This window comes from Anas platyrhynchos, chromosome 1 (genome assembly GCF_047663525.1).
Source record: "Anas platyrhynchos isolate ZD024472 breed Pekin duck chromosome 1, IASCAAS_PekinDuck_T2T, whole genome shotgun sequence".
NCBI lineage: Eukaryota > Metazoa > Chordata > Aves > Anseriformes > Anatidae > Anas > Anas platyrhynchos.
This window is the reverse complement of record NC_092587.1, coordinates 128,565,640-128,671,642: the sequence shown is the minus strand read 5'-3', so window position 1 is coordinate 128,671,642 and position 106,003 is coordinate 128,565,640. Positions and strand designations below refer to the sequence as shown.

The 106,003-nt window shown below is 39.8% G+C and overlaps 2 protein-coding genes across 2 annotated transcripts; one reads left to right on the top strand and one right to left on the bottom strand.

The window, feature by feature from the left end:
* The first annotated feature begins 47,873 nt into the window (after positions 1-47,873).
* BMX (BMX non-receptor tyrosine kinase) lies at positions 47,874-77,547 on the top strand. Its single transcript, XM_013094462.5, has 19 exons — positions 47,874-48,003; positions 48,734-48,880; positions 49,877-49,981; positions 52,155-52,236; positions 53,950-54,069; positions 55,878-55,939; positions 60,348-60,526; positions 62,584-62,646; positions 63,685-63,744; positions 64,326-64,380; positions 65,581-65,663; positions 66,151-66,278; positions 66,689-66,763; positions 67,530-67,701; positions 68,596-68,812; positions 70,387-70,451; positions 71,498-71,616; positions 73,127-73,284; positions 74,330-77,547. The coding sequence occupies exons 2-19, from the start codon at positions 48,743-48,745 to the stop codon at positions 74,402-74,404; spliced, it is 1,956 nt and encodes a 651-aa protein (XP_012949916.1). The 5' UTR covers positions 47,874-48,003; positions 48,734-48,742; the 3' UTR covers positions 74,405-77,547.
* Positions 77,548-79,162: 1,615 nt separating this feature from the next.
* ACE2 (angiotensin converting enzyme 2) lies at positions 79,163-103,069 on the bottom strand. Its single transcript, XM_013094461.5, has 18 exons — positions 102,761-103,069; positions 99,976-100,134; positions 98,042-98,135; positions 97,305-97,448; positions 96,130-96,242; positions 95,523-95,631; positions 94,712-94,809; positions 93,042-93,211; positions 91,788-92,014; positions 90,820-90,964; positions 89,115-89,213; positions 88,342-88,464; positions 87,757-87,929; positions 87,297-87,349; positions 83,201-83,298; positions 82,097-82,213; positions 80,663-80,857; positions 79,163-80,004 (listed from the first exon to the last, which is right to left on the bottom strand). The coding sequence occupies exons 1-18, from the start codon at positions 102,941-102,943 to the stop codon at positions 79,887-79,889; spliced, it is 2,418 nt and encodes an 805-aa protein (XP_012949915.4). The 5' UTR covers positions 102,944-103,069; the 3' UTR covers positions 79,163-79,886.
* Positions 103,070-106,003: the final 2,934 nt, after the last annotated feature.

Genomic DNA, 106,003 nt, shown 5'->3' with positions numbered 1-106,003 from the left:
CTGTGCACATTTGTGTTTAAAACTCAACAGTATCAACAATGTTCTGAGGCTGAGGAGGAAATGAAAGCAGTGAGCTGTCAATCCACCGACACATTTTTCTGCTCAGCCACAAAGAGAGTGTTATTTTTATTAAGAGCAGCATCTTACATATTTGCAAATCTTGTCATCTCATCTTTTGCCAGAAAGTCATGTTTGGAGAGCTGAACAGAAGCTCTGTGGAGTGTTCAATACAGAGAGTTACCAACATACCAACCATCACATTTGGTATGAATAGAGGGTCTCAGCACTGACATACAGTGAGATGCGAAAATCAAGGTTAGTGTACAGAGTTTTTAAAAAAATTACCAAGAGGTCAGCACAGGAGTGGGTTACTGGTTACTGGTAACCTTCTGGTTAACTTACTGGTTAACTGGTTACCACTGGGTACAGCTGCCATCTGAGTTATGGGTAGTTAGAGATTTGCAGAGGTGTCCTTTTTCCTAATTCCCAACACCACAGACACAAATGAGGCTATGTGACAGACTGAGGGAATTATTAATGCTACCTTATGACTTGCTTGCACTGAGCAAGTTATTTTTTGACAATGACCAGCTTTTTCGGGATAGTCCAGCACCTCCCCCAAATTCAGTGCTGTGTACATTTGTGTGTGCGTGTAGGCCCTATCAGACAGCTCTGTATATGCTATTTCTTCTCATCTTTATGCATATTTGTGTTTGTGCACCTGTGAAGTCTAGCTTATCCTCTGAAACTCCTTGCACTGAGCCCAATCATGCTGCGTCAAAGGGAATTATTGGTAGCTATGGCTGGGTTCATTTCATCTAACTTTAGACTTCTACAAACAAGTATGTAGACTTATATTCAGTTTTGTCACTCTGAACTCCCTTTCTAATGGAGAGAAACAGAAAGTTTCAGGATGCTATTTACCTGACCAAGTACATGCACATCCTTTAAAATGAGGACTGTGCCCTCCACTTATTTCCCTCCACTGACTCTGAAGGGACTTTAGGAGGACCAGCTCAAGCGCTGTAAGCATCTTCTTCAGATGTATAGCCATGTAGAAGAATCAGGGTGTTTTCCAGAAGCATTTTTTCTTCTCCTCTTATACTGTCTGTCTGGAAAATGTCAGCTTCCTGGAAACATTTTAAATTATTTTGCCACATAACCTAAAAGATCACTTATCACTTCTTACAGAATTCACAAACTATCCCATCTGGATTTGTTGCTTCATCTGAATAAAAATATTTCAGCCTCATGTCCTCCTTTCCCCAAAGGTGAAACAAGGTCTTCCAAAATTTTCTGCAGGTTTCTGATGTTGTCTGTTTCTTAAATAACTTTCAGTAACCCTGTTTTTATTTATTTGTTTATTTATTAAATACTAAAATTCCATGTAACTCTCCTTGGGGTAAAAATGCATATACATGTATCTACCCTGTTTCTCCCCATAGTAGATATTTATCAGTTTCCTTTCCTGGCTGTAAAATATAATCACCGCAATTCTATGCACTTTATCACTTCCCTCACAGAGATTCTATTGTATTAGTGCCAGAGCTTGCTTGAGTTTCTCTGTTAGGAGCACATTTTTTCCCACCTATGGTGATACCTTCCTTTATGAAATGCTTACAACACCATGAGGCTGGTCTCCTGTTGATATAGTTTCAATATAGCTAACTTAATGCACCCTTGTTTTCCAAGAATTTCCACCCATGTCTGTCTCTTCTGAGATCTATCATGTAGCATTAATCTCTAGCAAAGGATTTCCCTGTAGATCATTTTACTCCCTGTTTGATTTGATCTCTTTCTTTTGGCAAAACATATTGCTTTCATCTTTAGAAGCTTAACCTCCATCGTTATTTCCCCTTGTTTCCCAGTCACAATTTAACCATGCAGGCTGTGGTGGGGATTACTTTAAACTGAGAAAACAATTCTGTTCTGTATTGAGCTATGCTGCTATACTGCTGGGAGAAGCGATTACATTTAATAGAAGCTGTGGCTTGCTATTTGAGATGTATAGTAGTCTCACCGGAGATATTATACTGGATCTTACACACATATCTGTTATATGCCAAAACTCCACAACTGGTATATGTTTTCTAATGTTAAGGGGTGTTAGAAGGAACTTCTTTTTAATTATTAATCAAATTCTGAAATGTGGTGTGTCCTTTACACACTGAATTATGCTTTACCCTTTAATGCAGCCAAATTAATATTGCTATCAAAATTCTAACTTTGCACTAAGAGGATGTGTCAATTTTTCAATAAGTATGAGAGTGAGAAACATTCATATGTCTATAATATGTAAACATTCACTAACTACTAACAAGCTAACAAACACCACCTTTTCTTTTTCAGGGCTACTACTGTATCAGAATTAAATCTGCATTAAATCAGCTGATCGGAATCCCTACATTACACCAACCACATTTCCTGCATTCCCTCCATGTGCTGTGTACAAGGAATCATTTCAATCCCTGGTGAACAGCTCTGACATTGGGATATGGAGGTAAAGAACACAAGCTCTGAAGTTCTTAAAAATGTCATCTCTTCTTTAAAATGTCATCTCTTGTATTCTATGCCTCCCAAGTCCCTATTTTTTTATGCTTTTATATATATATATATATATATATATATATATGTAATGAAGAGTACACCTTGGTAATTTTCTTTTATCTTTTTCTCCATACTTTTAATTCTAGAAATACATAATTTTGGAAAACCCCTATGATCCTTTCAAAATAACTTATTTCCACCCACTATTAGCTCCCAAATCATGGTTTGATTCCTAAGTAATACTAGATTCCAAATCCCTCATCCAATCCTTCCTTTATGAACATCTGTTTACACCAGTTCTAACCTTGCAAATTGATTCTTCTGTTCTTACCTTGCAAATTGATTTTGGATGCCAGACAATGTACTCCTCAAACCAAATTACAGACTGTTTTGGCTCAGTACTGTTGTCTGACACAGTTCTCCAGAACGACTGAAAAGTGTTAAGTTAGTTCAGATCTCCAGGGATGGTATTACTACAGAGAACAATGCTGCATCCTCCTGAAGGATTTGTTCTTAGAAAGGGACTTCAGGTTAAGAAAAATTTTCCAACTTCCCTATCAGATGAACAACCCTGTTGATTATGAAAACTGAAAAGATTTCACATATTTGTCTTGCAAGGGACTGGTTAATTGTTTTGCATTTCTCTCACCTTAAGCAATAAAAATAACTCAGCCTTATTTGGTTTTGCTTGTATCTATGCTTTTGTCATTTGCAATTTTACATCATCACCATTTAACTAAACACTATGATATTTTGTTTGTGAAGATGTAGGGAAGTCTTTTCATCATCTATATATTTATTTTAATATGGGAGCATTTTCAGCTCTTTTAGGTTTTAAAAATATTTTTAAAAACTCTCAAATGCTGGAAATAGATTTATAGGACATTGTTCACTGAAGTGTGCTCATGGCAAACAGAAAGCTAAATGCTTCTCTTCTTTAATACGCCAAATCCACCATCAAAGCAACAAACATGCTAAAAGTACTGCAAGAGTGATAAAACACAAAGGGAAAAATTTAGACAAAATGAAATAAACAAATAAACAAACACTGTGCTGTGAATACAAATACAACAAACAATTAGGATTCAATTTCTTTTTAAGACAGTTGCAAATTTGATAAATTTAACATATTTGCTCACTAGGTTCCTGTTACTTCATGTGCTAAGGCCACCTCCAGTCATTCCACTAGCAATTCAAAGCCAAGATCTGGTAAGCTGATTACAGTAATTGAATATGGTCTTGACCACTCAACTACAAGTCTATTCATACACACCTGTATGATGCATATAATGTATAATTTGGGGTGATTCACTTCCCATCTTTATTATTGTTCTAATATGTAATTTGTGATCTGTGCCCATAAAGGCAAAAGAGTTCACTGATGGTGTTACACGCTTGTAATACTTGATATAATCTTGTTCCTCATCTGCTCTTTTTATGTGAAAGCAGCTAACAACTGTATCTCATATGGCAAATAAATCAATTTTTTATGCAAATCAAAACCGCAGTAGTGGATAATAAAGAATTCCCTTTTATACAGCTAACAGGGAAAAACGTGCTACAAATGTGAAAGAATTATGTGGTGCTGAGATTCTGCTAATCCTGAGGGCAATCTTTGACTGACATAACTAGTACATGCTCTGTGGAGACCTGTTCCCAAGAGGGGAGCTATCAGGCACATGTAGGCTGCAGGATGTGGCCCCGGCTTCTTTCCAAGCCATGTGGAATGCACTGCTTCCAAACCCACAGCCTTGCTTCAGCTGCCTTGTACTGTGCAAAAACATCTGTTTTCTGAGACTGTACAGGCACTGACCAGCTGCTTAACTCTTATATGTGCCTATTTTAAATGAATCGCTCACGCAATTAAAGCAACTAGATCCCTGAAAAGTTGTCTCTAATGGGTCTGTGGTGCTCTGTTTTTTTTTTTTTGTTTTTTTTTTTTTTTTTGTTTTTTTTTTTTTTTTTTTCCATTTACTCCTGTGTGAATTCTCTGATGAGAATTGTGCATGAAATTATGAAATTTTCCCTCTGATTTTAAGCCACCTGCAGCACTCTCTCATGGGATAGTAAGAGTGGAGTTCATACAGCAGTCTTCCTCAGTAGAGGGCTCTAATAGAATCCCCATGCCTGTTTGCAGGAAATTTGCATTTCCACTTGTGTAATTGTGAGCAACCTCAGCGTGGAGATCTGCTCCCTGTGGGACCCATGGGCTACAGGGGGACAGCCTGCTCCACCAGGGGCCTCTCCACAGGCCGCAGGGGAACTGCTGCTGCCTGCCTGGAGCACCGCCTGCCCTCCTGCTGCACTCATCTTGGGGGCTGCAGGGCTGCTTCTCTCAACATTTTCTCACTCCTCTCTCCTAGAGTTGTCCAGCCGTTCTTTCCCTTCCTTCAATCTGCTCTCCCAGAGGCCCACCCAATGTCACTCCCTGGCTCAGCTCTGGCCAGCAGCAGGTCCCTTTTGGAGCTGGCTGGAGCTGGCTCTGGTTTGACATGGGGCAGCTGCTGGGCTCTGCTCACAGAGGCCACCCCTGCGCCACCCCAGCTACCAAAACCTTGCCACATAAACCCAATACACAAATCAAGATACTCGGTTCCCATCTACAGGAATCCAGCTCCCATCAAGCACTGTGCTGCACTGTACCTGAAGTAGCATTGGGCACAGCTGCCTTTTTTTTTTATTCATTTCCAAACAATGAGGGTGAAGAACATTGCAAAAATAAGGTGTTTCTCACCCCATAAAGTTGAAATTCTTCACCCTGCTATGACTCACACCCAGGTCAGTACTGTCCTCTTCTTCTCCCACTTTCCTACTCCCAAAAAAAGTACTAAGCTTCTTACCTTTTGGACATCTGCACTACCTTAGCTCTTTTTTTCATCCATCCTGAATCTCAGTTACACATTTTGTGTTTGCATGTGGCTAAAGAAGAAGTAGGGAAGAAAAATGTTGTTTACATACATGGAAGCTATTTTTAACATGGTATACTGATCAGGTAGGGCACTAAATTAATTTTAAAAATATACTATTTAATTGAAGAAGAATATATGTATACTAGTTATGTTCTACAAATATCATTCCTCAATGACAGTTTGAGTGAATTTTCATATGTAGTGTATTTTAAAGAGCTTTCCAGACATAAATTGTTCCATTACAGAATTAAATGAAAAATATATTAGTGAGAAAAGAGAGAGATCAGAAGGTACAAACAGAGTTCTATTTACATCAGACATGAAACATTTGTAGAGGTATAAGTTAGCTACTCCACTGCATACAGTATGCACAAAGGAATGTCTTCTTGCAGAGGGAAGGGTCAGTTAGGAAGAATGTAGAAAAGCTTGAAGGCACAGTCTCTTAACTGTCATGTGCCCACTAAAATACACATACCAATGAATATTACTGTGATACAAAGAGGATTCTAAGAGGAGGTGTAGGACCATTGTTCAAAAACGTTTTGCTTTCCTTTGTTCCTCATAAGAATGCTCCAATATCCTAGATAAGCAAAATAATAGTTGAAGAAGAATTTCACATTTACAGCTGTGGTAATAGTAACTACAATGGCAGCTGCATAAACATAATGTGGAAATGGAGAAAGAAAGATTCCTAGTAAAACCGGAAGCCAAGACATGAAACAAACAAACAAGCAAACAAATAAAACAGATGGGAAATTTGGCCGACAGAAAAGTTTTAGGTTAATATTTAGAACATTTCCTCACTCTGCATGTTTCAGAGGTGTCTCTTTTCCTTCAGATGGGTACACTGAGCAGAACTATGTAATGTCTCTCACAAAAGGCAAAGGTCATGGACAACAGTTGCATCTCCTTTCTGCTCAACAGCTCCAGCACATCATTTTTCTCTGTATTCTTGACCTATTTATGTATCTATGAACTCTTTTCAGCAAAGCAACAGGGAATTTGAAACAGGAGAGAAATTGATAGCATGTATAGAGACATGACTTTTTGCTGTCACCATTCACATAGTGAAGTAAATTAAGGGAAACGTAGAAGAAAAACAATTTTAAGCACCATTACTTTTCATGGGATATTCCACACTTGACTTCATAGATAACAGGCAAACTAGAGGAGTGATCACCCTTGACCTGATAATCATTGGCAAATGCTGGTGGTAAGTGGGTTACCTCACATTGGTTGTTCTTTTAGAAATCAATAGTAACTATGAAACCTCATCCATGCAAGTGATGTGACCAGAACTTGAATAAATAAAACCAATGAAAATATCCACTAGGAATAGGAAAGCAGTAAAATAGTTTTTCCAATGGGTGTTTACTTGGCTTACTCTTATTTGGAAGTGTTTCTAGTTAGGAGGCAGTTCCAAATGTACATTAGAAAATCCTTTCATTTCCTCCTCCCCAATCCCCCCACCCAGCTAAATAAAAAGAGAGTGTAAGTCCATTTAAGTTTGACGCATATGTTTTCCAAAATATACATCAGTCCTCCCAAAAAGAAAAGCAATGAAGATTCTTTGGAAATTCCTTAAGTATTGTATAACAGCCCTGAGGTGCTCCTAGATTCATCTCTGTACCACAGAATAAAAGACACCCAGCTTGTTCCTGTGAGGGACTGTCACATTGTTAAGCCATTCAGCTGCAATGAAGAGGGTTAAGAGGTCAACAGAAGACTGCCCAGGTTTAAATGTTGGCAGACATTTTCCACCATGTCAGTGGAATTCTGCTGTTGGATTAGATCACCTTGCAATTTTGGTGGAACTTCTTCTTTTCAAAGTGAACAATTTAGGGATTATTCCTGGAAAAATTGCTGCTGAGCTCATGTCCTTTTTGGCAGGCCAACTGAATTTAACAGACAAAGCAAAAGAAAAAAAAAATCCTTGTGACAGGTTTAACTGATTTTAATAGAGTACCACATTTCTTCTTCAGGAATCCTAAAAAGATCTAAAAGCTATTCAAAATTAATGAAGCATTTCAGATGTGGCTAAGTCATTATGAAGTCGTTATTAAGTGTATTTTACTCACTGAACTCCTTAAAGACCACAGGAAATTTCACAGTATTGCATGATGTTCACATGTTCACACTAACACTGAACTGGCTACAAAAGTCTGGACAACAGTAAGAAGAAACACTTTCTTCCTCTTCCTCCATGCTAACAGAGCCTATTCAAATACAACACGTGATCATAGACATGATCTTTCCTGGTCTCTGAGGACTGATTTCAGCTACTTATTTTATTCTTATTATTAATAAGAATTACTTACTAATATTACTATTACTTAATATTCAGCTACTTACTTTGACAAATTGAGTATCCATAAAAAGACCAAATGTATCTCAATGTGTAATGAACTGCATAGTGGTCACTGGACATTTACAAGAGACTATCAACAAAGACTCTGTGTTCTGCCTGGACAGAATATCATGGATTCTCTGGCCAAGTGGTGGCAACTTTCAGAAGTAAGATATGTACTTGAAATTACCAAACCAAACCAACAAAATGTGTCTTATGGATAAATTATTGTAGGCCTTTGCAGCTGTACATTTTTTATTCATAGTCATTGAATAAGAATTAAGTAAATTGAGTCCAGTCAGGTTTTGAGTTTCTTCAAGAATGGAGACTCCATCACCTCTCTGGGCAACCTGTTCCAGTTCATACAACGGTCATTTACATCAAGGCATCAAACTAAGACAAGACAGGATACAGAACAGTTCCTCACTCTGCAGAGAAAAGCGTTAGAGATTACTCAAAAATATCAGGTTTGAAAAAATGTCAGGAGACATAGTCTGACATGTTTTCTTTCTTTCTTTTCTTTTCTTTTCTTTTCTTTTCTTTTCTTTTCTTTTCTTTTCTTTTCTTTTCGTTTCGTTTCGTTTCGTTTCGTTTCGTTTCGTTTCGTTTCGTTTCGTTTCGTTTCGTTTCGTTTCGTTTCGTTTCGTTTCGTTTCTTTTTTCTTTTTTCTTTTCTTTTCTTTTCTTTTCTTTTCTTTTCTTTTCTTTTCTTTTCTTTTCTTTTCTTTTCTTTTCTTTTCTTTTCTTTTCTTTTCTTTTCTTTTCTTTTCTTTTCTTTTCTTTTCTTCTCTTCTCTTCTCTTCTCTTCTCTTCTCTTCTCTTCTCTTCTCTTCTCTTCTCTTCTCTTTTTTCTTTTCTTTTCTTCTCTTTTTTCTTTTCTTTTCTTTTCTTTTCTTTTCTTTTCTTTTCTTTTCTTTTCTTTTCTTTTCTTTTCTTTTCTTTTCTTTTCTTTTCTTTCTTACAGAGAATTTCTAGAGTTTGTGATATTATTAATTTCTGTTCTCCATTACAATCATGAAATCAATATACCTTCATCAGTCATATTTAAAATAGAAATAGCCTATTTTGAATATTATTTAACACACATGCAGCCTGCCTAGTCAGATCTAAACTGCTTGCTGGTTAACATATTTTAGTATACACCCTAAGATTTAATTCTAACTGTGGATCAAAGAAAGGCACACGTACTTTTTTAAGAGTGAAAGCTTCTGTAGCATAACCACCAAAAGTCTAAGCTGTAGTTTCATCGGTCTCCTTACATGCAGTGGGTCATGTTTCCTTCTGCTGTGGCTCACATAGACTTCCCAGATCTTTTATTCTGGAAAGGGAATGGTGAACAGGATTTTCACTACTAGTAAACCCTTCGGTCAGCCTTGGTATTGAGTCACCGATCCAAAATAATGAATCTGCCAGGGAACACAGGAGCCCACAGAGCACCCTGGGCCCATGTGGATAATGAATGAGCTGTCTAACTCCTAAGTAAACATTAAATGAGATTAAAAATTGAAACTCTTTGATATTCCTTCTTTCTGTTCTTATACTTTTACTCATACAATTGCTATCACCTCAACTAGATAATTCCCCAACTAAGGACCAAACCAGTTCAGGAAGGGGCCCTTAGCAAGCAGTCTCACATAGTAACCAAAAGCACACTCTCAATACAGAAAATGCACATATTAGAACTGGACTAAACATAAAAATTCCCTTTCTGAAATGAAGAATTACCTATATTGTATGCCCTTCAAAGAGTTTCCTTTCAGAAGTCTTTAATTTTATCACCCCTAACATTCTTTCCTTCCTTTCCTGGGTTTTATTTGTAAAGGTGTTCTTAATTATAAGAAGAAAGACATTGCCACACGTAAGCTCTGCAGCCTATTGAAATCACAGCTGCTCCAACAGGGAACACTGGAGTTCCTAGCACAAGTCTGAGCACACTAAATTCCTCTTCTGGATATCAGAACTGATTTACTAACCTTTTTCAATATGTCCATTTTATTGCCAAACTGAATCAAAATAAAATTTAAAAAGTGAAATAAAAAGAGATGATAAAATGTAGTGGGGTTTGCATACCAGAGCAGTCATAAATTTTTCAACATGTGGCTTCAAATGTACCCATAAGTATTTTACCATCATATTTTAAAGACATTTTCTTCTTTAAGCTTACTCCATTTTTAACTTATATAGCATATTCTGTTTAATTTCTTGACCTAATTATAAATTGCAACACCATGTCTTATGACATTATAAAAAAAATGAATGTCTTCCTCTCAATTCTTTTTTTTTTCCTGTATTACTTACTTTCTGACAGACTCAATAAACTTAGTCATTTGCATCCAGACACCATATTAGATTCAGTTATCAATAATTCCACAAATATATAAACTCTGTATTCAAAGAGAAATTCAGGTGGAAATCAGCCAAAATTTTCTCTACTCTTGCTTCCATAGATGCAGTGTATTGGGCAGATCCATTTTTTTGACAGCTGCTTCTTTAGGCCTTATTTGGATCTAGTTTTAAACAATGTGTTGATAATCACCTGTGCTTTTGTTTTGATTCACATATTGGGGTACTAACTCTATTTTACCTGACCTCTTGCTTCACCTACATTTATTTTTCTGTTCTACATCTCCTCCTTCCAGTTTTTCCCCTACGCCCCTTTCCCCTCCCCTCCCCTCAGTGTCAATGAATCATAACATAGAGACAGCATTCCACAACAATTCTCTCTTTTTAATTCATCTTTGCTTTCTACCTAGATATTTGAAGTTTCAGACCCAACTTCACTCAAGCAGCTTTGCAGTAACATAACATCTGGTTCCTCGCATATCAACCACATGCAATTTTGCCACGTCCTGTATAAATGCAAATGCAAATTCAAATGAACAAGAACAACAGCAAACAAGCTAACACATCCTTATGGGTCCTAGAGAGCTTACAGTATGGCTTCATCTTACTTTAGGGCAAAGATCAGCACAGACAAATGGGGGAGTTTTCCTTCCATATCTGTCATAATAAACAGATGAAACTTAAAATGTTGCACTTTTACATATTTAAACATATAGCAGAAAAAGAAAGAAATGTGGGGAGAAGACAAAGATAGCCAGGACAATTCATAGTTCTATCCATATTCAATTTTACTTCTCCTAACACATGAAATAATTTTAATAATTATTTCCCTAACATTCTTCTATTGGTTACTGCTTAGTTCTTTTTCAACAGATATCATTTCTGTCACACTCACAGTCTATTAGTTGTATATGAAAGACCAAAACTTCTCTTTGTATGTAGAACTCCCTTCAGTTAAACAGAATTTCACCAGTTCAGGATTCTTCCTATGTAGATACAAATGCAAACTTGTAACCTTAGATTATAGACTTTCAGGTAGGGATCATACTTGTCTGATTCTGTGAAGTGCAGAAAACATTTCAGACAGCTAAGAACTTCATAATCAATAAAAAAATGCTCATGGGAGACAGCGTTTAAGGACTGCAAGCCAGTGGTATTTAGGCGCAGAGCCTGAGAAGGAAAAAAAATATTTATTTATTTATTTAAAGAGTCCTAATGACCTCCAAGTCAATCATTTCCTGACAGTTAACGATCAGATGGATTAAGACCTCCTCCAGATGGTCATTAACTGCCAGGAAATAGCCGACTCATTGGCCATAAGTGCTTTAAACACCATTAGGATACTGCTTTTCATTAGTCCCATTCATATGATGTTGCTATGCACTGAGTATATGAATGCAGCAGAAAATCTTAGTTTCAAGACACCAGAACAGACCGCAGGTATGAAAACAGCATAAACAGATGTATTTTGCTTACGCAGAGCTGTATTGCTGCTAGAACCATAAGAATGCGACGCTCATGGAAATCATTGAAGAGAGAGAGCCATCATTGCAAGCTTCCACACACTAATCCACTTAAGTGCCTTCTCTTATGTCCTGACAGGACCACCCCAAGGGGTGAAAGGTTAGTCTCCATGCCAAATCAACTCATGCTTTCCCTGCTAAGATGTCCAAAAAACTATGTGACTATTGAGATTAGGTTACATGATCAGTATTAACAGGACTAAGACAAAAAATCTAAAGCGCAAAAAGCACAACCATTTAGTTTTAAGGTACACACACATATTAACATATTCAAAGAGAGACTAAAATATCTCTTCCAAGCAATCTCTAGAAACAGAGAACTGTATTTTTTTTAATCATGTGTGGTATATACATATAACTACTTTTAGCTATTGACACAAAAAAAGCACAGTAAAACTAACTGGACAACCCCTAATCAATCTGAGCTTGATTTATTGTAAAATATCCAAAGTTAAAGATAGATCATTAATCAATCTTCAAAAATATTTTTTCTGATTCTCTTTATGTATATATACATATATAAGTATACATATCTATACATATATATAAATAAACATATGAACATTTATGAAGTGAAAATAGAACTATTTGTGAAATTATAGGTAAAACAGTTTTGGAAAAATAACCTGCTAATGTTATTATGCAATGTAAGGTAACTAAAGAGCAGTGGAGCTGAGAAGGACTACCTTCAAAAGTGCAGTGAGCAAACCTAAAGCTATATTACTTCTATTATTTTTAACAAAAGCTACAAATGCTCTTGCTCAAAATCATCATCCACTCCTTTGCAGAGATAGAAAGACTCTCTATATGTTTGCCACATTTAGATATCATTTTTGCAACACATTTTAAACAAAGGGCATGTTAACCCTCAGCTTAGAAAGATAAAGCTAATGAAGAAATTGTTTGTTTGTTTCTGCAAAATTAATCAGTGATTTTGTATTTGGTGCTGGTGCTATAAGGCCGTATCATTACAATTTACAGGTCTGAAGATAAACCCTAGCTTTTATGAGAAATCTACAAAACACAATGTGAGTTAAAATTATTACAACACTTAGGTCTTCTGAAGGTCCTTGGTGCCAGCAAGCTTCATAACAAGCTCCCACATGCTGCATATTTCATTTTCCTGAGATTTGTATCCCAAATATGCCAAAATTAGTTTTCATCATATGCTGCAGATGTGTTAAATTTTTGGAGAGGTCTTGTTTGCACTGGGGCAAAGCTGTTTTCTTGGAAAAGAGAAGACGACTTTCTTATTATTTTCTTCCCCTTTTTTTTCTGCATTATTTTACTACAGTAAAATATATTTTTGTATGTTTGCTGAAGTCTTCATAGCAGTGAGATGCAATTAAAATAAACCAGTGCATTTTATTTTTATTTTTTTTAATTTAAGTTTATTAAATGAGTATCTCAAAAACTGCCAGAGGTTCTGTGTTGCTTTCTGAAATACAGAAGAACACAGAGAAAAATCCAACACCCCCAAAAGGAATCCTTCTAATTGTGCTTGAAAATAGATGATTTATAAAGGAGAGGAGAAGAAATCTTTAGTAACGTCAACGTGTATACATTACTAATTCCAAATATGACTATTGTGAGCTATTAAGCTAACCCATCAGTGAATTGGGGAGGTCTATCCAAAGAGTACATGAACAACTGGGGTTCAGAAGCAGGCTGGGTAGTCATGAAGCATAATCCTAACACCTTAGTATCACTTCTGCCATGCTGTCTCTCTTCACAGACCTCCTGAAACACCCCTAGAACAGAGACAATGCATTATTGTAGACCAGAGCCCTACTGACACAACACTGCCTCTGACTGGCACTTACCAGTCCATGGTGAATGATGGAGTCTGGGTTGCCTCTTCCACACATAGAGAGATGCTCCTTAACACATGACAGAAAAACCTGGATGATGTGCTAAAGCCAAAATGGCACGGTTGGAAGAGGTAGGGTTCCTTTTAATCCATGTGCTCATGCATTGGTATCAGAACAATTTCAGATAACTGAAGCTCAGAACAGGCTTCCTATATAGCAATGACTTATCTATCCCAGATGTACTATATAATTTTTCATATACTTACTTGTTCTAATGACTTAAAAGCTTTTCTTCTGTACGTTCCCTGCTAGGCCTGTTCTTGTGAGCAATCAGCTGGTTTACTCAGTTCTTGATTACCTCATTCCTTTTTTAGCAAACAAGAGTCCCTGCCAATTACAGGGTGCAGATGTCTGACAGTGTTCAATGCCAAAGAAGTAGAAAATGCTCCTCTGTGTACAGGCAAAGAATTGCCAGAAACTTATTTATAATGAGGATCCATGACTTTATTTCCAAATTTGGACAAGTTAGATATAACACAATCAAGTTATATCTGAATATCACCTGGTTCTGGCAGACAGCATACACAGAATATTTTCTTACTTCACCTGGTGATGACAAAATAACTACTGACTTTAGTATAAATGTAATTTCACTTCTGATTCTCAGGTAAAGTAATCTATACCCTTAGGAATGCCAATATGGGGAAAACCTGACAATTATATTTTCCCAGTTAATTTTATCGACAATAACATAAGCCCTGATTTGTGTATACTGTCACTGTGTGACTGAATATATCTTAAGAAGGCTTGTGTGAGGATATTTTATAAAACAGCAGTCTGCAATGATAGTGCAATAAAAGAGTGGTTTTGAAGAGAGCATTGTGGACAACAAACTGGAAGACTGGGCTCTATGTCCAGCCCTCCAAGTATCTGGGTTGGTAGACACTTCTTTATCTATAAACAGACCTAGTAATTGGTGGAACGTCCCTTATTTTCCCCATTTTATGATATTTTCTAAGCATCTTTCCCCATTTACTGACTGAAGATATGTGAAAGACAAACAAATGGTAACAGGGGAAGAAAAAAAAAAAAAAAAAAGTAATTCTTTTTTGTTAAAGAGAAAAAAAAAAATCAAACCTACCACATGGACCTACTACGTTCCTGCCAGAGGGCAGTAAATGTCAACACTGTCATATACTTCCTGCTTCTAAAATGAACTGCTTTTAATTCAGAACCATTAAACTTCACAGCAGTGGTAACCCCTTCCTGTGTGTTGTCTTTGCTTTGGGCCAGTCTCTTAAATCATTCAACTCTGCTGCATGCTAGAGACTGAATCCTCAACAAATGAATCTATCCCTGCAGTCAGATTTCTGCAATAAGGCAATGCTTTGATCAGAGCCTTCCTTCTTTCCCCAAGGATGAGTTAACCTAATAAAAATGCATATCCTGCCCAAATGTTCATTTGCTCTCATTTACTCATTCCTTAATACTAATAGCAAGATCACTGAACAAACTAACAACTGAGGCTGGGTATAAATATCCACCCTTCAATGGCCATTTGTCAAAGATGATCAAGGCCATACCACATTTCATGCTCTACTTGTAGGCTGGGCAGCTGCTGTTTTTCTTGCATTGGTTCAAAGGCGCCCATTAAGGACAGCATCTGGTCTTAGAGAAGGAGCAAGGGCATGAAATCTGAGCAGTATGAGCAGATACAAGTCTGAGTTTTTTGTTTTGTTTTGTTTTTTTTATCTAGCTACAGATTCTCTTGTGCTCTGTCCCAGCATAGATGGTAAAATCCTCATTGGAAATGTAGCTATGTTTGTAGCTACAACTGCCAACCACTAAAGCCTTTGTTCAACAACCACTTCAATTAAGATCCAGTAGTGCAGGTTCGGACTTTCTTTTGTACCCCAATCATCAATATCCATGGGACTGTAGAACAACATAGTGAAAGGTCATCCGTAAATGAGCTTGGTACAAAATAATGGTCTTATTCTCTATTTTATTATATAAAGCAATACATGAAGCTAGATGCTGTCTAGAGAGGTAGGTAGCCACAGTGCTCTTCCTCAAAGTCAAAGCAAACAACCTAGTAGAGGGTACAGAAGACAGCCACGAAGTGTTCAACATACTGTAGCTGCACACAGGTACTTTCACCTGATGAAGGACAAAGAGAAAATGTACCCTACCGCTACCTTGGGAAAAAAAAATAAATAAATAAATAAGGAGGCTGTGGCTGTAAAAGCAAAGATACAAGGCAAATATAAGGCAAAAAAATCATGTTATCTTTGTATCCTATCTTCTGGATTTACTTTTGCCCTTAAAGTATCTCTAACACAGAGCTTGTATTTTCTTTCATAATTAGTGGTTTAGATTTACACTGGCTCAATCAGTCATGTTAAGGTTTATTTTTGCCTGTTTTGCTTGCATTTGATAACATATTTTTAAAAGATATTAAATCATAAAAACCAGAAGTTTAAAATATTTTAAAAAGAATTATTTAGATAATTATTTAAAGAGCAAGGAACTTTCTTATTTTTTATATAACACCTCTCACACATGAACACCGAAATCTGTCTGAGATTTCTACACAGAAATCCAGCTAAAATCATAGCAAAAGACTACTAATGTTCTATCACCTTGGTCATAAAATGTTTCAAGTAACTTAAAAAATAGAACATATTGGGTAATCAGAAGTCTCAGCCACAGCAGAAAAGATCCCTATCACAGCTGTGAATGTGCCGCCAGTTTGAAAAAGATGATCAAGAGGCTTGAGCTGTTCCCATACCCTATATGTTTTTCCCATAGATAAGGAAAGCATCACAGCTGTAGAGCAATAAGAAGCTCGTGTTTAAATTTCTTATGTAAGAGAACCCACGGAAAACTGAAAGGCATCTGATTGCAATGTTAGTGGTAGACTTGTCATTTCAGTTTGCATTCATCTTCTCTTTCCCCTGTAAAAGTTATTCGTAATAAAGACAATGAAGCCATAGAGCTGTATATCTCCGCAAAGCAGATAAACATGGATGAAAATGAAGGAACTGTCTATGATTGCCTTTTCTCATGCATCAAGGGTGCCAGGAATGAGCTTATGTCAGAGGTAATGCAATGTTCAATTTTGAGTTATTAACTAGTGATGACTAGTTAATAAACATCAATTCAGTCCTTCCATTGAGTTGACATTTTAAATTGCAATGGCCTTACCAAGGATGAAAAAATGCAAAAAGCCACGTGCACTTGTATAAAGAGTCAAAGCAACAATTATCATCTGGCAAAGAAAGTCTCCCATGACACTTGTACTGAAAAAGATGACTACATTATAAACAAATAGTTGACTCTTATCTTGATTTGATCACATATTTATAACCTTCAGAACATTTCTCTGTGACCCAAAAAAAAAAAAAAAAAAAAAAAAAAAGCTGGCACAGCAGTCAAAAAGCAGTGGGATTTTGTTGTGGATGGACAAAACTGCATCAGAAGTTTGGCTTTAAAAGAAAAATCAGGTACCCTTCACCAGTTAAATGTACAGGGCATGAAGTGAAGTGGCAACAATCTTCAGAAGGGAAGGGGTTGGAGAAGGCAATGGTATTCTCCTTGGTGATGATATCATCTTCAAACTCTTTTTAGTCCTGTTCAACAAATCAATGAGGAATGGTTATGTTTACCCAAGCTTATGTGCCATCCTCATGAGAAATATTTTTAATTATGTTCATAGTAGGGGCAACTGCAGCTCCAGTTCTGTGTCAGGGCCTGCAAAAGAGTGGAGGAAGATAGGTTTTCAGCCTTATCTGACACTCAGATGTGAAGAAGGATGTGGCAGCAGCAGCGCCTCCAGGCCATGCATCATTCATGAGCGCAGGACGAGGCATTTGACTGTAGTTCATCTCCCATGTGAAATGTGACAGGATGAATGGGTTTGGGTAGCACTTTGAAGCAACTTCTGTAATATCACCAAAAGAAATACCTAATGTGGAAAGTGACCTGTGGAAAGTTACACATCAGCCCTAAGAGCTGAGAGCCTGCCTGTCCTCTCTGCTGTTCTGGCACAGCACAGGGTAAAAAAGGCCACTAAAGCTCCTCCTCTCTAATAACATCAGAAAGCAGCTTCATTTGATAAAAAGCAGACATCTGCATCTAAGATACTTCCTAAGGTCAGCAGGCCTGATTCAGCTCGAGATGAAGCGGAAATCTAAATACCAAAAAAATAAAAATCTTCTCCAGTGGCAGCTGAGACCTTTAAAGTCAGGTGAAATAATTTCACTTTCCATCTTTCCAAAAACCTTTCATACAGCATCAAGTCCAGATTTATCCTAGTCGACACCCATCTGTGATCTTTGAAAATTCAATTACATCATTTTCTTCCCCTTTCTGTAAACATATTCTTGTTCCATCTGGCAATGGGAACCATAAATCACCCCAGACTCTACTGGCTATTCTGGCGTATTTGCAGTAGTTCACACTGACAGAGAGTACATGTATTTATACAAATGGCAAAAGGAAAACACTTCTGGATGCATTAAGTGGAAGCATCAGCTACAAACAGTGTTTCTACTGTATTACTCTGAGTTCCTGATTCTGCACATCTTGAACTCAGCTGCACCTCTGTCCTCCAGTGCTATGTTCGTTGTTTCTTCATGACTGCTTTCTGTCAGAAATGCAAGATTAGTGGATCAAGAGAATACAGCAAATGCCAGCCTTGTGTTACAGCAAACCCTTCATTCTCCATCTTACAGTCTCACTTGCAAAATTAATGTGAACCCGCTAGCATGAAAACAGTCATGGAGACTGAAAAACTCCATGAGCATAAAGAGGGTGATGAATAGCCAAGTACAGAGGTTAGGGGATAAAGCTAATAGAGAATTTAGGGATCAGAGTAAATTTGGTTTTATTTAAAGTATGCATTTAGGATCAGGAAAAGTATCTGGGATACCAAATTCATGCAATTTTTAGATGCTCCTAAACTGGGAAGAATAACAACCACCAGTCAAAAGGGAGGAATAATGCAAAAAGCCTTTGATCAAAAGAAAATTAAAATAGCTTGGTAAAACCATGTCACGGAGGATTATACATCTGGAGGAAAAGAAGTACTCTGAAACACTGATACATACAGTAAGGAAACCGGGTAACCATGGTGCTGAATGGCACAAATGTGTAATAGGAACAGCAAAGTAGAGAGCCCTTGACAGTACAATGTGGTACCCAAGATAACCAATTCAATTAAGAGCTCCATAAGCAGAAAGGACACCTAACACCTGCCTTCACCTTGATGACTGAGTCCTGCTGAGGGCCCCAAGGGCAGGGAGGGGGAGGCAGGTGTAGGAGACTGGTTCCTGAAGTTTCCTTTCCTTCCACATCCATCAGCACCAGCACTGTCATGCACATCCTGTCTCTGGATGGGACAACAACCACAAGGCTTTGTGGCCCAGCCCCATGCATGCGGCTTCCTTTGCTGCAGGCTGTCCTCAGTTCTGGGCCTCAGATTTCTTGAACTACAGGTCAGAGTGCCCAGCAGGAAACTGGGGGCAGAAAGTGGACTGCACTGTGAGAAAAAGCATGGTGCTAAAACTATTGAGTCTTTATGTACATAACAAAGGAAGAAATATTAGTATTTGCTAGTAAGAGATGCATCATTTCAGTGTTGTTATCTCTCATAGCATTTTCAGCTTTTTAATGCTCCGGGTGCTGAAATTATACAGCAATCTGTCCTTTCTTGTTGTTGTTGTTTTGTTTTTGTGTTAGGTAACTTTCTTTCAACACAATAACACAATTTAGGAGAAACATTTGTATGCAAACTGTAACTTTTTTGGGGGGTGGCCTAAGGGGTTGTTTGTTTTTAAGGAATCTGCCTGAAGGCCAGCTTCCAAATAACTATATTGCCAAAAGAAATTTAAGTTCTTAAAACATCTGTAGATGCTGGGATTAAGAGAACAAGATCAGAAAATAAATTGTAATGGTATTTGGAAGGTGAGAGTATCTGCTTCCTGAAGCTGATCTGATCAAGGATGTCGTCAGTACAAAAGGCGATAATACATATAGGGGAAAGCAATGAATGAGGACACAGAGACACAAGCCTGGTAAACAAGGAATAACAGAGACAATGCTGAAGACCAGAAGTCTCTTGTCAGTAATTGATGGGCTATTAAGAAACTGGAGGTACAGATTTGAAAAAGGCCAACCCAGACTTTGCAACCACCAAGAAGATAGAAACAAGAGGAACATACAGATCTGGGATATGCGAATGGGGTATGTGGGACAATGCCAGACATATGGAATATTTAGGGAAGGAGTATGGGGAGGAACAAAGAGGGACTGGACATAAAGGTGTGTAGAAGAGGTCAGCCAGTGAGGAGAACCAGTATGGCCAGATACCAGACCAGCATCTGGGGTCACACCAGGACCTTGCTGTTGTGCATGTACTGGAAGTGTTATGTGGGGTTATATGCCTGCATTATCTTATTATTTCTTAACAGATATCCTGTGAAAATATGCAAATTATACAACATTAAAAATCCCTTGGCATGGAAGACATGCAAAAAAGAAGCAGTATATCCCACACTTCCTGCTCCCATTAGCCTAATAGACAGGCAATAATTTTGTGTTTTTCATTTTGTATTTTTAATAATCCAAGACTGATGAAGTCTAAGCTTAATTTGAAAAATAGTCTGTGGAGGGTGTTATTAACTACCCCACTGACACAGCTGATGTGGAGGTACAAATATGTTCTTATTAGAGTCCACAGAAGTGAAGCCTGCTTCAAATACATGAACTTGGGCACTGTTATTCATAGGATTTAAAAGACATGAAAATGTTGAGAACTATTTGAAGAACAAGCTTGCACCTGAGTCTTCAGTCAGAGATCTCCAGTCTTAGAAATAAAATCAATTATTAAAGCCCTTTATGCTCTTGGTCAAATTGTTCTCATCACTATTTTCATTACGGAGAAACTGCTTCAAATAACAGTTGGGGATCTACAAGATAACTGAATACATACAATCAATTATCTCTAAGGAATATGGTGGAAGTGGATACAGAAAAAAAAAAAAAAAAGAGGCTTAAGAAAGACAGACATCTGGGTTTTGCACTGCTGTATGCTTTGTATTTGAGATGAGCTCTGCTTTCTGTTTTCCTGTGTCAGTGGTCTGGCAAAGAACAGTTTGCTAACAGGAACACCACATGCTAGGCATTACATACTCATGTATAAATCCCCACAAAAGAAGAAGGACTTAGATCTTCTGCCTTGAACTGTTTTGGAGATCATTTTAAATAGATGAATGTGGGAATTATACAATGCATAGAGACATAGGGAAAAAGAATTATTAAATCAGTCGGTCCAGTGTCTATACATTTAGACAACATCATTTTTTTTCAAGCAGCAACAAGCTTTATGTACTTCAGAGAAAAAGTAGGAAATCCTACATCAGACAGAGGAAGTGTCTTTCTGTTTTATAATAGAGACTGTCTCAAATGCAGAAGGATTCAGTTTAATAGCAAACCCACTTTTGTAATATATTTTTCTAATCCAATATCATCTACAATTTAGTGTGACATTTGGGAGATGCCAATGGTACTAAACAACAACCAAAAGGTGTACCTGAACAATCCTCTTTAAACAAAAAGAACAACAACAACAAAAAAAGGCTAAAATTCATCATAAATTAGATTGTAATTTAAACACAGTGGCTTGTCAGTTCCCAGGCTTCTGCCCTCACTCAGGGACACTCCCAGTAGTTGGAACTTCCCTTTGTCAAAAAAAAATAGGTTTTGGCAAGCAATCACTCATCTATCTCCCCAGTGTTCTGAATGTAGCTATAGATCCAAATCCTGTAACTCGCCTTTTTAGCTACCATTTGTCTCTTGCCTCCACTAATGAGGTGATCTTTACGTATTCCCTACATCTTTTCTAGAAGGCATTTAACTGCTTAGAATTTTAAGTCTGGCTAGTTGGTTTTGCCTCTTTAAGGAGAGGAGATGTCATTAGGGGGAAAAAAATATTTGGTTATATCATTGAAAACTGAAATTGATTCCTGGTGCTACTGAGCTTTAATACTATGAGCCCTCTGATTCACAGCCTTCTGGCAACACCAGACTGCTGGACTTGTTGATTGGTACCATGATTACACAGTTAAAACAGTCAAGGCTTCAAGGTCTCCCAAAGCATTCTTACATTTTTTTTTACAATTTTCCTTTCCTTATTCAGCTCTACCTTTCTTTCCTAATGCATATGAAGGTATCAAAATCTTTAGATCCTCTTTTGTGGCAATTACAATGCTCTCTTTAGCTTTTCTTACCTATCTTTAGAACTTAAAAACACTTTCACAGTTTGTGTCAGTTAAAAATGTGGCAAACAATTGACTTGTTTTGGTTATAACCATCTCCCTGCAGCAAGTTTGCTGTCCAGTCTATTCAATACCTCTTCTGCTGAAATTGTTGCTTCAGAAAGAGTGTCATTAAATGTGTGTTTGTAAGCACAAAGCCAGCAACAGCAAAACTTGTCTTGCAGAAAAAGTATAGGCACAGACTGACAGCAGTTCTTAGAGCAGCAGTTCTTAGTCCATTCCTAAAATCCTGGTCCTTTCTAAATGTTTTAGTTTCTCTCTGGTCAAGTCTTATGTAGTTAAAAGTATCCACACTAATTACCTACCCGTAGAACAGAAGACATCAAATACTTCCTCTAGCTAGCTTGATTATATCTAAAGGCATCGTTTTTGCAAAAAATAAAAAATAAAAAAATAAATCAATCACAGCATTTCACGTGACCTGCATATGTGCAGGTCACAGACTTAATACGTATGCAGCTGAGGTTTTAAAGTGAGAAGCCTTCTAACTTCAACCAGAGAACTCTAAATCTAGGCAAAAAAGAAATACTTCTCAGTGTGATCAAGGTTGCACTGCACCTTGGAAGTGCCTATTTTTCTTCATTGAAAAAGGCAACGATGAGTACAGCCTGGAATGAATCCAAGCCTATCTTTTATTACGTTTTAAGAGAAACTTTCAAATTCTTTCAATTAGAAGTAATCCAACATCCACTCCAGCATCTCTCAAACATCTGTTCTGGCTTCAGCTGTTTTGATGGCTTGACGTTACTACAAATTCATATTTGTTGCAGTACCAGATACAAATGCCTCCGCATTTGCAGCAGAGATAAGTCTATTTTCATTATCCCTAATATTTCTCAATATGCTGCAGTCAAGTAAATAATATATTTGGGACTGAGGAAAAAAAAATCAGGATATAATTCTCAGACAAAATTTAAGTACCTCTGTATCTAGCAATTCTTCTGCACATGAAGAGATTTCTAGCTGCATTGTTTTATAGAATCATAGAATCATAGAATATCCTGAGTTGGAAGGGACCCTTAAGGATCATCAAGTCCAACTCTTGACACTGCACAGGTCTACCCAAAAGTTCAGACCATGTGACTAAGTGCACAGTCCAATCTCTTCTTAAATTCAGTCAGGCTCGGTGCAGTGACCACTTCCCTGGGGAGCCTGTTCCAGTGTGCAACCACTCTCTCTGTGAAGAACCCCCTCCTGATGTCAAGCCTAAACTTCCCCTGCCTCAGCTTAACCCAGTTCCCACGGGTCCTGTCGCTGGTGTTAATGGAGAAAAGGTCTCCTGCCTCTCGACACCCCCTTACGAGGAAGTTGTAGACTGCGATGAGGTCTCCCCTCAGCCTCCTCTTCTCCAGGCTGAACAGGCCCAGTGCCCTCAGCCGTTCCTCGTACGTCTTCCCCTCCAGGCCTTTCACCATCTTCGTAGCCCTCCTCTGGACACTCTCCAACAGTTTCATGTCCTTTTTATACTGTGGTGCCCAGAACTGCACACAGTACTCAAGGTGAGGCCGCACCAGCGCAGAGTAGAGCGGGACAATCACCTCCCTCGACCTACTAGCGATGCTATAGTTGTAGATTGATGCTTGGTCTTTTCTTAGGTAAGGCCAGCCTCACTACAGGTGGAGATCATTGGATAGCACAAGCTCTGTGCTCTGAAGCAATGTTCTATAATTTTGAGTTTGTTTTTAATGATTGCACTAATATGTTGTTGAGTTGGTATGAAACAACTGGACTTCAGGATAAAGTTTTCTTGTTGAGACAGCATCTACTAGCAGATAGAAAGAGATCTACAGAAAGAATAAATGGGAAAAAAAAAAAAAAAAACACAAAGCAAAACAAAACAACAACAACAAAAACAACAACAACACAGTAATACCTTGTAAAACACAGACTGGGAGACACCTCATTCATAAGATGAAAGTTCCTGATGGGATTCCTAGCACTTTCTTTAAAGCTGTTCCAAAAATCTCTTCCATCACCCATAATACTCTTCATGTCCAATGGAAAAAGCCTGTTTTTTGTTGATGATGTTTGTTTTACTGTTTTTTTGTTTGGTTGGTTGGTTGTTTTTTTTTTTTTGCTTTGTTCACATTCTTACTATGCCTCACAGACTGCTTGGAGAGGAAAAGATTTCCTGTGCCAAACTATAGTTTGCAGCAGAAAAACTGAATCCCTTTTGATCCACAGTCCCCAGCATACTAGTTCATATCTGCCTATCAGAAAAATTAGAACAGCCAAAAAAAGCGAAACATTCCTGAAACTGTTGATGCTTTTTCTTCTCTTCATTTGTCTGTCCTCAGCTCCAGATGGAACCCATTATCCCCTACTTCCGTAGTTAGGAAATGGTTCCTCTGTACATGCTGTACTGTTGCTCCGCTGCTCTGGGTGCATTCATGCAGTCAGCAATGAATGAATGCTGTCCCTGCTGCAAGTGAGTCAATTGTAAGCCAGTAAGGGACCAGATGCCTTACAGACAGAGAAAAGGATACTGGTAAATAAGCCCAGTAAAAAATAGCTTACCTGGGCCTAAGCATAGCATCGTGCTGCACAGGGAGGCTACCCTGTTCCTGACCTGATTTAACTCCCGTGGACAAAAACCTACAACCTGCAACCACTGTGTAGACCTGGCCCTCTATATCAATCACTTGTAAGCAGAGACTTGCTAGAAGACACGGTTAGGTTACCCTGTTACTTATATGTCCACAATTTTCTTCCTTCAGCACAGTATTGTTTCCAGTGAGATCCAGTTAGCTTGCCTTGAGTGTCCTAAAAACTACACATCAGGCATACTCTTTGTGTAAAAGTTTTGCTGCCTAACTTTCTGTAAATGCAGTGAAGAAAAATAAAACACATGGACAGTTAGTTTATCTTCTCTGAAAAACGTGCATAAAGGAGAGAGAAATGCTTCCTTTTCCATCAACTGCCCTCAATACCGAGATGTTCACCTAATTTCTACAAAACCCTACAAGCTTTACAGGAAAAGTAGGAAAATACAAGTACAAAAGTACGAGCATTCTGACCAAAAATGATGCATCCTGGAGATATTGTTTATCTGTCTAGTGCCTCTTACTCATCCTCACTGAACCAGAAGCACAGCAGTAAGATCTAGGCAGTAGTTTAAGGCACCAAAAGTTATCGTAGGAAGTTTCAACTTGCTGCAGTGCAAAGGAGGAAAGCAAAGAGATTTACTAGAGGGAGTATTCATTATGCACAATTGTCTGTTTTGCCCAGATCTTTCTAACCCTGCAGGCTCTCTCTTCTAAAGCCATTCCTTGACTGGGCACAGGGGATGAACTCCCATTGAGCTGGGGACAACCAAATCAGCATGCACTTCTGACAGAGGTGTTTGCATGCTCTTGATTTTCTACAGAGCTGTCTGGCATGTTGAAAGAAGGAGATGGATGCCAAGGCTGAGGTGGGGCTTAAGCTGAGAGCAGGCGGGTGTGCTCCCCAGATCCCTACATGGACTCCTCAGATCCCTGTGTGGGCACCGGGAACCTGCTTTGCATGCTGTGCTGCTTGTTTGCCCCTTCTAACCTCCTCTGATGAAAACATCCTGCTGGTTCACAGCACAGACAAAAGCTCAGTCTTATTTGACAAGCCACATTCCTGTAGATGACAAAGGCGCTCTTATCTAAACCTTGTGTCTGAGAAACCCTCTCATTTTTCCACTTACTTCTAGATCTGTTTGCAATCAAATCCTAATAAAAATTTACATTGTAATACCAAAATTATGAGTGAAAATAAGCAGCTTACCTCATACATGTTCAAAACCTCTTATTTGCCACAAAGACAGGAAAGATTGAATTATCTCTATATTGTTCTGAAAGAGAAGGTAAAGAAGGCAAAACATAAAACAAAACAGTTTCATTAAGCTTTCATCCTTACAAAGCAAGACACGCTTTGCTACAAAATAAATAAAATAAGTAAATAAATAAAATTAAATGCAATTGCTAGGATAGAAAATTACATGTGGGAGAACTTAAATGACTGTTTTTAAATTATTTTTTACATTTCAGTTTTACCATTTCATATTACACTAATACTCCATAAAAATGTTCCAAAACAAGTTCTTATTTGATCAGACTTTTGGAAAAAAATGTGTTTTATACTTTTTTCCCCACTAATATCTTAACACTGTCTATAGAACAACTTTATACTTTCTAAAAAAGCATGAGAAGAATATTTGACACCAGAGGGTGGTGCTGCTGTCCAGAAGGACCTGGACAGCAACATGAAGTTCAACAAGGGAAAGTCCTGCATCTGGGGAGAAACAACCCCAGGCACCAGCACATGCTGGGGACTGCCCAGAGGGAAAGCAGCTTTTCATGGAAAGATGTGGGGATCCTGGTGGGCACCAGGCTGAATGTGAACCATCAATGTGCCCTTGTGGCAGACAGCTCCCGGTATCTTTGGGCTTGTACTGGGTCTGGCTGGAATGTTAACTTTCCCTGCAGAAGCCTATACAGTGCTGTGCATTAAAAAAAAATAGTGCCCACAGTCCCCTCTACTCAACACTGGTGAGATATGTCTGAGTGCTGGGTCTACTTCTGGGCTCCCTGGTACAAAAGACAGAGACACATACTGGAGAGAGGCCAGAAAAAGGTGACAAAGGTCATTAAGAGATTGGAGCATCTGACATAGAAGACGCTGAGAGAGCTAGAATCATTTAGCCTTGAGAAGTGAAAGTTCAGAATCACACCAATGTGTACAAATACCTGACAGGAGCATGTAAAGACAAGCCAACATCTTTTCAGTGGTGTATAGTGTCAGGACAAGAAGCAATGGGCGCAAACTGAAATGCAAGAAACACTGTTTAAACATAACAAAAAATATTTTACTGTCAGGGTGATAGAACACTGGAGCAGGTTTTGCTGGGATGTTTTGGAGTCTCCATCATCAGAGCTATTCAATCCCCCACAGGACACAACCCTAGCAGCTTGCTGTACATGACCATGTTTTGAGCATCAGGTTGGTCTCAACAGTCTCCAGTGGGGCCTTCCAACCTGAACTGTTCTCTGACTCTGTGAGCAGCAGTGTGCTACCCTGCTATTTATGCTAAAATATCAAAAATAAAGTCACACACATCTGGATATTCATTAGTGTAAAAACTGTGGTTCAGTTTTTCAATTCATCAATTCTATCTTTACAAGCCTCAGAACAGCTTGCTTACCAAAGGCAAAAAATGCACGTGTCAAGTTGAAGGAGTGAAATGCAACATGCCTTAAAGTAGATCGATGGCAATGCTTCTCTTCATACATCCATGCAAGCAGGCCAGAACCTTTGGTGTTACAGCACCAACAAGAGGTCACCTCCCTCTCGGCTTCCTAATGGTTTGTGCCATCCACTCTCACACATAGAGCAGGACCAAAAAACTGTCATTCTCCCCCTCTTGCTTGGATTTAAGTGCCAGAGGAACACAGCCACTCTAGGGCCCAGGATGGGCAAATGCCCAGCTTTGCTGTTCTGGCACTCAGTTCCTACAGCACAAACATTCCAGGATCAATGCTACAGGGTGGAAAGAATGAGTTTTCTAGGAACAAGGGCAGCACAAAGCCTTTTTCACCCCACCAGTCTTGGCTTGGTAGTTTCTACTATTCTTTCCACAAACTATGAAGCCCATCCTGAAAAAGTTATATCAAAGGACCCTTTGCCAACAAGACTGGGCACCCGCCCCCAGCAGGATGGGTTGCTGTTTCAAAGAAACACTGATAACCATTTTAAAATATTACTTTTAAGGATTTGTAATCTGACAGCTAGTCCTCAGATAGACACCTACAGTGGATTTCAAATATTCTTGCAAGTCAGAGTTGTACAGACAAGCCCTGTACAATGAAACATTGATGATTTTCTTCCCCTAATAGCACATATACATAATGCTTTTTTCCTTCTGAGTGGAGAACTGTGCCACAAACATGATTTATAGTGTATCATATGAGGGAATGATTGCAATAAAATGAGGCATTACAAGAAATATATCTTGCTAATTAGAAATGACAAGATGGAACGTTTACTGTGTATCTGCAACCCTCAAAATCTATTTATAAAATCCAGAGAATCTTGACGCTTAAAGTATAAGGAAAATGAGAAAAGAGTTATGTTTAAACTTGTCTACAGATGTATGATAAATAAAGCTCCACAGCACACAATTCACTTCATACACTTACCAACTGTCCTAGTGTTCTGAAGAATTTACCTTTGCCCCCAGCATCTCTCCTGAAATGATGGATGGGATTGCACCATTCTTTAAGGGTTTGCAAAGCATTGCTTTGTTTTCATTTCATGGCGATGAGTCCTCACCTTTTTCTCTGAACTTCTCACATTGATTCAGATTTGCAGGCCATGCTCTGGTTTCTCTGAGTAAGACATCTCTTCATGAAGACCTGTCCATCTTGTCTTCTAAAGAAAAAGAAAAAGCTGACAGATGACAGGAAAAAAATCAGAAGTCAGACACTGAATTTTAGAACCCAGGACCACAGAGGCAGAGCAAAACATTTCCCAGAGTAAGAAAGACCCAAAGCAAAAGACTAGAAGACAAAGTAAAGGGTGACACAAATGGAAAACATACAGCATGAAGGGCATCATTAATACTCTGTGCTCCTTCAAGAGGAGAGACCATGTTAGAGAAAAATAAATAATAGAATTATATTTTATGGGATGAGCTGATATGGCTGAAGCTTTCATCTGATTTGAAGATAAGTTAGGGAAAAAAAAAAAAAAAAAAAAAAAAAAACATTTAATATCTATTTATCTTTTGATTTTCCTGTGTTGAAGTGTTGCATGGAAAAATGCCACTAAAATGTTAATCAGCTTTAGCAGATCAAGAAAGCATGACCATTCGCTGTTGGTGGAGGTTCAAGCAGCTCCAATCTAAAGATTCTCAGTAAAGCATGGCATGTTGAGAATTCATCTGGAATGTGAACATATTACTTTTGTGAAAACAGAGTACAGTATTTTGGCTGACTTCAACAGCTGGTTGCAAAATAACCAAGAGATGCAGTAATAAAGAAGTAGTAATTCTGTGCTGGAGAGTCTTCCTCTCCAGCAGAAGGCAGAAGGAACTCTTAAAATACCAGTACTCCTTTCTGCGAAGATTGTCTTAGCTGTAAATGGCTTGGCTTCAATTTACTTTCGTGTCTACAGGAATCTTCATAAAACATAAAATCTCTATCTACTAGATAAATTACCTTGAAGAATAAGGGATACAGACTAATTCAATGAGTGATAGCTACATTTAAAATAAACACAAACCCCAAAACTTTACACTAAAAGTAAAAATACACACTCTAATAAAATAGGCGGTTGAATAAGAGAAATACTTCATTCCACTACAGAAAACAGCTGTGTGGTTTTTTTACCTGATGTGAAAATTACATATTTTTGTTGTTGTTTTCTTCATTCCTCTCCTTTCCTCACTTTTATTTTTACTGAACCTTTCCACCATTTCTGCCTTCTCCATTTTTGTTTTCTTTTGTTTCTAGGATAGAAAGAAGAGCAGAAGAAATAAGCTAAGATCTTAAACCTGCACACCACAGGTTTTGCTACGATGGTAACACAAACACATTTCACTAACACGGCCATCAATGAGGAAACCAGGAGGAAATACAGCAGCACAAGCCACGGTCAATTTTTCCTGCAACAACATATGGAGGAAAGCACTGCCAAGACATCTGCAGATATCTTGTGCAGGTTTGGCCACTTCTACCAGCCTATAATACTTGCTTTGAGTCTTTCAAAGAACTGCAAATTAAGCCTGGGTGAACCAGCTGCTGAACTACCTGGCTAGAGAGAGGGCTAGAAGTCAAATATAAAGCACTGTACATGTATGTGGGCATCTAAAATAAAAAATATTTTTTTAAAAAGTCAATCAAATATGATGTCCCACACAGGGACTGACAGACAGTTATTGCCGAAAAGCCTATGCCCCCTACTCCAAGTTAAAGCCTCAGTACAGCCTAAGCAGTTATAAATCAATAGTCAGCACTCCAGAAATCATGCTGCTTTATAAATATATACCAATTTTTGAAGATTGCCTACTGTATCTGTGTTGTTATATTTTCTGCTCCTGCCCAACCCCCCTCCCCCAAGGAATCTTCCTAAAACCAGGATGTGACAAAAGTATTCAACTTTAACAGTTATTATGAAAGATTCAACTTCAATAGTTACCATGAAAGGGAGGCAGCAAATAGCAGCCTCCTTCCTTCTGCATGAAGGAGGCTTGATCTGTTGCATCAAAGTCCCCTGCACCAGGCAGGTAGGTGTTTTAGTCACCCCTTCCTGTCACCACTAGTTTCTTCTGTACTACCTATCTCTTGGACCTCTACCCAGGGCATCTCCTTTGTCTATGCACTCACATTACCCCCATATCACCCCATCCAGGCCCATTATATGTACACAAAACAGATTTTATTTATTTATTTATTTTAGAAAACAGATTGCACTTGTCTTTAAATGAGTAATTAAGATGGAAGTCATTTTGCTCCCTTTTGACTCCACTGAAAGTGATGGGAAACTGCAGCTGTGGAAGTTAGGGGCTCACCTCAGTATCACAAGAATAAATTCAGAGCTACATGAATTTATGAAGCTATTTCAAAATATTAAGAAAATAAAAAAAAAATCCAGAATGTCTGCACAAAATATCAGCACCTCAACAAAAATATCTATATTGATTTGCAGCCATGGATCTCCTTACACGCTACAGTGAGGCAGAATCTTATAAAGTTATGACTTTATTTCACCGTTTGCATAAAAAGATTGTTGAAAATCAAGTTTTAAGGACAGCTAATCCATCTCCAGAGTTATACCTGCATTAATATTCTAACTCAACTCATGTATGAAGTTAAAGTAAAACCAGCTCCCCTTTTCATTGAAGAGCTTCAAACTGAGTTATTTCTAACATTTATTCTGGATATATAAGAAGTTACTTCAATGTATAACTCAATTACAGGGGCTTTGCTAATATTTTTAGCTTTTTATAGTTATATTTTTTGTGGTTTATGATGTTTGTACTGCACTATGCATCAAGTGAAATGAAATCTCTGGAGGGTATTTGTTATTTTACGTAGAATCTGGTGATTTTCACCTAATCCTTCCACTGTTTTTGGTACAACCCGGTTATTCACCTTAAACTTCTGGAGTTACATAGTAAGACCTAACAATATTTCAAAACAAAAATCTGTGATTATAATTTTCCAGTTAAAACTTTCAATACTAATGACTTCTGATAGGAATTATAATCCACAATGTTGCATCTTTCTTCCATGCCACCCTAGTAATCCAAATGCAGCATTTCCCCACTGATTTTCCACTTCTTCATTCAGTAAACTTTGGGTGCCTTGTCTGTTCCTCTCTGTAAAAAACTTGTTTCTCTTAAAATTTGTGGCACTATAATTGAATATATTCTTCCTCTGATGTTGGATGGCTTAATCATCAGTAGTTAACTAAAATCTACACTTCATTATTTCTTTTAATGTACAATAAGAACCATTCTTTTAAAAATGATGTTTAAACAAATACTGCCACACTTAGTTTTATGCCACTTAAACTTCACAAGGAGAAAAAGTCAGCAGTGTTACATTGCTACAAAACTGATGTTGTATCAAGCCCTGAGATCTACAAAATAAAAGTTGTATGGATAAATACATGCTGAGTGCTTTTGTACAGATTACATTTCACCCTTTAATTCTGTTTTCTTCTGAAAAGGTCCAAAACAGTAAAAACTGCCTTAGACTGTGTTACACCACCTCTATACAGCCTCTATACACCTCTCTACATTCCTCTAAAATATCTAGCTTGGATTTTGCTAACCCTAACTATCAATCTACAGATAATGTGTATAAATTCAAGAGAAAGCAACCACCAGATATTTGAGCTATGGGAAGAGGTAATATAGTTACCCTTCTGGTTACCTCATCTGGCTAAGGTGAGTTTCAAAGAGCTGCCATTGACAGAGAGACCTCTCATCTAAGTATGAAAACCACCAAAGTACAGAAAAGAGGAAAGTATCATGCCAACTATATCTAGGTGACTCTGGATCTCTTGCTGAAATGAAGTGCTGCTGAGATAAAGCACTGGTGAAGTCAACCAACAGTTAGAAGCAAGCACTATCTCTAACTTATTATCCACGGCAACATTGTTACTGGCTGTGCTCAGGTAATTTAAAATGCAATGTACAAATAGAACAATAATTAATTTTTTAATTAAATTTAATTAATAAATAATTAATACAAATGTATTAATCATCACTTAATCGTGTTAATGAAGTATGTGTGAAGCATCTTCCATCTTTAAGACAAGTGCCATGTAAAGTTCATCACATAGAGTCAATTCTTCGTCCAGAAAAAGTACTTGCTTTTAATTTTACCATTAACTGCAGTGAATGAAAGTTTCATCTCAAAAGAGAGCTTACCACTCGAGAAATAGCTGAAGAAAGTTTTACATACAAAATTTGTTTCATAATAGCCAAATCTGACACAAATAAGATAACAGTCTCTCCAGCAACTTGGATACCGAGCAGTCTGCCCACATCAATATTTGTAGATTTAACTGGGTCATCATTTTCAGTCTAGGAGATTCTGCCAGATTGAAGAAGGGGGAGAAGAGGGAACAAAAAACACTTTAACAGTAACCAAAGAATAAAGAGCGTTTTTGCCAATGGAACATATTTGTTTGGGGCAATGTTAGGGGGGAAAAAAAAAAAAAAAAAAAAAAAAAAGCCTTAAGTCTTTTAATATAATTTGAAACCAGTTTCTCCTCAGGGGAATGGAAAGGAAAAAAAAGCTGTTGTCCTGAGGATAAGGATGAAGGCACACTGGGACATTTCTAGCTAAAGGTCACCGCCTCCAGGCCCACCCTCCTACAGATACACATACTGCTACACTGAAACAGCACAGGGCTCAGGCCACTAATGAAATGAGCCTACTTTGTTATATTTATTTTTACATAGGGGAATCCAGTAAATGTGTCTAACACTCATGCTCCTTTGAAATTATTTTCCTTGAAAGGTGGAGGCAAAGAGAAGGAACTGACAGGATTAGAGAGACTGCTCTGATGAAGTAAAGTTAGCAAGCAAAGGTTGGAAGCTGGATGTCTCTACTGCTTGAAGACAGAAGAGGTGAATGTGCAGCTCAGCTAAAAATGACTTACTAGCATAAATGCTTTCAAACTAATAGTTTAACAAAGTTGATAATTCAAAATAATCAAAACTTTCACTGAAAAGAGTAAGTTAAATCAGCAGTTGAACCCGAGCAATGAAGTTGGCCAGCACCTGGCAGAATTGGCTTTCTATCAGTCCAGTGCCTCAATTCCCAGTTTGCCCACCCCTTTAATCCTTATGTTTAATCCCTATGTGAGAAAGAAAGACAGGCAGGCAGCAACTATCTACAAAGGTCTGTTTCAGTTCCCTCCAAAATCTTTCTATCTTTAGTGGGTGTAGTTGCATTATTTGTTTTCTTTTGTGGCAGTCCTGGCACTTGAAGATCCCATCTCATTTCCATCTCCTCCTTTCTCAGTTCCTTATCCCTGACCATGCGTCCCAATTCCCTGTCCACATAATGAAAATGCTCATTCTTTTTAGCACATATCAATGAGTTTATAGCACAGACCACAAACAATTATGCTAGCACAACTGAGAGGGTTGCAGGAATAGGAAAGAGCAGCCAGGAGAATGGAAAGGGCAAGAACTTCTTGTCTCCAAAGAAAACAAGCTGTGGAACAGCCTCCCAAGAGCTCAGCTGGCTTCAGCCAGGCTTCTGGCTATCCAGAACTACTCCCCAGGCCTTGGCCCAGCACATCTGCTCCCTCTCAGTATCTGCTGCATTTGCCACAGTAATGAGAATTTCACAATACTAGCTGTTTTCTGGTAGCCATTCTGCTCTGGAATCAAGATAATATTAATTATATTAAAACAAACAAACAAAAAAAAAAGGCACTTTTTATTTGAAAGATAAATATGCTAATGTGAACCCCGATGACTCAACACATCTAGAAGGAAAATAGTTGCATGAAATTAGTAATTTGCTAATGCCTTGATTTCATGACTTCCTGATCTGCCTCATGAGTGTAAGGTTCAACACCTGCAACAGAGCATTCCCATATGCATTTGACAAAGTAGGACACAGGGTTGCTTTCACAGAATCACAGAATCACAGAATTTCTATGTTGGAAGAGACCTCAAGATCATCGAGTCCAACCTCTGACCTAACACTAACAGTCCCCACTAAACCATATCCCTAAGCTCTACATCTAAACGTCTTTTAAAGACTTCCAGGGATGGTGACTCCACCACCTCCCTGGGCAGCCCGTTCCAATGTCTAACAACCCTTTTGGTAAAGAAGTTCTTCCTAACATCCAACCTAAAGCTCCCCTGGGACAACTTTAGCCCATTCCCCCTCATCCTGTCACCAGGCACATGGGAGAACAGACCAACCCCCTCAGTTTGTCCATGTTTCCTACAAAATCAACTTCCCAATGCCTGTATAATATGAATGCAACTAAAATCAGAAGTGTTTTTTTCTCTATACATAAACACAAATGCCCACAATATAGCAAAAGATTACAAAATTCAGAGAGAAGCCATTGGCTTTATCCATGTCCAGGTGGAACGAACAAACTGTGGAAGGAAGGAAGGAAGGAAGGAAGGAAGGAAGGAAGGAAGGAAGGAAGGAAGGAAGGAAGGAAGGAAGGAAGGAAGGAAGGAAGGAAGGAAGGAAGGAAGGAAGGAAGGAAGGAAGGAAGGAAGGAAGGAAGGAAGGAAGGAAGGAAGGAAGGAAGGAAGGAAGGAAGGTCCTAAATCATATTTTGAAGTTTAAGCTGTTTTGGTAGGTAAACCACTAACCAACTGCCTCATCCAAGAAGAAAGTATTGAGTGACCTTGATCATTTACTCCTTTACCTCAGCTTTCTTCCTGTAAAAGAGAGACATGCAGAAAAAGGTATGCAGAAAGGCATGCAGTAGAAGGAAATGGTGTTTATCTCCACAATGATCAAGAACTTCATCCAGTTGTTTTGGCCAGACTTGTTTCTGTTTTCTGAGATTTTGAGTTGTCCTGTAGTTAACCAGGAGTTCGTTACGTGGTAATTGGAGGATAAATAAACACAAAAATGTGTTTATCAGTCTCTTTCTAGCTGTGCACACACAGTTCTTAAGTAGTAGTAAGCTACACCAGTATTCAGGGCTCTAGCTAGTATTGCATAGCCATGTGCTCTGGACACATTTCAGCCTCAGCACAGCTGGCTTCAGTTCTTCCAAGACAGAGCTATGCCTCTGCTGTGAAAACACAGAGAAGGTTTGGGCACATCATTGTTTCAGGAGCTAGGAAGCTGACAACCAGTTCGGCATCCTTCAGTAGTTCATATTCAAGACCTTGACCTAGATTTTGAATGTAAATAAATTTTGCTTTTAAGCTGCCATGTAAACAGACATGTTGCCTACACAAGTAAGATCTTTTACAAAGATCTGAACTAGCATTCAGATCTTCAGTGATGGGATAGGTATAGGAGAGGTATCCAGTTTCTGGCCTTGCATTCTGCACCTTCTTGGGGTTCCCTTGCTTGAATTAAAAGCCTGATACACTGAGAAAATCCCCATTTGAAACAACCATTTCCTGAAAAATATAAAACCTTTCAGATTCTGGGAATTATTATCAAAGTCCTTGGTAGCTACAAACAAGGCTATTGCCTCCCTTCAGTGTTCCCACAAGGCATTGGCATCAGAAATTATTTAGATACACCTAGAATGAAGGCTTCTGTCTCCAAAGACTCTTGATTTCATCTCCAAAGTGGAAAAAAAATCCTTTTAAGTGAAATGTCTAAGTTTCAGATACAAAGGTATCAAGGGGCTACAATTTTTGTCCTGTAAGAAATGCAGTTTGAAAACTTACTAATAAGCTGGTCTTGTGAAGAGACCACAAAAGTCCAATACAGTTTCTGCTAGTTAAAAATAAACCCAAGCAACCCTTTCCAGAATTTTTCTTGCTCTTATCTCTGAGTCTTGACATTTAGCATTTAACCTCACTGCAGCCCTTCTCATAAGGTAGACCTATTGGATAACAAAAGCTCTCTCATGTACAAAGAATGCAAGGCCTGAAACATTCATGGTTGGCCCCTCGCTCAGTATATCTACTCACAGGTTCACTGTTCTGTGTCCTCCAGGTTCAGATTTACAGCACACAATATGCCATAAAAGTCCTGATTATCTTAAGCACTAATTCTGTGCATTGAAGCATTTTGATTGGAACATCTGCAGCATGGAATATGCCAGGAGTCCTTTCAGAGGATGATTTTACAAATGCAAACAAAATTTTGGTTAGACAAAGCCATTATGTAACACAGTCTCAATTCACAAACACAATTCAAGTTCAGCTAGAGGGATGTTGCACTTTCTTTTAAACCTGGTCAACAACAATGTGCAGCACCCGGTAATTTTAATTTGCATGAGATTCAGCACATTTTTTTGGTCTCAGATTTATATGGGTTTGTAACTAACAAGCCTCATTTGGAGTTTGAGCCTAATGGCAGAATTGCTTCCTACATCAGCTGCACAGGCCACAAAAATTGAACCCCATATAATATACAAACACATAGTGAGGATCTGGGTGTGAGGCAGACTCATGAAACCATCAACACCAACAAATGTCTACAAAAAAACAAGAAGACAGAAGTAAATCTTGTTCTTTTAAAACACTTATAAACTTCTGCTAAATATTTGGCACCATGATAGAGAAAGGACATTGACATAGTCCAGAGAAGTAAACAAGAATGATAAAATTTGATTGCTAACATGCACAGAAAGTCTGGAGAAACATGAATACAGTGAAATGAAATCTAAGCTTTTAAACTCTTGAAATGGTGTTTCATAAAGGAGTAGAGCAGAATCACCCAAGTAACAAGACAGTACATTTTATAGAGCAATAACAGAGTTCCTTAAATAGTATAAAACTGACTGTAGTTTTAGGAGAAAAAGCTGTTAGCCTGCCTCTGTCATTATACAATGCATTTAAGGACTTCCAACACAACTCTGTGTTCCTTGGACATTTTTACTTAGAAAAAGTCAATGTTCCATCATTTATTGCAAATTATTATACAGATAATAATTGCAGTTATTATACAGATAATACCAATATCCCAACCTCTCTAAGTTCAAATGCAAAGATCCTGTTCAGTAAACAGGGAAAACATCCAGGCTTGTCAACTAATATGTTATTTTACACATTTTAAAGATCTAAAAACATAGGTAAGTGAAAGGACAGATGACAATTTTAGTTCTTCTAGAAAGTGTGACTGCTTTGCACATGCATTTACATCTTTACACAAGGGTGAAAGGATAGATACTTATACCACAGGAAAAGTTTGTGTACCTGCAGTGAGTGTGTTTTCTGTGTATTGCATCACATTTCTGAGTATGTATGCTATTTCCCCTCCTATTTTTATGTCCTCATGCTGGGAGTTATTTGATGGCACCATTTTTATATGAAAGGGAATTAGTCTGAAAATAATCGTATGTTATTCAGCACGACTGGGTGCTGGTGTCAGAGTGCTCACGTTATCAGACTGAGGACAAACATACATCCTGAAATTCCAACACTCCTGGGGCAAAGAGCTCCATAGCTCAGCATATGCTTGCGAGTGACCTGACAGACCCCAGTTGCCTGATGAAGCTTTGCTGAAATGTTCTGTCTGTCTCTTTCTGGCCTTCTTTTCTGGCTGCTGCACCACCTCCATGGTTGTAGATTTCCACCAATACGTTTGACCGACTGCATTTTGAAACCCTACCTTGTCTGCCTACTTCAGAAAGTGCTCAACACTGAGAGGAAAGGGAGTAGTGTGTTTTGTTGTGTGGTTTGTTTTTTTTTTTTTTTCAAAGTGAAAGCATGAGTGACACCTAAGGAAGAGATTAAGATGACTGAGGGCAACTTAACACTGTGCAGTAGATTATGGCACAAAGATGCCCAAACTACTCTGCAACAAATGAGATACAGAACAAGCAGCAACTTAATTACACCAGCACTGCTCCATGAACTATTTAATCTTGCCGAGAATCACCCTACAAATATTGGTTTCCAAGACTCAAGATCCCTGGTTTTGTGGCTAAATTGAAATAAAAGCTCATTTGTTCTAATCCAAAAATGAAAAAATAACATGCAAAAGAAAACAATCTCTTTAAGCAGCCATTGTGGGCATTTTTATAACATGCAAGACTAAACTTGTAAATGCAGAGAAACAGCCCCAAAATCCCTCTTCTGTCTTCCACAGCACAATCTTAGCACACTTGCAGAGAATGCAAGTTTTTTCTTCTTTTTTTTCTTTTCTTCTTTTTTCTTTTTTTTTTTTTTCTTTTTTCTTTTCTTTTTTTCTTCTCTGCTTCACTGTAAGCCAAAGTTTGATCTAAAGGTTTTGTGTCCTGCTCTAAGCAAGGGTGGAGACCCACTACATCTGTCTTTTTCTACTAGTTCCAATACCCAAAAATATGTAGATAACTACTGACTGCAGAGAAAGAGATTGACACAGTGATGGTGATTAAGGAGTTCTTTGGGGAAGTTTTGGTTTCATCTCTTGATCCAGTAAATATTTCAGAGTTTCAAAGACCAGAGCAAACCACCCTGAATCCCCTGCAGCCCACAGCAAAACAAATTCCCTTGGAAACAAAGGGCTACGGTTCAAATTCCTCTCCCAAATCTGGCAAAAAAATACTGCTTCAGGAAAGGTGTTTTTTCTCCTTCTCCACTTCAGAATGGATACTCACCTCTCTGCTGTAAGGAAAGGCTTCTGGGACTAGATCTAAGTCCTGCGAATATTGTTTCCAAGTCTATTTTAAACAAGTTTTATCAAATTCACCCACTATCACCAGGCAGTTAAATGCCCCATTCTGCCAGTTCAGTTTGTCCCTGCAAACATTTATAAAAACGTATTTCTAATACACCATATTAAGCATCTTCAAACTATTCAGTTTGGATCTACATGTTTGTCGTGTAACTAGGAGAGAAATGGCATTTCAATGCTAAGTCCAGTACTAAAAAGATAAGTAAGCTTTTACTTCAAGGACTCAGTTAAAATTTCTAAACTGACAGTAATCACAAAGCTTTCAGGTACAGGTAGCCCTCAGCTTATAAAACTGTTTATATTGCATAGCCTCTCACTTCCTTGTGCTCCTCCCTAAGATTAAGGTAATGCACACGTATAAGGAAAACCTTTCAGCTGCACATTCACTTGTGCCAGATATACCTGAGCATAATACATTACAATTACTCACTTTCTCATCCGTATATGTTTACCAATGCAAATATTACCTAACCAGAAGCCTTTTGCAACAACAGAAATAGTTTATTTTATATCTCTTTTGATATATTCATGGCTTGTGTCAGAGTGCAGTATCACCAACAGCAAAATAAATCAACAGTGGAACGAGACAGAGCCTAATCACCGCTAACAACCACTTCTGTTCACACGAAAGTGGTCACAAGCACAGTGCAGCCTGCTCCCTGACACTGTGTTCCCCAAGGACTCAGATGCTCACCAGGAATGGTATACAGGCTAAAATGGTAAACAGCTAAACATGGTCTTACTGCTGACTGGCAATGCATCTTCTGGGGGCTGAACTCTAATATCTTAGCTGTGTTGGAAGGTCCACGTCTGCCATTCATCCAACAAGTTTGTATACGAACTTGAGGTCACGAGACTGCCTGTCTGCAAAGCACCTATAAAATGCTCCTTTGCAGGTCAATGGTTTTTCCAGACAGAAGGGGACAGCCAGGGGAAAACCATCATTAATCTATGAGAATTAGTTTACTCCAGGAAGACATATTGGAACAGGTTAGTGTTACCTGGTTTGGAAACTACACCTTTAATACAAAAGTAAAAAAAAAAAATAAACTTTGTTATTATTATTACTTACTGTGTTGAAGACCTGTGCCTGAAGTAGCAGTGGTTCTTATTAAACCCTTTTTCCTAAATCGTCATGAATTTACCCCAGGAAGAAACACATTTTACTGCCTTTTTTTTTTTTTTTTTTTTTCCACTGTTGAACCATGCCATCTACTGGCTATCCCGACAAAGACAGACTGATGAGAGCTCAAAACACAGGCTTCAGAAGTTGAAAAGGACACCCAGAGATTATTCCATCCACTGTCCTGAGGGAAAGGATGGCCTCAGATTAGGTAACCCAAAGCCCTAAGTATGTCAGGTCGAGTATCAATTATTTCCAGCAAAACAGATTCCATTATTTCAATATTTAACTGTTTTCTCTGTGAAGCATTTTTCCCTTCTATTCAGACAGAACTCCCCAGGGTGATTTGTCTGCTGCCTTTTGCCCTCTTATTGTGCGTGCCTGTGAAGCGTGCCTCCATCTGCTCTAGAAATACCTTGTAAGTATTTGAAGAATGTGACTAGTTCCCACCAAGCCTTTTCTTCCCTAGGCTCCACAAAGCCAGCGCCTCAGTCTTTGTACATCGAGTTCTTCCACACTCCAACCATCCTGGTGGTCCTCTCCCAGTTCTCAATGTCTCTCACTGCCAGGGTCTGCTGCTGGTTCGTGTTCATCGCTGCCCACCAGGACCTCCAGGGCCCTGGTCACGGAGCTGCTTCCCAGCCAGTCCACCCCCAGGCTGTTCTGCTGCCTGGGCTTGTTCTATCCCACACATAGCACTTCACGTCTGTCTGTGTTGAACATAATGCAATTCTTGTCGGCCCTGAGGTATGCTGACATCTCACTGTGTGGTGATTCTTCCTTCTTACTTATTTACTTTCCTCGTTTGGCTTCTTACACCACTTTGCTGGGGGTACTTTCAATCTCTTCACCTGGACTGTTACATTAATATAAAAAATATACTATCAAACTCTGTATTAACCCTACTGGAATTCTACATGTGACCAGCTCTATAAGTTCAACTTTGAGCCCTTTGCACTCTATTGAACCCTCTTCCTACCAAATTTGTTGTCCATCTACCCTGTCCATATCTTACCAGATCATCAGCAAGGCTGTTGGGAAGCACTGTGTCAAACACCTTGCTATGCATCAAGTTTTGGCACCCAAAGGTTGATGCCTTCACCCAAAGGGCTGCCTCCACCCAAAGGGCCCCTTGCTTCCACTAAAACTCTACCACAGGAGGCAGTAAGGTTAGTTATTCACATGTAAGCAAATAGTCTCTGTGAGGACGTGACATTTTTTTACAGTGTCTGCTGACTGGTCTACAGCTTCCTGTTTCTTTTTATAGACACAGATAAAACTTGTCTTTTTCCTGTTGTCTGGGACCTTCCTCTGATCTCTGTGACCTCTCAAAGTTGATAGAGTGGCTTTGCAATGACAGAGCAGGTTCTCTTAGCACCCTCATCCCAGAAATCCCACAGACTTAAAAAATGTGTCTCTTATTTGTACAAATAGTCCCTACTTGACTTGCTATTATTCTTGGTAGTGCACAGTTTCATTCTTTGATTTTGGTGCAGAACCAGTGCTGGTGGCTACACATGTATATGGGCCTATCATAAACACCTTATTTAAGAACTATGTAGAACAAACAATGCCAAGCTATTTGCTTAAGTCTTCAGCTACTGAAATAAAGCATACATGTGAAAATAATCACTTCTGACTGAAGATAAAACTAGCTTTCAAGCTTGTGGTAAAAAAAAAAAAAGTGAGGAGGAGGTGAACCACCACCATTGCCTAAAAAAGACTTACAAAATACCTTTTTTTAAATCTCACAGTCATTTGGAACCTGACTGACACTTTTTGATTGCTTGGCAAAAATAAACTATAATCTGTATTATTTTATACTTGATACGTTTATTACAAATGTATAAAATTTACATTTTTAGTGTTATTTGTCTAGGTAAGTGATCACTACTAAGCCTCAGCTATCTACAGACATGTTGTTGGGCTAAAAAACTATCCTCTTTGCATATACTAACTCCATGCGTACTTACAGAGCAAGCTCACCTAAACAATAAAGTAGCATTCATACTAATCTACTAGAGGACTTTCTTTAAGGGACACAATGCTAGCAAAGGTTCTGTAAACCACGTCTTGCCCTCAGCTACAGCTTTATGCCAATTGTGCTCTGAAATCTGCAAAGCACCTGTGCACACACTGGTGTGTGTGACCAGTGCACAAGGTTTATGAGAACTTTGCACCTATTCCTGCGAGATGTACTGTTTGCATAATATGAGCAACAATCAAAACCAGACACAGAATACTCCAGTTTGAAAGGGACCTTCAGGAGGTCCTACTCAAAGTATAGTTCAAGTATGACATCTGCATCATAATATGAACAATTAAAAACACTATTTGTCATCCTATGGAATAATATTGGGTAAAGAAGATGTACCCTTGATGATCAGGAATTACTGAAGCAAACTGGTCACACAAGAGTCCATGGGTCCTGATGGGCTACACCCATGAGCGCTGAGGGAGCTAGCTGATGTCATTTGAGAGGCTACTCTCAAAAAATTGATCAGTGATGGTGACTGGGAGAAGCACCCAACAACTGAAGGAAAGCAAATGTCACTCCTATCTTCAAGAGGGACAGGAAGAAGGACCCAGGGAACTACAGGCCAAAAAACCTTGCCTTGAGTACTCTGCAGTACTGGATCCAGTACAAGAGAGACATGGACATACTGGAGAGTCCAGCAAAGGGCTGTGAAAATGATGAAGGGTCTGTAGCAGCTTTCCTATGAAAAGAGGAGGAGAGAGCTGGGACTGTTCAACCTGGAGAAGAGGATTCTCAGGGGGGATCTCATCTATGTCTATAGTCACCTGAAGAGAGGGTGCAGGATGAAGGCAGGCTGTCCTGGTTTCAGCTGGGATAGAGTTAATTTTCTTCCTAGTAACTGGTATGGTGCTGTGTTTTGGATTTAGGATGAGAATAATGCTGATAACACACTGATACTTTATTTGTTTCAGAGAAGCACTTATACAGAGCCAAGGACTTTTCAGCTCCTCACGCTGCCCTGCCAGTGAGGAGGCTGAGGCTGCCCCAGGAGCTGGGGGGGACACAGCCAGAACAGCTGGCCCAAATTGATCAAAGAGGTATCCCATACCACATGGTGTCATGCTGAACAATAAAACTGGGGGGAAGTTGGCCGGGGGGGCAGCAGCTCCCGAGGGTCTGGCTGTGCATCAGTCAGTGGGTGCTGAGCAGTTGCATTTTGCATCACTTGTTTTGTGTATTCCTTTATCATAATTATTACCATTATTTTCCATTCCTTTTCTGTCCTACTAAGCTGTCTTTTTCTCAGCCCATGAGTTATACCTTTTTTTTTTTTTTTTCCTGACTTTCTCCCTCATCCCACTGGTGGTGGGAGGGACAGAACAAATAGCTGTGTGGTGCTTAGCTGCCTGCCAGGTGAAACCACAACACAGGCTCCTTTCAGTGCTGCCCAGTGCCAGGACAAACAGGCCCACAGGAGGTTCCCTCTAAGCACCAGGCGGCACTTCTGTGCTGTGTGGGTGAGAAGCCCTGGCACAGGCTGCCCAGAGAGGCTGTGGGGTCTCCTCAGGGGAGATCTCCAAAAGCCACCAGGAGATGGTCCTGGGCAGCCTGCTCTGGGTGTCCCTGCTTGGGCAGGGCTTGGAGCAGGTGAGCCCAGAGAGCCCTGCCAGCCTCAGCCACACTGTGAATCTGTGAATATATTATATTTAATACAAGTCACCTGTTAGGTTATAAACAAATAACCTAACATATAAACAAATAACCTAAATAAATGAAATGCATATGTTTAAATATACATCTGTGACAATATTATAAGGGACTTGAAGCTGTAGCCCACCAATATCCATTTTAATAATGGACAATTGTGACATACCTCCCCAAAAGTAGCTTTGTTTGTATATCCTGCATACAAATTGTTCTGATCCTCAGTAATTTTCAACTATGCAGCAAAAGTATTCAGGGAACAAGAGGTCTCCTTGTTAGGGCAGATATGTTTGCTATATGTAGTGAAATTAGACTGCTGCATAACATACGAAAAGTAAATATAATATTGGAAATATTTTACATGTCCTGTAACGTGAGGAAAAATACACAAGACCAAACAGTTCACTTTCACTGAAAAGTGAATAATACATGAAGGATAATAAAACCACCATATTAAATTAAATTTTAAAATTTAAGGACAGGAAAGCTTAAGACTTGGGGCTATTTTCCATATGCACTTCAGTTGTCTCCTTCACCAGTTTTCATTACACCAGGATAAGGAAACAGCTCCATCCCTTACCCTAAATATGACTTGCTAAAATGAGTGCCTAGAGGATGTATCTTAAATATCTATATTTAAATAGCATCATGTGTTAATTGAATTCTGTTCTGTTTTTATGTTTACATTCTTATCTTAATAAAACTAAATTGCTTGTCTCACTACAGACAGCTTTTTATTCACTGTTTGTGTTAGACTCACCTTAATCATAAGTTGTCAACACCAAGGTAGTGTTTTTCAACCAGTTTAATTAACTAAAATGTATTCCAAGTGTGGTGGATTAGAAAAAGTTCAGTTTATCGAAATATGCAAATATAAGAACTTGATGTTTCCCTAGCAAAGCTGACACAATTCATAACTAACTAGAGATGATTGTTTTTGTATGTCTTCCCAGCTCTTTAAAGTTTTAGAATTAGTAGTTTTAGTCCTTTACATCTACTTTATTTGGAAGAAGGGAATAAATTTTATATTATTCCAAGCCCTTGGTTGTTTACTTGCTCGCTTTGAATGAACAGCTTACTGAGCTGAAGTAGTTAACTTGAAATGAAGGAAAGGACTCCCTCTGAACCTGCAGGACAGAACACCTGCAAAAGGTCCGGTATTTCTATGAAGTGGAGTCATGCTTTTCCACCTTTTGTGTAGTAAACCTGCAAAGCCTGCTGCCCCATGGTGGGGATGAGGAGTGGCTGCACAAGAGCTCATCATGTGCAGACACCAGGTTCCTTAGTGACCCAGCACCCCATGCAGTGGCTGTTCTTGTTCACAGAATCACAGACTCACAGCAAGGCTGAGGCTGGCAGGGCCCTCTGGGATCACCTGCTCCAAGCCCTGCCCAAGCAGGGACACCCAGAGCTGGCTGCATGTCCAGGAGGCTCTTGGAGATCTCCCATGAGGAGACCCCACAGCCTCTCTGGGCAGCCTGTGCCAGTTTTCTGTCTTATTCTGTCAGAGAAGATTGGAAACCAGAACCTAGGAAAAACACAGAATTACTTGACTATTAAGCTTTTAAGTAAGTCTGCTTACTTCATCCAGGGAAAAGGACACATTTTTTCTTGGCTGGGAGTCAGGAACTCCACTTTGCCATCATTTCTGAGCCAGGAACCACACTTCCAACATGCCTGTTTCCCCAGCCAACGTAGCTTAGCCATTTTTTTCTCCAAACTTGTCCTGTCACAATTGCTATTCCTTTGCCTCTTAGTTTTCCATCTGTTCACTCATCTCTTCTGAAGTTAATGAATACCAAGAGGGAAAAAGCAGCAGCAATGGATGAGCCTGAGTACTCTGTGGCTTGCATACTGCATTAAAGCCTACCATTAGAAAATGCCTGTCAGTGACCACCACTTCCAAAACACTTCACCAGGAAAGGAAACAGAAAAAAAAAATGCTAGAGGACATCACTCCAGTATATCCTGGCCCCTTTTGCTTGATCGTTGCTGAGTCCAGTTCTTATAACGTCTTATAATGTCTCAAGACAGCAGTCTTCTTTCTGAGAGAGTGTTGCTTCTAAGATTAAAAATACTTTGGTGGAACAAACCTATTATCTTTGTCACAATGTAAAGCACAGAAAAGGCAAGTGCCCTCATGTGCAAATGCAACTATCTTGAACTTAAACCACAAATTTCAGCATGGAGAAAAACAAACAAACAAACAAACAAAAAACACACACACAAGGATCCCCAAATCCATCTCTTCAAAACATAGAGAACAAAACTTTACATCTAATTCCATATAGCTTTTTATCTTTTTTCCACAGTGAAATCAGATTTCACAGTTGGAGGATATGAGCTCCATCCACCAAAGCAGGAGGATGCCACACCTTGCAGCTCTCCAGGTAAGCAGACGTTTGTACACAGCACTGACCCCTCTGGGCACTTTCTGCACTGAAGCATCCTCCTTCAGCATGACAGGGTGGTTAGTGCAAGTGAGTTCTAACTCAGCACAAAAGAGTCTGTTCACAGAAGAGGGGCAGCCTGGAAAAGGAAAAGGCAGCACAACATAAACAAATTTTATTTCTCCAGCCATACTCTTGTTTTAAAAAAAAAATATTGAATGTTTAATTTGGCATAATTTTAGCTATTGCAATTTGTCTTCTGTGAACATAAAGAAGAGCATTGTGCAGTGAATCTGGGCAGGAAGTTGTATAGCTGCCAAGACTTTCTGTTTAGAGCTTGAAATTGTTTTCTATTTCAAATTATAATGAGAAGTCAGAATCTGGAAATCTATATATATATTATTGTTGTTGTTGTTGTTGTTGTTATTATTATTATTATTATTTTAAATGAGCCAATGCACTCCAATAAGGAAATGCCTTCCATATACTGCAATGTAAGGCTGAATACACACTGTTATTGTTTAGACAAACCAAGGGATATAATAACTTTTTCAGGTCTTACAGGTGTTTTGTTCAACATATACCTTTAAACTTTAATTGCATTCTTAGAACTATGTTATGGACTTGCTACAGGTCCACAGACAGCAAAGTGGAATTCATGGTATTGGATTACTAGGTGATCCATTGACTACGGGGACACATACAGAGCTACTGAATTCTTAAATTTAACAGGCTGTTGTTTTCAGCTAATTACTACAGAAATAAGGGTGCTTTTTCCCATATCAACAAAACAAAAATATAACTATTGTAAATATTTTTGTTTAATCAATCTCTGTTTACTATTTATTTATTATATTTTATATATTTAATACATTATTTTTAACATTGCTTACAAATAAGTATAGCAAGGTACAGTTTACTGAACATAAACTTCTAATATTTAAACCAAATTACATATGATAAATCCTTTTGCTTCTTCTCATTTCTTGGTGTGCAGATATGAGACAGCTTTTTCAAAACCAGAGGTAGTTTTGTTAGTGTTTCATAGCAATATAGGTACTTAGGGTTTTTTTCTAAGCCACAGCAAGTCACTCCATGTGGCTACAGTTACCCTGTATAGTTTCAGGTGATAATCTTGGGGCTTTCAGTGGTCATAGTGTTAGAGCCAAGCTGGATTGGACTTGCCTTACATAAGCAATGTTATCAGTCCTCATCGTTCAGGAAATTGTTCAGATTAATTCAAGCAGCAATTACCTAACAAATGTTGTAAAGACCACACAACAGCAATTCCAGAAAAGATAATCTGCAAATAGAGCTTTAAAAGAAAGTAGCTGAAATTGCATTTCACTGTTTTGTGGCCTCCAGTATCCTGTGGCTCCCTGTGACTTCCATGAACTTCTGTGGGTCAGACTTGAATATTAGATATTTCCCAGCACAAGGAAACATGACCAACGTTTCCCAGCATAAGGAAAGATGACCAACATAGTGTTACAAAAAGCAGGAGTTATTACTACCCCACAGTAGGAATTACAAGATTTTTAAGTCTTCTATCAAACCTAATATTTTCATTGCAAAGAGCTTGTCTAAGCTATGTTGAACTAACTTCTAACTTTGAACTATTTAGTCTTTCAGTCAGGATAAGTGCCTACACTTTAACACTGACAAAATCCCTAAAGTGGGGTGGATGCTCTCCTCCCTCTCACCTACGTCAGAGCAGACATTTCTATCAGATCTTTTCAATAGAAAGATTTCAGCCCCAACTCCTCCTTTATCTACCCCAGCTCATATCTCCTTCCGATGTCACACATCATGGCAAGATTGTCATTAAACTGACCTACCAGTAGCACTAACATGCATTAGCCCATCCAAAAGGGAGTTGATGAAGGTGTTTCTAGTCCTCCTCCCCACAGGGGGGTAGCCAGATATACAGAGCAATGTCTAGTGAAGCTCCCCTTTTCCTCCTCAGAACACTCCTGCTAGATACACGTTGCTTTCTGGGCTCAGTTAGGATTCACTGGAAATATCATGTGGGTGTGATGAATATCATGCAAATATTCTCTTTCTGCTGGTCTCTCTGTGGTGAACAGGAACATAGCAAAGTGCGTAGCTTAGCAGAACACTTTCCTTTTGAGCTCCAGAACACACAGGGCAAAGGACATTCTCTCTTTACATCTGGGTAAGATAAGCTGAATCCATACTAAACTTGTAGAAATATTGTGGACCTCATTCTTCTTAGCATTTGCTACTGTATGATTATCAGGGCTAAGAGAAAAATACATTGATATATGTATTTATATGTGGTGCAAGAACATTTTTACTTTTTGATCTTCTATACATGTCATTGTTCCATAAATGTGTATTTGTTTCAGTTGAAAGAAAAATGGGAAATTTCCAGTTCAGGGAACACACTTGTTAACACTAGGTCTGTTTTTCTAGTCTAAACTCTAAAATAGAGTTTTCTATTTTGTTGTTGTTCTCTTTGTTGCTGTAATGATTTCCGTATTATGCTGCAGATGTAATACATTTGTGCATAAATTAGACTGTGCTCTTTGCCAGAAAGTGTGCATGGCTTTGAAAGAAGAGATACTCAGACAGTAAAGTCACAGAGGTGTCTTGTTTAGAACTACAATAGATCTGTATCTTAATTTTCCTGTAATGTAATCTTTTTCCCTGAATGAATAAGTTAATCAACCTCATTTGCTCATGCAATATTAAATGCACAATTTGTAACCATGTATTTCATAAAATTAAAAGAAAAAAATAAATAAAATAAAATAAAAAAGAGCCATGAAATTTCAAAACATACAGAAGACAATGACTCAATATATTCGTGATTACAGTTTTTATAGTTGGTGTTGTTATGTTTGTTAACGATAATAATAAAAGTTATTGTGGTATTCTTTTAGGGAAACAAAATGGAGAATACAACAATTCTAGAAGAACTTCTTCTGAAGAAGTCACAACAGAAGAAAAAAATATCACCAGTTAATTATAAGAAAAGGTTGTTTGTTCTGACAAAAGCAAGCCTTTCATATTATGAATATGACAAAGAGGTAAAAACTCATTTTCTAAAGTTAACTGTTCTGAGATATTCTGGTACCACCTCATTCTTCTGGTTTTCTTCTGTGAAACTTGATGAGATGTTATGAATTAGAACAACAGGTGTACTTTGTTTTGAGTAGATAAAAAAATTACGGAGTATCAAATTTTATTTTCATTTTGGGAAAGCACTTAGCCGCAGGCTTAATGGTGTCTCTGTTCACAACACCTCTTACAGTTATGCTTGCCATTGAGCATCTGTTTGTGTCCTTCCAAAGACAACAAAACTTAAGCAAGTAATTAACAGTGGCATATGTTTACACATTGTCTTGAATAGGGATGTTTTCCTTGTTCAGGCCTCCCTCTGAACTGACGTAAATAACTGGCTTCAAAAATTACTTGTATGAGGCATAATTAGTTCACAATCTTATTCTTCAACTGCACAAAGCAGATGGCTAAGCCATCATTTTCTAAAGACTGACTGTGCGTCACACAAGGGTAGCTTTTCACTCAGAAGATCTCCTATTGGGAATGCAAATATAGGTCCCAGGCAACTTATTTCAAAGTTTTTGCTCCTTTGGACCCCTCCTGTGAGTTACATTCCATTAGGACCCTGCGTGGAAGCTCAGTGTGAACAAGCTCCACCTCAATATGAATGCTGCAGATGGGCTTCTGTTTTGTACTTAAGGTGTTGTTGTTTTTTCCCCTCTTAATTCCTCCTTCTTCTTTTCCTCCTCTCCCCGCCTACAGCTGCATCAGATGTTTTCTCAGATATAGGGCTGTGTCCTGTAGCTCTTGCAACTGACTTAAAAAGACATTTGATGGATAAATTGGATGTGGATAGGGCACTGGGGAGGGTTGTTGTTTTTTAATACCTTTCTTTTAAACTTTAACACAAAGCAATGGCTTATCAAACTTGAAACATGAAATTGTACAGAATAGTCAAACTGGAATAGTCCATACTGTGTTAACAACAATCTGTTTGTTTGTTTGTTTGTTTTATCTCTTAGAAAAGAGGAAGAAAAAAGGGGTCTATAGAGATTGAGAAAATCCGATGTGTTGAGACAGTGAATCTTGAGGAATTAACACCCGTTGCAAGACAATATCCTTTTCAGGTTAGTCACAAAATCTGTTAATGCACATTTCATCAGTAATTCTAGAGTTACACTGATCATTCCTGTCTCAAGTGCTGATACCTGCTATTGCTAAGTGTTACAGATATTTGCAAAAAGTAGAAAATCAGTCCCTATAACTGATGCTGTGACTTTGCTAAAATGTTTTTACCTGACTGGGATAAAATTTATATCAAGTTTTGATTCCTTTATGTTTAAATTTCTATCAGATATTTGCTTTAATAGGGTCTGAAATATATAGATTAGTATGCTTATGTGATTATCACTTTTTAAACGCAGAATTAAACACTTAAAAATCCTTATTTAAATTCTCAGTGTTTCTTTCCAGTTTTATTTCTTTTTTTTTCATTTTTTTTCTTTTTTTTTTTTTTTTCCTCAATACCAAGTTCAGAATTTGACCCCAGATTGCCCGATTACCATTCAAATGTGCCACAGTCAGGGAAACCAAGGCTATGCATACAGCTGCACAATGCACAACACATGTTCAGGAATTAAATGGGATGAAAGAAACATAACTTCAAATTTTCTGCCTTTCATCTTTTTCAGTTCCCCAGCTCAGGTTCCTCCCTGAGCCTCCATCAATTCCAATTCTATGAACAGTGGGGCATGCAGGTCATAGATCCCCCTTGGAATGCTACCTCCAAACAGCACGGGCTGCTCAAGGAAGTGACTAACAGCTGCTGAACAGCGTGTTAATCCATGACCCTGTAATAATTGCCATGGCCGAGGGCAACCTTATGAGAAATGTTTAGTATTTCACCACCTGACTAATCCTAGGTGTCATTCCTGTCTTCCTTTCCCTTCTCCCTCCCCAGCTTTGTGGCATTGAATGGCATGTTTATGTTAAATAGTTGTGTTTATCTCAGGAGTTCATAACTCAGTTAAGTGGAAAAAAAGAATGTTTGCTGCAGTCCCATGAAGGGGGACTGTGTTCTGGGAAACAGTACCTCTAAAAAGGGCTTTAGGATAATGATAGCTGATTCCCATCAATTCCAGTGTGATGCTATGGCCAAAGGAGCTAATGGCATCCTTGGACATGGAAGCAGGCACACATTCAGTAAAATCAGGAAGGCTGTGTTTGTTTTGACACTACTGTGATCAGCAGGAGAATATTGCCTCTAGTTCTGGTGGCTATAATTCAAGAAAGATGTTGTAAACTGAAGAGAGGTCAGAGGAGAGACTTGAGAGTACCTAATAGATTGGATAACATGCCTTAAAGAGAAAAGCTCTCAGAGCTCCACCATTTGACTAAATAAAGAGATGGGAAGCAGATTGATCAGTCACGTATGCATACCAGTGGGAGTACACATTTAATAACAAGGGCTCTTCAGTGTAACAAACAAGGCAATAAAGTGATACTTGAAATTCATTGCAGATGACTGAAAAGCAATGTACACAAGGGAAACGAAACCCTGACTTAACACACACACAGAGTCAGCCCAGTATTAAGCATGATCCAAAAAGCAAAGCAGATGTTAGTAATTATTAGGTAGGCATCAAATGAAGCTTGCAGAAGATTGGTTGAAAACAAGAAAAAGAAGCTTGTTCACAATGTTTAATTTAGCTAAGCCGTAGGACTACTGACTGCAGGATGTTGTAGATACTAGTTTCTTGCTTTAAAAGGCAGCTGAACTAATTTGCAGAAAAATATCTATCCAAGGTGATGAGGTAAGAATGCATCACCTTTGGATCAGAATTGCCTGGTCACAGTACAGCTCCCCTGAGCTTACACTCTGCCTCAATATTTGTTACTGAACACTGTTGGAGATGTGTTGTGGCCTGCATAACAACAGCAAAAAGCTGGAAGATGCATCTGGAAAAAAATGGAATGGAAAGGATGAGTTTACGTGTGGTCTATAAGGTCTTTTGTACCCAGAAGACAGTTATATCTAGAAATATTCTATGCTGTCCTTTGTTTCTGCAACTGTTCTTTCAGACACAAACCACTGTGGTTAAGGTACTATATGCAAGGCTTGTTATAGGCACCTTATATAAGATGGCAGTGCTTACAGGTGACCTTGGCAAAACATTACTAAATTATAGGAGTTTGATGTCAGTAGGTCTGCAAAGCCTATTTTTTTCTAATTCCCAAGCTTTGGTATGAAACTTTTAGGCAGCACATTCTCACCATGCTGTCTGTCTCAACCTCTTCCAGATTGTGTACAAAGGTGGCCTACTTTATGTCTATGCAGATAATGAAGAGAGACGGAAGCAGTGGCTTGCAGCTTTGCATAAAGGTAACACTAGACCTTTGTCTTTCAATGTATTCAAATAACTTGAGGGGGGATAGGAAAATGCTCCTGCTCCCTCGTTTTGTGCCATTCTTTGTCACTTGCTTTTAGTCTCACTCATACTTCATCTCTGACTGGTTGAAATGAATTAGAAAATGTAAAGGATGAAAAATGCAGTGAAAAATAAACCAAAATAAAACTTATTTTTCATAAGCATTTTCTAATCTTGGTCATATGTTCAGCCTTTACCAATGCAAGTTAATAGAGAACAATAATTTATGGTTCAGCTAGTGTAGCACTTACCTTCAAAAAGCTACTTTGGTAACCGATACTGCTAGCTTTTGTCCCTATTTCCCCCTCTCTCTCTCCCCACCCCCACCCCCACCCACCCCCCCCTTTTTCTTTTTCCAATGAATTTTCTGTTTTTTTTTTTTTTTTCCAATGAAGCAAATTCATAGATATGTAAATACTGAATTTTAGGCAGAAAAACTATTCTTCAGTGGAGGAAAAAAAACTCACATTGAATAGGGCAACTCTCACACATGCTGGTCATTGTGGAAACAGTAGACAATCTATAGTTGGCTGTGAATAAATATCCTCTGCAATTTTACTTCTAAACCTGTGTATGAGATACCTCTCTGTTTGTGACTGTTTTCACATACAGAGTAAGAGTATGTCAATTACTTTAGCAGGGTTATGGAGAATGTTGACCAGGAGCAGAATAGGAAAGATTAACTACATTGGATCTTTTAGAAAGAAAGATATAGTTATGAAATCATTAAGGAAAGATTTGGTATACTGCAAAATTACATTCGTGAATAAAAAGATTGCATTAATGATATAGTTTGTAATGGTAATCAGGTAAACAATAGCGCAAATATTCTAGCTGCCTACAAGCCTCTTAAAAAGTGTATAAAAGTACTGGTCGCCAAGGGGTGCACTGATCCTTTTGGCAGTCTCTTGCATGTTCAGGAGTCTTGGGATTATAATGGGTCATCTCAGAAGGTCTGAAATCCTGTTCTGAAGGAGTCAGCTTTTAAAGTCTCTCACTACGCATCCTACATTTCTTTTAGGTACTTTGTGAATCCAAAAGTGCTATTATGGTTTGCAGAACTAATATATCACTAGCACAGTAATAGTACTGGGACCACTCAAAGCAGTGCTTTGAGTACAAAATGTGTCTGTGATAGTGTTCCTCTTTGCTATGCTTAAATAACAAATTTATTCTAGTAGACAAACATTAGTTTGGATTTTCCATATGAGGTATTAGGTATCTGTTCTGATATTGAGTATGCATTATTATCATTTTCTTGCAATATATAGTTCTAGGAAAATATTCAGCATATTTTGATATATAAAAATATTTTTTTTTCAATTAGTTTCACTATTGCTTGTGAAATCTTTATAACATACATGATTTTAAATCATAACTGTTAGATTCCACTTCTTCATTTCTTGATTGATAGGACTGTACTGTGTCATTCTTGACACACAGTTTTCTTTCTCAAGAAAGAGGTAACTGTTGGGTATGGAATTCAGACTTGGTTTGTACAGAGAAATAAAATATAGACAAAATGTTACCAAGATATTTGTCTAGAGCTAGGAGTCAATAAACTATCTGGGGTTCCGCAGTTTATTGCAGCGACTATATTAATCACAAGGAACATTCCAGTTATGCAGTCTTTCATGTTCTTTTCTTTTTTCATTTTTTTTCCCTAGAAATTAAAGACAATAACGATTTACTAAGCAAGTATCATAGAAGATTCTTCACCAATGGGAGGTTTCTCTGTTGCAACCAGACGTGTAAAGCGGCCCCTGGATGTACAGTTTGGGAGAAATGTAATATCTTCTTTCACTTTTATTTGCTTAGTCTCAGTGATGCTTTTCACAATATTACCAAATCCACATGGACAGTGTAATAAATATACAACTTGATCTACTAATACCTTTCTATGTATGTGCTAAGCTCCTTCTAACATCATAGCTCCTATACATTGTACCTTATAATATAGTTGAGGAGAATAATACCCCAAAATGATACCTGTTGAGTTTGAGCTAAAAGGACAGTGACATTTTTGAAATATTTTTCTCTTTAGAGAAGTATTAAGAATATGAAGAAATATGAATATAGAAAAAATATGCTTAAGAACTCTAGCTAAATTGTGGCATTGTGCTCTAAGACCTTTTTAGTGATGAGATCCCAATAGCTGGACAGGTAGGAACAAGAGAAGTTCAGCACAAGAGTGTGTATGAATGAGTGTAAAATAATCCAGCTTCATAACTGAACAAAAATAAAACTATTATATTAATACACAATTATGTACATATATAATGAATATTTTTCTAAACAATGTGATTTAATTTGCAACATATATATTTTTTTCTTTTAACATGCTTTTCATATGCATTTTTGTTGAACTTAGTTGGATTTCTTATTTTTCAATCTATAAAGACTGAGAGAGGAAAATCTGTAAAATGGTACTCTCAGTTTTCACGTTTTCAGAAGGGAATTCCCTTATGTCTCTGTACACACTTAAGATATCCCACATTAAGGAAAGGGAATAGCAGATTAAGAGTATCTGGGTTTCTGCCTTTTAAAGCTTGTTTATCAAGAAGTGTAGAGCACTGACAGAGATGTTAATTTCAATCATGATTGAAATTTGCTCTTGAGCATTTTACGGTCACAGTCAAAAATCTAAGACCCCAAATTCAAAGACAAAATATGAAAAGTAGGTGTGAGTAGTTGGGGCCTGATTTATATCTGTGACACATAACAATGAAGCATTTGCTTTTGATAACTGAAATGAATGACCTAGGCTTATCTGCTATTAATACAGGTTTCATGATTATAGAACACTGAATAATATAGAGAGTTGTCAACTGTTTTGTAACACTAATTTGAATAGCTTCATATGGCTTCACAACATAAGCCACTAAGTCTGTGAAACCCCTGGTCATCTGCAAGGGCAAGGAAATATCTCATTGTCAGCCATGGATGACTTAGCCAAAAGAAGAACTGCAAAGAGAAATTTGGTATTTTGAATGCTTCATTTCTGCCTGATATAATAATGCATACATGCAAGATATTGTGCTTTGTCTACTCTACATTTGTTCCTAAATAAGTTCCTGAGGTTGCTAGTGGAGATACATGGAGCACAGGGACACAGCCTGCATAGGGAAGACTCCAGACAGCCTCAGTCTCGTAGCCACTGGGTAATTGAAAACAGTATTTCTTAACTGACGCTCCATAGAGCATAAGTGTCCATAAAACTATTAAAAAAAAAAAAAAAAAAAAGGAATAAAAATAAGTTCTCAGTTTCCCTTAGTATGCAATCTAATAATCTAAAACAATCGGGAAAACTAAAGAGAAAAATACAACCTCAAATTTCCCTGAACCTTTATTTTGGCATAGATGAAGGCAGTGATTGATGGACTTTTAAAATATATTGATATGGTGCTTGAATTAAGAGAAGGTTGGGAAATGCAGAGATAAACAGGTCTATACCACAGTGAGGTAAAATGTCAGCTGTCACAAATATTTATGTTTGCTATGCTGTCACTGCCACTGTATAGAACTGCAAGTGAGAAAGCCTCAAGAAACACATCCTTACTTAATTCATGGTATGTTTTTAATCCCTCTCTTTCAGATGTGACTCTGTGTTGCACAACCTTGTCCGTGAAACCACTGCCTCCAGTTCCTCAAACACTGGTAGGTCAAAATTTCAAGTATCATCCTACAAAGAAAGACCCAGCATCCAGGTGATGGGAAGTGCAGTAGGGTGGGAGAGAGAATTGCAAACAGCATCTCACTGGAGCTGGTCTCAGCCTCTCATATGCAGTCAGACTACAGCATCCTTCTGTCCAGCAGCATGGTGAAGGGAAGGACATAGCTCCATCTTCAGTGTGCTGTAAATGGCAAACTGGGAAAGTCTCAGCCACTTTCAGTTCACTTAACAGGCTGGTGACAGTAGAGGCTACAGTCCTTGCAGTGACATCTTTTACTTTACACACATTTCCAGCAGGATCAGGGAATGACATCAAAACCAGCTCTAGTGTGTAGGAGGTCCCCATTCCTAGAGATGCCCAAAACGCCCCTCTACCACAGTCACCAGAGAAAATGGTGCTTGCAGTACTTGGAGAAGACATAGCAACTGAAGACACGAACAAATATGCCACTGTTTGGATGAGAAGTGGTGGATGGACTGCACTTTTCTCACTCAAATCCCAAGTTATGCTGGTCTGAGGTTGGGTCAGGAGTACAGATGCCTCACTAGGAATGTCTGTTTAACCTCTAAGTTAATGAATTTGGAAGAGCTTCTGAGCACTCCTGCCTTTATCTTGACTTTATATCAGACAGAAACCCAGGAACGTGTTATCCCACCAGCACCTTCAGGGCCTTTCTGTCCATCTGAGAAAGCTAGGCATACAGACCCAAAGGGCAAACAAGACACCAAAAAAAAAAAAAAAAAAACACCTGCTTGCAGCAGTTTATCAAGTTGCTCGATGAAAAAAGGCTTTGAATCATGGGATTTTAAAAACTGTTTCCTGTTTCCTGCCTTATTTTCGTTTGTCTTCTATATCTTTAGGATACACTCTGGGTCCATTTCCTTGCTTTTCTTTTTTAATCAGAAAGTAATTTTAAAAAATAATGGAATTCTTATGTATGCAATTGACATGGACAACCAGGGCTTTAAGAAACACATAAGAGTATCAAGACACAGAAGATAAAAACACAAGCTGTAAACTTAAGCTCTATAATAATAACAACAACAACAACAACAACAACAACAACAAAGCCTTGAAAATAGACTTTATCAAAGAAGCTTTTGACTTTTTTTTTCTAATAATGAGATCTGAAAACAATGGCATTGTGAACATGCAGCCATGTAACTTGTTTTGAATACTGTGGTCTGCTTTGCCTGGCTTCCATCAAAAGATGCTTTGTCTATCTGGAGAGAACATCAGTCATGCAAATCTCTTGCTGAACAGACTGGCTTCAGCTAGGCCTTTACGATTTATTTTCATTGTCTGCTCAATTTCAGAGATGATATTTTGAAAAGAAAATTAAAAAAACAGGATCGTGACAATATTTAGATTTATTCTTCCAAAACAATTTCAGTAAATGCAGATAAAATAACTACCACATCTGGTTACAACTTGACTTAATTTTCCCAAAATATATCATATAGATCAGATTAAGAAGCTGACTTCTCATGGCAAGGAACAGTCTATATTTAGTTCCAGAGCTACTTCTATAAGTTTTTAGCACATTTTTGCTTTTTCTGTCTCATCGACACAATTTAGTCATTCAAGGTCCCACTTGAACCTCCAGCCTTCCTTCCATCTATCTCCCAGTTCATGTCCCTCACCTTTCCAACCCCTGCAAGTCTTGCTCCCTTGCTCTCACCTCAGTTGACCAGAGGCACTACTGTGTTTCCTTACATCTTTCACCTTTGATGTGTCTATCCCTTTCATCAGTTCAACATTGTACCACTAGTCTCCCACAGAGGAGCTGGTTCCTGAAGAGTGATTCCATTAGAGAGAATAAAGGTCACAAACATGCCTTCATGGGGAGCTCTGGGCACTTCCCCTGTGCTCTGATAACAGCAGGAAGCAGGAGCTTCCCATCTTAGAAATACTTTCATCTCTGTTCATGCCTGGCAGCCACTCTCTGTGTAATGGCAAATGATTCATGTAGGTCAGATAGAAATTCACTGAGTTCACACATGTATCTTCTCATGCTAATGCATTGGACAAGGTTTATGGAAGCTTAAATGATGCTGCACGTGCCTCCAGTTGCACAGTGGCGGCACAGTTTTGCAGACAGTAGCCATACCTCTGTACCTGTCACACTTGAATCTCAGACTGTTACCTACAGCTCTTTCTAGATAGTGGTGGTGAAGTCCTCAATATGGAAATAACAATAATATCACTGACAGCATAAAGGAAATAACAAGAGTCCATTCGGTTACTACTAGAACGTTACATGCCCTGGGTCTTTCAGCCAGTTCTGGAAATGGAAAGCTGTATATAAGGACACAAACCAAGACATTAATCTGTACCAGGTTACAGATGAAGTGCATCCAGAACATTGCAACAGACAAGTACACATCCAGCAGCAAAACACAAAAGGATGCAAATCTGATGTGCTCATCTTTGGCTGGCTCGGTCCCCTGGCTGGTTGAACAAAACAAAACCCCTTGCTGTGATCATAACTCCACCATTTACTCTAGCCAATACCTTGCTCTTTCTTGTGCTCACACAGCAAGATGACATCTCCATCAAAGCATGACACCCTGATCATTCCATAAGCAAAACAGAGGAAGTGAAGAAAGAATAATTTAATTTCTAAAGGTTACCAAGTCCAAATCTCAGAGTTGCACATGAGTTTATAAGTACTTTTACTTGCTCTAAGCATCAGCTTGCTCTAACATCGCTACATGTTTTTATGGGGAAAACAAGCAAACAAACAAGCAAAGAAACAGTTAAATATCTGTATTTTAAATTTATCCATCTTTCAGACAGCTGCAGGCAATTCTAGTTCTGTCATTTTCCACAAAACCTACAAGAAGTCTAAGATTTGAGTCCTGCCTAACAGGCCCTCAATCTTTGTTCCACTGAAATCAGATATGACAAACAGAAGCCAGCTTTCCTGGGTTCAAGTAGTAGCACTTGATGAGTAACATATCTAAGTCTAGGCAAATGAGGAAGGTTTTTCTGTTAGTGATTCCTCTTTAAAAAAAAAAAAAAAAAAAAAAAAAAAAAAAAAAAAAAAAAGGATCATCTCCACAGGAACTTAGTGAGATCAGACTGAGGCTCGTTGTGTTTACAGGAAGAGATACTGTGTGTCTTCTTGCTTAGTGGACTCAGTCATACATTCACTTGGCTCTTTGGTTTCTTCTTGCTTAAATAAAGAAATGTCAGTAAAGAGGAGACAAGCAAATATACAATGCCATGGTTTTTTTGGACTTAACTTCAAAGAATCACAGCCTGCTTCAGGACATTTGACATTCTTCCCTGGTATTGTATTACAGAGCTTTTCAATTCTAAAATAATAATATAAAATAAATAGTTGGCATCTGGAGTCCCTTCTAACTCTTTGTTATTTTTCCCTATCCTTTTCTGTCAGTGTTCTGCATGTAGTTTTTCCTGCTCTTAAAGCGTTGTGATATCTGGATTTTCTCATTTATGACATTTCTCCGATCTCTAAATGCATTTCTGTACCTAAATTTTAGATGCCCCTTTGCCTATGGCTTTTTGATTGACATAATCTAACTTTAATGACAGACTTCAAATCCAAGTTATTTGTGTAGACCTCCTGATGATAGAGACTTCTGCAGGAAGACACATTTCACCTGAAGACCTAGGTCAAAGATGAATGAATCCCAATGTTACATACCTACACTTGTTTAGTTTGCATAGGAAAAGTTAGCCACCAAGAACTGGAGTTCCTTATGTTGAATGTGCTTAGCAGAGAAACATCCAAGCTAGTCAATAATGACAATAAGAAAAGGCAACAATTTATAATTCATATAGCTTTTTGTATTCATTGAGTAGTAGCAACAATTGACTAATGCTTGTTTTGCTTCATGATAAGATTACTATTGATCAACAGACATTAAAAAAAAAAAAAGTTGTTTTTTAATACTATGATAGGATTTTCTGATTCAACAGGACATCATTTCACCTCGTTATAGGTAAACACAATTTAGTCACATTGTTTCTAGCACATGAACTGCAACTGTTCAATAAACATTATCAGCTTCAGATAGGTGGTAAGCTTTTGGTAGAGTCCAGTCTATTATGTCATCATGTTAATTAGAGCTTTGTTAATTATAGCTGTGTCAGCCTCCGCTCAATGTAATACTTCTGGTGACATGATGGAACTTGGCTATGTTCTCACCTGTCTCACAAATGTGGACAACAGTTTCTAAAATGTTCTTCTACATGAATGAAGGACAAGGTGCTTGCCTGTACTGACATTATTAGCTCTGATTAATTTGCTTAATATCATTGTACATGTTGAAGATAGAAGCAATAGTGTACACACTGTGTGGTATTTCTTACTGTACCCTGTGATGCATCTGCTTGTCATTTTATTTCCTCTGTCTTCAAAGTTGAGACGTAGAAGCCTGCCTCAAGTACTATCACCAAGTAAGTCAGACCTGAATATGGCTGTGGCCCAATGCAACTACGAACCCTTAGGAGATTCAGCTATCCGGCTTGTCAAATGCAATAAATATCATGTATTGCAAGAGGAAGATTTTGCCTGGTGGAAAGTGAGAGATTTGGAAGGGTAAGTATGCACTGCAGAATACTTCTTTTTCATGATCGTGATCTTCCACATACCTTATCTTCATTGGCAACACTTCAGGCAGTCCTGGTACCTTACAGGATCTTTAAAATTAGCCTTAGGTTTTAACTATGTTAGTAGCTACTAAACCTTTTTGGAGAAGCCTCATTTTCTCGTGTGCAACGCCACTTTCATTAACATCCTTGGCTGCCAGACTAGGTGCAATTCACAGTAATCACTGCCTGTATACCAGCTAAAATAGTAGCCTTACTATACTGGCATTAATTCTGATATGTGCCTGAAGAAGGGCTTGTGCATTCTGAAGCTGTCCATTTTAGTTTCAGTGAATAAAAGATAAAATCTCTGCTCACAACCTTTGCCTCTTGAGTATGTAGAAATCAACCTTAGACCAACACCGTCACTATTGTAATAGCAGTCAGAACACAGGAGACCAGTGGGAACTGCTGCAGCAGGAATAATTTCTCACTTCAGTCTCTCACCAGCTTTAGGAATACTTTCCCAAAGAGACAGAGCACCCCCATCCTGCAGAGGACAGAAGCATTAAATTATTCCCTTTGTGGTTCACAAGTGGAGGAATCCCCTTCAACTACTTAAAATAAGACATTTTTCATTAATATCCAGCTGGTATAGAAAAGAGAACCTCTTCCCAAGTCAATAAATAAGAAACAGCTTTCAGAGTACACTGGAGACAAAGGCAGTACAGAAAACAGAGGCTGCCTGGAAGAGATATGATTCCTTGTCTGTCTCATGATAGATACTAGCTGGGTTTGACTTTATGTACATGTTAGAAATGTGGGAGAGAAGAATTTTTGAGCTAGGGGATTTCCAATCTGGTTTGGAAGAAAATGAAATGACTTGATCCACTCATAATTCATTGATTAAGTTTACATCTGCAAGTAAGCAAACAAATAAATCAACATTAAATTAAAATCACAGGACTGGCATACTGCTCTGGATGAAGAAAGCAGCACACAACTCTGGCAACTCTAAGGCAATAATAACTGAGTAATCTGAGACATGCTTTTAAAGGCCATCACTGGAATGATGATGATGATGGCTATGTAAAAGTGTACAATACAGGCAGCTTTGCTTATGGAGGCTGAACAAAGTGTTCTGAGATGAGTGAAAGAGCAGAAAGAAATCAAGAGAAAGGAGGACATTTAAAGTTATAGACATGTATATTTATAGACATACATTTTTCTTTGGCTTGAGAAACTGAGACTTTTGCAGTATTGATTCTGCAAGGACAAACCCTGTCCATTTATATCATAACAAAACCTTAGAGTTCTGCTTGGAAATACTGACAATCTTGGTGTTTCAGATGTAGTAGAAACAAACAGATGGCAGTTACCTGTTTCAGATTCCGTACCCTCTCAGATTTCTTCTTGTTCTATTGAGATCCATGGTGGAGAAACCCTTCTCTTCTGTCTCCATCCATATTCAAATGTATATTAATTCCCCTTATTTATTTTTCTGATGGGTGCAGCATACAGTCCACCCTCTTACCACTCTATGGATGACTACAGGTCCCCATAACTTAGTTCAGCATGTCATGCTGCCTGCTGCTTTAAGTGGTAGCTCAGCTGTCCATATTCCCTTAGCTTAGCTTCTCAATTGCATCTGACATTGTGTGGGGAAGAGTTCTGAGCCTACCTATTGACTGTCTGTGTTTGACCTTGGATACTCTGCTGGCACCCATTAGTCACTGGCATCTTTCATCACAGCAACCAAGATGGCATGTAATGATATTGTTGAACAGTTGCTTCAGTCTTCCATATGATGAAGCCAATCACTGAGGAAGAAGCCTTTTCAGTGACTAGCAAAAAGAATAACTCATTGAAATGTAGCCTCCTAAAGCAAAATTACCTCTGCATTTTCCTCCATATCATGTAAAAAGCATAAATGTTTTAACCATGAGCATTTCTGTTAGTGGCATTCTAGAAAGCGACTGTCTGATTAATCCCTTTTCCTATTTTAAGTGACCAATTTTAAGAAGCAATCATGTATGATAGCTGAACTGTGAACTGTTTATTTTGCAGGAATGAAGGTTTTGTACCGAGCACTTACCTGAGAAAGTTATCCCTGAATGATGATGAGCCAAGGTGAATCAATATGCAGCCATCCACTGCTTAAATGTTCTCCTCACCACTCTAGAAAGGATCAGGCAACATTTTTGGAATATTTTTCTTCTTAAGTAACTTTCTGAGTACTAACCATAACATTTACTGCAAGGCGTAGAATCAAGTACAATTTGTCTTCTTGACTCATACATTAATACAAAAAACATCAGTTGAAAATCCTGGTTTCATTTAAATCAGGAGGGTTTGGCCACTGTCTTCAATGTGCTGGGATTTCAGTCTTTGTTGTCTTATTTCAGCATTAAAATGTCACCCTTGCTAGCACTCTCATGCATCTCATGCAATAAGTGAGCATTCCAGTACAGGGTAAAGTGAGTCTCAGTCTGTCAAAGTGATATATCAGATCTGAATTTTTAGTAAGGTGATATGACATTGTAAGTACTAAGCATATGCCAAAGTGTTTGAATGAAAATCTTACAGAAGCTTAGAAGATTTTCTCATAGTAAACCATACTGGATAAGATTCAAAGGTTTCCTATTTTTAAAACAAACAAACAACAACAACAACAAAATGCAATCACTATAATAATAACGTGTAAAAATCCAGAATTAATTAGAATCACTATTATTTTTGCACAAAAGATTATTTTAGGGGTATCTTTTTCTGTCACATGAACTCTATCTATTGTCTGTCATGCTAAGAATATTTATTTGGGAAGTATATCATTGTACAGGTTTGGAAATCATCCATGCAAATTTTGAAACGGTAGATGCAATCTCTTCATGAGGTCAGTGAAGGCATATATAGTCTCATTGCCTGCTACAACATGCACAGAGCAGATTTGTCTTTCCAATACATTGCATAGTGGAGAGGAAAGGCCATGTAAGTGTTTGCCAAGTCAGGAAAAAAAAAAAAAATTAAGTATGTCTCAACATTTTAAATGTTCACTATAGACCATGGCATAATAGCAGCAATTGCTCAAAAAATATATAGTATGACCTGAGGAAAGCAATTTCCATAACTATTTTTTCACAATTTCAGTATATTATTTTGTCTTTGTAGGGAAAACTCAAGTGTCAATGAGCACACAGCATCAGAAGAGCAGAGTATTGCACAGCACGAGTGAGTATGTAGGATATGTCTTCGTGAGAACTGAAAAATTCTTTGGGCCACTCCACTTTATTCCACAGCCATTCCACTTTATGCAACTTCCTAGAACAATGGAATTCTATACATTGATGTTATATTAATGGTAATAACTATGTATATTGTCAGCAGCTTTGAGGTCATCATCAGCATCACTACCCACAGGCTTCCAAAAGAAGGAATGTATTTGGTTTTGGAAAAAAAAAAAAAAAAAAAAAAAAAAAAAAAAAAAAAGCTTTTGACATTTAGACAAATTAGTCTCCTACACTAGTAAGGTGTTAGGAGTTATTCTCCAACCCTGTAAAAAGTTACTGTAAAAAGTTGAAGTCACAGAGTAGGCCCTGATATTTCAGAATGAAGAGACACGTCAGAAGCACATGGGAACTAGTGGTTTCCTTCTTATCATGGCCCAAAATCACAAATGCGTAACAAGTCTAATTTCTGGCTTTTCAAAGCAGTTTTGAAAATATTTACAGTGTATGGCATTTTTCATGAATCTGTTGTGCCTTGTCTAGAAATCAGCCTATCAATAACAAGCCCCATATTTCTCCTTGCAGTTGGTATGCTGATGGTATCTCCCGTGCCCAGGCTGAGCAGCTGCTCCGTCAGAAGGTCCTGCATATCTTTTATTGCTTGTATATGAATAACTGTGTAAATGTTTGTGTGCCAGTTGTCTTTGCTATACTGTGTAGCTAGAGGATGCTGATGCTCTTCAAATAGCTGTCATATTGCACAGTGCTGGAAACTCTTGTGCTAATTTGGTGCCGATAAACAGATCTCTAAAATAATGTCCAGATGTGTTGATGGCTCTTACACAGACAAACAAATGATACACTTCAAAAATAGGCCTGGAGCAAAGCCATAACATGTACCTTTCCCCCCATGGCTCTGCGTATTGGTTTTAGCTTTAAGCCTCTGTTTGCTCCAGCGTGGCTCTTCCTGCAGATCAGTCTAGAGGAGTTCTTTGTGCTAGTTTTATAACATGTGGATATGAAGTAAAACTTCACCCAGACGAGCAGGGAAACTTGAGCAAAACAGTGCTATGCCTGCAGATTGAGAGCAAAGACTAGAACTGCGGGGTGTCTCAGGTGTACCAGCCATCACAAAAGACAACTGCAGAAGGATTTATCTGTGCACCTTTCTGCAGGAGATCTAGCCTCAGCTGTGCTTTAGGCTTAGGTGTCCAGTGTAAACGAGTTATTGTCTTTTCCCTTGGCAGCTGGTTGCTTTCTCACAGCTTCAGAAATTGGCACTCAGCCACTAACTGCTTTGAGAAAACCCAAATCTTTGTGAGCCTTGTCTCAATGTCCTTTCCCTTAGACCTGTGCCACTGGTTCAGGAATGAAGTTCAAGTGTGGCAAATCAGAAAAGGGTCTATGTCTCAGTCTGAACTTCACAACAATGAAGTTTGGCCTCTATGTGAAGTTCTGGATGTCTTCTTTCATCCCTGTACTAGCCATTTCTAGCACATCAGAGGTGTAGCTGCTAAATCTCCCCTGCAATAAATCTGTATCTATGCACCACACAAAAATGGCACAATACTTGCTTCATGTCTGGACTGAGGCACAACTCACCTAGTTTTAAACATCTACAGTGGGATACCACAACCAGTTACCTAGATACCCTTTTTAGTGGAGAGAAATAAGTATTTCTAAGACATAATTTATCTTGTCCTAATTTACTACTTAAAGGATGTCATATGAGTCACGTCTCCTCTCCTTTGTGGACATTATAGTATAGAAATCTAAAGTTCACTGGGGTGAATCCCAACTTCAGTGTTTCTTGTATTATTATTATTATTTTAATAATTAGGGAAAAGAAGGTGCTTTTTTGGTGCGGAAATCTTCTAGCCAGGCAGGAACATTTACTGTGTCTGTATTCAGCAAGTTTCAAGAGTGAGTATCCAAAGAATGTATATCATTTCTGTGAGCATGCTATGGACATGCTACTTGGTGTGACTGGTCATGAACAAAATCTCTGCAGCAATGTGGGGAAGGGAAGGGAAGGGAAGGGAAGGGAAGGGAAGGGAAGGGAAGGGAAGGGAAGGGAAGGGAAGGGAAGGGAAGGGAAGGGAAGGGAAGGGAAGGGAAGGGAAGGGAAGGGAAGGGAAGGGAAGGGAAGGGAAGGGAAGGGAAGGGAAGGGAAGGGAAGGGAAGGGAAGGGAAGGGAAGGGAAGGGAAGGGAAGGGAAGGGAAGGGAAGGGAAGGGAAGGGAAGGGAAGGGAAGGGAAGGGAAGGGAAGGGAAGGGAAGGGAAGGGAAGGGAAGGGAAGGGAAGGGAAGGGTGTTGCAGTTCATTCAGCAACTAATTAATCTATTCATGCATGGTCTGGAAGGCACTTTGTAACACTCAAACATACACAGCACTTTGTTGTGTTTTTCAGAAGTAAAAAAGGAACAGTCAAACATTACCATGTGCACAAAACCCCTCAGAACAAGTATTACCTCGCTGAAAATTACTGTTTTGAATCAATTCCCATACTTATACACTATCACCAGCACAACTCAGCAGGTAATCCCGTGTGCTCTTTCTATTTGATTGGTTTTGGCTTAGGCTTCTGGGCTTCTCAGAGTTATCATGAATCACTTTCAATACTGAATCTTCTAAATATCAAAACATCTTTTGGGAGAATTTAGGTGGAACTTGATCTACCATGTTCACAATCAAAATAGTTGCTTTGCTTTTCTGTACAGTGCTTTTGGGTATTGTAATACCTCTTCTTGCAATACCTCTGCTGGAATAGCATTTAAGCACAGAAAATACTCAGTCTTGTGAAGTGAAGCATCTGCTAAACATTGTCCTCTGTCATTACCTGGATGGTTGTAATATGGTGTGTGCGTGTTTGTGTTAATTCCCCTTTATTTTCTTTGATTCAGAGAAGTCATTTATGTATTGTCAACTTTAAGAGGTTTTCTTTGTAGGTATCGTGACAAGGCTACGGCATGCAGTATCTATGCAAGTAAATAAAGTCCCAGACACAGCTTCACTGGGAAATGGTAGGAAGATAACTTTCATTTTTGAATCTGGTGTCAGTCTTGGCCACCAAGAAATTAATAACCAGAAAATTGTGACCCTTACTATGTTCAGGCTTGTAAGAGGTTGCAGAATCCTTGAGCTCACTGTTTGGTTGCCCTTTCAGTTTGTCCATGCAGACAATGCAGAGCCTCCTACCCTGTGAGAATTTGGGAAAGATGGTCTTTCAGTCATCCAGCCCCTTCCATAGCTTCCTGTTGTCCAGAACAGCACTGAGACTCTATGGTTCTATGAAATAGGGTATCCCTTCCTTCATGTGTGTCTTGTTTATGTCCAGGGCAAGGTGAATGCAAAGGTGTTTTATGTCAACTTTTATGTTATGCCTTTTTAAGGGACCCTAAGTCAAATTTTGTATCAACCGTGAAAGGCTTTGTGTGCTTTCTTCCCCAGCATATCTGAGTCAATGCCATTTCTTCCCTCTGCCACATTGCCTGGCACAGTAATACTTGTTTTCTAATCTCCTACATAAATATATATCGTCATTTGATACTTAAAACTTCCTCAAATCTGTTTATAAGGCAAAAATCCAGGTAGTAGCGAACAACACTTTCAGGAATGGTAGTGTCCTTCTATAACTCAAACACAAAGCTTAGATGAGAAAAAGGTATGTTGCCTCAGTGCAGTGTTGTTCTACAACCCTTCAGAGAAAAAAAAGCCATTGCATGTGGTAGATGCCATGCCCTCATTTGCCCATTTTTTTGCTAAAGGGAATTTCTTTTGTCCCACTAGGAGTATGGGAGCTGAAGCGAGAAGAAATTGTCCTGTTGAGAGAGCTAGGAAGTGGTCAGTTTGGAGAGGTGCATCTGGGAAAGTGGAAGGGACAATATGATGTGGCCATAAAGATGGTTAAAGAGGGAGCAATGTCAGAAGATGAATTCACAGAAGAAGCTCAGACCATGATGTAAGCTGTGACATTGCTTAATTATTTGGAAGCAATGATCTCTCCATTCATTAATCAGTAATACATAGCAGACACAGAAAAAATATTTTCCTCTTAAAAATATCATTAAATAGTGTTGGGTACATTAGGCACAGGCTAAATATGTAGTCATGTAATATTACCAAAAGAACAACACAGAGATTGATAGGGTCATCTACAAAAAAGTTTTCAATTAACATCTCTTCTACAAGTTAGAGGTTCCACATACATCACTTAAAACTATGCTTCATTAGCATTTTTACTGAAATGGTTAGAAAGATGTTCCTGCCATCCTGCAGGTAGGAATGAGATGAATAACAGGAAAATGCCATCAATATGAACATGTGACTTGCAGCTTTAGTCTGACTCCAAAGAGGCAATCATGTTAGAATGTCCAATGAAATTCCATGAAATGATAACCGAGGCACATGAATTCAAGAATATTTCTGTTATATTTTAAATGTATGCACTACATTTCAGGCAGCCAACTAGCTGATACAATCAGAATTTTGCAGCATGATTTTAGTAGAAAATTTTAAGGTAAAAGACCCACCATACCTGCTCATTTCTATTTTCTTCCACTAATAAGGCTGCACATTTGCACTGCTTAATCTTATTTCAGATTTCGACTATGAAGTTGTCATTTCATCAATACTGAGTCTTTTTTTGGTTCCCATCAATACTGAGTCTCCCAGTAATGAGCAGAAGGCGTCTCAGTACTTCTTAAAAAGGAATAATTTACTGCCTGTGATAGGACTGTATCCAGTCTCACGAATGTCTCAGAGTATGCTACATTAATATTTGAAGGACAAAACTTACAGAAATGAACAATCATAGCTATTTATTCTTTAACTATTATATTTTTATTTGTTTCAGGAAACTTAATCATCCCAAACTTGTTAGACTGTATGGTGTATGCTCAAAACTGTATCCCATCTATATAGTGATGGAATATATGTCAAATGGCAGTTTGCTTAGCTACTTACACAGTCATGGGAAGGAGCTGCAACCCCTTCAGCTTCTGGAAATATGTTATGACGTTTGTGATGCTATGGCGTTTCTGGAGAGCTGTCAGTTCATACACAGAGACTTGGTAAGCTATCGGACAGTATAACTGGAACAGGATAGGCAGAGGCAGTTCTGCCGTTAGGTTCAGCCACAGCTGCTCTGGCTCTGTAGGCCTTCACCCAAAAAAGCATCATAGTCTGCAGGTTAGAGACACACAGCTGGTGTACAAACCAGCTCTGGCCTAGGGGCACTAAAGGCCCATGTAAACAAGCTGACTTGCTCTGTTTCAGAGCTGAGCTGGCAAGTCTACAGCACTGCATACCGTGCTGCCCACATTTATGGGTGCTGGCCTCAGGGGTTTATGCACCACTTGGCAGCAGAGATATCCAATTATAACATTAATAAAGCAAAGAGGTCTGTCCAGTGATAATTTAGTCCTCCAGGAGAAAGAGGTGCAGCATTAAAGATGTGGGTCACATGTTAATGAGTCAAGGATTTGTTTAATTGGAAACTTTTTCTCTTATAAAACAAGTGTGACCACTACTAGGATAAATGGGAATTTACTCTGGTGCATTGCAAGCAGGAACAGAACCTGAAAGTCTGCAGTTGCCCTCTCCCTTAAATACATTTCTCTGCCACTGCCTTCAATCAATTTTTTCAAGTTGCTGCAAAACTTAGCTATCAAGAATGGTAGTATAAGTCTTTGGGGAAATAAGTGGTTATTTTATGGGCCTGTTAAAAGTGAGCCTTTCCAAATTTCTGGTATATTGTGCTTCAGAGTCAATAGCAATGTTTTACATTTTAATCCAGACAAAAATATGGTGGAATATTTGTGACAATATTTGTTATAGTCTTGCTTAACTTTCCAGTAGGGATGCCATCTCCTCAGGTAGCATTTTAAATGCTGCATTGCTGATGTTTTCAAAGATTTGTGTCTATTTGTAAACCAAGTTGTTAAATCTATAGCTTACTAATTTTCACACCTGATTCAGAAATCAGGAATGTCAGAAAGCTTAGGTAGCAGAACTCAAGTTATAAATACAAAGTCAGATTCTGAAAACTGGCTTTACACCATGGGAAAACAGGAATAAATTTTGAGCTTCATTTCAGGTTGAGGACTGTAGATTCAAACTACATCACAAAAATTAATGAGCATACAGGCAGAGAATACAGCCTCAGATAAGTGTTCTCTAGTGATCATTTGTAGAACTAGGTTCATGCTGAACTTTTCATAAAACAGACTGTTTATATCATCTTTTATTGTTCCACTCTGTTTCTAATGCAATGTGAATAATCAAATCAATGTTTTCTTTCCTGCTTTTAATGCCTTGATACATTCTGAGACTACACAAAAAGACCCTGGAGCATGATGCAATTCTAAAGACAGGGTTTAGTTTCTAGCTCTGTTGCTGTCTTTCCAAGCAAATGTGGGATTCTCATCCCCCAATGTCATTATTACAGCTGAGATAACGATAAGAGCTACTTACCACTATCTTACAGTTCCCAACTTCATTGCTTCAATCAAAGAATATAATTATTTCTTGAAATGCTAGTGGACAGAAATGATGATACATCATAAATGATAGCAAACCACCAAGATGTTATTTGCTTCTCTTTGGTCTTCTTCTACTCATCTATTTTCTCACCTTTCTACTAAAGGCTGCTAGAAACTGTTTGGTTGACAGCAATCTTACTGTGAAAGTATCTGACTTCGGGATGACAAGGTAAGTAAAAGAACTGGGAGCTTTGTGAAGCTATGATGTTAGGGTAGCTATAATTTACTGGCATTGTTTAGCTAACTCCTGGCTATTGGTAAGGTTAAGCCACAACATGTTACAGCTCTTTGTGTCTTCTATCCATTAATGACCATAAACCATCATGAGGTTAGAATAAAGATAGTTTGCTGTCTCAAAAAGTTATTGCTTAAAGCCCAGATGCAGCTGAGTGATTTCACAACTAATGCTTATTAAGGAAATCTCATAGATTGCTTTGTGTAGAGGATATGCAACTAATTTGGGGGCTAAACATCTCCATCAGTGGCCTCAGTGGAGAGAAGTGGGAGAGGATGTGCATCCTGGAGTACACCTTCTCTGAGGATAGCTGAGGGAGCATGGGCTGCTTAGTCTGGTGAAGAGGGGGAGGCTAAGAGGAAACCTGAAAGCTGCTTATGGCTACTTACAGTTATAAAACTGATGGTGCCAAATTTGTCTCAGCAGTGCCAGGTGATATAACCACAAACACTGGTCACATAATGCAGCTCCGGAAGTTCAGGTTTGGACAACAAGAAGCTTTTCACAAGGAGGTAGTGCTACAGGCAACTTAGTTTAACTTTGTTAGCTGAGGACACTGTGGAATTGCCATTTCTGGAGGCTTTTAAGACTTGGCTACATAGAGCCATAGCTGACCTGATTTGGTGTTGGGAATAATCACATTTGAGCAGGAGAATGGACAAGATGGCCTGACAACATTCATCTTTGATTCTGCATTATTTATCTAATAAGCTGATAACAAGGACCTGGTCTATCAATTATAGATACCAGGTATCCTTTGGAAATTTGGAATTCTGTCCAGGCTATTCCTAGGAACCCTCTGATATGCAAGGAAGACAGAGTAAGCAGTATTTTACTGCAACTGAGAAGCCTGGTCTCGTGGAAGGTGTCTCTGCCTATGGCAGGGGGTTGGAATTAGATGGTCTTTTCCAACCCGAACCATTCTGTGACTCTATGATTCTATAACTCAGTCACAACCAAGTTTGTTTCTTGCATTGTAGGTATGTTCTGGATGATCTGTATGTAAGCTCACTAGGAACCAAGTTTCCAGTGAAGTGGTCAGCACCAGAAGTTTTTAATTACACCAAATTTAGCAGCAAGTCAGATGTATGGGCCTTCGGTAAGTATGGAATTTGACATATAAATATGTATGCATATATGCAATCATGTTTGGCTTTCCTTAGCATACCACATGAAAATACTAGACATTTGCACACTGAAAGAATGTAAAAAGAAGTTACAGCTTGTTTATTAATTATATGCATCAAAACCTATACTCTGGATTTTTAGCCCGACTGTTTTTCTTATAGTCACATAGAAACCTTGTCCACTCCCCAGTTGCTTTGTATGTGTTTAATAGGATGCAACAAAGGGAACTGTTGGCAGTGGAGATCAAACAGTATCTTTGGCTGTAGACCATAAATCTGCGCTGCCCAACTCAAAAGAGTTTTTCTATTAGTCACAGAGGTCAGAACAGACACTTTGCATGAGCCAGCTGTGGCAGAGAAACTGTGCTAATGGAGACTCTGCATCTTGGCAAAGAATAAGATGCATTTGCAGACCACCTTCTACCCATGAATTTAAAACATTTGAACTTCTACTTCAGTGGTTCTCAAGCTATTATTTTAAAATCCCTGGAGTCTGTTCAGTGTTTCTAAAAGTCTGCAAAAGGTAGCAAAGAAAGGGCAGCCTCTTGTGAATAGACTTAAATTCCACTTACAGGGGTTTGCTCCTGCAGTAAGAAAATTTTAGCAGCTGTCAAATTGGTGAAAGATTGGCAACCCACTCTTCTTGACATTGAACAATGGTGAATAAAGCAGATGAAAGTGTTTCCAAATGCAGTGTTTCTTCTTATCTTTTACTTCAGCTAGTCTCCCAATATTGTTAATGACCTTTACAAGCTTTTTTATAACATATACAATTCAATCAGAAGTTGGATTTTCTGGTGATAAATTTTCTTTTTGTTCTGATGGATGAAATCCTGACTCCAGGCATTATTGTCATTAACTTCAATACCAGCACTAACTTCAATGGGAAACACTATTTTTCCTTAGAAGGTGTTTTCTCATTTTACCACTATCCATTGATGCAGTGGAAGCAAAGGAAGAGCTGAATCCATCAGTTCTTGTTTAGTTGTTTTAAATTCATGTATCTTTGAAGGGCTAAAGAACTGAACATTTGGCATTCATATCCCAAAAGTAGATGTCTGAGAACAAATAATCTTGGATACTTAATGCTTTCATCAGGGAAAGCTGGAATTCAGATACAATTTTATTCTGATCTCACTGTGACACTACAATGCTTGAGTCGTCAAGCTGGAGAGAAGTTGAAAATCCAATAAATTTCTCAGTGGAAAAAAAAATCTTTACTGTCAGTCTTAATAATAAATATTGTGAATAAAATAAAAATTGTACTTTTTTTTCTTTTACTTTACTGTTTGTATCACATGTTTAGTTACAACAAAATAGTTCTAACACAGCTGGCTGTTTTTATGAATTAATTTATGAATTAATTAATATGAATAAGTGGAGTTGGTTACACATTCCGTGTGCATCTTGTTCTGGGAAAGGATTTCCTTGCCTTTCTTGACTTTCATTTCTTGTCTTCCATTGCTGTGAATATTTCGGCAGGTATCTTAATGTGGGAGGTGTTCACTTTGGGAAAGCAGCCCTACGAGCTGTATGATAACATGCAGGTGATTGAGAAAGTTTCGCAGGGATACAGACTTTATAGACCACAACTGGTTTCAGACATCACCTACCAGATAATGTACAACTGCTGGCATGAGGTATGTATAACTGCATATATTAACTGCGGAAAAAAAAATTAGTAGGAGTTACTGGGATTCACAGCTGAATTAATGTTCAAAATGGTAAATTCTCTTATAAAAGCCTTGCTTTGTATGTAGTACATTGCATATAACAGTCTAGTTCAGGACTTTGTTAGCAATAAGAGGAGAAAGCACAAGAAATAGGACATAAAAGAAGATTCTCCTCAGAACCACAAATTTAAGTAAATAACATTAAAATATGCTTGATTGTCAACATAATATGCAGGGTGAGTTTATTCTCACCTAATTTTACTGTTCTAAAATTTGAGTCCTGATCCAAGGTAATTGTCTAAATTCTTTCCATGATTACAGGACCACTACTGCTATACCTCCCTATGGTCATTTGTCCTTTCTATCTTAGCCATTATAGAATTAACTTGTCTCTATTCATATACATGTGCCTTAAATAATTTAGATAGATCTCTACATTTTTAGATCACTAAAGCTGTGCAACCCCACTGGGGTTATTTTTATGGGAAGGTTGTGTTATCCCATCTGTGATTCTTCTATGAGTTGTGAATCAAATGCTGAACACGCTTGTATTATTTTTAAAGATTTGTGTCTGCTGTGCCAAGAATTAATCCTGATTTATTTTTCCTCCTCAACTAAATTTTAGTCTGTTCTCTATGAACCATGACTTGTTTATCACCAGCAAAAAAGGACCATTTGGCATATTGTTGGTGATACCACGAAATGACAGTGATGATAGTTTTTTAAATATAACTGACAGAAAAAAAAAAAAAAAAAAGAAAAAAAAAAAAGAAAGAAAGAAAGAAAGAAAAAAAAAAGAAAAACTTACTGTAGGACATGTTAATGGAAAGGAAGAATATTAACCACCACAATATAAGGAAAATATACAAAATAACTTTAATTTTCTTTACCCTTTAAACATCATTGTCTCTCTGTTTTCTTCATGCTAAAGTCAAGGAAAAAAAATGCAGACTGCAGTTCTTGAATGATTTCAAAAGTAAATAACTGTATCTATCATCTTTGCTTCATTCAGCTACCAGAAAAGCGTCCTGCCTTTTTTCAGCTTCTATCATTTTTTGAGGCACTGAGAGAAGACAGCAGGGCTTGAAAAAGAAGATTCATAGACTGATGACTGTGCATACTGGTTTCATATCAACTGTCTTCTGTGAGAGAATTAAATATGAACTCTTCCTGACATTAACCATCTCTATTATTCTGTATATTAGTCTTTTTCTGACTTAATCAGGGAGCTGACCAAGAAGTGTATGGAGAAAGCTTTTATGATATGCTGCAGGTGATAGAATCTGGAAGGATGCTGTGGAAGAATATAATTCATTCTGTTAGCATTGTCTCAAAGGACTTCGCAGACACTGAGCCATACAGCAACTGTGTATACACCTTCCTTGCTTCCAAGCTGTCATTGTTTGGCCTTAACTGGAAATGTAAATAGGGAAATTCATGCTTGTTAGGTTTTCTGATTATCATAACTCATCTGAATGTATTTTTTTCTTTGTAATCCCTTGAAGCTGATGCCTGAGGTCAAATTTAGAACTGCTGCAAGTAACAGTAACATAAGAAGTTATAGCCTCGCTTTCAATTACTTAGAAATTTCTGTTATATCAGTTTGTTTACCAGTAGTATTGATTTTAATTTTGGCCCTCAGGGTATGTGTTTGATTTGGAATTTATTCTAAACTATGTATCTAAGATATCTGCAGCTTAGCTACATATGAGGAGTTTTTCTGGAGTGTTATTGCTTCCTGCTGCACTTAGAAAATGGAAAAAAAAATGTTTTTGCAGAATTTTGTAGCCATTACAATAGTAGGTGGTAAATTATGCTGATCTCTATACAACCTGAGAAGCCAAAATTTTAGAACTGAAAATGTCATTAATATAATTGCTTAGCCAGCTATTTTACTAGTGATGAGATGAAATTTGGTTCCTAATGTTAACACTGAGTTCTTAAATAAGAACTCCCAACTTTCAATTGCTCATAGCACTATGCTAATTAACACTAACTTCATTCTGTCTAGAGATACCAAATATGTCTGAAGTTACTTAACCATAACAGAGTAGTCTAAACTTAGACACTGACATTTGTAAAATGCTGATCTAATGTATATGAAAAGAAGGGGTTATAAAATAAAGCAATTTCTGGAAGAAAAAAAAAAAATATATATATATATGTATATATATTTTATATATATATATATATATATATATATAATCTCCTCTCTCCTTAGAGTTGAGCTAAGTCTTTGTGAGTCCCCTCTAGGAGCTGGAGCAATTGCTGCCTACCAGCTGCCCTGGTGGAGCTGTCCCAGCCTTAATGGGGACGCCTCTGCAGCTCAAGTCTGAGCTGGGGCCAGCACCTGTCCAGAGGTGCTGAGCCTAAACTGAGCCTAAGGAGTAAGAAATGCAGGGTGCAGACATGTGAGGAGTGGGGAGAAAGAAATGAAGACCCAGGGCCAGTCTGGGGCTCTGGTGCCTGTGCTTCTTGTTGTTGCCTAGTCCCTCCACTGAAAGCTCCCTTGCAGAGCACATGCCTGTCTACAATGGGAGCAGTGTGTCTTTCTGGGGAAATAGCATCTGGGACCATGAAAATAATTACGTGTGTGACTACACATAGCTTATGGGGGGTCATGGGAGGCTTGTATGGTCTGAGAGAGAGGCTGGGCATGGAATGACATTGCCTGTGCCTCAAGGAAGAGGTGCAGACCCGTTTAAAGGACAGCATATGAGTGAAGGGTGGGCCCCAAGGACAGGCAGGGTGAGGAAATGACATTGGGGCTGATGTACGGGGATGGTTTTTTAATATAAATGTCGTCTTTTTATTTCTGTCCTTCCAACATCCTGCTATATTTTTTAGTGGTTTTATATATTAACAATTCTGAATTGTGGTCTTTTGATTTATAGCACAGCTTTTAAAATTAATTGCTTTGAAATGAAAGCTTTGTCTTAATGGAAATGTTAATCTTAACAACAGATCCGAAGATGGCTGGCATGTCTAATTACATTATTTAATTTTTTTCAGATTTGTCATTCCCCATTTCTGTTGCTGCACTGTAAGTGAGAAAACTACATATAGTTGAATTATTTGTCTTAAAGTTCAGCTAAAGTACTAAGGTTTAGGGATATTATGGCAATGAGATATGTGGTATAGACAACTCAAAGAAAATAAAATGTTTCCATTGCTTTACATTCCTGTGTAGTTTGCAGCTAACCAGTATCATTTGTCTACCATTTTGAATTGTCTTTAGTTGGTTTTTGTCTCTTAGATCAGTAAAGACCTACAAGGGACAGAATCGTGGAAATGTTGGCTGAAGGGACCTCTAGAGGTCATCTACCGAACTTCACACACAGACCGGGACTTTCCCAAGGACTGTGCCAACGTATCTTTATCTACCTGACCCCTGAACGCTTTCCAGGAAGGTGATCCCACAGGCCTTCATAGTGTGGGATAGGCAGCCTGTCCCAGCGCTGTACTACCTTCCTCATGAACAGCTTTTCCTTTCCAGGTGCATACTGAACACCCTAAGCCTCAGCCTGCTGCCCCGTTATACATATACACCCTGACTCTACAGAGGACTGAGCAAACGAGTAGCTGTAGGCAGTTACGAGGTTTCTCTGTAGCTTCTTCTTTGCCTTACTCAGCAAGGCCTGCCACCTCAGCCTCTCTTCATCGGACATGTACTGTAGGCCCTTTATCCGTGGGAGCCCTCTATAAAAGATCTCTGGTTTCTCCACGTCCCTCTTGAACCAGGAGCCACCAAAAAGTTATTGCAGAGTTGTCTCACTGGTGGAAAACAGAGTGTGTTGATTTCAGTTAGGACAAAGCTAATTTTCTTCCTAGTAGCTGGTAGAATGCTATGTTTTGGCTTAGGATGAGAAGAGTGCTGATAACACCCCGATGTTTTAGTTGTTGCAGAGCTGTGTTTACACCCCAAGGATGTCTCAGCTTCTTGCTCTGTCCTGCCAACGGGCAGGCTGGGGGTGCAGCAGGAGCTGGGAGGGGACAGACCCAGGACGGGTGACCCAAACTAGCCAAAGGGGTATTCCATCCCATCTGGTGTCATGCTAAACAATATATAGGGGTGGCTAGCCAGGAGGAGGGGTCCGGACTGGGTGAGGGGTTAGGCTGGGCATCGGTCAGCGGGTGGTGAGCAATTGCATTGTGCATCACTTGTTTGTACACATTAGTAGTAGTAGTACTATTATCATCGTTGTTGTTATTATTATTATTGTTATTATCATTTTCCTGTCTTAATAAACTGTTTTTATCTCAACCCATGGGCTTTACTTTCCTGTTTCTCTCCCCCATCCCAGAGAGGGAGGAGGGAGGGTGAGCAAACGGCTGTGTGGTGTTTAGCTGCCGGCCGGGTTAAACCACTACACGGAGGAAAATAATGACTTCCCTTGACAAGCTGGTCATGCTCCTCCTAATGAATTCCAGTCTGCAATTTCCTTCATTCACAGCAGCCACACACTGTTGGCTCATGTTCAACCTGGTGTCGTTCACAGCTCTCGGCTCCTTTTTGGTAGGGCTGCTACTCAGTCACTCAGTTCCCAGCCTGCATCAATACATAGGGTTATTCACCAACAAGTGCAGAACTTTGCACTTCCACTTCTTCATTTTCATGAGCTTTCTGCTGGCCCAGTCACCAAGTATATTCACATCCCTCTAGACAGAAGCTCTGCCGTATCTGTCGTATCAACACACCCACTCCTTCTGCTGCCACTGCTCCAAGGGTGGCTGGATACAAGGCAGTTTACCTTAGAGCATCTGAAGTGGCACTAGCCACTATCCTCAGGTTTCTAAACTCCACCCAGGTTTCCACTGAAAGTGCATAGCAGAGGAGGGAAGAATGGGTAGCCTTTTTTTTCAGGATCTCACCACATAACAGAAAGAGTCTGTATATAGGTTCTCAGAATTTTGTGGTGTCGTTTAATGTTGAACCTAGCTTTTCCACAATTTGGAGCTTTTATATTTAATGCTAATAACATTTATTTTATGTATGATTGCAGAGAGGTGCTGAGATTGCCTGTTTGCAATCTGCTGGTATTTAAAGTCAACACATTGTTTTGTGAAGTACATGCTACATGTCTAAGATTCTGAATAAAATATATCAGCTGGTGAAAGTGAAGACTAGAGACAGATACAGGACAACAGTACTGGGTACAAAGATATCAAAAGGAGAATCTAGGGCAACTGACAAGGTCATGATACACCACTTGATAAAATATTACAGGGGATTCATCTTATCTAGCTTTAAGCATACAGAAAACAGGGATTTTCCAAGTTCCCTATATAGTTAATAATGGCAAGGAGAGGATGTCCTATTTTATTGGTTTTTGTTATACATTTTGAGAGCTCTAAGCCTTGTAACAGTGGAAACTGATGAAATGTAGAAACTTCCATGAAATGAAGTTCTTATCTTCTGCACAGCTCCTGGCCTGGTTTCTGTTACTTTCATACATGTTTACATACATGAATGCATGCCTGCAATGCACACACACACAGGTTTAAGAAAATAAACTCCCAAAACTATGAAATAAAATTATGTCAGAAATGGACCTGCAGACTGCAATTTATACACCCATGCATATGCAGTGTAAATTCTTCTTGTGAGCTTAAGACCATATCTGTGAGATAATTATTTGTAATAATAATTACACAATGGTATGAATAACAGTATAGTATAGAATACAATAAATATAGTATGTTTATTATAGTAAGTAATATTATTTAGGTAATAGTGCAATTTGTATTTGTAATATGCAGTATTTGCAACAGTGGAGGCAATGGCTGAAGTACTGATCATTTAGTATTAATGAAATGTATTTCATGTTCAAATGACAACATACCATGGATTTTTTATTTTTATTTTTTTGTTTGTTTGTTTTTGGTTTTGAGGGGTCACATGCTAATTGTTCTCTACAATACATCCAACAACCAGTTAGAAAAATAACTTATCTTACAGCTTTCTAAGTTCCAGTGCATGTTAGTTTTCATTCTGTAACCATTTTACAATGATACAGATTTCCTGTAGGTGCAAAAAATGCATTTATTTCATATCAAATTGAATATTTCGTCACAAACATTCTTGTAGTGGACAGTTGTTTTTTCGCATTGTCTATGAGATAGACTTTTGAGTTCTCCATCCGGAAAGATCAGGATGTTTCTTATGGGCATCACAAGTATATGAATTATTCTTGTCTGCCTTGATCTGTATACAGCTCTATACTTCCAAGAGTTTATATCTCTTTAGAGAGGAAACAAAGACAAATTGGATGCAGCACACCTATGAAAAGCAGCAGAGACAGTGTGTAATATGATGCACACAATTTGTAGAAAAGCCACAGGACATACACATCTTGCATTTTTGCATGTTTTTTTAGTTACCACACGTATGGCAGAATTAGTTACTGTTGTCTAGGAACCAGTACATTCAGGGTCTACCAGAAGTCATGGTGTCTGATGACATCCATAGCATTTTGGTCCTTGCTAGGCATCACTGCTACAAGTGAAGAAAAAAGACACCAACCAAACTAACCAAACGAAAAACAGAAACCCTTATTGTGCCATGTCATCTAAAATGATGTTTGTGTCTCGTCAGATAGTTCAAATCCCTTGTTGCTTCTTCCATCATCATCATAAGGGTTCACTTCACAGTTTGATTCTGTTTCTCTCTCTCTTCCTTTTGCCTTCCTGTAATAGAAATTATTTTTATATTACAAGCCCCTGCTCTGTTCAAGTCCTTCTGGATCCTCAGAATAAGCAATTGCAAATAATATTGTTCTCAACTGGGAAAATTTGTGCCAGAAGGAATTTTTCATTGGCTTTAAAGGGAACAGCAGCAAGCCCACTACATTCTCAGAAATCCCATTATCGGAGAGACTTACAAGAACAACCCAACCAAATTGGTGAAAATGCAATAATATTTAAGAGAAATGGCATTCCTGGACAACCCCCAACAAGACCAGTGAAGACTGCAGGTGCTGATGAGTGCAGGCAAATTCTGCTGCTGAAGAAGGCAGCACGCAACACACAGGCTGCTCCACCAGCCCTGCTGCAGGGCTGGCAGAAGCCTGGCCGTGCCACAGCTCTTTGCAGCCACAGCCCGTCCAGCTGCCTCAGCTGAACTGCTGATGAAAATGAACTTGCACTACGCTGCCAAAACTGCCATGCACTGAAAGGCAGGGAGCTGAACCGTTAGCCACTACTGTTGAAGGGAGGGAGATGATAAGCAGTAATTCCCTGATATGCTTCAGTTAGATTTGGTGGCCAATCTGTAAGCACCCTGATGAGTCCAACCATCGGGACTTCTCCCACTAGTCATGATTACTGTGTCAAAAATACTACTTACTTTTTCCGATCTCTCTGTCCGCTGACGATCAAGACAATAACTCCAATGACAACCAGGCTAATGACCACTCCAAATATAATTAACCAGATGGTGACTGGTGGTTCATAAGGTGCAGCCAGGGTTGGAATGATGCCCACAAACTCCAGCGTGTCATCATCCAGCCCGAAAGCCTCATTGATTCGTCCCCGAGACATGCTGCCATCAGGAGGAAATTAGAAGTTTCACATGTTTATTGGAAAGAAAGAAACATTTCTCAGTTGCTTTATAAGTCTCCAGTATGCCAAGTTCCCACTGAACTGTTCGGTTGAACAGACTGCACAGGAGGTACTGCTAAACTTAGATTCCTTCTTCCTTCAGTCACAGGGTGGCAGGTAACAAACATGATAACTTAAGCCCTTAACATGTTGCAGCTTAAATAACATGTTCAGACACTGTCTAAGCTCTTAAACCCAGTCTTAAAAGCTTATCAAAATGCGGCAAGCAGCCTTATGATCTCATTCTCTATTTGTGCTTTGCCTCTTATTCTCTTTATCCATAATTTTATTGGTTATATGACAGAAAACCTCAGCTTTACCTTATTCTCTTTCCCTCCTACAGCCTTCCACTACCTTGATTTGTGCTCTTTACTGCCCTGAAAATACTTTCCCTGTTGTCTTTTCTGTGTCTTGTTTTCCCTGAACCTCTGCTTCTGTCAGTTTGATCTGGACAACAATTTTCATAGTCATACCTCTCCCTTGGTTCACCGCTTTCTCTAACTGCTTTCTCAGCCCCATCTTGTGTTGCTGCTACTTTTAGATTTGTGCCGTCTTCTTTTCCCAGTGTACATTATCCGTGACCATCTGCAGACTTGCAGTTTTACTTACCATTTTTACAGTAATAACTGACAGTGGTTTCATACTGTGCTATAAAAGAGCTGTTCATTGACCCATAAGTGGGAATTAGCTCCTGCTCTGACTCCTTTTCTCTACAGTCAAATACAACTGGCTTTCTTTCTAATGCATCATTCTGCAGTTGTCACTAACAATAATTCTCACACTGAATTTTCTCTAATGAGAGAAAGAAAACACATGTGCTCTTGTGCATGTACACACCATTACCATGCCTCATATTTCAGAATATAGAATAGTTCCCGTTAAAGTTGAAGCAATGATATTTCCTGGCAAAGTATGATGCAATTAGGTGTGTTATGACAGTTTTACAAGCCCCCTGAAGCATTTTACATTGGCTGCTGTCCAAGACACCATCAGATAGATGGACTGTTTTCTTTCTATCATAACCGTTTCTCTCCTAGTATTTCCATTTTAACTGCAGAACTGACTTTCTTATTACCCTTCCTGTTTTAGCAGGCTTAAGCTCTGCTTTTCCTTCCATCCTTTCATGTACTTTGTTTTTTTTTATTGTTCATTTGTTTTTTCCCAGAAAGCAAAGTCTCACCTGATGGCACTTTCCACGTCAGCTTTGGGCACAATATTGCTGGCATTACCTGGCATGCTGACAGTAATGTAGAAGGAGACCCTTTGCGTCTCTTCCGAAACATGCACGTCTGTAGCCCTGATTGAGAAACAGAAGAGAAAGTTTTTGTGGTTGTTGAGATGACATTAGCTTTAAATTCAAGTAAGAGAACAGTTGCATTGAATAGGTAATGCTAGTCTTTGCCAAGTGAAAGCTTCCTAGTGACCTCAACTTGGAAGTTAAACTTATCCTGTTAGAAATTCTTTTTGCAAGTGCTAAGGAATAACCTCAGATGGAGAAAGCCAATTCTATATCTGGGACAATCCTAATTTTCCAAAGCACATAATCAGCACACAGAACAAAGAGTGCTCAGGCCCTCTAAGGTGTGTTTAGGGCAGGTCTCATGAGGGAAGTGATATATGAAATACCAAGTGGGAAAAGAAAATCCTTCTTATGCTCTGCAGAGAACAGGTCCTAGACATTACATGACCGATGTTCTATGAAGTAATATCAAATAGTTAGAATAGATAGCTTCTGAAATTTTTCCAAGAGACCTTAAAAAACGGTGTTTCTTCTTACCAAAATCAATCTCAAATGATAGATTCTGTTTGTAAGTAAACCCAGATAAGATTAGTAAGTCTATATGGAATCTAAGTGCATTATTATCAACAAGTTTATCTTTCCTGGGCTCAAAACCTCTTGGATATTCAGTATCGTACATGTATACAATTGGAAATTTTTATTTCTAACCAATGTGTCTTCTCTGATATTTTCATGGGGCAAAAAAAAATTCTCTGATATTTTCACTGGGCAAAAATTCTCAAGGCTCACTTTCATCACCGATGGGCAGTGGGACACAAAGCCTCTGCAGCCACTGAAGTTACCTATCTTAGCACACAACTCCTGAACTTCATGTTTCTTGAGGAAGAGAAAGAACTGCATGTAATGAAGCTGGCACCTCGCTTTTTACAACCAGCTGATGTTTAACATTGTTATCACCACAGAAATCACAATTCCACCAAACCATACCACTAGTGAGCCAGAATCAACACAGGCATAGCCAGCATAGTTAGGCAAGCCACTCACTCGAAGTCGATGAGTTGCTGCTTTTGTGCGAAGTATGTCCTCATGGCATAGGCGATGGTTGACTTGAACAAGAAGAGCTCACTTTTATTCCACTCATACTGCAAAAACAGCACAAGAGAGATTCATCAGAGGTGACAGTCGTATGGCAAGTTAGCTGACACTAAGAAATCATTCTAAAAAGACAGTAATTGTAATGCTTGGCGTGCATTTCTGTTTTATTTATTTGCACCACGATAGCACTTTGGGAACCTACTCAAACATTTTATCCCTGTTAATCTAAGCATTCTGCAGAAGAACAACCAAGCAGGCATCCCTACTGCCAAACAACTCATCGTGCTATCCCTCTGCAATCATGTGGGGCTGCTGAAGATGTTGCAGTCCTGCCTTGCAGGAAGCAAAGGCAGCAGAAGCAACATGTGCTCTGTCCCAGTTACTGTAATTCATAGTCTGTGCTTTGGAGAGAGGATAACAAAGTGACCATAATGATGACAGCATTTCATGATTCAGATCAGCAGGTTAAGCCGGTAGTAGCACCTGCAAGGGCCAAAAGGGCTGAGCTGGCGATGCTGATGCTTGTGGTACAGAAATACAGCCCGAGGGGGAGTTTCAAAAGCCCATGCTGGTTCTTGTGCCCACAGAGATGAAAAGCTCTTTGCATCAGCATTTCTACTGTTCTTCTTCCCTTAAGAACAAACAGGCAATATAAAAAATTCCTTGCCTGTGTGCAGGCTCCTCCCAGCCTGCCTTATGAGTCCAAAGTTATCCTGGGGCACAGAAGTCAAAACCAGCTTCTCTGGAGCAGGAACCGGGAGCTTCACAGAGGGCAAAAACCTCCTCAAGAGCTGACAACGCACCCCAGCCTGTTGTGCAATGCCATGTGTGCACAAAGGGAAAATTCCTTTCAGAACTATCCAGTATTGAAGTATCTAACCCCTGAAGGCTTGGATTTGATTGCATTGCAGGAATGCCTATAAATGCTGTCAGTAATAGTTTTACACCATTCCTGACTTTCTCAAGCGTCATTCAGGAAGGTGCGGTAGAAGACAGCTCTGTTCTAACAGGAGGTTATAAAATCTAGCTGCATTCTTCCACTCTGTCCTCCTGTCACCACTGGCAAAAAAAATAAACACACTGGAGACGGGAACAGCAGGAGCCCACACGAAAGCTGGTCCGTGCTGCATCGTGCCCCAGTAAAGGCACTGGTGACCCAGGAAGAGCAGCCCCTGTTTCCCCCCATGCCAGGCTGGTTTCTCCTGCCAGCAAGGGCAGAGGCTGTTGTCTGCCCCTGCCCTGGCAAGGCAATGGTGTTCTGCTCACCAGGAGCCAGGCAAAGCCCTGCCCTGGAGCGCTTCCTACTCTTTATCTCAGGCAGCTGGCAGCATTCACCATCACAGCTTGCAGGCTGTTGGGGGGGGGGGGGAAGGAGGGTTCCTCTTATTTTTGTTTAGCCCAATATCTTTAGGCTCCATAGGGATTTTTGATTTATTTATTTTTTAACCTGGAGCTAATTGAGCTTGATTCCTCTACTGCTGCTTTCTGTACTTAGCACCTTTGCTTTTTAATCTTTTTTTTTTTTTTTTTTCTGTAGCATTTTGTCTTTTATGTACTAATGTACTTTAATTGCCAGTGTGCCTCTCAAGTGCCTTTATAAATAACATTACTGGCTGCGTGGAGGGAAGCACCTGGCTGGCTTCTGGTCTGTGTGTGAGCAATGACTGCCCACACGCTGTCCCTAGGCACCTCAGAGATCTAGCCTGATGCCTGCTGTTCGCCACAGGGGCTGCTTGGCTTTCAGAGTGAAATGAATGTCCCGTGTTCCCTGCAAGACGCCCAAGTGTAGCTTGAAAGTCAGTGCCTCTAATTCAAAAAGGCTTTTCCGTGATAAAATACACGTAAATGCCTGCAGGATGACTGCTTTCCATTTCCAAACACCACCTTGGTGCCCGCCTTTTACAACTCGACCACAGGAGTGACAGTCACCCAGTGGGGCATGCTGAATTGATGTTTGAAGGAGGGTTTATTTTCAAATGGTGGTCAGGGGATTCCCATTCAAGGGACTTTTAACAGTTTCCCTTGATAGGGCGCTTGCTTAATGCCCCAGCTGGAACAAAGCTGTGGGTGTTTCAGCCTCAGCAGCTACGCTGGTGATGCTGTGGCTGCAGCTTTAATCTCGTCAGCCTGAGAACAGTTAGCAGGGTAATTGCAGCCGAACACACACTGGCATAGCTGGCACGGGCCCATCTGTGAGCCTGGGTGCTTAATTTGCTATCACTTTGTGCTATTGAAACTTCCCTGCTGGTAGCATCCAGGGTAGGTAGCTGAGGGCTACAATATTGCCTGTACAAGCTGTGGCTGCCCCCAGTGCCCCCATCCCGCAGTAACACTCTCCCTCCCCCTGCAGAAGAGCCGGGGATTCCTCCTTTTGCATTCTAGCCAGTGCTAAGGAGCAGAAATGCAAATAGATTTGCTGGTGTACTCAGAATGCCTTCTGCTGTCCTAATGGAGCAATGCACTCCCAAATCCATCTTAAACACTTGCTCCACATTCCCGGCTTCTGTGTGCCGTGAGCTGCATAAAGCAGCCCAAACATATTGCTCTGTGCAGTTACAGTCCTTGTGTGTGCCACTGCCTGCTTCTCTGCACACTAGTGCCCAGAGACACATCCCCAGGAGCCCCACGGGAGTGAAAATTGGGGCAAAGTATAAAGCTGCCGAATGGAGAAGGTTTCTTGAAAGTTGGTGACGTGGACTGGTTGTGAGAGGAAAATGCACGACTTGCTCTTCAGAGCATAGGAACCTACTGTCCATACAATAATTCAAATTAAGTAATCTGTATGAGATTGTTTTACAGCTGCTCAATTGCACAACAAAAGGCTGTGATGGCAAAAGGCAAGCATAAAAATGGTATTAAGCTAAACATTAACCATAATGACTAATAAATGTGTTGTAATAGGGAGCCTTTTCATGCTGCTGATATCAGTTTTGAATTGTATCTAACTCGACTCAGCGGTCTAGGAAGCAATAAAATTCCAGTGGGGCCTGCATGTGAGACAGTGATAGAAGCAAGAGCATTAATTCATATGAAAAATGAGCCCAAGGTACTGCGTCCTTGCTAGTCCAATAGGCTCCGGCGTGCAGGTCTAAATGGCCTGCCTGATGACATGCTCCTTCTCGGAAAATTACTAACACTCTGCAAGGTGAAAACAGCGATTAACGGGAGCAAAGTGTCTGCCCTGAAACCTTCTAGGACGCCTCCATGAGACTGGCACGAAGAGACAGAGTGAGAATAAGGAGCAAATTTTTAGCCAGGTGTCTGGGTTAAACAGATGGGCCAAGCCAATGCTCTGCTTAAAATCTTGAAGAGCCCTCTTTTGCTTTGATGAGTTTTGTCAGTTGCTGTAATACATTTTATTGGACCAGCTGGTGTAATCGGGGAGAGCAGACACTCTTGGGAAGGAAAGCCCTTCTCCTTCCCCGAAACACAGCAGCTGCATTGCCCTTCTCAGTCTTTATAATAGAGCTTGTGCCTGCACAGGGGCAGCAGAATACCTCAGGGCTACAGCGAACAGGCAAACAAGGATCCACAAAAGAGCAGTGACAGGAGAGCTGCGGTGTGAAACTATTTGAGAATACAGGGTGGGATTTAACCCCTCTGTTTTAGCGTCATATTTAAACGTGAAGTAGCTACTCTGATAACTTCTGACTGCAGTCATGATGATGGAAATTAGGAAAAAAATGTCGGTAGAGGCTTTTTATCTTTTACTTAGCCACAGCAGCATAGCAGGACAAAATATTACAGTTTTTAGGTACACAGGTCCTCCTATGCTAGCCCTCCAGGTAAAAAAATGGTTGGTAACTCCATGGTATAACTTAGCTCATCTAGCTCAGATGTCTTTTCTTACCATGGGTGAGACCACTCCCAGGAGAGGTCCCACTGCTAACTGTAGAGGCAGTCTTGACCACAAACTCAGATGAGACATCTATGGGATAACCCTCCATCTCAGCTGATGCCACTTGTCAGATACTTCCTGAGTGACCAGCACAGCATTCCTGTTGCCCACGCGACACACAGAGCCTCCCAGTGCAAGCACACTTACCGTCTGGCCTGCTGCTTTCAGGCTGATGCGTACTTTGATGGCATTTTCAGAATCTGATGGAAAAAGAAACAAGACCTGGGTCAGAGCTGCAGTGACGTAAAGGTAGTCACTGGGAAATGCTGAGACAGCTACAGTATTCTTGCAGGTTCACCTCCTTTCCCTGGCCAGCTTGGTGGAATTTATCTCATTTCCCTTCAGCCATCTCTACCACCAACATCTGCATCTGAGCTGTAAGCCACCCAAGCCTTGTTTTGTTTAGATAGAAAGAAGGAGCACATCTAGAGGACAGTCCTCCAGCCTTCTTTAGACATCTCCCGAAGGAAAAATGTCTTTCACTCCACGGAGAATAGGCAGCTCAGAAGCAGGAATTGGTGTTTGATGAGGTGAATCTCACTACCAGAGACAGGCACAGCACTGTACATGTAAGAGTTAATAGAATCAATGCGCAATCAATACATACATGGAGTCCAGTCTGTATTCCAGCCAATGTATCTGCCAGAATTGTTTTTTTGCAGCCAGTTAAATAAAGGTTCGAAGTAATGGAGTAGAGGTGTTGCATTCATGTACTTCTCTCCTGTTAAGCTTTCCAGTGCTTGAGTCCAGGGCTTAGATCTGCCTAATTTAAGCAATTCTCTGTGTATGTGGAAGGAGAGAAAATGCATGTTATTGACATGTTCCATCTAGGCATCCAGCAAAACAATCTGCAATCAATATCGAAGTTTTCTCTGGTTTTTTTGGGGGGGTTGGTTTGGTTTGTTGTTGTTGGTTTTTGTTGTGTTTTGTTTTGTGTTTTTTTTTGGCTTCTGAATCCCCTCCTCCCTCCCATCATTCTTATTAATAAAAATAAATTATTTTTCATTACCAGGAGATTAAATCTTTGAGGTTTGCTTCCTCAGCTGATGTAAAGTTAGCCAAATTGTCAAGATGAACTGACAAGATAAATGCTAAATTTTCAAGCTAAGTTCATTCTTGGTGTAACCTCAATGACTCTGGAAGCTTTCAAGGGCTTTGCTATGCTCTGACTATGAGAAATTGTCCTTGTTACCTCAGACTCCCACCAGCTGCCGTGGAATTGGTGATGTCGCACGTGTGAAGAGGGCCGGTATGGTTGGCCGCTTTGCAAAGTGCCTCATGGAACTGGAACTGGTAAATGGTCCGGGTGTAATACCTAAAGAAAAGGCAGGGAGAAGGAAAGCACACATTTTGTTAGTTGTCTATCAAGAAAATCCCAAGTCCTTGGACTTTGGGAGGCTCCGCAGCATCAGCTCTCTTTCCTGCTTGGAATAAGCACTGCAGCGATGCGAGGCCAGCCGGTATTTATAGCCTGTGCTAACTCTGACTTAACAAAATGCCAAAATCAAAGGCAGCAGAAATGCCCCAAATCTGTTTGCTGCCACATAGCTCAAGGTTTTTCCTTTCCCAGGTCTCTGATCCAGCTGAGCCTCTAGGATGAGGTGGCTGGGACACACGGAGGGACCAGAGAGAGTTTCTTCAGGGCTGCATGTGCACGGCCCAAGTGACAGTGGCACAAGGCATGTCTCCCCATGAGGCAGGCACATCATATCGATGTGATCCCACCAGTCTGATAGCAGCACAAAGCTGCTCCGCTTGGTAACACACCCGGCCATTCAGAGACTGCTACAGAAAAGCTCCTGATGTCCACTGAAAATGCCCTACTGAAATCAGTTGCCTTCAATCAGGATGTTAAACAAAATAAGATGGTGTCATAAAAGTCTTCAGTATGTTTTAGGTAATCAGAGCTTGTTCTGCACCCAAAATGTAAGTCATGAATTAAACATCAAGCAAGGCTGGAGTTACCTTATGAATGAGTAATCATTGGCCACGTGGAACAGTGCAGCAGGGTCGCAGTACGTCTCATCATGAGGGACTGGTTCAACAACACCAACTATGTCTCTCCTGCAGACGGAGGAAAAGAAAAACCATGGGATTTTCATTAATAGTTAATAAGAAAGAAAGAAAGAGAAAAAAAAAATTCTTTTCCTCTGTATTGTCAGATACCTATGGGTGGCTCTCTCCCTTCCAAACACGAGAGGTATATACAGCTCTCCGTAACCCCAAAAGAATACTGCTCCACAGCTGGAGACCACAAAGAATCTGCTTTGAAACTGACGGTACAAGGAAAGGATTTGCAGGGTGTGCAAAGTAGTTGGTGGTATGAAATATCTTAGAAGATGTGCTTCACATACACCTCATGCCCTGCGACACCCCAAGTTTTGTGCTGGGTAAGTGCATGCAGAGACTGGGTGGCCCAAAAGGTGAACAACCTGCTGTGTCCCACTAGGATGGAGGTGAGTTTTTTTTTCTTTTTTTTTTTTTTTTCCTCCCCTGAGAGCATGCTTCCTGATCAGTACTTCGGAAACAAGCCCATGCCCTAATTTCTGAAAATGCTAATAAACTTACACAGAAATATTTTATCTGCAAACCTGGATGACAAGGTCTTGTTTCAGCACAAAGCTTTGCAGTGTCATTACAACAGATGTGATAAGCTTCCCTGAACAATTTGTCACTCTCCATTCCTCTGACATCTCTGCTACTTTTGAATAAATCGAAGCTGACTGATTTTTTATGGTGGGTCAGGAGGCTTGCTGACATCAAGTTTTGTTACAGATTTTGTTTGTTGATGAAGGCTCACTGCTTGTGTTCCTGTTAGAGTGTAGACTCCAATTTCAGTGTGGGGATTGCCTGGTTTCTTTGCATTTTTCTGCCCCCATGTAACCACCCTGGGAAATGATGGACTCCAGCCTGAATCAAGCCTCTTTTTAGTCTTGAACTCCATGGAGGTGGAAATGGATTGGCTGGTGGGGATAACCTTTGAGGCACCTCTGGCTGCTTCTTACCAAGGGAAGTGTATTTTCTTGATTGAGAAAGGTAGTAGTTAGCAGAAATATCAATACATAGGAGAGGAAAGCAGTCTGGAGATTTTTGAACAGCTTACATCCAAACCCACTGTTAAGTGCTAAGGAAAAGCTACAGAGAAAAGCATGTAGAGATGTTGGTTTGGACTGATATCTCTATGCCTCTCAGGTTGGCATGTTTGATGAACTTCACCTTCCTCTTGTCCTTGGGGAGGTGGGGAGCAAACAGGAGCATGTGGCCAGTGAGATTCAGGGAAGAGAGATGTACTTAAGCTAAGTGATGTCCTGAGGTATGTATCATGGGGAACAGCAATGCTGATCCTGGGATCTGGAACATCCCATGCAAGGGCCACAGGCTGTCTTTAGCAGAGAAGCTGACATTAGAAACGAGGAGAAAGTCTGCTGAAAGGTAGGGGAGCTACCTGAAGCTGAACACAGTGTTCATGGGGATAGACTGCTTGTGAGACCTTGACCACGTTTTTCACCACATTGGGTGTTTCTACATGGCACTTTGCTGGGCTTCGTAGAAACATCCTGAGAAACAGATCTTGCACAGAGGGGCACAGGCATCTCAGTTATGTTGAATAACTATGAAGGAATGGTTTTGCAGAGTCAATTGCAGAAAAATACTCATTTCTCAAACTTACTTCATCTCCCACCACTGCTTCGTCCATTCCTGCTTTGTAATCTCACCCCTAAAAACCATCCACCTCCACTTCTCCAGCATGTAAGTGAAAGGCATTGTTCCAACAATTGTTAGTGCTTGTTTGAGCAGAAAGTTGATTTCAGTTTCTGAAGAGAGAAGTAGTTAAGGTAACAGTTATGTTAGCAGTTAGTATCCAATTAAGCAACTAAAGTTGCTTCCTATTACAGCTAATGCTTACAGATGTCTGAGTTAGAGGCTTTACTAAGAAAAAAGTGGAAGGAAGGATACTAATGAAAAAAAAATACACGAGGAAAGATCACTTAAATAATGTATACCATTCTGTATCTATTTGTCCACCACCACCACCTCTTTAATAATTTAACACCTTGGTATTTACATGCCATTCTCCGATGGGGAATTTTAAATTGAAGATTTTAGTACGTCTCCATCCTTATAATGCAATGCTTCAGGAAGGCAAACAAACTGCATTGCAATGAGGGCTTACCTCACCTACGTTGTCCATTCAATATGCACATAAAAGAGGGATGTAAATCTCAAGGCTTCAGTTTCATTTTAACTGCTAAGTGCATACCTCTGAGAGAAAGGTATGGCTTTATGCAATCAAGAATTTTTTCAAGAAAATAGTCTTCAAGAAATTGAAAAGACTATTGCAGTCTCATCTAGGTGAGCTATGAAGATTTTGCAATGAGCTATTCAGTAATGAAGAGCCAGCTATTTGTTTCTAAATTATGTAGCTGCATTATAAAGTCGTGTTCCTCGCTTCGTGATGCAATTTGGGGAGAAAAATAGGATTGCTGATAAGTTGCTGGGGCAGAATTTACAGAAGCCTCTGAGTTGCTCACTCATCTTGCAGACAAAATACTCTAATACAAGAAAAAAAAAAAAAGAAAAAAAAAAAGGCCTGTGAGTGTTCTCAGTTAAATATATAGTATTTATGCATTTATTTACCTTCATCCTCTTGGAAAGTTGGCTCTAGGAGGTCGAGAGATTTCAGGTGCTCTGGCGTAGCTGCAGAAAGTGACATAATTTCACCTACTGCTTCATGGAAGCCCTCGTTGGCCCCGCCCCGCAGCAGGAAGGGCTGCTGAGAGTATGCCATGTCGTACTCGATGTGGCCCATCTCATGGTGCGCCGTCAGGAAGTCATCCATGGTCACTTTGGTGCACATTTTGATCCTGCAAGCCAGGGCAAAGCATTTGTGGTTAGAGATATGGTGGCTGGGCCACTGCTGCAGGGCAAAGCAGCCTCCAGAGCCAGCGAGCACCCCACGCCTCGAGCAATTCTAGCATGTCATGAGGTTATCTTGCAAGGGTGAGGACTGGAGGGGAACTCAGCAAAACACTTCCATCCATCTGCCTAGTGCACCAGGAGTATGGGAAAATGTCTGCTTTGTAAGAAGCAGGTGCTCCCTAAAACTTGGCAATAAGTTTGCTGTGCATGTTGGAGTGAGCATCCATCATCAAATTTAAGCAGATGGCAGTGTTAAAAAAACTGTGTCGGTCACTCCTGCTTTCATCCTCATGTGGGTACCATTTAATAAAGGAAATTATTTCTTCCAAATGCGATTTCCTTTCTCCTTTCCGAGAGTGCTGAGGATGGAGGCTGGCAGCTTTTATTACAGCTCTGTTGGGGATCAGCCTCTATCACCAGGGAGCTGCAAGAGGGGATGGATTTTGCCCCAGGACACTTCACTGTGTGGGAACTTGCAGTCTCTCTCCTTACCGGAATATGAAATAAACTGATGTTTTTCATGAAACTCTGGAAGTCTGCCTACCAGTTCTGACACATCAACTAAAGGTAGCAGGTGGTGTCTCAGGAGGTTTTCTTTTGCTGCCCAGGGACCTGTGCCATTGCTGCGGAATGTGTAGGTGACCAGAAATCCCAATGATACCAACAAGCACCTGCATTTGTGTTTATTCTTTAAGCCCTGGAACAGTCATTATTTTTCTAGTTCAAGTAGATAATAGTCACTTCCCTGCTTAAATTTGAGAGTAGCCCTTAGATCTTCACAGGAAAAGCTACACAGTAAGTTTTACAATCCTGCAGGCTCCCTGCTCCCTTGTTTTCCTTTCCTCTCTTATCAGACAGAATAAAAATAATGAATAAGGAACAATTAAATCTTAAAACAGCATGGTGCACCTTCAGTGAAAATATGAATGCTCTAGGAGATGGTATGAGAAAGGGTTATAGTAGCTGCAGTACCTGTAGTCATTTTTGCCCATATCCCATGCCGTAGGATGGCAGACAACCTTCCTGTTGTCGGTCGGCTCTGTGAGCATGGAGTTTTTCCAAAAGCCCTCAGTCATGTTGTAGAGGCCAATGGAGCTGAAGAAGGCCTCAGCAGCTTTGAATATTTTCACTGCATCCCAATTCTGAAGAAAACAATGACACCATTGACCATTTCTTCTGCATGGAGCCCGTTCCCAACAGTCAACTTAAAACAGAGCAGCTGAATTCACACTGGTCTATCAGGGATTTCAGGTCAGCACCTGGCTTACTGAAAGTCAGGAGACAGTGTCCATCATTGGCACTTTCGTAAATGCTGCTGGGAATTGGACTTAAGTGTTTTCCCCACAAACAAATAGGCTTCTGCACTCACGAGAGTCAGCAGATAGCACCTGACTCAGACCAGAGAAGCCTTTAGTAAAAGATAAGGTGGTGGAGATAAAAAAGGTCAGAAACACGACAGATCTGGGATCCATTTCTTCAGCCTCTTCAGTTGGGAACAATTGTTTGAGGGAATGGAGCTGCGCTTGTAGCAAATGTGTGTGAGAGGGGGTCTTGGCCGGAACCATAAAACCTGGCAAATGTATCTATGGGAGTTGTCTATCAGATTGTAACTGCACATTAATATCCAGAATATTTCCCAATGCCACTCGGCAGTTTTATTACTCTAAACAGCAGGAGGTCTGCATTGGCTGGGCTGGGTTTTTGCAGAGATTTACGTGGCAGATGGCTAATTTGGACAACAGTCCTAAATTAGGCATGAACAAGAACGAGTCCAGCCTTCATCCCTGAGTTTCTGTAAGCAATGCTTCTTTTCCTCATGGTGGTGCTTTGGTATAAGTAATTTAAGACTACGGGGGGGTCAGTTCTGTAAAATATGAGTGAGATTCATACACACTAATGCAAGCTGCTTATGAATCAAATGTAGCTATTCCTTCTCTTGCCAGTATAAATTTAAATGGAGCACTTCCTCTGTGAGGAGGGTAGAATTCAGGTAAATAATCACAATCACAAAAACTTCCATTTAACACCTTATTTTTCTATAAAAGGAGCATGATTTAGGCAAGCATACAGAGTTTTCTTCATCCACATTGTCAGTCTGGCAAAGGTGTCATGGTTGCTAACACTGCAGATCTCAAACACAGACCTTATGGTGCTATGCAGTTATCAAAAGATAACAGGCAGAATTGCAGTTTCCTAGCTGTACCCAAATAAACAAGAATTGAAAAAAAAAAAAAAAAAAAAGAACTGCAACATACAAACTATTTGATTATTGTAATGGCTGGCAAAGGTCATATTTGATAACAGCCAGTTCCATGAGTCCTGAAATATTTATATCAACAAAATATATCTCTTAATGGACAGGTGTCTCTGAGGAATACAGACTCGGAGCCAAGATTAAGCCAGTCAAAGAGGGTGGGGAAGAAAGAGAGGAGAACAACTAAGGGAAAGAAAAAGTACAGTGGAAAATGAATGAACACATTAAGGTGAAGAGCAAAAAAGGATGCAGAAAGCAATTCTTTGCTGGCGGCATGGCTACCTTTGGACAGCTATAGTTTTATAGACACTGGCTGACATGTGCAATTTTTATGTTATCTAAATTCATTACATAATGCATATTGCATAAAGAATTTATCATGTCTTACCTTTTGAACCATTGCATCAGTTACATCAATGTTTGGTTTGGCTGGATAGGGAACAGTCAAGGGATACAGATTTGTCCAAAATCTACCCCACATATCACCTTCAAAAAAGAAAGAAACATAGAAATACTTTAAATGGTTGACTATGTATTGTTTAAATTGTTAAAGACAGTTCTATAAATTGTGTGATATCATAAGAAGGGAATCCTATGTGCCTCCACAGGTTTGATCCAGATGTGGAGAGAAGCAGTTCTGGGAAGTCGTGCATAAGTTAGTCAGATCAACAATCCTTTTATTTCCCAAAACCAGCTGTACAGTATAGTTTCAGGACTGATCACCTTCCTAAGGTCTGCTTAAAACCGAATGCCCATATTGTTAGCCCATGAGATTGCTGCCGTTGTGCTCATACACATTAAATTACAGCAGCTTGATGCTGCACACTTTGAAGGCAAAGTCATGAAATACCACCACTAAGGGCAAGATTTGAAAGGGAAAGAATATAAATCCCTCCAAAATCTCATTTCAGAGGAAGACAAGTGCCACCAAGGGGAGAAAAATGTCGCTGTGCTGTGCTGGAGTTTTGAGCTGGGTGCCCATGGCTCCAGCAGGCAGGATGCTTGCCTTCCCCACCTGCCTCTGCTGCTAAGCACCTCTGCCATCTCTGCCAGGGACTTCTTGTTTCTCCTCTCCCCTTCTCTTATTTGTATCCTGTTTGTTAATATTAAACAGGCAGATTACTCTGTTCCCATGTGCCTTGAAGGTGGTCGTCCTGTGTACAAGGCCAGGCTCACGCGACACGGACGCGTTGTCGTACCCAGCAAATGAGCGGGGAGGCATCCCGTGGAGCTGATGAACTGGGAGCCGTAGGCCTGCTCCAGACGGTGCCTCACATAGGCATGTAGCTGCTGGTACAGCGGTTTTATCTGGAGGCAGAGAAAGAGAAGGAAGCACATTAATTTCTCTTGTCTCCACCCCACTCGTCCCTCCTGAGCAGAGAGCCTCGAAGGTGTCTCTGACAAAATTCTTCCCTCATGAACCTGAAGCCTTTGGCATGGAGCAGCAAAAGGGACCAAGCTGCACCGTCCCGATGTGGTGTGTCTGTTTGGGGATGGTGGAAATGGGTGTCAGGCCCTAGTAGAGGCTGGCTACAAAGTTTTTGCAACAAAAGGATCATGGGGAGAAGGACACTCCAGAAATTCATACAAGGCTATGTGCTCTCTGCGCCTTTCTTTTGGGCTTGTCCTGGCATTGCTGCAGAGGTAAAAATTGTCACCTATGACCGCCAACAGCTGCTAACCTCATGTGGACTGAGATTGAGCCATCTACAGCAGGTCTATTCTTCCTTCACAACATCAAAACATGAGCCAACCCACACAAAACACAATCCGCTGTACTTGGTAAAGGCATTTTTCTGCCCCTACCTGCTCAAATGTCTTCTCCACATCTTGAATGAGCTGGTCACGGCTGTATTTATACTCTTCTGGGTAATCTGCTTCATAATTTGCCCTCCAGTAATCTCCATAGTCAGCATAACCTGTAAAGCAGGGAGGTGTTACCCCATGACAAAGCACATGGTGTGGCTCAGCCAGCAGGAGCAGCACAGCTCCCTGCTGACCCTGTGCAGGGCCACAGACTTTCCCCAAAACCAAAGCAACACCAGGACTGAAATTCAGCTTCCAGTGGCACTACATCTTCCAGTCCACTGAGCTCCATCAAGCCTAGAGACAAAATGGTTCACAGTTGAAGTCTTTTCCCTAGTGATTTAGAGGAAGGTCATACTGATGCCTATGCTTGATTAAAATTTTCAATCTTTTTTTTTTTTTTTTCCTTGTCCAACTCTTTGGAGTGTAATGTCTCATAGCTGATCTCTAGCTCTAGATTGGTAGTTTTCAGGAAACAAGGTTTATAGGAAAGTAGGTGATCCAGCAGCAGTTTTGCCAAGAGGCAGATAATGTAACTGCTTCAGCAGCTATTTTAGAAGTCCTCCAAAGAAAAATAATAGCAGCCTGCCATTGCTCCTTGAAAAGACAATACCCTGTGATTTGTGGAGAGATCTCTGACTGAAAGCATATTTCCCTTAGTGCAAAATCTTTTTAAAACACCTGGCTGTGTCTGCTGCCCCAGACCTGTAAAACCTGATCATTCCAATTGGGGCAGAAGTAACACTGCTTGTGGCTGGTGCAGGAAGGCCGAGAGGAAAGAAGAAACCTCACCAGGGACATACAGCAGCACTCAAAAGCTTTTTAAACTGAGCGTGTTTGCCCTCAAGTCACAAACTGCAGTTCTGGGAAAGGCAGTGTGTGTCTAGTGGAGGGCACTGATACATTATGGCATTTGGGAAAGCGCCACTAAAGATACCCCCTTTTTGTTCCAGGCTAGTGACATAATTCTGATCTGGTCCTTGGCACCTGTCTGCACTACCTTTTATTTGGCGTCATGCACACTCAGAGCAAAATACATACAAAATGTTGATCATCAACGTGCAAAACAGGCTGGGCTGTGAATTCTGGGAAAAGTGTGCAAGACTGAGGTATACTTCTTAATTTCTGGAAGCCAGAAAAAAAATAAAAAAAATAAAAAAAAATAGGCAACTTACCATTAAGCTTTGCAGCCTCATTTTTAAGGTCAACATACTCTTCATATAATGGTCTCATCATTCTGCCAACATCAGCTCTCCAGCCTTCCCATGCCCACAGTCTTTCATGGTAATCTATGCTGTTGGCCATAATAGAATCCAGACCTGTCAGAACAACAAATATATATATAAGTACTAGGCCTTGAAAAAGCAGAATCTCTTTATTTTCTTTTACAGCAGGCAAATGAGCCAAAGCCAAAGAAATTTCATGAGCTAAGAAGATAACACTTTGTGTTTGATATACTAAAAAATCCCATTATTTTATTGCACCCTTTTTTGATTTAAGATTTTCCCCTTCTTATCTTTAAGAGACACAGAGCAGATCATGAGTCACTCAAATTAACCACGCTCTCTCCCTGCATCAGCTTCCCTTGCCTTGACAGTGTTCTTGAGACTGGCCTCAGTGCGATGTCGAACCCAGCAAGACTAGGATGCCAGGGGAGAAAATTATAGACTTTCCACGGTGTGGGCAAGCCCCGGGTGACAAGCAGGCTGCCACATAAACTGAGCAGCCCTCTCCTGCTGCAGGCCTGCTGCAGGTCCCTGGACTCCAAGGTACAATGAAATTATGACTAAGCTTTAGGTAGCAGGATATATCTATGGGAACTACAGCCTGTTTTCTCACAGTCATGGGTTTCCTTCCTCTTTTTGAACCCGTGATATGAAGGGCACCATATGGGCAGCTGTTAATACCATACCTGGCTCCAGCACCATGCAGTCGAATGGTGCGGTGGTTTTGCAGACAGTCCCAGTGCTGTAGATGGTACTCATTGTATTTAGCACGGTGTTCAGCTACAAATTAGATGTGAGATAGCCCATTAGAAACACACTATGTGCAAAATAATGGCCAGTTATGGTAATTCCTTAAGAGCTCGATTTGATGCCTCACCCACCAGCTTAACATTTAAGCTTATGTCTAAACTCAGCAGAGATTAATGAAAGAATTTGCCCGAATGCATTACTGAACCAAGACCTAGCTGGAAAAGACAGATAATCTCTTGAATATATGATGTAATCTACAGGTCCTTAATATCCAGTCAGCAGATCTCTGCATTCGATGAACACGAACTGTCAATATACAGCAGCAATAAAGCAATAAAGTTTATCAACACGCTCCCATGAATGTGGACCCACCTAAAGCCTCCCAGTAGCTCGTGTTTTAGAGCAAGAGCAAGAAGGGCCCCATCTGCAGAGGCTGTCAGGCTGCCTGCTGCTTGCCAGCATGACATTATATTGCACCAATGCTTAACCTCCACCGCAGAGAAGCTACTGCTCGTGTCTTGGGTCAGCTGAAGGCCAAGTGCATCTGAAATCACCCAGCTCAGAAGCTATGCTACACAGCTGTATCTTTGTATCTTTTTTTTTTTATGTCTTCAAGTTTTCATACCTCAAGAAAAGCACGCAGCACTTTTAGCTTTTCCTTTAGGACTAGGCTTTTCCGCATTTAAAGCTTTAAACCAGAACCACTTAGAGCTGTCAGTGGGAGGGGTCGTTGATGACTAGCTCTAACTTTATCTCTGTCAGCTTTAAAATGAGTGGGGACCCTGGGAAATTTTTGTGTCAGTGAAAAATATTTAAATATTTCTGTGGAATCCCATCAGACTGGAAAAAGTCACTTTTCAAGTGAAAATCAATCATTTCAGCCCCAAAGGCCATTTATCTAGGAACCTGCAAGTGTCTAAATGTGGACAGTACTGAAGAAAATACCTCCTCAACAGTGACAGCATTACCATCAGTGCACTGCTGTGCTCAAAAATAAATACATATTTGTATGATCCTCCAGCATTCCCAGCAAGGCAATCTGTCTTTCCAGAGAGACATCTCATTTAGACCAAACAGGATGTCCAGCCAGCATGCTGCATTTTGTGTGAGGTGGTTAACACCGCTGATCCTAGCTGAAAAATCGCAGGATCCTTCCATAATCAGGACTGCAGGATCCCCTATCTGGGCAGTATGTTTCAGTTTGAACTCCAGCAATAAGAAACTAATTTAACACTCAAGTGCTGGGCTATAGATCCCTTTTGAGTCTTCAGAGATGCTCAGTCCAACTCCTCATATGCTCATTATCCATACACGAGTTTCATGTGAACTTTACAGTGGAAATGTCAAACCTCATTCTGAATCTTGCTTAATGCTGGCCTTCAGCAGCTTGCTGTGGAAAGGGGCCATTGACCTTCACCACTTTCAAGCATCCCAGGGCACCTGCTGCATAGAAGCATCCCCTCTCCTTCACAGCCTGACAATGCAGCGTGTGCAGGGAAAGAAAGGTTGCCTCTGCCTCCGCCTGTCTGGCTCGCTGAACATCCTTTCACCCATCTCCTGCTTATTGCCCTCACTCTGGACTTGGCCATGCACTTGACACAGGTCCTCCTTTCCCCGTATGACTAACCTGGTCATTTGTGCAAGGGCAACCCTGAGGCGGGTGCGAGTTTGCAATTTATGGCACGGATTACACAGCAAGGTGATGACCTGAGAGGGAAGCAGTTTCCTGAGCCAGACGCCCCTCATATTGCTGAGGTCACCTATCACAGGTACGTGCTCCTGTAAAAAGCATGATCCTCAGCCAAGCAGGGTGGTGACAGCACCATGCCCTTGCTCACCTGGCACAAATAAGCTGTGCTCAGCAACTTACCCTGCTGTATTTTTCTGGTGACAGCACGGAGGATCCCTTGTCCTGGAGAGACTGGATCTGGAGCCTGAGGAGAGGATCCTGGATGTCGGATAGCGGGAAGTTGCTGGCATTCCTGGAGGCCTCCTCATAAAATGCAGACCACTTGGCACCCGCCTCGTTCTGCAAGAGGGTCACACAAGCCCTGGGTTACTTCCCTGAAAGAGGGCAGCAGCCTGATGTACTCAACAAGCAAAAGTATTTCTTCTGGGGAAGAGCTTCGTTTGCAGAGTCCACATGTGGACTGTAGGTTTAGCACTTGCACTGTGCAGCTGGAGAACTTTCTGACTTCACTTTCCAAATAAACATTTTTCTTTGGTGATAGCAAAAAGTAGGACTGTCTCCTCACAACATATTTGTTATAATTGATCCAGCATCATCTAGCTGTGTTCCCTGCTAGTTTAAATCACCATAAATTCTTCTTTTAGTGCTTCCTTTGGCTCACCTGGGCCTAACAAAGTACAGGTACAAGCCAGGGCCCAGGAGGGCTGTGACCCTGATGTCATTCCTCATTTCTGCTTCAGTAGCAGTAATAACCAGTAGCCAAGATATTGATATCGAGTCTTCTCATGCAAATATCACTTTCTCCTGAAGTTTTAATTAATAAAAGATTATACGTGGGCATGGAAGACTCTAAACAGGTGCCTAGATCAAGCATGCAAAACTCAAGAAAATGAAAGCTACATGAAATTGCTTTTTTCACTGTTGCAATTACATACATGTGAAACTCCCAAATTTCAGTGCATGAAGCAACACCATAAGAACATTGTTTGAACTTGAGACCATCTTTAAAAGGTCCATCTTATTCTTTTCATCTTTCTTTGTATATGTTTGTACATAGATTAGCATATCATCACCTGTCCAAAATGGCAAAAAGAGTAGTGCTAACTCACCTGGGCCCTTGGAATAATGCTATTAATTGTGCACATGACAATTTTTTGGGCTGTGAAGAGGGCACCTGCAATGCCTGTCCCACCCTGCTAAGACATCGGGATGCAACAAATGCACAGTGAGGCCAACCCTTTTTCCAGGGCTGTGCCCAAGTTGTCCGGCACTGTGCAGGATGGACCAAGCTTCAGGCTCTGCTGGACAGAGACAGCAACAGACATAACATACCCATTCAGACCCCAGAATCCTTTCCAAACACTCATCCTTTTCAGGAGCAAAGCAAACAGATCCGCCCATTGCTCAGCAGCTTGCAAAACTCACTGGGCAAGAGCTTAATAAGCACCCAGAGGAAGAGCAGCACTGTGCAAATCTGCATTTGAATTGCTTGTCCTGACCAGGGAAGAAGAGGAGCTCTAGGAGCAGTGGGGCAGGAGAGGGGGCTCTTTAGTTACAAAAGCTGGGGGAAAACAGTTTGCTGTCTTTTTTTTCCCTAATTAGAGAGACTGGTTGATAAGTCAGAGGAATAGTTATGAGGTTTGTGGCCCACTTTACAAGGAAAATGGATGGGAAGGAGCCAAAAGGGACAGTAGTCATTAACTCTGCTCCTCCAGCAGAAAGGGAGGAGGGGAAGCAGTGGGTTTATTACCAGCACTACAAAAGAGATCAAGCAAGAGAAAACGTCCTCTCTGAGCACTGGACTAATTGGTTCTTATTGCTGGTATCTCCTCACGTATTATATTATCATCTCATTAATGCTGAAAGTGCTGTATGGGGCTTTCATTTTACGTGTTTGGAAACATTATAGTTTAAGTACCTGGTGCATTGGAAAACATTCCAGATTGACAATGATTAGTCGTTAGGATTTCTTCCAGCAACCAGTCTCCTTGCTTTAATTAAGAAATACTATAATTAAACCATGTTTTAATTAAGCTATAAGACAAAGTGGAAGACTTGTACTGTTACACAAAAGTAGATGTAGGATGTTCAGCTTCATTTTTATGCTCTGAATTGTTTTTCTCTAAAACTTAACTTAACTTTAAAATGCAAGTAGCTACAAAACTCAAGGTGGTTTTTGTTTTTGTTTTTCTTCTTCAAGGTGTTTTTTCTTCTTCATTTTAAAGGTTCCAAGGTTATGAGATGCCAGGCTACAGCACGGCTGTATTAGCAGGCAGTCAGATCATGGCTGAGTGCTCTGAACAAACACAGTACTTGCCAAGAGACCCAGTTGACTGGGACAGCAAGACGTTGGTGTTGGAAAGCAGGGCAAACTGTGCTGCAAGGTGCTTCAAGTAAAAATGTTCTATTCCTTACTTCAGATAGATATTTACTTCCAAAGCAATGTTCTAGACAGCCATGGTGCAAACTCCAGTGGTGGCTTTTCGAAATCTGTAATCTCACTTCATTTTTTTCCAGTTAATACTCCCAGTCAGCCTACTAACAGCCAGGGCTATGAGATGAATGTGGCCAGTAGGTCTTCCCCTCTATAAAGAATGGGATCCCCTATACAAGACAGGGATAAGCTCAGGACATCAGTGAATATAGAGGCAGGTGCTCTTCTCCATCCAGCTGATTTTGGGTCCAAATGTTCCTCCTTCACCTTTTCCCTCAACTTACTGGGGTGACTCAGGGTCATGGTTGAGGGCAAGTCCAGCCTCTGGCCATGTCAATGCAGTGTGAGGGCACCCCTGTCACCAGCCCTAGGCTTCAGATGTTGCTAATGGCCCAGGCACCTCCAGTGAGTTAAAGCAAGCTTCCAAAGCAGCACCCAAATTTCTGTCAACCATGGTGGAACCAAAACAAACTGGAAAGTAACTATCAGATTCCTAAAACACTATTAAAACCCATAGAATAGAGCACTTACCATCTTTGTGGCCGTCTCCTCAGTAATGTTGGTGTTGTAGTCCCATGAGGCAAGGGAGTTTTCATAGTTGATGTCTTCTGCCCTCACATTGAACTCTGCCAGAAACATTTTGGCTTGATTTGTGACATCCTGTGGGACCACAACAGTGCTCAGACCACAGAGAAGCAAGACGTGAGCCAACATGTTCGTGTCCAGGCTGAGAACCTCCCAATGAAGTAGTTTTCCTCAGATGAGCTTCTCTACCTCCTTCTCATCAGCATTTATGCATGGCTAATGTGAACTAAAGAGGCTGAATCCAATTTTCCAGGCCTTTTATAGGTTTTATCCATTGAGGAGAGAAAGGAAAAAGTTTTTTATAAAAAGTCAAATAAACAGAAGTCAATGATTAACTTTGGAAAACATAATTACTCCTACCATTTTATGGCCTTCTTATAAAAGGCTTTTACTTTTGGTTAATGTTTCCCAAATGCGCTGTCAATGATACAGCTGGTCACTTTATCTATAGCCTGCCAGTGTCTTTGGTAGCTCAGAATCTGTGAATCCTTTAACAGGTTGGTGATAAGCTGTAAAAATATTTAGAAACTTCACTGAAACACCAAGCCATGACCTTATTTCCCAGGCAGAAAGAAAATCCACTTAGCCCAACATAGGGTATGTGGTTAGATGTTCAGGACCATGTTTTAAAAGTCTTTGCAAAGCCTGAGTAATTTGGAGACTCTTCCTTATTTTCAAAATGACTGGGGCATATAAAACTAGATTTTAAAGGTGTTTATGAACTATCAAAAAGAAGCAACAGAAACAGTGGAATCACAGCAGCTTGTGCAGTGACCTAACTTTAACTATAAATCAATTTGATTTAAATACTAAGATAACTAAGACTACTAAGATGATTTCAGTTAAATATCTAAATACCTTTGCTAATCCAGTTAGGGACTGAGTTCTTACTGCAAATCAATGAGAAAATCAATGCGTGAATTAGCTCTGGAAATGCAGCTTGGGTTGAGTGTTATTGATCAGACAATACCTTAGTACTTTTTAAATTAGCCTATTTCTGCTTCAGGATCACTTGGACTGGGAGATGTGACTGTGCAGAAACATCCATGGGGTTGATTTCCAGTTCCTAGAGGAGTTGCACAGAAATCTTTATGAGCCTGCCTACACAGGGGCAGCAGCAATCAGCCCCTTCATTGCCAAATCATGAGAGAGAAGCTGCGGCCCTCTTGTTTGTGAAGGGCAGAGCACGGCATGGCTTCAGCAGGGCCACCACCACCAAGCAGCAGCTTGAAGGCCTCGAGAAGGCCTTGAGAAGACTCCTCACCCAGGTGTTTGCTGGGAAGCAGCACTCATTACTCCTGTACTCTCCTTCCAGGATGTTAGCTTAACCTGCTCGCACAGGCCTACGCAAAGAGGAGCTCATGGCCTCCCTTGGGCGGTGATCCTACATTCATGCAACCCTTCCTCAGAGGTCACATTCTCTAAATTGCATGTTATTCTCGCTGGTGCCATCCAGACTCTCCACAATTTGTGCTTCTTCAGAGATGGTGTCCAAAACTGATCATAACTGAAACCTTATCAATTATCAGTAACACAGTCACTGTATCTGACACACTGAGGTCCCTTCTGGTAGCACTGCTGCTTGTCCAGCCCTTCCCTTTTTGCCTCTGTACATCTGGCTCAAGGGTGGCACTAATTAGAGCATTTTGAATTTGTCTGGGCTGAAGTCCATCACACTGATTTCAGGCAATTTTTCCATTTTTTTTATGATGATTTGGAATTGTAATCCTTCTGTGTCTCACAGCTTGGCAATGACCATAAACCTATTACCAGGTTTACTATTCCTATATTCAGATCATTCAGGATACAGCAAGGCCCAGGAGAACTATCACTTTAAACAGCCTCTTTTCTTGATTGAGAACGATGGAGCCTGTTTTTTAAATAATTATGTGCATTTTGCAATTCTCCTCTGGTTCGTCTTTCTTTCATTTGCCTATGAGATTGGTCATTTGGTGAAATGTTGACAGATTATTTTTTTTTGTTGTTGTTGCCATTTTGGCTGCAGCTTCTCCCTTATCCACGAACCCTGTTGTCTGTCAAAGCAGAGAATTATATCTATTACCTTGATATGATTTCTTCTTTTCCAGCAGAGAACAGGGACTATGATGATTATTTGCTTTAACCCTTTAATTTTCTCTTCTGTTCTGGTAAGGTAACCTTGCAATCACTGAGCCTGGTACCTTCTGGCATACTAAAAGCAGGCTGACTGATTGAAAATTCCTGTTTTACATACAGGTACTATATATATATATTATTTTTCCCTGTTACAGTGCTCTAGCATCATCCTTGGGGCATCCTTGCTAGGCCTTATTTCCCTGTCATGGTACCCGAGTAACCCATGCTCCTCACTCTGTCCTATGCCTGCTACCTGCCCATGTACTGCCCCAAAATCCTCACAGGTTCCTGCATGACCAAGGGGTTCCCTGGTAGTGGGATACTTGGTAGGTACCTCATGGGTGCTGAAGGGCATAATCTCATTTTGTATAGGGAGTGCACCTGCACCTGTATTTAAGTGTCTACACACGTTGCGGTGAGCCACCGCTGAAATATGGAGAGTCGCATTAAAATGCAGTGTGAAATTTCTGTCTTACTTCTAGATATGTTTTAATGTATGCTGGGTCCTGAGCTGGGATTGATTTGTGTATCCTGCCCATGTTGGGATGAGCTGGGAGCATGCCTTGGGGTGGGCCTTCAGGCTGCTCTGGAAAGCTGGCAAGAGCACCCAGACCATTTGTACCACAGTGAAAAGGAAACAGCAAACTGAGAAAATGAAGTACCTGGAACCTTTTCAGGACATCCAAACCTCTATCAGAGGCTGTGAGGCAGCAGCCATTGGGCTTCAGTGATACAAGGAAACCAACTGGGAGTTAAGTTCTGGTCTCAACCAAAGATGTTGTTATACATGATTGTGGCTCGTTTGCTGGGCTCGCTCTGAGACTATGACAGTTCGCTACCATTACGGTGCAAAGGGTGAGGATAACCTGACATGATAGCATAGGCTCATTCGCCAGTTTGCCAGTTCTCCCCTCTGCCACTGGGGTCTGCAGCATGAGCCATGTCTCCCAGCTCCTCCAAGTCCCCTTGGTCTTTGCTGTCTGACATCTGCTTAAATAGCTGCCTGCTGCTATGTTCAGCTGCACCCTGACTGTTAGAGCTGTTTCTGCCTCACCACTCATGTTGCTGGCTGTG

Bases quoted from the DNA above. Each gene is read 5' to 3' on its own strand.
- ACE2 (XM_013094461.5), bottom strand. From the start codon at position 102,943: ATGTTGGCTCACGTCTTGCTTCTCTGTGGTCTGAGCACTGTTGTGGTC. The intron at 89,214-90,819 runs GTAAGTTTGAGA...CTCCGTCTGCAG, and splicing joins AAGCAGTGGTGGGAGATGAA to GAGAGACATAGTTGGTGTTG. The intron at 80,858-82,096 runs GTGAGACTTTGC...TCCTGATGGCAG, and splicing joins GACGTGGAAAGTGCCATCAG to CATGTCTCGGGGACGAATCA.
- BMX (XM_013094462.5), top strand. From the start codon at position 48,743: ATGGAGAATACAACAATTCTAGAAGAACTTCTTCTGAAGAAGTCACAA. The intron at 66,279-66,688 runs GTAATCCCGTGT...TTTTCTTTGTAG, and splicing joins TCACCAGCACAACTCAGCAG to GTATCGTGACAAGGCTACGG. The intron at 66,764-67,529 runs GTAGGAAGATAA...TTGTCCCACTAG, and splicing joins CACAGCTTCACTGGGAAATG to GAGTATGGGAGCTGAAGCGA.